Source organism: Eulemur rufifrons, chromosome 4 (genome assembly GCF_041146395.1).
Source record: "Eulemur rufifrons isolate Redbay chromosome 4, OSU_ERuf_1, whole genome shotgun sequence".
NCBI lineage: Eukaryota > Metazoa > Chordata > Mammalia > Primates > Lemuridae > Eulemur > Eulemur rufifrons.
The window spans coordinates 70,324,812-70,456,388 of record NC_090986.1 but is presented as its reverse complement, the minus strand read 5'-3'; the positions used below and the strand labels follow the sequence as shown (position 1 = coordinate 70,456,388).

Sequence of the window (131,577 nt, the reverse complement as noted above, 5' to 3'; positions counted from 1 at the left end):
AATTACAAATTGAAGATCCTTAGATATCTATTTTTACTGATTAGTTTATAAACTGGTGAATAACTATTGGCCTTAAAATAAAACAATCAAACTTTCTGTGCCTTAGCAACTGCAAAAAGAATAAACTAGATCTTATGCAACAAAAGGTGTCCCCACTCCAGCAATTCTGACCCATGAAAATCTGGGTTTACCACAAATATAAACTTAGGAAAGATTATTTGTCTTACAAAATGAGTCATAATACATGTAAAAGTATGATTCAATTTACAAAAATCTGATTCACATACAGCTTTTTCAGGAATAAATATCCTTTCACTCAATAAATATTTACCAAGCTCATGCCGTGCTGCAGTTCTGAGTTAACTGCTAAACTTTACAAATTTTACTTGTAAAGGTATATATAATTCTTTGGTTTAAAACAATGGAGACCATTTAGTAGAATTAAGAGATCTCATTTACATATCTACTTCCCAAATATAATTCTAACTTTAAAAATGTATTGTGTCCATCTTATCATCTTAATGTTTTTCTTGGGCGCTGAAGAATACCACTGTTAGCAAACTGCAGAACAAATCAAATTAGTTTTGGGGACACTTTATCTTATAAACTCTTTGCCCATCAAAACACCAAACATCCTTAAAACTTTAAGAATTTTACAACCGGTCCAGCTTTTTTGTAAACAATACAATATTATTTTACTGCTGTAGTCAATGAACCACTTTTTAAAAATGTTCCCAGCATGTCTCTCAGAAAACAGATAAGCTGTATTATTCAAAATATCAGATGATATCCACATAGAATAGCTTAGCTCAAATTTGGAAAAGGGGTATTTATAAAAAAACAAACAAACAGGTGTTTAAAATTGGTTTTATAGGTAGCTAGGCATACTCAACTTTCTTCTCAGTGTTGTAAAGCCACCTTGGGACAGCTTGGATGCCAATTTTTAACCATGATGAGTGTTCAGGAACAAGAGAAATGAGCTTCCCTTCAAAACACACACACACACACACACACACTTTGGTTCTCTGAGATATACAACCCTTGAGAAGAATGAATGGCCATTTTGCCCGGCACTATCAAAAACATTTTACTATCTTTCCCTGTGCTTAGGAATAGAAATTATTTCTAAAAACCCCTTTAAAATCTCTTCTGGGAAGCCGTCCTGAAGTACTTCTCAACACTCTTATTCATTCTGTGATTCAGCCAGCAAGTATTTATTGAGGCTCTACCCGTGTTGGGTTCTGTGCCACGAGCAATAGTTTCCCAGACTCAAACTCGTCATTACTTAAGGAATAAAAAGAATTCTACATCAGGACACAATGCCATTAACCTCCTTCAAATATTTAGGGTCTTAAAATGTAATAAAAGATATTGGTGGGGGTGCTATTTCTGGTCTTACTAAATGGTTTACTGGGGGAGGCAGTGCTATGTTGCTTTGTTTTATTTTGTTTTTATTTTTATTTATTTATTTTTTAATTTTTTCCCGGACACTTCTAAAACTGTATGTTTTTATTTTAAACATAGGTAGCAACAGAATGATTTTGTTGTAGACAGTCTGAACCTCTGGGCCAGCAGAGAAGCAATGTAATTTCTTCATTTTACCAGGCCTGGCGAGCACCATGGTCTGGAACTGGCACTCACAGGACAGCTTCCCTGGTTCCCTGGGACAGAGCTGGATGGACTCTAAGGCATAAGCTGAGTTGCTCCAACTTGCTACATTTTCTCTAGGTGTAGCTCTCTGAAAATGCAGGTACGGTGTGGCTGAAGGGACGACACCAATTAGAGTCCTAGTATTCCTGCCCTGCATATTCCTCTACTCTTTCCATTTGGCATCTGTTAATTGCTACATTCCCACCGCACAAACAAGTGCTTCTTTAGACCCGCGTTTTGGATTCTTACTGTAGGGAAAGAATTCCAGAAATTAAAAACAAAACAAAATAAAAAACTGAATCCGTACTGGGGTAAGATTGAGCTCATCCACTGTAATGAGCTCTGTACCTTCTCAAGCCAGAAAGACACACAGACAATGACAGAGGGTGAGACCATGTTGGAAATATTTTAGCAACAATGAATGATGATGGTGTTGTTGAAATACATGTAAAATGGCATGACCGGGTGACCAGGCTTGATGTACCAACTGACTTGAGAGATTAAACTGGAGCCACACAGGTCAGACAGTGGTAAGGAAAGTGCCTTACAAGTCATGTCTGATCACCCATTAACCAGGAGGATATCCATGAATAATGAAGTTGTTCATCGTACAGAGCAGAAATCCTTCCTATGCAGATTTAGCCACTGAGTCTAGTTGGACAAGTAGATTTCTATGTGCTGAGGAGTCATGAAACACAGCAAGAGCCAAGATGGGATACACCAGCATACAGGAATACTACCCTAGCCAGTGTCAGGAAAATATCTGAAAGACATTCTCAACGTTAAAAATGATGAAAAAGTCCACAAAGTTCTTCCCATGTAGCCTTAGATTAAAAGGGCCACATTTTGACACAGTCAACCAAAACTTTCCATCAAACAGACTGCTTGTATAAATTTAACCAATCGGCCGGGCGCGGTGGCTCACGCCTGTAATCCTAGCACTCTGGGAGGCCGAGGCGGGTGGATCGCTCAAGGTCAGGAGTTCGAGACCAGCCTGAGTGAGACCCCGTCTCTACTAAAAATAGAAAGACATTATATGGACAACTAAAAATCTATATAGAAAAAATTAGCCGGGCATGGTGGCGCATGCCTGTAGTCCCAGCTACTCGGGAGGCTGAGGCAGTAGGATCGCTTAAGCCGAGGAGTCTGAGGTTGCTGTGAGCTAAGCTGACGCCACGGCACTCACTCTAGCCTGGGCAACAAAGTGAGACTCTGTCTCAAAAAAAAAAAAAATAAATAAAAAAAATAAATTTAACCAATCCTTTGAGCTTTAAAATCGACATCACCAACTGTCCATAAAAATTCCGGTCTTTTGAGAATGAAATGTGTCAGGCTCCATCAGGAACAAGAGAGCTGTTTTCTTAGTAGGCTTAAGTTTTACTTAGTAGATAATTTCTCAGTGATGCTTAACTTTAAAATAATCCAGCATGAAGCCATAACTGAGGTAGATGAATAGTTGTACCCTTGAGCAGCAAAGCAAAGAGAATAATAAGCAAGAAGTACTTTCAAGCAAAGAAACTGTGAAGGCATTCCTACTCAAGATCTCAAACAGAATACAGGACAACTCAGTGTTCTCCAGTCTTCGAGAAATGCTGGCACTTTATAGGGCTAGAAATTTTTAGTTGTAAAATTAGAAGATAATTAGAAATCATTAATATGTCATCATATGATTTACTAAATTAATAGACTTATTGTTGAAAACCTAAATTTTGTCTGATATGGCAAGTATTGATAAGAATGTGATTAATAAGAATTTGTAGGAATAGTTGGATCGAATGCTTTGGAAATGATTTGCCATCATTGTGTAAAGCTGAATTTGCATAACACAAGAATTAGCAATTCCACAACCTAGTATATAACCTAGACTAGTTTTCAAACCTCAGGTAGCAATGGTTAATGAAATCAACTTATTGGGTCTCAACCTGCATTTTAAAAAAATAGATTGGAATTTATCGGTCATTGTTCATAGTAGAGAAAAATATTATTTCTTAAAGTCTTTTAAGAGATAGAGGTATTCATGTATATGACCTGTTGGGTTATATTTCAAAATTTTTTGAAAGGCACTTCCCTAAAGAAACTATTTCACATACTATAACATTCATAGCAGCATTACTCAAAATAGCAAGCATCTGGAAATAACCCAAACATCTATCCACTAAAGGATGAATAAATAAATGATGAAATAATCTTACAATGGAATAGTACATAGTAATAAAAATATATTAACTATATCTACAAACAAGGGTTAATCTTAGAAACATAACGTTAAGTGAAAAACAATGGAGCCTAGAAGACTAGAGTATGAAATAATTTTAATAAAGTTTAAAAACAAACAAAAACTACATATCATGGAGAAAGAGATGTTGATTAAATTATATTTTAAAAATCAAGATAATAAAACACAAAATCCAAGGTATTAATACTTCCAGGCAGGAGGCAGAGGAATAGCACAACAGGAAGATATGGCATTAGTAATGTTGCATTTTACATTATCATATTATATGTGGTATTATATAATGTTCCACCATAACTTTCAGAAATGCTCCACATAGTCTTTTGAATGCATTAAATATTACATAATAAAATATTTTAATTAATTTACAACAAATTCTTAGAGGACATGTATAACATGGTCCCTATTGTTTTTTATTTGACACATAATAATTGTACCTATTTATGGGGTACATAGTGCTGTTTCAATATATTCAATGTATAGTGATCAGATCAGGGTAATTAACAATATTTGTCAGCAGATAGAACTTTGACAACCAAAGTCCAATGAAAGATTAAGAAAAGATAAGAATCCTCATCTATAATTACAATAGCTTTACAACAGTGAATAAGAAGGTTAAGAACAAGTATTAATTGAGCATCCACTATCCACAAATTATAAAGTCACAAAGCTGACACCTGGAACACTTAGTGAGCAGCCCCAGAGTTAGGTTATTTGCTGTGGACTGTAATCCCTTTCCTGGCACCGTGTCTTCATCCATGCCTCTCTGCTCCCTGACCTCTGCATCTCGCCTCTGCGAAGTCTAGTCACCTACACAGAGTCCTTCTGGGCCCTGCCTGAAACTTTGCATGTCTCATATGTCACTTAGCCCATGTGGCTTTGTGCTGATTGGGGCCCCAGTGGGGAATCCACCTCCCCTGAGGCTGTGGCCCCTTTAACCCCCAAGTGAAGTCTCACAGAGAATCCTGAGTCAACCCATCAGGAAGACGGCAGTAAAGAAAGCCCTCGTTGATACATCTTACCACCCCAAGAACACTACTTGGCTGTGATTTATGATAGATTCTTTTAGTCACACTCTCTCTCCTTCCATGGCAAGGATGGCTCTCAGTTTTCCTGAATGGCCTGGTAGTGGGGGGCTCCAAACTGCCTCCTACCTACCACTCACCCCAACCTCCTGCAGTCAGCTCCAGCCAGCACTTGTCAACTTCAGGTCATGTCAACCAGCCGGATTCCTCCACCATTCCATCAACCCTAGATTCTCCAGTCTACATCTTCCTCAGTGTTCCCAGAGCATCCCTTTCCTAAGGCATCCCAACTTTCTACATTCATGGGTACCAATGATTCTCTGACTATCAACAATACTGTGATCTACACCCTTACTAAAACAGGAGCTCCCACACATCTCTGTATCCATCAAAGAGTCCAACACAGATTTCTCAACCTCAGCAACTCCTGACATCTGGAGCTAGATCCTTGTGTGAGAGACTGTCCTGTGCATTACAGGATGTTTAGCAGCCTCCCTGGCCTCTATCCACTAGATGCATAGCACACACTCCCACCAGATTGCGACAACCAAAAACCTCTCAAGATATTGTCAAATGGCCCCTGTCGCCCTCTGTTGAGAACCACTGGTTTAACATAAATCATGATTCTGCTTGATAATCACAAGACCTTTTAATGCGCATAATTGTTAAATAAAAATGAAGTAGAATTCCAGGGAAAGATGTGTTCATTGTGGATTTAAATATTCAGAGAGAACTTGCTCTAGTAATGGCTGCACCATGGCTTAAGTTGTGAATCACAGGCACAGTAAATTCAGTGCTTTTTTTTTTTTTTTTTTAAGTTGGCCTAGGGACTGGTACCCAGTGCAGTTATTTAGGCTGAAGATACTATTATAGATCATGGTTTTTATATTCTGATATTAATCCACTTGAAAGAAACGGCATTTTTCTGGGAAGCTTAAGACATTGTGATTTAAGGTTATTCTGAATCACCTTCATAAAGGTCAAAGGGTTCAGACTTGAGTTATTGTCACAGAAAGAGAAGAATCGCAGTTTCCTATTTATGTTGCCTAAATCAACGAGTAATGTGCAGTTACAAAATAGATTGGAAAAGACTTAGTTTTAAATTGACAAATACAAAAGGGAAAACATTAACCTCTCCCCCTTACTCTCTCATTCTACTCACCCAGCTGCCAATTCTGTTGAGTTTCTACTTTCTAAACATCTTCCCAAGCTACTTCTTCCTTTCCACCCTTTGATTTCCCCCCACTCCTCCCAAATCTCTTCTACAGATTCCTCAACTTCTAAAACACATATTTGATCCTACCATTCTCATTTTAACACATACCGGAACTCCCTGTACCATGTTTGTAAATGCTAAGAATTTCCTTTCTTCTCTTCCCTTCCCTGCAATTAGTGTTCATGAAAGACAAAAAAACAAAACAAACAAACAAAAAAAACCCACTAGAAAAACATTAAAAAGTTCCTAAAAAGAAGGCTCAAATAACCACTGTTAATCCACCCAGAGAAAATAATCACTATTAACATTTTTGTGTTTTTCTTTCTTATCTTTCTTCCTAAATAAACATACATTTAAAATAAAAATTCATGTATAGATATGTCATACTCTGCCTTTTTCAGTGAATGACATACTACAAGCATTTTTATGCTATTAAATACTTTATGTTTTAAAAATTTTGTGGCAGCCAAAGTAGTACCCAACTTTAATTTTAATTCTAAGTTGCATTTGAACTTCATCTGCAATACTTTCTTGGGTCATAATTTGAAAAAAAAAAACAGATTTAGAGTACTCTATGTATAGATTTTACAAGTTGGTTTTTAACAATTTCAGAGTAATTGCTAAAACAAAAACAAAACCTAGAGGCATTTTCCCTCTAGTCATCAATAAATTTGTCAAAGCCTTTTACAGTTCTAATTCCATAAGTTCTATGGTAAGCTATTTTTCTTACAAAAATTAAAGCATTATAGATCAGGCTAAATCTCATCTAACTAACCATCAACCACAATTCCCAAATCCTTGTGCATGCTCTCGTGTGATGAGTATTATTAGTTTGGGCTTACTTCTAGATATTTAACTCAGCATATCCTTACATATAGAGGGCCTTACAAAAAATATAGTATTAATTTGAATTTTTAAAAGTATTTAATCATTCTGCAAGTTGCTTGAGGGTATTTTTTGTTGGTTTTATATAAGTCTACTCTGTTTCTTGTAACTGCTTCATAGTATGCCATACGGTAACAAAACCCTTTCCACTTAAGCCCAACCTTCTAATAAAGGGAGTCTGCCACAGTGTAGAAAACCTAAAATATATTCATGTGTGTCTGTTTGAAAACTGGCATCAACTGAAAGAATGTGGGATATCTTGACAGGAGATTCTAAATTAAACATTTTCCTAAGTAAAAAAGATTAATATAAAATTTGATAACCCACTTTTTGTAAAAATAGAACAAAGGAAATGTTTCTATATTTAAAAAACACTAATGAAATACAACTGTTACATGATTGGGTAAAAAAGGTATATTGCATTTGCCTTTTCAGTTATAATTGCTCAATTTATGCAGTTCCTGACTTACAAGGAGTTATTTATCCAAAGTTCGTTAGTGAGAACATTCCAGGGTGTTGGAAATGTCCTATGTCTTAATAAGGGCATGGATTACCCTTGTTAGGGGTATGCAACACAGAAGTTGAGTTTTGGTCTACACAGAAAGAAGTTGAAAATTTTAACTGCCTTATAAATATTAAAGAAACTGAATTCACAATTAAAAACTTTCCCTGGAAGAAATCACCAGGCCCAGACAGTTTCACTGGCAAATTCTATCAAACATTTAAAGAAGAAATAATACACAAACTGTTTAGAATATAAAGGAGGGAACAGTTCCCAGCTCATTTTACGAGACCAGCATAACCCTGCTACAAAAATCTGATAAGGATATCATAATAAAAAAGAAAACACAGACAAATACTATTCAGAAACATAGATGCAAATATCCTTAACAAAATATTAGCAAATCACAACTACCAGTATAAGAAAAGTTAACACATTATGGCCAAGTGACATTTATCACAGAAATGCAAAACCAGTATTACCTTTGAAAATAAATCAGCATGTTTCTCCATATTTACAGAATAAAGGAAAAAATATCATATTATCATCTTAATTGATGCAGAAAAAACATTTGACAAAATTCAACACCTACTCATGACTTTTAAAAGATTATTAACTCTCAGAAAACTAGAAATGGGATGAAATTTCCACAGTCTGTACAGGGCACCTACAAACTAGCTAACATAAGAATTAGTGGTGGTAAAAATAAATAAATAAATAAATAAACATTATTTAAAATCTCCAAAAAAAAATAAATAAATAAAAAATAAAAAAGAATTAGTGGTGAATGCTTTCCAATAAGATTGGAAACAAAGCAAGAAAATCCACTCTCACCACTGCTATTCACAACTGGATGAATGTCCTAGCCAGTGCAACAAAGCAAGAAAAGAAACAGGCATAAAGATTAAAAATGAAAATGTAAAACTGTCTGTATTCACAGGTAACAGAAAAAACAAAAGAGGAAGGAAATTCTAAAGAATCTACAAAAAAAAAAACTATTAAAACTAATTAATGAATTTAGTAAATTGCCAAATACAAGGTAGATATACAAAAACAACTAAAGTCCTATTTACCAGCAGCAAACAAGTAGAAAATTAAGTAAATGAAAACACTTACAGTAGCATCAAAACCCACAAAACAGGAATAAATTTAACAAAAAATGGGAAAGGACTCAACAAGGACAACTGCAAAACACTGCAGAAAGAAATTAAATGGAAAGATATACCATGTTCATGGATATATAGACTCAATATTGTTAGGATTTCAGTTCTCCCCAAATCAATCTGTAGATTCCATGCCATTTTGACCAAATTCCTAGAAGTACTTTTTGCATAAATTGATAAAGTGATTTTAAAATTTATATGAAAAAGCAAAGGAAAAGTAAAAAAATTTAGAATATCACAAAATCTTGACTAATGATCAAGAGACTAGAGAGTGCAGATTTCTTGGGCACCTGGGTGATGGTAGATCATTCATCAAAATGGCAAATTCAAGAGGAAATGAATGAAGATCAGGGTGACATAGTCACAATGAAGTCTATTTTGGGTTTACTGAGTCTGAGGCAGTGAGGTAGGTAGAGGATCAGGGGAAGTACAATATAAAAATGAAATTCAGTAGATAGTTGGGTTCAGCATCTAGAGCTCAAAAAACAGGACTGAACTGAAGGATGGTGTCCCAGATTATCAGCATGTAAGGAGAAGAGGAAACTATAGTTTAGATGAGATTGTATATTATGTACAGAAGCAGCATGTTCAATAATTTAATATTTTAATATTATTACAGTGGCCTTTTAACTGGTTTCCCTGTTTCACATTTGCCCTTCTCTGCCTATTTAAGAATAGGCAGACATGTTCACCCTATTAAAGCATAAGTCAGGTCATGATCCCTCTCTGCTCAAAACCCTCCAGTGGTTCGATTCACTCTAAGCAAAAACCAGAATCCTGTCAATAGCCTGAAAAGTCTTACACCACTACTTCTCAACCCTAGTGGCACACTAGAATGATCCTACTTGGCATACACCCCTGTTATCCACCTGACTTCTTTTCCTTCTACCCTCCCCCTTGTTCTCTCTATTCCCATCACAAATACCTCCTTCCTTTCCCTCAAACATGCCTGGCATGCAACTGCCTCACAGTGTTTACTGCTTCCCCAGTGCTCTTCCTGTTGGTGTACACATGGCTGCTGCCCTCATTTCCTTCAGAACTTTACTCAAATATTTCAGTGAAGCCTTCCCTAACCGTCTTATTTTAAATTGCAAACCCCCATCACCCCTACCTTACCATCACTTTCCTGATTTGTTTTTCCCCAGATGACTTATCACTAATATACTATATTTTTACTTCCTTTTAAAAATTTATGAAAGTGAAATTCACATAACATAAAAAGACCCATTTTAAAGTGAAAAATTCAGTGGCATTCAGTACATTCACAATGTTGTGCAACAACCACCTTTATTTAGTTCTAAAACATTTCCAAAACTCCAAAATAAAATACCACACCCATTCAGCAGTTTTTTTCCGATTCCTCCCTTCCCACCAACTCCTGGTAACCATAAATATGCATTCTGTCTCAGTGGGTTTACCTATTCTAGATAATTCATATAAATGAAATCATACAGTACGTGACTTTTGCATCTGACTTTTTTCACTTAGCGTAATGTTTTCAAATTTCATACACATTGTATCATGCATCAGCGTTTCATTTCTTTTTATGGCTAATACACATACACACATGCAAAGACACACACATATAAATCTGTTCATCCATTCAACTACTGATAGACATTTGGATTGGTTCCACCTTCAGGCTATTGCAAATAATGCTGCTATGAACATTTGTGTACAAGTTTATGTTTGAGTAGCTGTTTTCAGTTCTGTGGGGCATACACCTAGGTGCTGGGTCATATGGTAATTCTGTTTAACTTTTTGAGAAACTGCCAATCTATTTTTCACAGTAGCTGACCATTTTACATTCCCATCAAAAATGTATGAGGGTTCCAACTTCTCCAAATACTCACTAACACTTGTTATTTTCCACTGTTTCTGGGGTTTATTATTATTATTATAGCCTTCATAGTTGGTGTAAGTGATATCTCATTGTGGTTTTGATTTGCATTTCTCTAATGGCTAATGATGTTGAACATCTTTCCATGTGTTGTTTGGCCATTTGTATATCTTCTTTGGAGAAATTTTTATTCAAGTCTTCTGCTCATTTTAAAATTGAGTTGTTTGTATTTTAGTTGTTGCATTGTAAGAAAGAATTCCTTAAATATTATGGATGTGTAAGTCATGAGATAAATGATTTGTAAATATTTTCTCCCTTTCTGTATATTGTTTTTTTACTTTCATAATAATGTCCTTTGATGCACAAAAGTTTTAAATTTTGGTGATGTCCTATTTATTTCTTCTTTTGTTACTCATGCTTTTGATGTCGTATCTAAGGATTCATTGCCAAATCCAAGGTCATGAGGAGTTATCTCTATATTTTCTTATAAAAGTTTTATGCTTTTAGCTCTTATATGTAGGTCATTGATTATTTTCCATAAATTTTTATATATGGTGTGAGGTAGTGATCCAATTTCATTCTTTTGCACGTGGCTGTCTAGTTGTCCCAATACCATTTGTTGAAGAGACTATTCTCTCCCCACTGAATGTTCTTGATACCCTTGTCAAAAATCAATCGGCTGTAGATGTTTGGATTTATTTCTGGACTTTCAATTCTATTCCATTGATCTCTATGTCTATCCATATGCCAGCACCACACTATTTTGATTACTGTATATTTGTAGTAAGTTTTAAAAGTAGGAAGTATGAGTCTTCCAACTTTGCTCTTCTTTTTCAGGACTGTGTAATATTTTACTTTTATATTGTTTATTGCCCATCATTTCCTCCTACAACCTAGGTTCAATTAGGATGTGGATTCTTGTCCATGCTGTCCACCACTGCGCCCTAGCATCACAATAGGGCCTCACGTATATTGGTGTTTAATATTTGTTGAATGAATGAGTGGGCTCCTGAGAAGATAACGTCATCCACAGCTGAGATAAGGGTGAGGGTGGGAGCATAAAAGGCATGAACGAGAATAACAGGGTTGAGCAATTTCTGTCTAAGAGGAATTCATATGGCAGGAAGAGGGGTGGTCTAGTTCTTGGGCTCTAGTGCCAAGGGACCCCTTCTAACCCCTGCTGCCAGTAGAAGTGAGCACTAGCAGCTCTTCTCATGTGCAACTCAGTCTGTAGTATTCCAAACGTTCTAAAACTAAAAATCACTTAGTGACTATCACATGAAACATTTTATTTTATTTTATATTTATTTATTTACTTATTTTTGAGGCAAAATCTCACTCCATCACCCCAGGTAGAGTGCAGTGGCATCATCATAGCACACTGCAACCTCAAACTCCTGGGCTCAAGCGATCCTCTTGCCTCAGCCTCCTGAGTAGCTGGGACTACAGGCACGTGCCACCACGCCTGGCTAAGTTTTCTATTTTTTGTAGAGATGAGGTCTTGCTCTTGCTCAGGCTGGTCTCCAACTCCTGACCTCAAGTGATCCTCCCCTGCCCAGCCTTCAAGAGTACTAGGATTACATGCATGAGCCACCACACCCAGCCAAACATTTTATTTTTTTAAAAACCAAAACATCAGATAAGATGAAATAGAATGAATAGCAATGAATTGTTTCCTCTGAACTGAGAGAGAAAATAGCTTTTGCATCTTATCTCAAGACTTCCCATAGCTTTTAGTGTGCATAAATAATTCTTCTTGATAAGTTAATAGAATTTTATAATCATATCAGAAAACATACTCAATAATGCAAAAGTACCACACTGACCTTTTCAAAAAATTCTGAACAAAATCTTAAATAAACACATTTATCACTTTTAGTCAAATTAAATAACTGGGCAGTGACATCAGCAAGTCTGAACACTATTGTTGCTAATGGGACAGAAGCCAGTGCAGAAAAAGCAGAACTACATGGCACATACGATTCAGTTCACGAAATTCATCAGCAGTTTTCTTTGATGCATACTACTTTCTTTTTCAACGTAAAATATTTAAAATGTAAATAATTATGGAATCATGAAGAGTATCACTGCTGTTATTAATATTTGCCTTACATAACAGCAAATACTGCCGCTATGAGATTAAACAATATACTGCCACTCCACAAATTAGGCCATATGGTCTCATCTGTTTCTAGGTTCCATTACAGCAGCGATCCCCAACCTTTTTGGCACCAGGGACCAGTTTCATGGAAGACAATTTTTCCCCAGGGTTCAGGAGGTGGGGGAGGGGGTAGGCGGAGCTCTGCGGCCCAGTTCCTAACAGGCCACGGGCCGGTATCGTGGTTGGGGACCGCAGCATTACAGTACACCTACTGCTGGCTAATAAAGAAATTGTTAAGCAGACAATGCAAATGTGCCTCGTATTTGTTTAACGTTTTCAAAATCAGCAAAGTGTTGTCAATATAATTTGGCAGGCAGTCTGATTTATGGTGGGAGTTAAATATGCATTTTCATGATCCTCCTGCACTGGTAATGACTTAAAACAATATGTGAGGTATATAAACTGTCACTGAAATTGCATAGCTCTGGGATTTGCCAGGTGCTAATCAGCTCTACTCATGCCTCAGGGAAAATGTATAATTGCTCTATGCAGTCACCTCAGCCTTAATTACGGTTCCGGCCTTTTATTCCCTGGACAGAGGTGACAGCCTAGACAGAGCTTTGCCTTGAGCTTGGCCTTCAATTTAGGGACTACAAGACCATGGGCAATTTATTACCTCATCTGCAAAACCTACTCAAAGGGGGAACAATGCTACTCATCCTTCAAACCCAGCTCAAATATCACAGGTCTCCGTGACTTCCTCAGATGGAATTATCTTCTCAGTCAGTATCTTGTACACATTTCTATTTTCACTGTGGACTGTATTTTTCCATCTGTCTCTCTATTGAACAAGAAAGTCTTTAAGGACAGTGACTGTCTCATTCATCTCTATGGCTCCAACCCCTCACATAAAATAGGCATTCAGTAAATACTTATTATCACGTATGTTAAATGACTATGGCACCTAGTCGTGCCCAAGATGTAAGAGATGGTTAATAAATATTAATTGCTGGTAATTTCCCTCCTTTCCTTTCCTTAAGATTTAACTTGTTCTCATCCTTTTACCACCATTCTTCTGTGAGAACTCAGCTCAAGCTCTTAACGCACTTGACCACAGAGGGGAGAAAGGGCTGATTCCCCCCCAGGGGACACCTGGCAATGTCTGGAGATAGCTTCAGTTGTCACCACTGAGGAAGAGCGGTGCCACTGGCATCCAGTGGGTAGAGGCCAGGGATGCTGCTAACCATCTACAAGGCAAAGGACAGCCCCCCTCGATGAGAATTAGCTGACCCCAAATGGCAACAGAGCAGAGACTGAGGAACTCTAATCTAGACTTTCATTCCCTGAAGTCAACTCCTGCTTGTTCCACTCTATTCCTATTCTTTCTCTGTTCTAATCTATTCTTTCTGAAAATCTTTATTATCCTCAGCCGGTACGAAAGGTCTTACACTTCTTTTGAATATCTTCATTTTTTAGTTAGAATTACTGCCAAATTTTTGGTCACACTGATCAGTATATCAATGTGCCAAAAGCAGAACTGGAATCAAGTTTTTAAAATTCTTATTTCTAATATACCTGCTTAACAACTCTTTTAACCAAATGAAAGTTTTAAACGAGAAGAACGCCAAGGGGAAAAAACAAAGACTAGGGAATGGCAGCTAATTTTTCTTCAGTGATCAAATTTCTACAGTTATAAAGGCCAAATGGCCTTTCAAATTTCATTTGAAGAACAAATGCTGTGTCATTGAATGTTATATCATACACTGAACTGTTATCTCTCACGCTGTTAGCTTTAAATCTAACAATGATTTATTTAAAATTATGTGAGCAAAGATTGGTGGGTATTAGAAATAGGAAATTTTATAAATGATTCTTTTTATTTATATGACCATAGTTACTAATTCCACAGAACCAATTCTCTTAAATGTAAAAAGACATACACATATAAACAGATGGGAAAAGATGTAAAAGTTTCTTCAGAAACGTCCCCTTAAAAACATCATTCTGTGCAAATCATATATCTGATAACAAATTCATATCCAGAATATATAAAGAACTCCTACAACTCAACAACAACAAAAAACCCACAAAACAACCCAATTCAAAAGTGGGCAAAGCACTTGAATAGACATTTCTCCAAAGAAGATATGCAAATGGCAAATAAACACATGAAAAGATAATCAACATCATTAGCCACTAGGACAATGCAAGTCAAAACCTCGAGGTACAACTTAATACCCATTAAGATGGCCATTATCAACGAAACTGAAAATAAAAAGTGTTGGCAACAATGTGGAAAAATTAGAACCTTTGTACACTGTTGATAAGAATGTAAAATGGTTTAGGCTCTGTGAAAAATAGTTTGGCAGCTCCTCAAAAAATTAAACATAGAATTTTTATATGACCCAGCAACTGCGCTCCTAGGTATACACCCGAAACAACTGAAAACAGGTGCGCAAACAATGTTCACAGCAGCATGATTCACAACAGCCAAAAGGTGGAAACAATCTACCTGTTCATCAACAAATGAATGAGTGAACAAGTTGTGGTATACACATACAATGGAGTATTATTCAGCCATAAAAAGGGATGAAATTTTGACACATGCTACAGTGTGGATGAACCTTGAAAACATTTTGCCGAGTGAAATAAGCCAGTCACAAAACGACAAATAATGTATGATTCCACTTATATGAAATATCTAGAATAGTGAAATTCATAGAGACAAGAAAGTAGAATGAAGGTTACCAGGAGCTGAAGGGCAGGGGAATGGGGAATATGTTTGATGGACACAAAGTTTCAGTTTGGGAACATGAAAAAGTTCTGGAAATGGATGGTGGTGGTGGCTGTACAACAACATGAATCTACTTAATGCCACTGAACTTTATGCTTAAAAATGTTTAAAATGGTAAATTTTATGTGTATTTTACCACAATAAAGAAGAAAATTCCATTCCAAATATTACAACAATTTGTTTCATCCCTACCTACCTGTCCTCAAGGGATTTTATAAATGGAGTTTCCTTCTGCCAAAATTAGAAGTATTTTAATAAACTCTAGTTTTCAGATGGAAAATAATGTGCCACTTGTACATGGAAGCTTTGAAAGAAATCAGAATCCCTCACACCGTAAAATGCTGGGAAATCTTCACCTTCTCCCAGGCCCAAGTACACAGGTTAATCTCCTTCCAACAGCCCACACTCTCTGCACGACGGCCACAGTTTTGTGAGACCCCTGGCAATCTGCCTGCCTTTCAGATCCTTTCTTCCATTTAATGCCGATTCATGTAAATATATCAATTTTCTCTGATGGTGGTGGTTTGGAGGGAGGAGAGAAGTGCTGTTTTAAAATAACATTTGCTTCTACACTAAAAAATAGGGGAAAATGTGGAACAATCTCTAGAGAGATCATTTTTTAAAATGAGATCTATTTTCTCTCTCATAACCAACAGCAATTTGATATGCTATTAATAGCTTTATTTTCTTAGAACCAGTTATTCTTATAATGCAAACTATAAAATTTCTTCAGTCAAAACAAATTCAACAAACATTCCTAGATTCAACAACTGTAAGCATTCTGAAACACGGCAGAAATATAAATTTCTTTTCATGCATTAACACATCTGATATTTAAAGTTGTGCTGAAACTTATTAATGCCCCAGAATCTCGATGACTTCAAATCAACTGGAAAATCCACACAATTTGAAACTCAATCTTTCATAAAATTGACTTTATGATCCCTCCTGTAATAGGAATGAAACAGAATCTACCGCATGTAAATATGATTGGGTTAGACAAATTTACCTGATAATACAGAGCTAAGTACAAGAATATGTGAAGTTCATTTAAAAACGTATTTCTTATCATCACTCCTGGATTGGGGTTACACCATGGCCCAGAAGAAAGTGTCATAATGATCATTTGCATCTCATCTGATAAAAGCCCATAAAATAGAAGAAAAAAAAAAGAAGTGAGGCTGGGCGCGGTGGCTCACGCCTGTAATCCTAGCACTCTGGGAGGCCGAGGTGGGCGGATCGTTTGAGCTCAGGAGTTCGAGACCAGCCTGAGCAAGAGCGAGACCCCATCTCTACTAAAAATAGAAAGAAATTATATGGACAGCTAAAAATATATAGAGAAAAAATTAGCCGGGCATGGTGGTGCATGCCTGTAGTCCCAGCTACTCGGGAGGCTGAGACAGGAGGATCCCTTGAGCTCAGGAGTTTGAGGTTGCTGTGAGCTAGGCTGATGCCACGGCACTCACTCTAGCCTGGGCAACAGAGTGAGACTCTGTCTCAAAAAAAAAAAAAAAAAAGAAGTGAACATAAATAAATAAATACATTGATTTATTTCATGGGGGGGAGAAGAAAGCACACACACAATCTCACTTTAAAATCAGAAACCCTTCAACAATGCCTTGATTTCACCAAATTTCACACAAAACCAAAGGACCTGATGAAACGTGATATATTCCTTGCCCTCAAGATATGAAATACTAAGGTAAGCTGGTGTCATCAGAATTTATACTTAATAAGCCACTTGGGAAGTCTTTATTTGTTTGTTTTTGCTTTTGTTTTGAGTTAGAGTCTCGCTCTGTCACCCAGGATGGAGTGCAGTGGCGTCATCATAGCTCACTGCAACCTCGAACTCTTGGGCTCAAGTGATCCTCTCACCTCAGCCTCCTGAGTAGCTGGGACTATAGGGGTGCCATGCTCAGCTGATTTTTAAATTTTCTGTAGAGATGAGGTTTTGCTGTGTTGCCCAGGCTGTCCTCGAATTCCTGGCCTCAAGTGATCCCCCTACCTCAGCCTCCCAAAGTGCTGGGATCACATGTGTGAGCCACCGTGCCTGTTGGAAGTCTTGATCTATGTGCACTTATATCCTGAGATACAGTTTTCTCGGCCACTTACATAGTTTGATTTTTCAGCTAGAATGTTACCATTGATTAGACATCATTTCTTAAGTTTCAATGGAAATTTAAAATTATTTTTAAAATTAAAGAGACTCGACAGTTTTTATTGTTGCTCATTACCACTCCTTTTGGAGACAGATTTATTATTCCATTGGCTGTTTGCTATTTTATTCCTGCCAATATGTAGTGAAAGGAAAGTAGGACAGGCATCAAAGCAGCAAAGAGGGAATCTAAAGGGCCTGGCTTATAGTTTGGGTCACTTTTAAGGCAGATTTAGAATGCTATATATTTTTTCATGTAGTATTACGAATATTTAGATCATAATCAAACATGTCAATGGTAAGCAATTCATAACAGTGTTATAAGAGAACGCCCACACTACCTTATGGAGATTATGGCACAGTTTCTAGCATTCCTACCTACATTCTTTGCAAATATATAAAACACTGTGTATAATTTATATATATATATATGTTTTTTGTCAGCATATACTTGGAAACACTGTATACCAGCATACAAATGTGGTAGTTTACAACTCAAGTTCAGAACAGCCCACAGTTTAACGAGTGCTTCCACGAGCAAGAGGCAACATGATGTAATGGGTAAAACACAGGGTTTGGCGGAAGAAGGCTTGAGTCTGCATGCTAGCTCTGTCCTAACTGTCATCTTCCAGTAATTAAACACTTTGATGCTGCTTCCTCCTCTGTAAAATGGAAACGGTAATCACTACCTTTTGTACAGAGGCACGGAGAGGATGTGTGCAAAAGCAGTTTGGAAATGGCAGACTTAGGTAATATTATCTTTTATTATTAACAAGGAGTTATACTTCTGTTTATTCCTCTGGTATGCCTCATTGTAGGAGTAAAATGGTGCCTTTTTTTTTTTTTTTTTTTTTTAAATCTCAGAAACAGATCAGAGGTGAAGAAGACGGAAAAAAAATCAGTATGTCAATGATCTCAACATATTAATATTAGCATCACATGAGGAATTAAAATTAGGGTGTCTTTGTCTTCCTAATCAGCATTAACTGCTACTATTTTCCCAGTAGAGCTTGTGGAGAGAAATTTGCAATCCCATAATATATGCTTTCTATATAGTTTCAGGGTCAGGAGAGAGGGAGAAGGCAAGAAGATAAATGGCCCCTGACAGAACTGGAGTACAGTGGCCATCCAGCAATTTCACGCACACAAGACATAACTGAGAATGAACAACAAGCAAACAAGAGCTCTACCTGCCAGAACAGATGCTACCAGGTCTGCACAGAGGAGATCACCCAGTATCTACTGCAATTGTTTCAGACTCAGTTTAAACAAGCGTGTTTATATGATTGCGAAGCTAACTGCATCTTAGAGTCACAGACTGGGAGAGGGGAAAGGAGACGCTCCCGGCAGATGCAATGATAGCAAAGGGAAGTCAAAGCTGACAGTGTGACGGTCCCCCCAAAAAGAGGACCCCCAAAGAGCACGTATTATAAAGAAAACACCAGGTCTCAAAAAGTGCAAGAGTCTGAGATGACTGCATACGGGAACTAACAGCTCTTCCTCTGAGCTCCAGACCTGCAGGGCAAACTGCGCACCATGCATTTCCCAAACGGTGTTCCTCAGAATTCTGGAGATGCCCAGAGCCCGCGAGACAGCCACAGAGGAATGGTGCACAGGGGCTGGACCCTAGGAAAGGCAAAGCTGAGAGACTGCCCCTCTGCAGACGCCTCCTTCGACCAGAGCAGCCATGCTCCATTCAGCTTTGCTTAATGAGGCTTCTCTGATGAAAGGGCCATGCTGGTTAACAAAACCATTTTTTTCTTTGAATTAAAATTTGACCACCATTGACTTCCATGCTCCAGGATCCTCAAATGCAACGGGTTTGAATGCAGACATGGGAAATACACCAGGGTTGAGGAGAGGGAGGAATGCAAGGGCGGAGCCCAGGAGATTTGTAGGACCGTGAAACTGCTCTGTGTGATGCTCCAGCGGTGAGTGTGTCACTATACATTAGCTATACAACACGGACAGTGAGCCCTAGCGTAAACTCAGGGCTGTGGGTGACAATGTGCCTGTATGGGTTCATCGGTCACAACACACGTGCCACTCTGGTCGGGGGTGTTGATGAGGAAGGCTGTGCAGGAGTTTTATAGGAACTCTCTGCATCTTGTGCTCAATTTCGCTGTGAACCTAAAACTGCCCTCAAAAAACGGTTTAATAATTTTTTTAAAAAATGAAACTTACTAGCTTTCTTAAAACACCATATTTTCCCCGTGCATCCTTCTTGCTGAGAGCACCGCTCTCTAACCACTTGCCCGTGCTGGAAACAACAGAGCTCCCCCTTGCCCCAGAACAACCTCTCGGAAATTGTCTTCCTTCCTGTTCCTCAATCCTACATTCAACAGGTCACCAAGTCCTGGTGCTGGGCCCTGCCCATATTCCTTGGGTAGGTCCCAACCCAGACATCCCCAGGGAGTCCACCCTGCCTTAGGCATCTGCCTCCCACTGGGCCCCTCACCAGCCCACCCCCCAGAAAGCCCCTCCCAAGAGGGCTCCCATGGGACATCATTCCAAGAGCTGATCCCATCACACTCCTGCGTGACACCTTGCTGTGACACTGCAGCCAGATGGGACAGCCATCATTTCTGTGAGCTGAGATTACAAGTGGTGCATTTTGCTTCAAAATGTTTTCCCCAAATTTCTACTACAAGTTTGTATTGATATATTTTACATTAAAAAAAAAATCCAGTAAATATCATGGAGGGTGGGTTGTGTTGATACTTGTAACATCAGTTTCAAACAAGGCTCTTCATAATCTGGCCTGCCCAAAGTACATTCCTAGCCTCATTGCTGCTTGCTCCCTTTGCCCATCCTGCCTCCCCCTCTGCCTAGGAGGCCTCTGTGCCTCTGTGTCCTGCTCCTCCTTCAGGAAGCCAACCTCCTGGAACCCTCCTCTCGTGGCCCCCACGCTCTCCTCTGCTCCTCTGGGCTTCCGGTGCACCTGGCTTACACCTTCACCACTCCTTAGGTTTGTTATGTGTTTTTTCCAAGGACGCTGAACTTCTTTAAAGGCCCCAGGCCAGGCCACATCACGGTCTGCACCGCCTGGCGCCAGGTCTAGCACGCAGGAGGCCATCCATAAATGCTGAATGGATGAAGGTAAAATCCAGTTTTATCCGTAACATTAACTATTGTATTATTAAGCCCTATGTTTTCAGTCTAACTTCTGACCTAAAGCCCACTGCTTTGCCAATGTGATACAATAAATTCCTCTGAAAGGCAGAATTATATTAAAGTAGTGCATCCCTACTTCCTGTGCATTTCATAGTCTGTCTACTTAAGGTGATGTTATATAGAGCACGACCTGTATGTGAATACCTGCAAAGTGTTAAATGGCTATAAATAACATTCTAAGTGTTCTGTTTTGTTTTTAAATGGTGTGTGGGTGATTTTAAACATCTTAGAGATGTGGGTGCTGAGGAGGCTGAGTTTCCTGGCCAAAGGCTGCCTGAGGCACGGCGTTCATAAATTGATGGAGATGGAGGACTCACAAGCTGTGTTATGGATTGCTGTTTGGGTAAGCTCAGATTTTTAATTGCCAAACTCATCCATGATCAGTGGAGACGGTGTGTCAACGGCCTTCTCACCGCCTTAGCTAGGAGTTAATGTGGCCATTTGGAAGCATGCACGCCACTTCAATTTGTCTTCACTCTCCTCCAAATACCCCACTGATTACACAATTCTCCTGTGTACCTTTTAATAGGTTCAAACTGAATAGTTCTCCTTTGCCTACAGATTAAAATACAATTCCTTATTTTTCCTTCCACCTTAACCCCCCAAAACCCCAACATACTTAAGAGGAAGAGAAAGGGAGGTGGTTGAAGGAAGAAACTAAATGTATCAAGCATCAACAATAAAGCAGACACTACCCTCGCCGATGAGTATTTCAAGACAAGACATGGTCCCTTCACTCCACAATATTATGGTCTACAGGAGGAGACAGAACTCTAAACACATTATTACCAGGCAGGTGACAGGTGCATTATAATACCTGCTACTGGAAGAGCCTACTCCAAGTGGTCTGGGAGCCCTGAGGCAGCTGAGAGGGTTCGGGGAGGTTTCCTGTAGAACAGGCCATGCAAACTCATCCTTGAACCAGTAGAGGATAACGGGGGAAAAACAGGAGTGACCTGTACAAAGGCTGGCTCTTCTCCTGACAGACGAAGTAAGTAGCACAATTCCACAGCCTAGGGAACGTCCACAGCATCCTTAAGTTCTCACAAGGGCTTACTGCAAGAACTTCTTCTATTCCTGTTACGCCTTCCATTTTACCTCTACTTGTACTCTCAAGCCCCAAATGGGATCATTCCCATTACCCTTGACAGGAGTAACTCAAAATTCACACACAGTCAAAATGGAAGCCTAATCTGCAAAAATACAGTCATCCCCCGGTATCTGTGGGGGATTGGGACCAGGGCCCCTGAGGACACAAATACCTACGGATGCTCAAATCTCTTATATAAAATGGTGCATTTGCATATAACCCACCATATCCTCCTTCTATTTTAAATCATCTACATATTACTTATTATACCTAATACAATGTAAATGTTATATAAACTTATGTTATATGTATTGGTTTTTAATTTATATTACTTTTATTGGATTTTTAAAATATTTTTGATTTGTGGTTATTTCAATTTGTGGGTACAAAACTCAGAGATACAGAAGGCCAGCTGTATAGAGAAATAGACTCCAATAGGTTATAGTTTGGGGAGGTAAGAAATTTTGCTTTTGGGGAAACATTTTGATATTTGCTTTCCTGACTTCTTTTACTTTCTTTAACTAGGCTAAAAAATCCTGGAGACCAGGATTTTGTTTTTGTTTTGTTACTTTATTTTGTTGTGTGGTCTCCAGGGCCTGGTTTGGGGCCTCACAGGCAGCGCAGAGTAAATAATGGTTGAATGAATGACCTATATAAGCCGCATAAATATACAAGTCCCACTTTCTAGAGTGATTGCTACAACCACAAATCCCAACCTTTTAAAATCCCAAAATATAATTGACACGATACTTTGAAAAAATGAAAACATATATTTAGAATATCTTGCAATAAATTTAGATACAATGATAACAGAAAGCAAAGAAGGTGCCACTCCTCTGAAATAATACCTAGGCACCAACCTTTCACTGTTTGCAAATACAGCAACACCTAATGACTGCACATAATTAGTCAATAACACATAATGAGTCAATAAGCTGTAAGGGAAGCATTTATGTCCACACAGCTTTTTCTTCGACAAACATCTGACTGAATTCCTCTTCCTAAAAATAAAATTCTATTTTCACTAGAAAACAAAGAATGACATAAATGTACCAACAAGAGAAAGAAAAACACATGAGACCTAAAATCTTTTTGTCTTAACACATTTTCTTATCCTCCACATTCATTACCATCATGCTTGGCTCCTAATAACCATTCATATCGTTAGTAACAATCTCTCATATCATTAATTACTGGTGGTCCTACTTTATGAACAAGTTGTGCTCAACCCTGTGCAGTAATTTGCAAACTGGAATTCATTTTCCCATAGAAACAATGTTCTGAGTGCCAATGTGCTTCCCTGGCCAGCCCACGGAGACCCTCCTAACTCAAATGCAGGTGCCTTCACACTGCTAAGCCAAATGTATGATGTCTACCTTTGGCATCTGCCAATCTGCTTTCCCCGCCCCACACTCGGGTGCCTTCAACCTTCACAACTGCACAAATGCCCTAGCTTTAAAATGACTTACTCTTCCTTCCCTCCTCCTCCCAGCCAAACTCCAATTCCCTCATATGTGATCCTCAGCCAAGAAAAGAGCAAGAAGAATTTATGGATTATAATGACGTGTGAGGGGTAGGAGACGCCAAATATTCTACTATCAGGAGGGAAACTGATGGCATCTCTGAATCCTTTTCTGAGTTATCATTATTTTCTGAAACACGGTACTACCCAGTTGGTTAAATTTAGATACAAGAATTCAGAAAGCAACTCCTGGCACTTCAATTGAATGCCACCATCCATCAACTCTCCTTAAAAAAGATCTGCAAATCTGCTTAAAACCTCCAATAGCCCACAAGTACTCAGGACAAAATCCTTCAAGGACTACATTAACCGTTTCACAATTACTGCATTTTGTAAAAACAAATCAAAATACACACACACACACACACACACACATGCACTCTAACCAAAGTAAATCTGTACTTGATAGGCTTCCAAGCAGTTCAACAGATTGAAAGTAAAAAACTTTAGGCTGGGTGGAAGAAGATATTCCATAAATTAAAGCAAGGTTTGAAGGCAAATGGCCCACTCTATCTAGGGATGTGCTCCCAGGGTTGGTGAATTTAAGCTGTTGTTACCTCACAGTGTTCACACTTCCACTACTTTCAAACTCTAAGTTGTTACTTCAACTTAGAATCCCCCAATGTCACCAATACATCTGGGTGGCCCCAAGATCACATGTGTACTATCCAGATTCCTTTTTCCTATGGTAGAAAACTGGGGACCAGAGTCCTGGAATGAATGGTGATTCCTGGCACTCTCCGTGTTTGTAAACTGAAGATTACTTTTCACTACTGTAGCACTAAACCTTCTTCCTGATTGAGCAATATGTGTCTCCTATTTATAGTCCCTCAGAATTAAATTTGAAAAAGAAGAAAAGGAAGTGATCAGGACTTAAATATTACATTTCCCCAAGGGGAAGTCCGTATAAAAATAATCCCCACCAGTGACATCAGCTAATAAGAATAGAGAGAGAAAGAATTTTGATATTTTATATGTTAAAAAAAGGAAATGGAAATTGTCATTATAGGAAAAAAATCAGAACTCTGTAGGTCCCCTTTACATTTATTTTACGGGTTAAGTTTTTTTTAAATTAAATATGGGCTGGGGAATGAGGAGAAACCATAATCTTTTCAGTCCTTATGACTTCTGAAGTGCTACAGCCCTGTACACACATATTTATAATCTCTTAATATTTATGCATTCAAGTTTGGAATTTAAATTTTATATCAAAGTCTCTTTGATTCTTGGAAAATCGGTTTTGAGTTGGTTAGAGCGTCTCAATGAAAAGTGCATGCTTGGATATATTACACAGGCACAATATTTACACACAAATTCTATTTTTCACATCATTAACTCCATTAACACTGAATCATTAAACAGAACACGATGCATTTTAGGATGGGATTTAGTATTGGTATTGTTAGGTAATATAACCAGCAAGGCACAGAAGGAAGATTCAACTGTCTGACAAGGCTGATAACAAGACCCTTTATATATCCAACCTGAACAAAGCAGAAGCTCATCTCAGTAGCCGGCTGCTTTTCTTTTGTGAGCATAGTTTGAAACATATACACTAAAAACAGTATCAATTTTTATGTGGCTATTGGTTAAGGGGTGGAACCAGCATATCGCATTAGCAATTTTCTCTGGAATCACATTAGGGTTTCATTGTGGTAGCCATATCACATTAAAATCTGTTTTTTCACTAAATGGCTTCCATTGTGTATTTAGTGAATCTGATATGGAAAATTGCTAATGCAATAAGAGTATCATAGAAGCTTTCCTGACTGTAATGCTCAGCCACGACATTCAGGAGGAGGCTCCACTGGGCTGAGGGGATTTCAGGCCTCTTAGCGAGTCCTCAGCTCAAGTTCAACACCGGCTTCTTGAAAGATGGGCCTTTAAGACTTATTCTATGAGTGAAATGCTTTCATAGGTTTTATTTCAGAAGAAACCACGGGTTCATTGAAAAGATTTGTTCTTTAAGTAATATTTATTGACTGAGGACCACGAAGGGGACTGTAGTCAGCATTCAGGGAATGAAAAAGAGAGATGACACGCAGTCTCTTCCTGCACAGATCTTGTAAGGATCGTAAGGAAAAGAAAGAAATTAGTATGTGAGTAACTTAAAACAAGACAAGACGTGACAAGAATGGAAAATGCAAAGAGCCACAGGAGCTCAAAGGAGGGCACACCTGGGACCAGGGTCATCACAGAGAGTTCCACGAAGGCAGCACCTGAACAGGGCATACAGATGAGGAAGTCACTGATGAGTGTGAGGATCTGGTGGCAGCTGGGGACGCAGGGAAGGCATTCTAGGCCTTAGCGTGATTAAAATGCACAGGAGAGGACAGCCAGTATATACGTGGAAACTACCATGCACTATTTCAATTGCAGCATAAAATATGGACAGATTGGGAAGATAACCCTGGAGAAGTGGTTTGGGGTCAGCCTGAGGCCGATACCGAAGGAGAGCAGAGCGTGAGGCAAACAAGCGTGACCGTGGTGTTTGGCATGGTTTGGGGGTGGCAAGTGTCAGGACACAGACCACCCGGCAAGAGGAACATCCAGTTTCCATGACTAGAGGGATTTCTAATGACTTCTAACACATATCTCGAAATCTTAACAACTTTAGTTGTCACGAGTTTCTTAAGAGACATAATTTATAGGAGTGTTTATTTTAAAAGGTTAGTTTATTGCGAAGAGATGTTTATTTTTTGTTATGTCCCCAACTCATGACATGGACATTCACTAGGATAACACAAAAACATCATGAAAATGCTCATACTATTGTGAGTACTTATGAATTTACATTTACTGTGTGCTTATTTTTTTTGTTTTAGAATAACTTTTCAACTCACTAGCAACAGTAACCAAGGAAATATAAATCCAACAGCCTAGAATTACAACTCTTTGAGGAGATTCATGCTTTCGATGTACTGCTATATTTACTGTTTTATTCTGGACACTTCCCCATTTCTGAATCCCTCTCTAAATGTTCAAAACAATAAACAAAAAGTCTGCACTAAGCTTCGTTAAAGCTGTAAAATTTAATGTAGTATGTTTTGCAAATTAAAAAAAATTCACTTATTTGTCATAACCTTTATCTTCCATTAAATCAGAGTACATTCTATAGATAAGTATTATTTCCAACATATTAAGGTAAAATAGTTTCAACTGCTGTTTTATTTATTACAGAGCGAATGTCAGATATAAACTAGTTACCTTAATGCTATAGTGACCACTAACTAAACACCATCCATCCCTTCAATTTGGCAAAGCACACTGCACTCTCAATCAGAATTAAACTATTTGCAAAAATAAAATTGAATATTTTCATCTTTGTGAGATAATTTCTTAACAGATTTTTTCTCCTCCAACTGACCACATGATTAGAAAAGATAAACAAATTTACCAGTTGTTTATTACTTACAGATATCTTCAGTAATGTTTCATTAAAAAAACCAAAACTCTCCTTTCTCATCCCATGTCTTGGGCAATCAGAGATGCAGAAGTTGACATCTGTGACTATTTTCTGATTTCTCTTTAACTAGGGATATATAAGTAAAAACAACAATTTTAAAGAAGAGAAGTCAAACAGTTCATCTAACTTTAAAAGACTGATGACAAAGATGTAGTAATTGTGAAGTACTGAGAGGTTTAAGCTAAAATCTGTTTATATCTTCGATTTTTTGTAAACACTGTACTGATAGAAATGAGTTTGCTCAGATCAAGAATATGTTGGTATGCTCTTAAGCGTCGCTTGAAACCACAGAGCTCAAGCATAAAACAACTCCGACAAAGACAGGCAGTCAAGCATAAAAATGGGAGTTGGTTGTATCAGAATACATTAAGGGGCTGAAGGCTGTCTGGTAAAGACAGTTGTTTTGCCATCAATGAAGGTGATTATTACCACTAATAGAACTAAAAGTAACTAAGAGTTATTTTTCTTATATATCATGTGACATTTGTCATCTTATGTTTAAAATGCTCCTTATTTATAAACTGTCACATCATTTTCTTCTCTGCAGCGTCCTTCTTGGATAACCACAAACTTGAAAGCGGTCCAAAATTGTGTTCGTGGTTTCCTACAAGCATATGGAAACTCATTTATTGAAATCCTTGTCTATTTGGAGTTGAGAATGTTTGGGTTTTAGTGTTACTGCCTTCTTAAATATAGATCACTATTTTTAAAATGTAAACATCCAATGGCATTCCCTCACACTGCCAGGAATCCCAAGGAGGGGAGATGCCTGTAGTATTGACATTTCACTCGCCCAGACGAATGCTACAAACGCTGCACTAAGCGACTGTATAAGAGAAAGCATTACTATGACTTTACAGTTAGCCTCCATTGCTCTGGCTCACCTACATTTCCAAAAGACCATCCGAGAAATCTGACAAGCCACTGCAATGGTACTTGTGATTCGGATCCATCAAAAGCAATCCACAGTGTCCCGGGGGTGTGTATCTATCTGACTGTGAATTACTGGGTAAGGAATTTACACACAATTTTATTCCCAAACTAGATTTGTATCATTTGCAAGTTATTTCTCAGGAGTACCAATTCCAGCCCAGAAATAAGTCAACGGAGTATTTCCAAACCATCATTTCAAATTTCCACGGTCAAGGGTGGGAGGGAAGGAATGGTAACGGGAAGACGTGTCAGCAATTAGCCATCCATAAAAATGTTTCCCCCGCGCTCCTCCTTCCGATCACAAAGCTGGCGTCAGTGAGTCTCCTGTATCTGTTCCCCACCTCGCCCCCCTCCCCTCCGCGGAGAGCTGGCACCGAATGGCAGGCGAAGGCAAAGACAAACATCCCGGCTCCGAACGCGGTCCAAACGCTCGCGCAGACACACTTGAACGACATTCCTAACTTTGTTTCTTCACTTCGCGTGCCTCAAAGGTAAGCAAAGTAAAAACCTATGAAATGGAAGGCCAGCAAGGCCACCCTGCCCTGGAGACTTTCAAAATCGCCCCCAAAGAGTTGCAGTTACTGCCCACCCCCCAGCCCCATTTGTCTACCGTCCCCGTTTACTCAACGCCGAGGCTGGGTCTCCACGGCGCCTGTCCTGGGCGCTCGGCCCCCGCGCGGTGCCCAGGCGGGGACTGGCGGCCAGCGCGCAACCCTGCCCACGCCCTGGGCCACAGCCCGGGTCCGGGCGCCACCCCGCCGCGGCACACGCATCCTCTGACAGGTCCCAGGTGCCGGCGGCCCCAGGGGCTGCAGGCGCGAGGAAGGTGCGCGGCACCCACGATCGGCGCCGCCAATTCCCCGAGTGGTCCCCTACGGCCCGTCGCCCTCCCCACGCCCCGCCACGCCACACAGGCTCCACCGAGAAATTCAGGGATGAAGAGTACAAAGAGCCAAGCCACACACCAAAGAACCTCAAAGACGTCCTTTGTGGAAGCAAAACTTAGCTCTACACACAACACGCACACGCACACGCCCAGCGCGCGGCTGGGGAGGGCATCTCTTACCTGTCCCCACGATGCCACTCATCCCTCCCCCCACCCCAGGTCCGGCAGCCCCCCCGCCCCGCAGCAGGTCCCCAGGCCGCCTGCTCCGGCGCTCCGAGCCGCGCACTCACTGCCTGGCTGCGCGCGCCCAGCGGCTGCAGGGCCCGGCGGCGGCGGCGACGGCGGCGGCGGGGACCTAGACAGCGGCTGCAGCGGCGGCGGCGGCGGCGGCCCCAGCCGGCGTCAGTCAGACTGGAGCCGCGAAGCCTCATCGCCCGTATTAGTGCGCCGACCTGGAAAGCGGCCAGGGAGCCCTGCTCGCTGGCCCGCCCCCGCCCTCCGCAGTCGCGCGCGCTGGCCGCTCGGTGCGCCTGCAAGGAGGGGGCGGTGCGGCACCGGCCAGGCGCTGGAGCGCGGCCGGCCCCACGGCCACGTGCGCGGAAACTTGCGGCGGGATGGGGGTGGCGGATGCGCGTTGCAGCGGCCGGCCGTGCTGTCAGCCCCAGCCCAGGGCTACCCTCGCTGTCCTGCTGCGCGACCCCAGGCTCTCCTCCCGCCTGCGATCACGCCTCCTGGTGGGACCGCGGTAGGAAGGCTAGGCCAGCGTGGGTCACCTCGCATCTCTCTTTCTTCCCCGCCATCCCTGAGACTTCTCCCCTCCACTTGGAGCTTTGGGGCTTAGGAGGGTTGTCACCAGAACAAGAATGCAGGGCCATCAACAAATCAAATCAATCTGGAAACCTCCCTGAGCCGCTGTTTCTGACATGTTTCTGGGCCCTGATGGTTACTGTCACTTGCCCCGTTTGTTCCTAATGACTTGCTTTTCAGAGTAAAGTGGCTCCTCACGCCCATCCACGGTGCTGTAGCAACTGGTTTGCACGGGCACAGGCAGAAGAAAATCTAATCACTCTGATGGCGAGTGGCGGTTAAAACTAGTCATATAATTATGTGGATTGTAATTTCCTTACGCGTATTTATTTGCTTAACAACCTAGCATATGATATATAATATTATCTAATCTAATAAAGTTACAGCCTTATGGGCACACAGCAATGTTAATGTACAACCTTCTCGCCTCACGGCCTGGTTGCCCCCTGGGCAACCTGCCTCTTGAGGTCACTGTGGACTCCAAGAACCCACTCAGATGTGCCACTTAGGAAAGGCCACTGGTGTGCTGATGGCCTTTGATTCTCCGTCAGCCTGAAGTTCCTCGGAGAAACGGCATTTGCTGCAGGGGCGAAAATAGCATAAAGGCAAGCAGGGCAGTATTCAACTTGCTCTGGTGTGTAGAAAAGTCAGTCCCACACACCAGGGCAGGCTCAGATACCTCTGAAATGTAAACGCAAGGCCTTGAATATAACTACTTTTTCTAGTTCTCAAAGCACTGCACTTTCTTCCCACTGTTCTTGCATTATCATACTGTTGTAGTTGAACAATGACCTTGTTTAAAACAACATTTGTAATAGAAAGTTATGCTCCAGGCTAGGTGTTAGGTTTGAGATTGCCCTGGGTGAGAAACATCAGGAACCCCTGGGACTGCTAAAGGCTACAGATGGTATTTTAAGGATATGCTTGATGTGCACTTTATTGCAAATAAACTAGTTAGGTCTTAAGAATTGATACTTTGTGGCTCAGGTTTAAAAAAAGATGGTATTAAGAAATGGCCCAATCACTATTTCAGTGTCCTTCTCTTATATGAGCACAACGCCGAGGACACAATGCAGAGAAAGAAGTGACCTGTGCAGTGCTGGCTCATGCTTCTGCCATGGAGTCTTTTTCAGTTCGCAGAATTCTCTGCTCTTGGCAGGACTTTGATTTACAGACTTCTTGAGTGTGTCTAGTCTGATCTTTCTGTACATTCTCATCTATGTAGCAGGACATTTCTGCACTATGATGACTTTTCCCTGCCTAAAGGTTACTCTGTCACTGATATAATTCCTACCGTGTATTCCTCAAAGCTAGTATAGAAAGTCAATCCCTTACACTCAAGAACAGTAAGATTTGGTGGGTTCCAAGGAGAAAATTCTCAGCCTGGGTAAGAAGGCTGAGTGACACTCCCATTTTACAAAAGCCCACTGTCCTGGTTATTGGAAATCTAGACTCTGCTTTATCTTTCTCTGTGATTTCTTGATTGGCTGCAGTTTTACCGCGTAAAAGAATTTCCACTAAAAGTTATATTATCGGAATCATATGAGAGGAGTGAGCCAGGGATTATGATATGGTGGAACCTCCAGTACAATTTTGGCTAGGACCTCAAACCATGGCAAAACTAAGATCACCCTTTTCTGAAGACTATGAAGTTTTGGTTGAACTTGAGCTCCCTCAGCCCATAAAACAGTGGTAGGAAGGTCAGCTTCCTTACCCAAGGGAGGGCCAGTTCTTTGCACTTGCTATATGTCCAGCATAAAACTGGAATGTTACAAAGTCAATAGTCATCCCTAGATGCAAAGATTCTGCTTTGTACATTTACTGTACCTTACGTTTGATCTAGCATTATAGTGGTTCCACTCAAAGTTATAACTAGGAATTGTAGCCTCTATGCCCCACCCCCCCAACACTTCCAGTCTCCTTCCTACATTTTATGTGTAACTCTGTCCTAATGCTGCACTTTTTTTTTGCCTCCCCCTAGAACTTTCCTTGAAAGTCATCATTTATTCCATAACCATTATCAAATGCTTTTCTGAGCACCAGGTACCTGGACTAACTATATGGAGACAGGGCACTGGCTCTTAGTAAACTCGGTCTGACCAGGAGATAGATACACATACCTACAATTATCACACAACTCTGTATGTCACTTTAGGGGAGTGGGCACAGGGGAGATGTCAGGGAGGTCTTCACAGAGGTGAAATGTCAGCTACACCTGGAGAAGACTGTATGAATGCCCACCATCCTGCACCGCCCCCCACCCCCGTCTCAATCCCACCTCAGTGGATGCGACTCTGCAGGTGCTGGCCTTGGGCACTGTGCAGGCCAGATTTCAGTCCCCCTTGCCACCTTGGCCAGGCACTCCAGTAAAGGCACAACTTGTGCAATCATAAAGGCAGCCCAGAATGTCTACTATGTGCAGAATTCCCTGAGGTTTTGAGTAGGAAAGCCTCAGTTTTCCTAAGAGAACTGTCAAACTGTTTTGGTAAATCAGAAAGATAATGTTACATGGTAGTTCATCACCAAATAAATGCTCAAGGATTGAGATAAGAGAGTGATAGGTCATCTTGATTTAGCAGTGAAGCACCGACAAGGTATCTCCTATTGTGAGATTTCCCTTCCCAGGAATTGGGCTACTGCTCTAGACATATCCTCTTGTCCTTCCCTCATGACATCTCATGGGATAAAAATTATTGTCCCCATTTTACAGTTGAAAAACCCGAGGCATAAACAAAATTCCCCAAGTGGTTGATTCAGAATTCTAACTCAAGTCTGCCTGACTCCAAAGCCCAGGCACCCCACCTCACTGTTTTCCTGGAACTCAAAGTGAAATTGAAAAGTATTTGAGCGGAATCTGATACGGACAGTGATATTCTAGGAAGTATAGTATACCCAAGCTATAAAGTGGAAGTGGATGAGGGAGAAAAGTTTGCAGAGACAAGAGGAAAGGAGACCAATTAGGAAGCCATTGCAACCATCCAGGTATGAGGTGATGAGTGTCTGTGGGATTCTAGAAAAGCGAGGAGGACATGCATTTATGGACACTTTGAAGGGAAAATCAATAGAACTTGGCAAAAAAACTAGATCAATCAAGGATTATGGATGGGAGAAACATGCTGTCTTTGGAAGAAATAGGTACTATGAGGCAGGAAACTGCTTTGGGGAAAAAAGATAAGACAAAATCACCCTCTTCCTCCCACAATTGTTCCCAAAATTTATTTTATTTGACACAGAGTCAAATAATAGCTTACTGTTGACTGGAAGCCCTACTGATAACATAAACTGTTGATGAATGCATATTTTTGCATCTTATATGTATTATATACTATATTCTTATAATAAAGTAAGCTTGAGAAAAGAAAATGCTATTACAAAAATCTTAAGGGAGAGAGGATATATTTACTATTAAGTGGATCATCATAAAGGTCTTCATCCTTGTCCTCAAGTTGAGTAGGCTGAGGAGAAGAGGAGGGGTTGGTCTTGCTGTCTCAGGGGTGGCAGAGGCAGAAGAGGTGGAGGAGGTGGAAGGGGAGGAAAGAGAAGCAGGCACATTAAGTATAACTTTACAGATTTCTGCCTTTTTTTGTCTTTTCCTTTCTCATAAAATGTTTCTATACAGTACCAATCCTTCCTCCACTATTTGCTTTAGTTTCAGTGCCTGTATTGTAGAAGGGTCCAAGTCGTAAAAGAAGTCAAAAGCAGTCTTGAATGATTGGAACATTTTGCCAGATTGTCTAATGTCAATTTGTTTTATGGACTGCTTCTTCTGTCTTCTTCCTTATCACTTGGCACTGGTTTGGAAGCACTCATCTCTGTCAAGTCATCTTCTGTTAATCTCTGGTGTGGTGTCTATTAACTGTTGAATTTCTCCAAGGTGCATATATTGAAACCACCGTCAACTGCCACCTTTTTTGCCATATCCACAATCTCATGATTTCCTTGATTGGCTCTGTTGTAAATCCTATGAAGTCATGTGCAACATCTGTACAGTTTTCTCCAGCAGGAATTTAGTTTCCAGCTTGATGGCTTTCATAGCTTTTTCTGTAACAATGATGGCATCTTCAATGGTGTAATCCTTTCAGACTTTCGGGGTTCTCTTCCAATAGTGTTGACAGTCCTTTCCATAGAGTACCTTGTGTAATGGACCTTAAAGGTCCGTAAGACCCACTGATCTAGAGGTGTTTTGTTTGAGGGCAGGTAACCACTTTTATGCCTTTGGTGTTGAACCCATGAAGTTCTGAGTGGCCAGGGACATTGTCCAGTATAAAAAAAACTTCAAAAGGCAGTCCCTTATTGGCAAGGTACTTCCTGACTTCAGGGACAAAGCATCCATGGAACCACTCCAGAAAAAGTGTTCTCATTGTCCAGGCCTTCTTGTTGTATAACCAAAAGACTGGTAGTTGCTGTTTATCTTTTCCCTTCAAAGCTCAGAGTTTAGCAGTCTTACAGATAAGGGCAGTTCTGATTATAAACCTGACTGCAATTTGCACAAAACAGAGTTAGTTTATCCCTTCCTGTTCTGAATCCTGGTACTCACTTCTCTTCCTTACTAATAAGTCTTCTTTGTGGCATTTTTTTTCTCCCCAGATTAGGGCACTTTCATTTGCATTAAAAACTTGTTCAGGCAGATATCCTTTCTCCTCAATGTTTTTTTTTTGAGACAGAGTCTCACTCTGTTGCCTGGGTTAGAGTGCAGTGACATCATAGCTCACTGCAACCTCAAACTCCTGGGCTCAAGCAATCCTCCTGCCTCAGCCTCTCCAGTAGCTGAGACTATTGGTGGAAATCACCATGCCTGGCTACTTTTTCTATTTTCAGTAGAGACAAGGTCTTGCTCTTGCTCGGGCTGGTGTCAAACTCCTGGCCTCAGGTAGTCCTCCCGCCTTGGCCTCCCAGAGTGCTAGGATTATAGGTGTGAGCCACTGCACCTGGCCACTTTAATTCTCTTTTTAATAAAGAACTTCCAAATAACATGAACTCAAGAGGGAAGGGTTGTCAGAAGGTATAAAAGTACAGTATGCATAAATAAAATTAGGCAGGAGATAAATAAGACTGTGTAAGGACATGGACACTTTTGTGACTGACCCTATAGTGTTGCTTTTCACATATAACTTCCTAGAGTTTTATACGTTGAAATATGGGTTTCTTTGACATGGATAAATTTGTATATATTTAAACGTATATACTCTATTTTTAAATCTCTGGAAACTGTTACGTGATTTTGGTTTATGTTTAAGTTCACGAGAATTATGTGGGTAGTTTAGAGTAAGAATAATTGCTCTGTCTTCTGTCTAAATGTTGTATTTCTCAGAATCATAATAATTAAGCTAAATAAACAAAATTGCTAAAGCAAAAGAAAATCTGACTTTTGTTACAAATACCTTAAAAAAAAAAACCATTTTGTCCAAAAGAAGCATATAAATTTTTACTTACGGCAGTTAATTCTTTATAATTACCCAAAGGTAGTCAATGACAATAGGTTTCTTCTAGCTTTATTTAATGTGACACTGATGCATAAAGAATACAATCAAAGACTGCAAACAACCTAATTCATTTTCCGAGTTTGCTCAAGCCTCCAGGCACCAGTCAAATATCGAAGTCGTATAAAAAGTAGGTCCTTGCCCATTTGTAGCCAGCTCCAAAATGGAACTAATTTAGAACCTGTGATTTAAAAATAATTATTTTATTATTTAACAAAATAAAAGATGATTGCATAGAGATAGAGAGTGGAATGATGGACACCAGAAGCCAAAGACGGGAAAGGTGTGTGTCAGGGGGTGGGGGAGATGAAGAGAGGTTGGTTAATGGGTACATACAGGTAGATAGAAGTTCTAATGTTCAGTAGCAGAGTAGCATGATTACAGTTAGCAACAACGTGTTGTCTGTTTCAAAGTAGCTAGGAGAGGACTTGAAATGTTCCAAACACAGAAATGATACATGTTCAAGGTGATGGATACCCCAAACGCCCTAACTTGATCATTATACCTTCTATGCATGTAACAAATACTCACATGTACTCCACAAATATGTAAAATATTACATATCAATAAAAAAATTTCATTGCCATTTTAATTATACTTTATCCTCAAAGAAGACCTTTTCTACTGCTCTAAATTTATATAAATTTCAGCTTTCTTCTAAAAATATTACCACCAAAGCACTTTGTAGACATTAGCCTTATTTTGTATAATTAATCAGCGGACAATTTTTTTTTATTACTTTTTTGACCACCCACATTTGATAAAGCACATGCCTTTTTTTTTTCTTTTTTCTTTTAGAGGACATTATTTTGTTTATTCCACAAATGAAGAAATTGAGATACCTACAATTCATATTATAACACAACTGTCTCTGTAACACCAATGAGCAAATGACATAGACATGAAACTGTGACATAAACATGAAACTGATTTTTGCTTTTCCCCATTTCATCATCCCATAGAGTCTATGTTGGGCATAGGTCAACATAGACAGAACAACACAGGTGACCATGACACCTCTGAGCAATCCTTTTAACTGCTTCCCGATCCTCTCTGACTCTAGGTTGCTATCGTGGAGAACAGTTAAATTTCTGTAAACTCAGTTTGAATCAGCAAGACACCAAGAGGTTTGAATTCATTCTAGATTATATAGTTTGTATAATTTCAAGACTGGTTCTTAACCTTTCTCTAAACCTGTCCCTAAATATCTGAGGTTATGGAGTAATAAAGGCTTATTGCAACAATGACTCTCAAAGAGAGGGCTGTGCTCACCTGGGGAGAGGTGGACTTTGAAAAAGTCTCTAGTTGGTAATGTTAACTACTCCTACACCATGAATTAATTTAGGTTCATTCTAAGGTAAACAAACTAGAATATATTTTAAAACTAGAATATATTTTAAATTCTACACAACCAGAGTTGCCCAAGCTTTCCAAACAGGAATTATTAAGGTTTATATGATAGATTTCAAATGATTATAGTTTAGAGATCTTTGCATTTTTTACTATATGTACAGATACAGGTAACAGTTAAAAAAGGCTCTGAATTGACTATGGACATTTGGAAGAAAAACAACTGTTATTTCTTATTTAGCTTTGCACAGTGGTTTGTAGGTACTCAATATCCACCTAGTGATCAAGAAGTATAACGAGAGAGTGATGCAAACAATAAAGTGTATCTCAAAAGACTACCAACCTTGCTTCTGACTTCAGATCACCATGACCTTGTCTATTGTAGGAAGTTCTACTGAAGTTCCTTGGGGCCTACGGAAGACCCCAAGAAGACAGAAACAATATAGAAGGCAGCAAGGCCAATGGAGGGGCTTAGTAGGCAATACTCTCCATGAAATGGGCTCTTTGAGTCAAGACAGTGGAGAAGGCCTTGATGAAGGGCGTGGGAGAACATTAAAGCTAGCTGACTTTAGTGGACAACTGAATTGTCTGATGTCTCTACCTTTGTCTGACTAAAGATCAGCCAAAAAATAAACAATACGCACCTTCAATTTCAGTCCAGTTGACAGCAATTTCTGCTATTGGAATTTTCAAGAACTGTGCTATGTAGAGCAGTTCTACATCAAATGCCCTGAAATAGAAAATACATTGATACTTATTTTTAAAAAGACAAATAGAGCATAATTAGATCTCTACCTTGGCATGTTTTAAAGAAGCTTACACAGCAGATGTAAAGCTTGTACTGTAAAACTGAAGATCAGATTCACAGAGGTCAAATAATTAAAAGCTCAGTAGTTCAGAAGCTCCAAGGCAAATAAGGTAATTTAGTATGTCACTGTATAACATTTAAATGAGAAATACTATATCTCTATCGCAACTCAGAAACTCTCAGAAGTAAAAATGGCTTCATGGGCTCCAAGAGAAAAAACTTAATCCTGGAAATTTTCAAGATTGATGTTTTCCATCCCAGCCTTAACTAGCTCAAGGTATAGAACTGACGGCATTTCAGCTGACTGTGAGAGCTGATAAAACAAAACTCTGGGAAGCTCTAGGACAGAATGTCCTCAATCACTTTAGATATCCTTGGTTATTTCCTTCTACCACCCAAAGATCAAGGTTTCCTTTCCAATACAGTGTCCCTAGGGCCTTGTCTTCCCCTTTTCCCTTCCCTGTGCTGTCCCAGAAAATACAGTATTGGCAACTATTGAAAGTGAAAAGGTACTTTAGACCAGTCTGAAATGCTCTTTGGGTATAACCAAATACACACACAGGAATTAGATATATTGCTTGTTACTTGTCCTAACACACACTGCTGAGACCATTTCTAGCTTAAATCCTCAGTTCCTCTTTCCTTCTACTCATGAAGGGGTCTTTCCTAAAGCTCCTCTACAGTCAGCCCCTTGTTTGGGTGAAAACTGCTTTCCCTAAAGGCTTCGAATCCTGAGTCAGAAGTTTTTCAGGATTCTGTTTACAAAACTTCTCTGAACCAGTTGCTGCTTTCACTGGCATTAGGTTCAGGACGAAAAGCATCACTACCTATTAAACCTTCTTCATGCTCCTTTAACTGTTTAAATCCTGCGCTGTTTTGCTTTCGTCCTTGAGTCATGAAGCCCCCACTTTCTAGGCTGCGTGAAGCACAGTTCAAACTTCCAGGGCTTGGTTGTAAAACATTAATTACTAATAGCACAGACAAGAAAATGCCTAAAACCCACTTATGTTTAATCTAAAACAACTTGAATTTAGGAGTTTTGTTTTGCTTTTTTTTTGCCAAAATACTATCACCAGCCATTATGTAACTAGTTTAAATTTCAAGTATTTGGATAATTCAATATGAAAACTATTTTTAAAACAATGCTTTTTCTTATCCTAATAAAATATTTAGAGTTAAGATGATAAAAAACATCTACAAAAGTGGGTTCTTTGTGTTTTTAAAAGAACTACATAAAACTTCTGTTTACTTCTGTTATCTAGACTTGTGATACTCAGGAAAGAAGGAGGTAATTTCAATATTAAGCCTGGTGCTTAACACTTAACTTTCTTTTAACACAAAAACAAAATATTAGCTAGTGGGCTTAGTTCTAATGATACTCAATAACCTGAACAAGATTATTAAATGGTTTTCTAAGGATATCAGTACATAGCTAGTGACTTATCAAAGACAAAAAACCAAAATAATGATGACTGAAGAGGAGTGGGTTAATTAAGCAATTATTAACTGAAATCACTTTATATTTGGAAAAAACCTCTAGATCAAAAGGGTTTTTTTAATTACATCTTTCTCCTCTTAAACGTTTCAAAAGACATGAAGATATTTGTTACAAAAAAAAAAATTGCAGCTCACATCACCATACTGTAAGTAAGTGTCCAATCAGTTTACCCAAGCAAACATTTTAAGTAAAAAACCTAGTACTTTTGGACAGAGTCTTATGCTATTAGAGGGAAAAAGTACAAGAGCTAGTCTCCAGCTAAGATGCCTTCACTTGCTTTTGCAAATTTGGGTTGGGCAGAGCCACCATGTTTTCTTTTCTGACTCAGTTCCTGGTATAGGTGTTATCTTGCTAACAGATGTATTCCTAAAGAACAGAAAGTACGTTGAGACTCTATTAGCAGATAGACATGGACCCCACTGTTCCCTCCTGAAATCCTACTGAAATTAAAACAAGAATAATGGAATAAACAGACAAGAACAGAGAGGGGAAGAAGAGTTGATAGTAAAAAGAAAATTGGACATTGTAAAGTAGCTGGACATATGCTAAGTAGGGAAGGTGGACAACAGCAGTGGGAGAAGAGTGCCACAGAGCCCTCTAGCGGCTCAGAAATCAGAGGCCTCGAACAGAGTCTGCAGGTGGGGACACAGGTGGGGCTGCAAACAGGAGGACTCACTGAGTATCCGTATCAGATTTTCCTTCCCCTCAAGCCTTCCCCCTTTCAGTTCTCTGAATGCTGACAGCCAGGCTCATGGCTCCTAGTCAGGAGATTGAACGATCCCACTTTAGTGAAAACGACCAGCCCAAAAGAAAGTGGTAGTTGGGACTTTTTCTCACACAGCTCCATTAGTTTAACCTGTAATGAAATCTTCCAGTCAATCAGAGGCTCTGCCCATGCAAACAGCTTCTGATGAGTGTTTTAGTGCCACACTAAAGACATCTGAGGAAAGAAGTTGGTGATAAAAGAGGACATGCAAAATATTGGAAGCAAGAGAATCAATGTAGGGAATGAAGAAAATGACAAAGTTTTAAATGAGACATTAGAGATAGTGGAAGATACTGTAGTTGGGAAACAAGAATAGATTTTTAAAACATTATTACTAAAAAAGAGTTCTGGGAAATTATAATTTTGATAGCACAAATAAAAAATCAAGAGGGCTGGATGATAAAAATAAAATTGAGAAAATCTTAAAAGAACAAATACAGAGCCGGGCGTGGTGGCTCACGCCTGTAATCCTAGCACTCTGGGAGGCCGAGGCGGGTGGATCGCTCGAGGTCAGGAGTTCGAGACCAGCCTGAGCAAGAGCGAGACCCCGTCTCTACTAAAAATAGAAAGAAATTATATGGACAACTAAAATATATATATACAAAAAATTAGCCGGGCATGGTGGCGAATGCCTGTAGTCCCAGCTACTCGGGAGGCTGAGGCAGTAGGATCGCTTAAGCCCAGGAGTTTGAGGTTGCTGTGAGCTAGACTGACGCCATGGCACTCACTCTAGCCCGGGCAACAAAGTGAGACTCTGTCTCAAAAAAAAAAAAAAAAAAAAAAAAAAAGAACAAATACAGAAAAGAAAAGATAAAATTATAGGACCAGTAGGGAGGTTCCACATCTGTTTGTAGGAGAGAACAGAGAAAATGGAGAGAGGGGATTGTCAAAGAAATGATTAAAGACTTGGGAAGTTTTTTGCTATTATTTACGGGTGGGGACACAGGTGGGGCTGCAAACAGGACTCACTGAATATCTGTAAAAGATTTTCCCTCCGTTCTGGTGTTCCATACCACTGTAGGATGACTATAGTTAATAATAATACATTACATATTATAGTTTCCAATAGGTAGGAGGAGGATATTGAATATTCCCAATACAAAGAAATGATAAATGTTTGAGATGATGGATATGCTAATTACTCTGATCTGATCACTATAATTTCATGTATTGAAACATCACTATGTACCCCATAAATATGTTCAATTATTATTTGTCAATTAAAATAAATAAATAAAAAATTGAAGACAATTTCTCAGAACTAAAGGACATGACTCTTCAGTAAATGTGTTGGGAAAACTGAATATCCACACATGGAAGAATGAAACTGTACCCTTATCTCACACCATGTACAAAAACTAACTCAAAATGAATTAAGGACTTAAACGTAAGACCTGACACTGTATAGCTACTAGAAGAAAACAGAGGGGAAAAGCTATATGATATTGGTCTGGGCCCCAGTGGACTCCAAAAGCACAGGAAACAAAAGCAAAAACAGACGAATGGGATTAAATCAAACTAAAAAGCTTCTGCACAACAAAGGAAACAACTAATGGAGTAAAGAGACAACCTGTGGATTGGGAGAAAATATTTGTAAGCCATACATCTGATAAGGGACTAATATCCAAAACATGTAAGGAGCTCAAACAACTCTACAGAAAGAAAACAAATAATCTGATTAAAAAATGGGCAAGGGACCCGAATAGACATTTCTCAAAAGGTGACATACAAATGGCTAATAGATATGTGAAAAAAATGCTCAACACCACTAATCATTAGGGAAATGCAAATTAAAACCACAATGAGATACCATCTCACACCTGTCAGAATGGCAACTATCAAAAAGACAAAAGATAAGTGTTGGCAAGGGTGTGGAACAAATGGAACCCGGGTACACTGTTGGTGGGAATGTAATTAGTACAGCTATTATGGAAAACTATATGGATGGTCCTTAAAAAACTAAAAATAGAATTACCATATGATCCAGCAATCTCACTTCTGGGTATTTACTCAAAAGATTTGAAATCAGTATGTTGAAAAGGTATCTACACTTCCATATTCACTGCAGCACTGTTCACAACAGCCAAGTTATGGAATCAACCTAAGTGTCCCTCAAAAGATGAATAAAGAAAATGTGGTAGAGAGACCAATCAGCCTTAAAAAGAACAAAAATCTGTCATTTGCACAACAACACATATGGAATTGGAGAACATTATGCTAAGTGTGATAGGCCAGACCCAGAAAGACAAGTATCACGTAATCTCACTTATATGTGGAATCTGAAACAATTGAACTCACACAAGCAGAGAGTAGAATGGTGGCTACCAGAGGCTGGTGAGAGGGAGTGGGGGAGATGGGAAGATGATGGTAAAGAGGGTACAAAACCTCAGTAAAACAGGAGTAAGTTTTTGTTTTTGTTTTTCGAGATCTAGTATACAATATGGTAAATATGGTTAATGTATATTTTACATTTCAAAATTGCTAACAGTAAATTTCAAATGTTCTCACCACAAAAAATAAGTATTTGAGGTGATGGTTATGTTAATTGGCTTGATTTAATTATTCTACATTGTATTCACAAATCATAACATCACTTTGTACTCCATAAATATATGCAGCTACAATTTGCCAGTTTACAAGAAAAATGTTAAAAAGTTGTATCACATAGACTTCAAATGTTTATTAAATGAATTGATGAATTTTGTAAAAAAAAAAATGAAAGAATATCAGTTTTCAGATTTAAGGGCCTACTAAGTACTCAACAAAATGCATGAAAAAGAACTACATTAAGGCCTAGGATCATGATCTTTCAAAACATTGTGGAGAAAAAGCTTCCAAAGGGGGAGGAAACAACATGCAAAGAATCAAGATCCAGATTCTCTACAGAATTGGACTCTTCCCCAGAAACACTGCGTGCCAAAGACAACAGAGGAATGTTTTCAGAATCCTGAGGAAAAATGGTTTCCAACTTATAATTCTTTCTCCACCTAACTATTAAAACAAGTGTGAAGGTAGAATAAAGATTTTTTTTTTCCACATGCAAGGACTCAAAAAGTTTCTTTCTCATGTTTTTAGGAAGTTAATGGAGGATGTGTTTTACTAAAACAGGGGTGCAAACCAGGAAAAGGAGACAGAGGACGATGCTTGTGTAGCAGGCTGGAGAACAAACAGAGATAAGAGCAGAGGTTCCCAAGAAAAGAGATGAAACTGATACAGAATCTGTGTTTGAACACAGTGAAAGAGCACTGTACTCTTGACAGAGTTTGAACATGAGTAAGTGACAGATCCATAGTACAGTAATGCCAACAAAAAACTCCGATTATTGTCTTCAGGAAAACAAACAGTACACGAAAGGTAATGTAATCACACTGCACTCAAGTGTGAATTATCTTTACATAGCTATAACAATCAATACTGACCTAACCAAAAGGTATTTTAAAACTATACTTGGAGTTTAAGTGTGGAGGGTGTACAGGAATTTAAGAGAACTAAATGCTTACCCTTGGGTTTCCTAGTTTGGAAAGTAATATCTAAAACTGAAAAATTAAGAAATAGCTACGTAGACCCATTATTTTGAATACAAAAGCAAATCACAAAGAAATAGCAAAGAAGAGTTGAAAGTGGCTACAGCTAGCAGGTAGGAATTGGGAAGGAGGCAGATGGGAGAAGGAACTACTGTTCTTTTGGTATAAGCCTATGGAACTATCTAACTGTATATTATAATCATGTATAATACTGATTAAAAATAAAAAATATTCATTGGAAGAAAATACATTTCAAAGAATATTTTAACATCTATAAATGTAAAGAATTTAGGTGAGGTACAGCTCTAAGGATGAAGATATATACGCGTTGGCCCCCTGAATCCATGGGTTCGGTATCTGCAAATTCAACCAAACTTGAATCAAAAATATTAAAAAACAATAATATAAATAAAACATAGTGTAACAACTATTTATACAGCATTTACTTTGTGTTAGATATTATAAGTAATCTAGAGATTATTTAAAATATATGAGAGGATGTGCATAGGTTATATGCAAAGACTATGCTATTTTATTATATATAAGGAATTTGAGTATCTGAGCGGAGTCTGGTAACTGCAGGTGGTATCTGGTATCTCCTGGAATCAATACCCTGTGAATACCAAGGAACAATTAGGTATATATCTGAGTTTGAAGACCAAATTTATGTTACTTAAAAATTTTAAATCTTTAAAATATTTAAATATGCATATTTAACATACTCATACACAACTCTGTAGCTCTGAATCCAAAGAGATACCAATAGTCTGAACTTGAAGTATATTCCTTGATTTCTAATACCTAGAAACTTGATTTGGATTTCTTGAAAGTTATGAGAAAAATTTCAATGAACCCTTAAAAAAAAAAGTCAAAAGTGACAGTTACATGGAAATAAGAAGTAGAGGTATAACTTGATTGCTATAACTTATGTTGTATAAGAAAAAATACATTGTTCTTTAGCTTTTCTTGATTTAAAGTGCAGGAACAGAGACGTTTAAATAAAAACTGCAGATGCAGCATTACGGTAGTGACGGGTGTGCTGCCGAGCAAACTGATACATGCATATATGGTGGTTCTCCTTTACAGGCACCAAATAAACATAACTGGACCCTAAATAAAAATGTAAGAGCTTACAATTTTAAGTTAGGTCAACATTATGTCAATCAAGTCCAAAACAAATAATTAAAAAGTCCTGCACATAAAATTTAAAAAAGAAAAAAAAATCCAATTATGTTCTTTAACTTAAAATAACCCCACAAAAACTGCGCTAATATAGGAGCCACTAGGCACATGTGGTTACTGAATACTTGAAATGCGGCTAGTCTGAACTGAGATGTGTTATAAGTTTGAAGACATAGTGCAAAGAAAAGAATGTAAAATATCTCAATGTTTTTTCAGACTGATTGCACTCTGATATGACAATACCTTGGATACACTGTGTTAAAGGATATTATTAAAATAAATTTCATCTGCATCTTTTTACTTTTTTAATGTGGCTAATGGAAAATTTGAAATTACATATATGCCTTGCATCTGTCTTATATTTCTGTTGAACAATGCTGCCCTAGAACAGCCCTGACAGAGAAACTTCAAGATTTTTAGGTCATCAACCCTAAGCTTTTATATTTCAAGAAACTAAAAAGGCCCTCGACAATGAATAATAGTGTTCTCAATTTCTGAATCCTTCTTTTCAAATTACAAATAACCTAGTTCTTTGATCCTAGTTCTGGACCTAATAGCTGACTGAAAAATATTTAATGCAGATAGAGGGCTTTACTTCTAAAGTTGCTCCTTAAATTAGATTTTGGAGTCCATTAGCTGTCAGTTTATATTAATCTTCAACATGATAAAAGCATGTATCTGAATCTGAAGGTCAAATTTACACTACCTAAAATTCTTTAATCTAGGAAAAAAAGATTAAAAAGCATTCCAATGATAACTTTAATTCTGGAAGTATCGTTTCTTTAAAGTAATTTTTTGGGGTTATGTGACATGTATTTCTAGGGAGATAACAGATCTTTGCAATCAAATAAAAAAAAGTGGCAGAGACTTCAAAAATGATCATATACTGGAATAATTATGCAGACAGCCATCATAAGCAGGATTCACATGAACCCATGACTAACACTAAGTATTAGTTCTTTTAGCAGCATTTACTGGGTACCTACTATGTGCCAGGTACTCCATTAGATAGTGGATATACCAGTAAGCAAAATCAAATGGGACTCCTGCTCTCATGGAACTTATGCTTTAACAGAGAAAAATATTAAATAATAATACAAATAAGAAAAAACTACAGACATGATAGTTGCTAAGAATAAAGCGCATGGTACTACAAAAGCATATAATTAGGGGCATCTGAGTGAGTTTGGAGAGCGAGGGCAAGCTACCCTAAGGAGGCTCTGAAAGGGAGAAGTTGACATGGGGTAGGGGGTTAGAGAAGGGAAAAGTCCACACATGGAGACATGGGTGGGGCTAGACTATGCAGCATATCTAAAGGCCACTGGAAGCCACTGAAGGATTGATTCTAAGCAGAATAGGTACACATGATAGGTCACTACTAACTTTTGAAAAGACCCCTCTGGGCTGCAGCATGGTAGTCTAGGGAAGGATGGTATCCTGGATGGTGGGGGGTGGGGGATGGAGAGAAACAAAGGGACATATAAGTTTAAATCTATAGGCCTTGGTCATGGATAGGATATATACAGGGCAGGTGGGGAATGTCAGGCCTGATGCCAGGTTTCTATTTAAATAGCTTCTGTATGACAATGAAATATTCCCAGTATATTTCAAAAGAGAGCTCAGAAGTGTCGAATATTGCCAAGGGGTTAAGTATGACAAGTATTTAACATGACCACTGGCTTCAATGACATGGAGGTAACTAGATATTTAGATTGAAGGAATGGGAGAACACTCATATTAAGGTGGGGTGAAGAGCAAGTGGTAAGCGAGAAAATGAAGCTAGTCAATACAGATCACTCTTACTCTTTCAAGAAAAGGTTGGTGAAAAGAGAGAGACAGGGCTAGAGCTGGAAGGGTATGGGTGGGGATCAGTGGAGAATACCCAAGAGAGAAAATAAATGAATAGGATTAGGTTTTGAGAAGGTGGTAGGGGATGTGGAGATCAAAAGACTGGTCTTAGGAGAAAAGATTTTATCTCCTGTAAAAGGAGGGAAAGAAATGGGTACCCTATTCTGCTTTGGTATTTCTGAGCTTTTTCTTTGTCTTCAAAGGAAAAAAGACGCCTAAGGAAACAATGTTTTCAGGCCTCTCAATTCATACTGCCAATAAAGGTGAATACATAACTTTTTACCATATGTTGGATTTGTGTATTTTCAAAATCAGATCCAGTCTGGGAAAAGTATAAAGGCACAGATTAAGTTTCTATACGTAGGTGTCAACGTTGTTTAAATCTGCATGTTCATCATGAGAATACAAGGCTGCTTCTCATTACCTGGATAACTGCTGGGTAATAAGACGGACCAAATACATTCCAGTTAGAAACCTACCATCGTTCAATGTGCAGAGATGAAAACGTCCGTGAAGCTGCTTCTCGAGTTAATAATTTGAACCCACACTGTGTGTCCCTGACTCCTTTGACACAAAGGAACCACACCAGAAAGTGGAACCCATACATGAGAAGAGTACGGAAGTAAGAACGCTGAAAACAAAGACAAAATATAAATGACTTTTCCATTTATTTGTAAAGAATGCATTGAAAACACCTGGCTGTAGATAACTGCATTTTAATATTCAATTGACTAGATAGATCTTACATATGAACACCATTGTTCCAAGAACATCACCAACAAAGTATATTAAAGAAACAGTGAGGATACCTACTGCTTAGAGCAGGACAGAAGCACAGAAGAGCAGTTACTGATTTCCTGGAGGCTGAGTCAGACAAGAAAAATCATAGGACCTGTGAGAGGCCAGAGCTTCAGCCCACTAGGAGAAACAGGTTTGGGGTTGCTATGAACAAGAATATCTCATTTACCTACATATTTTATGCCTCTTTGCCCCACATATATTTCAGTTTCAAAAAACGTCAGTTTCCAGAACATATCAGCAAAATAAAACACTAAGATTTGAACCTGCAGTTCAATACCTAGCTAATGAGAATATTGACAGAAGACATACAGCAGAGTATCATAAAGGTTATAGACTAGAAAGAGTCTGAAACAAAAACCCAGTTTCCCTAATTAGATGTAGCAGATATTTCATCAAATATATTTCAGAGACTGAGTTCTTTAATGCTTTGGATAATAAACTTAAGTACTTTTTAATCCCATCTGAGGATTCATTATTGTTATTTAGTGATTAATTTTATTAGTAGTAACAGAAAATAACAGTCCCTTATTCCTTAACCATTGCAAACTTTAAAACATAAGAATAGAAGATAATTATCATTGTATTCAAGACTTTGATATTTAAGATTTAATAAAAGATAGGATCTCTTAATATGTTCTAAAGTTAAGGTAATAGACCCATGGAATGGTGCCTTACATAGAATCTATTAAGAGTCTATGTAGAACATTTAATGTTTCATACTATAAAATAAAGTTCTCTTCCTCCTTTTTGCTTTTGCTTTTTAAAATTATAATCCTCAGTATCATTCTTCCTTCACATGGCTTTTTCTATCATCATCGAACAGAACCACAACTTAACAGAGTGATAACCTGACATAGGAGAAAAAGCAGACTTGTACTTGAATCCTGGCTCCATTACTGATTAGCAGGGTGACCTTGATCACGTCATTGCAACCCTCTAAATCCCAGTTTCTTCATCTAATACCTATCTCACCAAGTTATTGTCAGGATTAAATGAGATTATATTAAAGCCTATAGCAAAGTGTCTGGCACAGAAACAGGAACCCAATGTCTTTCTTTTATAAAGGAAGAAAGCTTGAAAGCTTACTTTACTCTCTTGACCACAATTTTACTTGTGTATTAAATAGGGCAGGAAGAAAAGGAAGAATATAATACTTATCTATGAGGCAAGTAAAACAGACTTTTAAAAATGATCTAGTACTTCTCATTGATCACTTAGAATCATTAGTTACATTTTGATGTAAATATGTCTTACCTCTCTAAGTAGATAGGGCAGAAACCTCATCTTAAAATACTTTGGGAATCTCACAACAGCTTGCTCAGTGCCTTCCATATAAAATATTTCCAATAAATACTGGTTGACTGATTAAACCTCCAAAAGAGCACTTATTCTTAGGAAAGGAACAAATAGAAATCGAAAGATAGAAAAATAAAAATTAAAGGTAGAGAAACAATACCTATAAACTACTCTCCTTGAATAACTTTTTTTTTTTTTGAGACAGGGTCTCACTCTGTTGCCTAGGCTGGAGTGCAGTGGTGTCACCATAGCTCACAGCAACCTCCACCTCCTGGGCCTAAGCAAACATCCTGCCTCAGCCTACTGAGTAGCTGGGACTACAGGTGTGTGTCACCACACTCGGCTAATTTTTAAATTTTTTGTAGAGATAGGGCCTTGCTATGTTGCACAGGCTGGTTTTGAACTCCTGGCCTCAAGCAATCCTCCCACCTTGGCCTCCCAAAGTGCTAGGATTACAGGCATGAGCCACCATGCCTGGCTCCTTGAATGATTTTTAATGTGATTTTGGTGAGCTTATTTGTTAGCAAATAAACTTATTTATAACTGCTTTTGCTTGGATGTTAACAGAAGATGTTTTGTTTTTGGATAATGGCTATTTTTGAAAAAGCATAAATATGTGGAGTTCACATGAAGATCTTAACTTATATGATTTCCAACATATTTAAAAGCATAACGAGGTAAGCCACAAACAAGAGAATCTTGTTTTAATTTTTAAACCTTGGCAAAATATCTTAAAATTCAGGAAACATCTAAAACATATTATAGGATAGACTTATTTAGTTAAATACATCTAACCAAGTCTTAGAGTAGCCTTATGTGAACTTCTGAAATGGATATTTAAAAACATGAAGAAAAAAGATATTGTTCTAATATTAACAATAATATCTCCAAAATGTTTATGAAATGTAAATGAGTAATTCAGGTGAAATTTAAAGCTGACTGCTAATTTCATTATTTTAAAATAAGAAGTTCAAAGAAGTTCCAAGACTTAAGCAAAGATTCTTCAAAGAAAAACTAAAGACATTAAATAACCACTAATGGAGTCTATTTTTGAATCTTTTAAAAATGATAAATTCAAGAATACCTATACAGTATATATCACTGTTATACAGAATACATGGGAATATGAACACATTTAAGGATGCTAAAGGGCTCCACTGGGGCTGTATCATGTTTATCTTCCAAGAGAGCAATAGAACAGATGGTAGGATCAATTGAGAATGTATAAAAATATTTAGGGAAGGTATGTATGAACACTACGCAATAAGCTATTGAAGGTGCCATTTGCTATCTTGATTAATTCTTTTATAATTTTCTCATTGCTCAAATACTGATCACCATGCGAGGGGCTTATATTATCTATAGCACATGAAGGGAAATGGAAAGCCATGCTGCAGTTTCCTGGACCTGTGGCAGATGCTTGTCTTGTCTCTTGGAGATGACCTTCTATGAGACAGGTATGGTTCTATGAGAATAATCTGGACTTGTACAACAAGCCTACAGAGCTGCAGTATACACAGCATCTGCAGTGGACAACTGCTGATCTCTAGTCAGTGGATCAGGTTATCCTTTCTTTCTATAGAATGGAGGCCAATTCTGTGGGGACCAAAGGCACTAAATCAAACACTATGATTTAGAGATGGAAGAATGGATGAAGACAAGATATAAACACATTGTTTTTGGAATAGATCCCTTGATGTCTGGCTAAGAGCAGTATGAGGCAGAAGATTTAGACCACAGCACAGTCTAATTTTAAGTAACACTGTATTTCTAGGAAAAATTTAAAGAGTTTTCAACCAACACAAGTTCTAAGTGAAAAGAATTTACACCACTACAAACAAAAACAAAACATATGGCTCCTTTCTCCTGCCACCAAAAATAAATACAGGTGCCAACTATCTCTGCCTAAATAACTTCAACAGTTCTGTAATTCGTCTCTTGCTTCCTGTTTCTCCAATCCGTCTTTCTTCCTTCACCAAACAGATTATCCTTTTGCCTCCCAATATATTTTTTTAAAAAGGAAAAAATTTACTCACAAAACTATTAAATTAGTATTGGTCTATTTTCATTAATTGTTTTTGTTTGCAAAAGCAACTTTTTATTTGTGTTTTCTACACAGATAATTACACCATGCTTGCAATATCACAGTTTTTTTCACACTGTCTAATATTTTAGGTATTAGTCCATCCTACTATATAGTCTCCATTATCATCAGCTCTACTGGCTGCATATAGCCAGGGGATATAGCTATGTTTCCTATTGTTGGAAAGTATTTTAAAATTTCTAGTATTTTATAATTATAAATAATGTGCTGAATATCTTGGACACATAATTTTTTCCTTTTCTTATCCTCTGTGCCATCAGTAAACTGAGGAAGTTGGACTAGCTAATCTCCAAGCTCTCTTCCCATTTTAAATCCCCAGGAATGTGATATTCTCTATGGTTAATAGATTAACCTTTTCCGAACACTAATGAGAGCCCATAGAGTATACAAAATACTGGACTAGATGCTCAGGATATTAAAATAATTTATTTCTATGAAAAGGATAATCTAGGCTTCTACACTTGAACTTAATCTTTAAGAGGTTTTGTGACTCTGTCATCAGTATATGTTGAAAAAAAATTAGAATTTCTTCATATTTTGTTTCAGAATCATTGGGGTGACGGATAAACCTTTTATTCCATGGGTTCTCAAAGTCTGGTGTGCCTAAGGGTAACCTGGGAAATTGTTAGAAGTGTAGATTCTGGTTCCTACCCATAGAGTCTTTTAGAGTCTTGATTCAATGTGTCTGGAATTGGTCTAGGAATATGCATTCAAAAACAAAAACAAAAAACAAAAAAAATTTTAAAAACCCTCTCCAGATAATTTTGACCATGCATTGAAAAATACTGCTTTATTCTTCTGTCTGACCGCTTTAGTAGATGAGCTGTTGAGAATATAATGGACAATTACTGGACTTGATATACTATACCTACATTTTAAAGTGAAAAAATGATTAAAACAAAAACAAATTACATAGAATAATTCCTTAATATTTTTTCCTCCAAAAGTTATTAACTCCAGTTTTTCAAGCATATTCTACAAAATGAAGAATTTAACATCAGTGATTTTTTTTTTAATATCCTAAAAGGAGAGTTACAAGCTTGTCAGATTTTAAGGCATAGTGCTTTTCTAAGAGAAACAAAGTTAAAACAAATTTAAACTTTGAATAAAACTCAAAATACACCACTTAAATTTACCAGTATGGGGAAAAAAAAAAAAAAGGCAAGTTGACTGGTTAAAAAATGCATCATTTAGAAGTCTGCCTTTTATTATAACTGAATGGAGACTCTGTGTCCTAAAAAAATATTAAAAAGAACTGCTTGCATCCTAAAGCAAAGAGAAGTCCACATCCTTCTTGTATATACTCTTTTTTTTTAAAAAAAAAAAAATCAATTCTGAAATGTGCCAATCCTTTATACACTTTCTAAAATTAAAAAAGTCATTTTTTTTTTCTTTTTGGAAGGAACTTCATTTTTAAGAGATAAAATATAAAAGTCTACTTCTTGCTAAATGTATATATAAAAAAGGAAATACAAGCTGCTGCCCTGTGCCAGTTAATGAAGTCTCACCTGAGCAATTGATTCTTTTTCCAAATGAGCTCGGGATCCACACGCAATAGCCATTTGATCCTGAGGAAAAAAGCAATGAAATAGTTTTTTAATATTTAAATATTAATAAAAATATTTATTTCCAATATGAATGTTTCATTTTTAGAAATTTATTTTTTAAAAAATTAACACTGAAAAATTTTTAAAGGTTTATTGAGGAGTTTAGAATATGTACAGCTTGAAAAGCCTAATCATACTTATGAAGAGGACACTGAATTTTGCTTGAATAGAGCTACATATAAAGGGCATGTGTTACTTTAAAATTTGTATCTTTAAATGATGTTTTTCTGAATAAAAATACTATATCAATGTTATTTGAGAAAAAAAATTAGTAATATTAGAAAGAAAAGGGTTATCTATAGATGGTATGATTTGCATATCTTGAAAATCCAAGAACAGCAATTAAAAAACTACTATAAAGAATTTTAAAAGATTAGCGAGCATATTTGAATATATGTATAATATAAATGTTAGCCTTCATATGTATAAATAATCAGAAGATATAACAAAAGACAGTATTTATAAGATCAATAAAAAATAAAAATTGAGAAATAAACTTTACAAGAAAGGTGGCAAGATCTAAATAAAGAAAATATGAAATGCTAATAAGGGAAACAAAAGAATCTACTACACAGAGGGTCATACCATGATCATGGATGACAGGATGTGATAATAGCATTAAAAAGTTAATGCTCTCTAAATTAACCTATGAATTTAAGGTCATACTAATAAAAATAGCAAAATTATTTTTTATTGAACTAGACAAGCTGAAAAAATGAACAACAACAACAAAAAAAAAGAATCAGGAAAATTCTAAGATTAAGGAAGGACTAGTCCCCCAAAATTTAAAAATAGATTATAAAGCTACAATAATTAAAACTAAGGTACTAGAATGTGAATAGACAAATCCATGGATGGGAATGGAAAGGCCAGAAACACACATTAAAAAGCCATGTAAGTACTTAGAATATGATAAAGGTGATATTTTAAATCAGTGGGAAAGAGATAAACTGATAATGGTGTGGGACATCTCGGTAGCCACTTGGAAACAAAATTAAGTTAGACCTAAGCCTCTTAACTGAATACTAGGATATAGTTCAGAGACAGCCATCTTAAATGTAAAATATCAGAAATCATTTTGTAAATGATCTCAAGGAAGGCAGAAGGCAGAAGGCACAAGCACACAAAACCCAGAAGAAATGATACAGCAATTTGACAATAAGACTTTTAAAAACTGTGTGACAAAATAACAACAAAAATCCAACGATATTCAAAGTCAAAAGACAAACTGGAAGAAAATACTGGCAATTTATATTACAGACAAAAGGTTTATTTCCAAAATGCATAAAGTGCTTCTATGAATTAGTAAGAAAAATACCCAACAATCCAATTAGATAAAAGGCAAAGGCCGTGAACAGAGTCCATAAAAAGCAAGTGAAAATAGCTCTTAACTGAAAAGATTTTCAGTCACATTTATACCAAAAGCAATGCAAATAAAACCTATCAGTTTTTATGATAGCATGCCTGACACTCTCTATCCACAGCAATTTGATAACAGTTATCAAAATTAAAAACATACATATAACTTGACCCAGGATTCCAATAATTCTTCCTATAAATACATTTGCATATGTTTAAAATGACTTTCATGTAGGTTAACAATTTCAATATTGTTGGAAGCAGCAAACCTGCATATCCACCCAAAGGGACTATGAAGGTGTGAAAGAATGAGGAAGTACTTTTATATATTAATACGGCTCAATCTCCAAGTTACGTTGTTAAGTGGAAATAAGGGAACAGCATATGATGCTACAATTTGCAATTTTAAAAAGAATACATACACAGTACACAGCTTCCCCATAAAAGAAATGGATAACATTACATCTAGGGGCAAATGAGAAATGAAAGATGGAGGTACTTACATTATCTTCTTATATAACATTTGAATTTTGAACTATTCACAAAAGTAAAGTGTTCACTCTAAGAAACTGGCAAGTATATAAATTTACATATCTGATAAACTTTAAACAGAAAAGTTATTATCTCACTACCTAAAAGCAGCCACTGTGTTGTAACATTTTATTTCCATGTGTTCTTTTTTCCTCTGCATTAAAAAAAAAATAGCTGAAATTTATTCACGTATATTATGCTCCTTTCCACCTAAAAATTTCTCATGTTCAAGTTCATCGCTTTTGAACTTTTCATTATGAGTATTTTCAAATGTACACAAAAGTGGGGAGAATAGGAAAATGAAGCTCCATGTACCTACCACCTGGCTTCATTAATTATCAACACATGGCCAAATCTTGTAAAGTCCCTCACGAGCATCCCAAACAACCTGGGATTATTTTGAAACAAATGCTAGACATCACATGTTACAAACTGATATATATTTCAATCATAATATCACAATTATAATAAAACATTGACAATAATTCCTGAATATCATCAGATACACAGTTTTCAAATTTGCCAAATTATCTCATAAAAGTTTTCAGTTTGTTTAATCAAGAACCAAAAAAACCCCATACAAATTGGCTTATATGTCTTCTATCCATGGGTTCCTCCTACCTCTTTTAAATTATTTTCTTGTAATTTATTTCTTGAGGAAACTCATTTGTCCTATAGTTTCCCAGGGTTTGGATTTTGTTGACTGCATCCCCATGGTGACATTCAGCATACTCTTCTGTCCCCCGTACTCCCTGTAAACTGGTAGTTAGATTTAGAGGCTTGCTAAGATTCAGGCTGGATTATTTTTCAAGAACTAGTCATTAGTAGTGTTGCATGGTAGTTTTTCTTTTTTGTGTGTCAACTGTGAGGGCAATACAACATTTCACTGTATAGATTTATCTCAAACTTTGACCATCTACCTATTCACTGACCATTTCTAATTTCATGTTATTACAAACAGGTGCCTGAAAGAATATTTTTGAATATAAAACTATCTGTATTTTGGATTTCTTTCTTTGGAGACAGCCATAGAAATAGAATATTAAGTTAAAAGTTTGAATTTTTTAAAATGCATATGGGCCAAACTGTGATACTATTTCATCAAATCCTTGTCAGTTCTAATTATTCTAATTTTAAATCTGCAAATTTAATAAGGCAAAGATTTAACCACATGTGATTTAATTTACCTTTTGTTTTGTAAAATAAAAAGGTAAATTAAATAGCACTAGTTGCACTATCTTAGGCACCAGAGATGCAGTGAAAAGGCCCCTCTTCTAGCAAAGCTTACCTTCCAATGGGACAGAGAACACTGATTAATTTACATAATACTTACCTAAATTCTAACTTATCACAGGGATACACATTTCCACATGAAATCAATTTCTATCCAATAGGTCCATATTTCTTCAAGAACCAAAATTTTAAATCTTTTCAGCTATAAATCATTCTAAAATCTTATATACTTTCCTGACTTTTAAAAGAGCATTTTCTCTTGACAATCATGGGGATATTAAATTTCTGAAAATTTCTGTGGTTAGCACAAATTATGGTTGTTAAGATCAAGGTTTTAATCTTCTAAAACAGGGGTCAGTAAACTACGGCCTATAGGGTCAAATTCAGCCTATTTTTGAATGGCCTCTGAGCAAAGAAAAGGTTTTTATATTTGTAAACGTCGTTTAAAGAAAAGAAGAGAATACTGTTTCAAAAAACGTATGTGATTCACAAAGCCTAAAATATTTTATTCTCTGGCCCTTTACGGAAAAAGTTTGCTATTCCCTGTTCCAGGAGATACTCACTTCTGAACTAGGTTTGTTGGCATTAAATCCCTGCTCTAATAGGCAGCTCTACTTCTGAGCCACCTTCTCCAATGATTTGGGAAACACAGTTTGAGATCTGCTGAGACAGACTCTCCTGAAAGTTTTCTGTACAGTCCACCTCTTTTTACATTTTGAAGACTGCCCTTTTAATTTTGCATTCTTTCTTGTTTCATTTCACAAAGACCTCAGCAAAATGCTTGTGGAATTGCCTGGTCTCTAAAACAAATGATTTTGAAAGTTAAGGGTTCTCTTTTGGAAGCCTGTCTTCTACCCACATATCGAGCAGGTGAAAACAAATATATTAGCCTGTTAGACTTGCCCACGTGGTCCACAAAAAAAGGGGGAGGCACTAATTATCATGTTCTTTTAAGGAATAACCAAAGTATGCATGCACATGTGAAACACTGGTATACCAAAACCACGCCTGGCCAAGGATTACACTGAAGACAAAGAACATTGAGGATCATTAGTAAGCAATCACTCCAGACTGAGTTGTGTGTGTGGTTAATATCTGCTTCCCACAGATTTTAATGTAATTTTACCTCATAACTCTGTCATATCCATTACCTCTAGAAATCTGTGGGCTTAAAAACCTAAAAACTAAACTTGTTAGAAGTATGTCTAAATGAGAATTTAAGATTTAAGTCATGGCTTGAGGAACTACCCTATGATCATGAAATAGACACTTTTTGTCATATATTTTGCCTGTTCAGCGATTTTCAATTCCATTTAGAAAAGGCAAAGTATATTTTTGTCAAAAGAGGTAGAATAACCACTGGTTAGGAAATTGAAAATCTAGGAGGAAAGCTATGCACATTAAACAAAAAAAAAAATGTGGGAAAAGAAAACAAAAATAAAATGTTTAGAACTAAAATGTAAACGCCCTACTTATGTGTATCATACAAAACTCTAATTAAATTATGTGCATTTAATTTAAAACCTTAAAACAACAATTATCTTCAGGAAAGAAACTGTAGGCAACTTTTCTAAAATGACCTTGTAAGAATCATCAAACCAGAACATGTGACCTGGTTACTCTAAGAGGAAATATAAGCACGAAGTCATAGTAAATTTCTTTTTGTTGTAATTAAACAACAAAAAAAAAATCAGCTGAAAAGAAAGAAAACATTAAAAACCATTGAAAAAATTACTAGATAAATTACTGAAATGGTCAAAACAATATTGTAAAAGGCATTTAAATTAACTACTGCCATCTAGTGAGTCAGTCCTATAATTACAGGACTTCACCACTTTGAAACCCATATTCCTGTTTCATTATTTTCAGAACTACTCCACTCACTACTTTTATTACGGCTTAGGGAAGTATATGCAAGGCATACTTATCAAATTTGTGGCTTAAGTAAATTGAGAAGGGAACAGCTATTGCATTAAAGATAGAATAAGAACCTTTAGAGACTGAAATCTAACAAGTTGAAGTTTAATAGAGATAAACAGCCACACTTCCATTTCTGAATAAAACAAGGCAAAAGAACAAAGGAAAAAAAAAGTACCAGTATAGGGATGGGAGAACAAGGCTCAAAAGCAACATATATGAGGAAGAGTAGGCAGTACCCACATGAGGTAACAACGTAATATGGTAACCAAATCCACATACACTGAAGCATCTTCAGTGGAAGAAGAAACAGAAATACGCTATGTTTCTACACAGGTAGAACTACTGACAGCCTAAAATAGAGAAGACATCTGGAAAACAGCTTTGACTCTCTGAAGGGCTGTCACACAGAAGTGGAGTAGACCATTTGGTGTAGCTACAAAAGATAGAACCAACTGAAGGGGATGATTAAAAGGAGACAGATTTGCATTTAATGTAAAGAGGAACTTTATAACTGAGTTGAGACAGAATAAGCTGCTTGGGCACCACTAGAGCTATACAAGCAGAGGTTGAAAGATCACTTGGTATTAATAGTTATCTGGTCTGCTGCTTGTTTGTGTACATAAAGGATGTACTGTATTGTCTACTTTTGTGCTATAACCGAAGAGCTGAGTAGCTGCAGAGACTATCTGGCTTTAAAGCTGAAAATATTTACTATCAGGCCCTTTACAGAAAAAGTTAGCCAACATCTGAATTATATAATTAAGATTTCTTCTCATTTCTCTATGCATGTTAGCTTCAGAATGTAAGTTTTCTGAGATTGCTCTTAGAAAACTGACAGTTTATAAGCTTTATCAGAATCAGAATCATCCTAACTCAAAAAACTTTTTCACTGGGTTTATTAAAAAACTATCGATTTTGGAACTTCAACTACTATCATTTATCTGTCTTCTTTCTATCATCTCCAAATATGTAATATATATTGATAAAACTTAATAAATTGAATTCAAATTGATTCAATTGAGTTGTGATATTCTTTTAAATAATTAGGCATACTTTAAGATACTGTAAAACCAAGGCTGTGAATTAACAGCTTAATCATAATCATATGCTTTAATTCTTTAAAACTCTTAATATTTACAGTAACAATGCAGTAAACTGGATTATGACAAGGAAAAAAGATAGCATCAGAACTTTCCTTTTTGGAATAGTATAAAAGAACTGGATTCACAAGAAGAAAGTTCAGGGTTTTTTTTTCCTGTTATTGTTTGGTTCACTCCTTAACTTTGGCTTAATCATTTAATTTTTCTTTGCCCTACTGTAGAATGACATAAAGTTAACTGCTAAAAATCTGACTCCTTCTGCCCTCCCTCCCACTCATGGCTCTCCAAGCCAGAAGAATAATTCAGGAGGAACATTTAGCAAGTCTCTGTGGGTGCTCTGGGGAGAAGCCGGAGATCAAACTGAGAAACTTAACCAACTGGATTTTCCTTTTAGTCTATCATGATTTACTAAAAGGTGGGAAAAGAAATACTTTTTTAGTAAGAGTGAACTGTAACATATCCAATAACAAATTAGTATCATATGGTATAAGGCAGAACTGTCCAAGAGAACTTTCTGTGATGATGGATGCTATCTAATAAGATACCTGCTAGCCGCAAGCATTTGAAATGTGGCCCATGAGCCTGAAGAACTAAATTTTTATTTAATTTAAAGTAGCCACGTGTGGTTAGTGCTACTGTTTTGAACAGCACAGGTGTAAGGGATATTTTTACAGCTAATTCTTTTAAGCATTATATTAATTCATTTCCTATCTTAAAAATAGTATCTGTTAGCAATAAAGGGGAGTAGAGGTTGAGTGATGGTGTGGGGAGATGCAAAACTTCACAAACAGTAAAATTAAATAAGTAAATATTCCTAGGAAGTAAGATATACAGTAAGTTTTAGTGTAATTATTAAATTTTGGGGGTTTTGTGTATATGTTTACTTTTTTGTTATTTAGTTTTTGCTATAATGAATAGAGACTATTTTAATAAATATATAAATAATATTCAGTTCTAAACAAGGTCTATTTTATTCATAGATAGTTCTATTTATTGATCTTATTTTGGTTCTCAATCTGTTTCCTTAGTTATGTAATTTCTCTTTTAATATCATTCTAGTCTTGTCATCTCACCTTTGAACTCCTGTGTTGTTGAATTCTCATTTTCATTAAGTATTATTTCTTTAGCCAAAATGCTCACATGTAATTTTGTCCTTTTCCTTGGATTACATTGTCTTTCAAGTGGGTTTATCTTTCTTTTGTATGGAACTTTAATTCTTTTCTTATAGTAATGTGTTGGTGTAGCTGCCATTTATTTTTCATTTTGTCATGATTAACACGGGCAGCTCTCCTACAGAACAGGTGAATTCTCCTTGACATACTTCTACCTTTTCCCCCTCTAAACTAGCGTTTTTAAGGCCTGAGTATTATACCTGACATGGGGGTTAAAGGAGGAAGGAACCCTCCCCTGGAGCTCCATGTGGCTTTGGTGGGTTATTTGGGTTCACCTTGCTCTCATGAGATTTGTCAAGTGCTCCATACAAGGGCATATATCACTGAGTAATGAATTTAATCACATGGGTCTGTGCCCCCAACTTAGCTTTAAGTCCTAAAAGTAGCAAGCCCTAACAAGTTTTCTTGCTTCTGCTGAAATCCTGACATATGATGTTATGGTAGATAGGTGTATTGTTTGATGTTGTCCAAGGGTGCTATATCATTCTGTTTGATTCTTTCCAGATTGGGAGGTATTTGGTAAAAAGCTCAAGATTTGGCAAATTTACCTTCTTTCTCTACATGGCTTTTGAAAGGTGGGAGAATGACACTAAGATTTTCTTTCTTTCTTTGACCTCTACTTTTTGAAGTTATAGCACGAAGTTTTACATAATCTTTTGAGTGGTTGCTGTTTGATTTTTGTTGTTGTTGTTTCATCAAAAAATGCATTCTGTGATCCAGTTTCATTTCACATCTTTACCTGGAAGTCTCTTTTTAAATAAAAGCTGGGCTATGCTTTGAAATAAAAGCCTTAAGTGAATATGCACAATAAATATTAAAATTTGGGTAGAAGCAATCAGAAATCAAGACAGAAAAATGGCCACAATATTAAATAAGTAATTGTCAAGTCAATCTCATAAACTCAGTCAATGTCTGTAACAAAATGATCAGCTCTTCTTTAGGACTATAATATTTATACAAGAATTTCACACTAAAACCCCCCAATTTTTAAACTTACAGGTAAATTCCCTTTTAATTTTTACTTTAGACCCCCTTATTCTTGATTGAATGTCATTTAAACAATATTCTTACACTCACAGGCCAGGGCTGCAGATCATTTAGTCCCTTTTCTAATTTCTCGACATCCGGAAACTTTGTGGCTCCATCAGCATCTGCCATGAGGATCTTTTCTCCGCGAGAACTGAAAACACCCTGCATTTAAAAATTTCAAGGAAATGAAAATTGCTTAAAATTAAGGTTAAATTCAATGACATTTCCGTTTGTTCGGTTTTACTTAAAATACCTAACAGTGAAATATTAAGTATGAGATGGTAGAATGAGGCCAAAGTTCACTGAAAATAAATTACTATAAATTAAGATTCCCCCTAACTCTATTTATTGCCTATCTTTATTATTTTAAAAACTTTGTGAGGTCATACTACTGATACCTTGAAAAATATCAACATACTAAAATAGGTTTGGACAAAATAAAGATGCTCTACACTGCTAAGAATAAAAAAGTAAAATACATAATATATATGTATTTTATATGTGTCATAATGCTTAAAAGGGATCGAGGGCTGTTTGGAACCACATATAAAGAACATGTTTATGAACAGGTTGAACAATCTAACATACAGACTTGCTGTGAAATACATCATAAAATAGATGTTTAGTACTCTTTATTATAGGATCTAAATCATATTAAATTACTTGAATAAAGAAATACAGAATGTCACTAAAATTTAAAAATTATAGATATATCCAAATGTTATTTTATATCATATAAGGCATCTGACACTTAGCAAAATTAAGCCACTTAATTTTTAACTGATTGGTCTTTGTGTGCAAATTATGGCTCTATAATGAGTGTGTATTTCATGCTGAAATAAACTGCACGTCAACTCTTAATTTCTATGGTGTGTTTGAATGAATTTCTTATTTCTTAAGTGCAACTATATTTATGGTTTGATATAGTAAAATATAGACAAGATATCTACAAATAGAGGCAGAAATGAGATCTGAGATCATTTATTCTATGGTATAAATAAGCCTGCTAATTAGTATCTGTACTGTCTTTTTATCACATCCATTAGAATATGTATAAAAAAGCAGAAATAAAAATGTCATATTTAACATCTGAACGACATATATGAAATTTTAGAAAAGAGAAAACATTACAAGATATAAAAACTAAAGCTATTAGTTTGAAATGGAAAAAGAAAAACACAAGTGACTATTTCAATGATACATGGGAAGGGTGAACTGGAAGTTACTATTTAGCACTAATGGAAGACCGCCTAGAGCTCTCACACACGCTTAAGCCTACTCTCCCATTCTATCTGTGGCCTTCGCATCACTGCCAGAGTCCTTGAAAGGGTAGTTGACCCTAGCGGCTGGCTCCCATCCACATTTCCTCAATCATCCTTTACACCCTCTGACTATTTCTCATGTGCCTCATTTCCTCAAGGAACTTTCCGATTCTCCTTTTTCCCTGACTTCCTCCTTGCCAAGGTAATGGCTTTCTACTATCACCTGACATACATGGATGGCTCACTCACACCCTCTCACTCTTCTGGATACCACTACTTGTAACCTCAAATGTAATATGGCTCGAACTCACATATTCCCTCTCATACCAGCTTCCCCTCCAGTGTTTCATTCTTTCTACTAATGGCATCATCATCCTCCTCCCCGCTACCCAACGCTACCAGTACTCATTCTTTTCCCGGATCGCCAGATCTAATTCTACCTCTTTTAATAGCAACCACATTTGTCCCCACCTTTTCTTCTCTCGTGTCATTATCTTAATCCCAATGACTATTCATCACCCTACAATGCTACACTCACTGCTGGCTGATTAATTTTTAAGTGTCACTTGGTCAATGGTAAAAAGTTTAAAAGCCCCTAGTCTACAGTTCATGATCTGAACTCAGCCACCCCTCCAGCCTTATCACTACAGTCCAGCCACACGAAGCACCAGTGGATCCTTTACTGTGGCTTGTTCTTTCACACCTCTGTGCCTTTGGTCATGTTCCTCCTCTGCTAAGCTCCCAGTTCCCACCAACTTTTTTTGTGTGAATAATGCCTAAACCTCCTTGAAGACTCTATTCAGAATTTCTCTCCCCTGGGAATTCTTTTCTGCTTCTCCCAGATGGAGGGTGGTGCCAAGATTTTGCATATATTTCTATTGTATAATAGCATTTACAACACTATATTGCAATGGTGTTTCCCTACTAAGCTGTGATATCCTCAAGGATAGAATGAGTGTCTTTCATCTTGGTTATCTTTAATAAAGTGCAATGTTGGCTGAATAAACAAACAAATGGATAGATTTAAAGCCCATTTAAATTGATGATATTGCATCAATCCTACCTTCTCTCTCTTTTCACATATCCTGTGAGCCAGTCGGAGTGAATCGCTGTTTCTAGTACATATCCCAAGAGTTCCTACTTCTGTTTTTTCTGGCTTTGCTGAATGGCATGCCCTTTTCTTAAATCTTTCTTTATAAAGTTATCAGAGGGGTTAAGAGCATAGATTTCAGAGTTAAATTAACCTAACACAAATCTTGACTATACCTCAGCATCTATGTGACTTTGGATAAGTTACTTTACCTATCTATGCCTCACTTTCCTCATCTATACATATAAACAAAATAACAGCACCAAGCTCATTTGACACTGTGAGGAGGATTACATGTCACAATCATGGTGAAGTGGTTAGTTTATCTCCAGTTCACAATCAACGATCGGTACATGGAAGCTGGCATTCACCACCGTTGGAACCCTGGCTTCAGTGACATCTCTTTTGTGAAATCTGCTATTTCCCTCACACGGCTGAGACTACTAGTTACCTACCCAAGACCTGCTCTTTCCTTCTTCCTTCCTGATTTGGTTGGGAATAAAAATGTTAAGAAAACAATTCTCAGCCTTCCTTGGAAGTAGGGGTGGCCCTGTGACACTATTCTGGCCTATAAGATGTAAGTGAAAGTTATCAGGTGGAGCTTCTCAGAAAGCTCCTTTAAAAAGGGTCAATCCAGCTGGCATGCATCTTTTACATTCTGCCCTTCTCCTTCCTGTTTGGAATGTGGATGCAACAGCTAGTGCTCCAGCAGTCACCTTGTGTACATGAGGAAGAAGGAGTGAAAAGGTAGAAGCCCAGGTTTCTGATGACACTGTGGAATTGCTGAACAAGTCCTGGACTGCCTACCTCGAGACTTCTTTTTATGGGGGAAAAATAAGTAAATAAACCTCTAAGTAATTTAAGGAACTGTTATATGGGTTGTCTTTCACATATCTTGATTTTTGAAACACCTCAGCTGAAAGAAATGTCTTCTTTCTTAGCACTCCATCTGCGTGTCTCTCATAAGTACAATCACCTTCTTTTTTACTTATGCAAATGCTTAGCCTACACATCTCATCATGGTAGAACCAAGTCAGATTCATCTTAGTTTACACATCAAGCATAACACAGTGCCTTCATATCGGTAAAACACAAAAGCATTTTGTAAATTGCAAAAATAAATAATACAAATAACATAATCTTATTATCTGGTATTTATATTAAAGATACACAGAGGTACATAACATTTTAAACTTTGATTAAGATAAAATGTATTTTTATTAATCACCCAGTATTTTATAGTTATGACATGGTATTTTTAGATTTGATTAAAAACGTATGAAGTTATTTATTAAGAATATATTGTCACTAATTTGAATTGCTGGTATTCAACCAGCCAGCTGTAGAACATACATGTATAAGTCTGCAAAAGAGGTTATTCAAAATACTTTTAGGTAAAAGATGTTGAAAATACATATTACCATCCTAACAGCTCCGCCTTTCCCACGATTCTTCACCAGCGTTATCACTCGTATTTTGTCACTTCCATATCTCTGGCAATATTTAAAAGCTACCTGTCAAATTATATAAAAGTCAGAATAAGATTAAGTTGGACTCTAAGAGAGTTATATAAACTGGGTTTCTCATTTTGGCTCAAACACTGCTATTGAAGTTCACCCCTTTTTGTGACAGGATTATGCCCACTATACATTTTGATGGCCCAGAAGAGTTGTAGAATTCCTGGTGCTAGGATATGACACTGACCTGCTAGGCTGAAGTCACAATTCAATTTCCTACAAGCAAATCACCAGAATAGGCAGTGATCTTCTCTTCTCTTAATTCCTCTACCTAAGCCACTGAGCTGCTAGAAAAAACAGAAGTTGTGTGCTAACTGACTGGTACAAACTTGTGATGGGCCCTCAATACTGGTTAGCAACATGTTTACTTGTTCTGGTCAGCAATTATTCCCCAGAGAGGTTGTTTGTATTCTGGACCATTTCCCCTCAATTTTTTTTTCACTCAAGCTCCTCTCTCTCAGCAGATATCTATACTATGACTTGTTCTTCCTCTTCTGAATCTTCAATCTCTTGCTCTCTCCACTGGGTCCACAGCCTCAAACTTGCTAAAACCACAAGCATCCTATAATCTTCCCTTTGACTTCACAATTATCTTAAGCAACTGCCATCACTCTCTGATTTATAATCCAAGTCATGAAACAGTGATATACATTTGCCATCTACATTTCCCCATCACTCATTTATTCTTTTTTTTACATTTAAATTTTTAATTTTTTTAGGTCTTTTTCTGTTTAATTTCCAAATATTAAGAGGGTATTTTTGTTACATGGATATATCCACTGTAGCATGGCTCACACCCTTTGTTTTTTTCCCACACGCCCTTTCTATTTAACTTTACTCCATCAAAGGCACCCTCCCTTTTGACAGTCATTTCCATACAGCTGTAAAGTCATCTTGATTTGGTGTTTGCCCTCCTCCAACTATTCCTCTTCAGTTTTCATCACAAACTCCTCTTGCTCAGCTTGCCCCTTAAATGCTGATGATCACCACAAGGACCAACCCTACCCTGTATAACCACACAGCGTGTGGGCAACCCTGGGCCATTTTCTCTTCTGGATACATAAGCTCAGTGGGAGCCACTGCATAGGTTTAATTACCACTTATATTATGAATCTCAAATGTCTGTCTATAGTCCAGGCTTCTCTCCTGTGCCACCTACAAAAACCGCAGAATTTCATTCATCTCCTCCTTCTATTCCTGCTCTGTCCATATTCCTCACTGCAGCAAATGGCATCACCACCTCCCAAGTTGCTCAAGCTAAAAGCCTGAGAAGCACTTTCCCTTTCAATCACCTGTCACAATTCCCTGGCTACTATAACTCATCAAATCGATTTCTAAAATGCCTCTCAGCTCCACGCCATCCCCACATCTTACTGACCTCATTCAGGGCCTTATCCCCTGAAGTCTCCACGTCTCTAGCCTGACTCCCCAATTCATTCCCCAAAGTTTATAAGTAACCTTTCTAATACGGAAATTGGTTCATGTTTGCCCTGTTCCAACATCCTCAATGATGACCTACTGCTTAGTATGAGTTCCTCATCATGGCATGGGAGACCCTTTGTGATGTGGCCCTCACCTAACCTTTTTAGCCAGTTTCTGAGGCTGCCCCATTAGTACCTTATATATCAACAGTATTTGAGATTTCTAGAACATACTATGCTCTCATACTTCTATGCCTTTTCTTGGAACACTGCCTTCTAGCTTTTCCACCTATCGGGCCAGCTTAACACTCAGCTGAAACACCATTTCTTTTTCCTAGCTTCCATGCCCATCCTCACCTTCCCCCAGGAAAAACGAAAGTATAACTCTAATAATATATACTCCTAAGGCATTCTCTCATTCAGCTGTTACTTTACTCATTACAGAATGCAACTGTCGACTTTCCCAATTAGGGTGTTAGCTACTTAAAGGCAAAGATTAATATTTCTAGTGCCCGACAGAGTCTGGAGTTGATCAGTCTGAATGAGCAAGTGCAGCCAGGGTCCCTTGCACACACTCCTGCTGTAGCACGGTGGCAGGTGCTGTTAGCCAGCTGCCTATCCAACAAACAACGCCCTTTCTTCCTTGCCGTTATGGACCTGATCCTGCACAGTGACAACTGTGCAGCCCTAGGGGATGAACCAGGATTGCTCTAAGTCCTCTTTGCCAAGTACTTCTGCAGCCTCCCTGGCATGCCTGGGTGGTCATGTCACCAAGGTCTGGCTCTGAACTCTGGGTATGGTAGAGAGTGTCGAATGGAGGGAGGGAAGAGAGGAGTAGGGACTTCTGGAAAAGATTTTTATTCCTAGTTAAAAAGGAGAGAGGCACACAGATTCTTAAAGGCCTGGCAGTCTCTTATTGCTTCAGGACACGTAATATTCAGAGCTGTGGTCATTTTGTGATGAGGGAGTACGTGAAAACCAAGAAGATATGGACCCGGCAACTTCACAGTTTAAATGCTGAGCCAACATTAGAATCTACTATGTCCAGACTTCTTGGCATATGAGATAATTAACACATTAACTGCCATATGAGTTGTATGTAACTCGTGCTAGTTTTGAGCCCAGGGCCTCGTGAAGCAAAGCCTGGGCAAAACCCTCCAGTTGGTTCGTGAAAATCTTACTTGTTGATGTTCTTAATGTTACAGTTAATGTTGGCAATTCTAAAAATGTGGATTAAATGAATAGAAGTCATTAACAAATTTTTCATTTAATTAGAAAGGATTTTGTTTTTGAAATTTTAATTCTATTTTCATAATAAAACACCATGGCCCCAAGGAAAACATTTTTTTTCCCAATGTGGCAGTCAATGTGTCAAATGCCTTTATTATCTAAGCTACTCTTCCAGATGATAAAAATACCAAACACATCGTGCTCTAATTACTTGGATCATGTCTCTGCTATGAGAAGCAAACTCCTTCAAGGCAGAGAGTGGTCTTGCATCTTTGTATTTCAGTGCCAGTCAGAGCCCCTGATTCCTGCTCAACAGCTCAAGAAATAGCTATTCAAAGAACAATTTATTTGTGCTATTGATGTTTACCCTGAAATGGCACAAAGTTTGATGGTCATCACAAGACTCCAAAACCAGGAAGACAAAGTCATTGTGCAAGCTGAGTGAACCCCAAAGAACTTTACTAGGTCAGGATGAAAGGCTCCCCTTAAAGAGCATGGCATCTTGGGAGGCAGAGGCAGGAGGACTGCCTGAGCCCAGGAGTTAGTTCAAGACTGCAATGAGCTACGATCGCACCACTGCACTCCAGCCTCGGCAATAGAGTGAGACCGTGTCTCTAAAAAAAAAAAAAAAAAAAAAAAAAAAAAGAAAATTACGGTATCTAGATTTGAAGAAAGCAAACTTGTTGAAGCCACACCTGTTTGGAATAGATGCATGCGGAAGCTTTACAGTACGCCATCTGGAACACCCCAGCAGCTGGCCCCTGCCCACCATTTGTGAACTGAGTTCATATCGAGTGCTTATTCATCTTTCTGATATAGTATTTAAGGATGTAATAAATGTCACTGTACAACTACAATATTCTCCTGTACTGTACTCCTTAGCCTGAAACCCCCTCAAGAACAAGAACTATATCTAAAATTTTCCTAATACCACTCCAACTGTGAAACATTTAACAGGCAATCAATAAATATTCAACTTAGGGGAAACTGGTTTCTTTTTTTAAAAAAATAAAAACTTCTACTAAATATGACTTCAAACTTCCAGTTTCTTCCAACCTTGGGAGCAGTGGGGCCAACTGCTAACCTCCTCCGCACCTGTCCTACTGAGGAGAGGGTATCTGCGATCTTTCCAGAGCAGCCTCCCACTCACGGGCCAAGGGCTGCACAAAAGTGCTCCTCAGGAGAAGCTGCTTTTCCTCAGCTGGGCTGAGGCTCCTTCTGTATCTCTGCTGCAAGCGCCTAGTCTTTATTTTCGATGTTATTCTCTTTATGTATTAATAAACTGCTGAGACAGTTTGTGTTCATAACTTTCATGTCACACTCACTATTCAAAGTGCAGCACTTCCTCTTCCTCAACCAGATTCCCACCAATGCTTTCTGGCCTCGATGCCTCTGTTTGCATAAGTTTTCAATCTGAATATACCATCCTCCAGGCTCCTAGTTATAACCAACCTTGAAGGTTTAGTTTAAAGGTCACTTCCTTTTTCTCAAATTCTTTTTTTTGTTTTTTTTTGAGACAGAGTCTTGCTTTGTTGCCCGGGCTAGAGTGAGAGCCGTGGCGTCAGCCTAGTTCACAGCAACCTCAAACTCCTGGGCTTAAGCGATCCTACTGCCTCAGCCTCCCGAGTAGCTGGGACTACAGGCATGCGCCACCATGCCCGGCTAATTTTTTTCTATATATATTTTAGTTGTCCAGATAATTTCTTTCTATTTTTAGTAGAGATGGGGGGGGGGGGGGGGTCTCGCTCTTGCTCAGGCTGGTCTCGAACTCCTGACCTCGAGCGATCCACCCGCCTCGGCCTCTCAGAGTGCTAGGATTACAGGCGTGAGCCACCGCGCCCGGCCTCAAATTCTTTATAGCATTCTACCTTTGGCCCCACTTTGTACCTGCATTACATAATTTGTGGGCTTGCCATACGCCTGCCCTGAGAGTCCTTCCACAAAGGGGTGGGCTCCTGTGTTTGTATGGCCCATCCAGTGTCTGGCACTTCATGCACAGCTAGTGTTTAACAAAAATCATTAACTGATGAATAATCAAGTGAACGGATTATTTCTCTGTACATTTACTTCAAGGTCTACTAAGGTGCTATTTAACAAGACTATTAAGAGTATCATAAATGAATCTTTTATTATAAAAACACGAATGTCAAAAAAGAAAATGTGAGGCATTCTTAATAACAAAAACATTTAGATGTTTGGAGAGTAACTGACGAGGGACACTGGTGAGATTAAATAAATGTACTACTACAAAGATGAGTGCAGCTGCGCCAGGCAGATACAGGCCTAGGAATGTAGGAATGAAAAGGGATAACGCCTTGAGACACTGGCACCTCCCGGGGTAAACCTAGACAGGGTATGCTGAAGGACACACCTGATTCCCAATGGCAGACATGAAGGCAGCCTCCTCTTTGTATGATTGCTTTAAAAATTGTAATGCAAAGTGATGCATAAGGAAAGGAACTATGCTCAGGAAAAAGGAAGCATAAATTGGTAGACGAGGAGGATTCCCTAAGGCCAGGGAGAAATGTTGTTGGGTATGTTCCCTCCCTATCGGTGATCTTCAAAGCTTCCCTGGTCTTACGGAGCAGAGGAACAGCTGGTATATTCTCCATCTTTCCATAAACGAAATCTGTTTTTTCTACTGCCCACACTGTAACAATGGAGAATATCAGGCATAGTTTTAGGGTCCTCTGGTGAATGGAGATGAGATTTCACATGTGCTAAATTATTCTTTATTTTCCATCTATTGGCAATTCTAAAAGCAAGTGCATTTACCTTTGAAGTCTGGTCTTTACTGCCGTCATCAACTACTATCACCTCGTAAGTGAACGTAGGATCTTGTTTCTGCAAGAAGCCAAAATAACATAACACCACAATTTGGCCTGACTGCCATCAAGAAATCTAATAAAACTGTATGTTACTTAAAAAACAATTTAGTGTTGCTATGTATAAATTTGAATATAAATATTACTGTGCAAACCACATAAACTAAAAAGGCTAAGAACAAGAAAAGGAAAGATACTGAGTAGGAGGAAGGGTGAATACTGACTAGATCTCTGCTGCTCTTCCCCGTCCACCCTGTACCACGTCGGTGGAAGAAGCCGGGTACTGGTGGTGCCACAGCACATCTGTGAGAGGCTACAAGTGTACGAGGAAAAAGCGCGTGAGGTTTGAAGTCAGAGACTTCCAACTCAGCTGCAGCACTTCTCAGCCTGATGACCCTGGGCACCTTAACTGTTTTGGCCCATTTTCTTATTTAAAAAAAAAAAAGAACAGAACAAACTGGTCCACATGGCTGGTGGAAGATTACTTGTAACTGAAGCAGTAGCCTCACACATAATAAAGGCTAGTTCCCTTCCTCTACTCCTTAAATTTAATTTTTGGAGTAGGTAATATGGCCCCTACTCTTTCAATCAATCTTCCATCTTCCCTTTATATAAAAAACCTAAAAGCAAAGTACATCAACACAAAGAATCTTTCTTTAAAAAAACAACCAGCTATAAAAACTCACTTAATTTTTAACCTCTCCAGGGAGATTCCAATAGGCAGCTGATGTTATAAAAGAGGGTTGGGTATTACTTTTCTTCTCTTTATATATGCAAAAGAAGAGGAGAATATATGAGGGGGGAATCTTGGGAATAATAAAGAAATACAAAAAATAATTTCAACTTAAGTCTTTAAAACAGATAGCTCTTTCTTAAAAGTCACAAAAGTAACAACAGCATTGTGCCATTAACATTAATAGAAAGTCTGCAGATACACACTGTCACTCAATTTTAAATATACCATCAGGAAAGAGGGGGTAAAAAGGAGGTAGGAGGGTACGGAAACAGGCATTTCAGCCTTCTGGTTTGTCCGGGGGTCACCCACCTGCCCCAGCGGCAGTGTGCTATGTGCTGGGCTTGCCCGCTAGCAACGAGCCAAGCGGTGGGCAGCCCAGCCACCGGGGCAGTGCCAGCACTGCCTCTCACAGTGCATCTAGCTTGGGGTCCACGAGTTGGTGACCTGATCAAGTTTTAATGGGAGCATCATTTTAAAAGAAAAAACATGATACCTGTCTCTTCTCTAGATAGCCCAGAGCTTCATCCATCATCACAGGCACTTAAAGAAAAAAAAAAAATACATTAAAAACAGCTTTTGAAAATTATTTTCCAAGCCCAGCACACTCAGTTTAAATGTGGAAAGAGTCCCAACAATCTAATCAGCCCCTCTGGGACTTTCCCCCATGGCCATTCCCATCTGGAATGTCTGTCTGCTGCTCACATTTTGCTCATCGCTTCTCTGGAACACTTCGGGCCCACTGCCTCAGGATGCCGTCCTGTTCGTGGCAGAGAATATTCACGTTCCCTCCTCTGAGCCACGACAACTACCAACTATACACTCACCACAGCCCACGTCTATTAATGTTCTGGCAAAGACAGCGAAGTCAAATACTTTAGATTTCTTTTTCTTCTCAAATTATCCCTTACCAAAAAAATTAGATAGGGCTTACACCGTTTTTCTTCATTGTATGAAGGCACAACAACAGAAAGTCGTTTGGTAGGTGAGTCCCATATGCTGGGTAAAGTTTCCTTCTGGCCTTTGGCATTTAAGAAGAACTTCTCTTCTTCATGCCGATGAAGTGATGGCATTTGTGTGGCAGTTATAAATGCAACAATGAAAATCTAAAAGCAGGCAGACATAAAAAAGGAAATTATGTTATGCAGACTTTTTTTTATATTTGTTAGACTACATCATCTACATGATTTTTTTTTTTCATGGAATACTGTTTTTCATTCATTAAAAACGGTCTGGAGGTGACTCCAAAATTAGTCTCCTAATTATTCCCCTTTTTCCATTAGTAAAGAGCTAATGCCTTAGCAGGCTATTAGTTTCTTCCTGCCTGTCATTCCCCAGGCCTCATCCCAGATGTAACAGGGAAGAGTTATACATGAAGTCCAGTCCCAAAACCGCGATGCCGAGCACACATGCACTCATGCACACACACAGTGGGGTGCCGCCCCTACCTGGAGCCTACATGTGACAGAGGACAAGTTCATATTGTAGTTGGAATGTATGGGGTGAGGACAGACTTCCTATCCAGGACCAGACAGACCCAGAATATGAAGGGAAGATTCCCCGACCCCCACAGTAGGAACCAGTAATGCTTAATGTTTTTGATACTTATCCCAAATATGAATTCGGAAAATAGTACTTTCTGCAGTAAAGTATCAAAACTTGTAGGCTCCCTTCCATAAGCCCTAGGGAGGTAGCTTTGGAAATAACCATTCTTTCTGCTGGTACATTTTCTGCTTTCAAAACAATCTACATATTTTTGGAATGTTACTCATTTGGAATTCGATGACTATTTACATTTAATAATATTCTACTGGGTACAAACAGAAAGTAAATATGCTTCTGATTAGTATGAACATAGAGGCAGTACCCCTAAGTTCCACTAGCTGTGTGACATTTGAGTATATGAGCTCATTTCTTCAACCTGTTTCCTCACCAGTAAAATGAAGCTAATAATATTTGTGTCACAGTATTAGTTTAAAGATCAAATGAGATAATCCCTACTAAACTGAGTACAACACCCAACATATAGTTAAATACCGTGCTAAATAAATGGTTGCTCTTATTATTACTTCAAGCTGGTGGGATTACATACTGTCAGAACAATCTCATACTACACACACTTAAATCCGTACAACAAATTCAACGTAAGGCAGCTTCAATCTAGGATTGTGTCAAACTCTGCCCCACTGAAAACCTGGTTTGCTCAGAAACCTGAAATCTCCCCCTTAATAGAAGGGACAGAGAGGACTCCTCCTTCATCCAGACACGTATCAACAAAGAAGTCAGGATGCATTGCATTTTCTCTATCTAAACTGCTCCTAAACTGTAAATTTACACACCCTCTGAGAAGATGGCATAATGCCTCAGTCCCCAACCCCCAGGCACTGGACCAGTACTGCTTCCGGGGCCCATTAGGCACCCAGCAGAGGGTGAACCCAGGCAAGTTGAGCAAAGCTTCATCTGTATTTACAGCTGTTCTCCATCAGTCCCGTCACTGCCTGAGCTCTGCCTCCTGTCAAATCAGTGGCAGCATTAGATTCTGCATTATAGTGAGTTGTATAATTATGTCATTATATATCACAATGTAATAATAATAGAAATAAAGTGCACAATAAGTGACATGTACTTGAATCATACCAAAACCATCCCATTCCTCCCCCGCTCCAATCCATAGAAAAACTGTCTTCCATGAAACTGGTCCCTGGTGCCAAAAAGGTTGGCCTTTCTGGTAGTGCAGCTAATCTGAAAGCCAAGGAACCTGAAATCCCATCCACTTACTAACGAGCTGGCAGGATCATTTGAAATTATGTTGGAGAGAGTTCACTGGCAAATTTTGTATCACTTATGGATCAGCAAGTGACAAGTCTTCACTAATGTTTTTCTGTTTCCAGAGCAATGGCAAAGAAAACTGAGTTTGCATCCTATTGTCCTGCCTCGTTTAGAGGCAGACTATTTAGGTGTTTAATTGTAGGACACAACGACCCCCAGACATATGGTAACCTAAGGTGGCCTGGGGCCTGTCTCTCTTGCTCACCCTGCGACTGATTTACCCCAATCTGTGACAATGCTCCATCACCACTTCCTATGGTATCTGCTTAACCACACCAGGGAAAGGGAGAGTCTAGAGAGCACACCCCTTCTGCGGGCTCAAGTCCTCCGCGGGTGGCGCCAGAACTGCACGGGATGCAGGCCCACGGGAAGGTATGGGAGAGGTCAAGGCAGACAGGGCGGGTGGGCAGGGGATCCCGGGACCAGGGCGAGTGAAGCGGGGATGGAAGGCTGGGAGGGCGCGTCCCGATGTGAAAAAACATACAAGGCTCTGAGCACACGGGGAGATAAGGTTCTAAGAGAAAAATAAAGAACTGGAGAAAAGGGGAGTAAAATTCCAGAAGAGGAAATTCTGGGGACAAGCATTAGAGGGACGCTGGGTGAAAAGGGACATGTCAAAGTGCGGGCAGCGCGGCGACGGGGACGCCTGGGGAGCGTAGTCTCCAGGACAGCGGCGAGCCCCGGCCCGCGCCGGTCCCCAACCCCTGTCCTCACCAGTATGAGGGCTGCAGCCACCAGCGCCACGCCGAGCACCGCCAGCTGCAACAGGAGCGGAGCCATCCTCCATGCCGAGGCCGCCCCCGCCCGCCACCCTATCCCGCACCTACACACACGCGGAAGCGCGTCCTTACAGTCCCGCCCCCCACCTGCAGAGAGGCGGCGCCGGCCGGGCGCCTGCCGCCCACACTGCCCCCGCGTGGCGAGGCGGAGAACACGCAGCCTCGTGTGCTAAGCGCCCGGACAGTGGAGAAGCGGGCGCTAGGTCGCCTAGTAGGGTTACCCCATTTAGCAAGTAAAATAGCAAGACGTCCCCTTAATTTGAATTTCAGATAAGCAACTAATAATTTTTAACAGCCTTACTGAGATAGTCACATACCATACAATTCATCCATTTAAACGATTTTGGTCTATTACATTAATTTTTTTAAAATTGTGGTAAACTGAACCAAAATTTGCCGTTGTAACCATTTTAAGTGTAGAATACAGTCAGCAACATTAAGAACACTCACAATGCTGTGCAACTATCACCACTATCTAGCTCTAAAACTTTCTCTGCTCCCCCCAGCTTATGGTAACGACTAAACAAACAGCATGCACTGTTTGGGGCATACCCATACTAAAAAAATTACTGTTTCTCTCCATTTAAGTGTAATTGGGTGTCCTGTATTTTATCTGGCAACTCTATCTAGGAGCGTTTGGAAGCGTCCAGCCACGACACAGTCTACAACACAAGCTGATCTGGAGCCAGCTCAGGACCTGCACAGTGTAACCTGGTGGGGATAATGAGCGCACACAAAGTTCAGGAACAAAGAGAGAGAGCCCTTTACCTGGGAAGAGGCAAGCACAGGGCCCAGCCTAAGACACAGGCGGGAAAAAGACGCAGAAATATTGGAATAATACACCACATGCAATATTTGATTTATCGCTAGAAATCCTGTTTTCTCTTGTTGGCGTTAGTTATCCTGAACTACAGAACCAGCTTTTTTCCAAAGAGGGACACTCAGTCACTTCTCTAAGAGCAGATTCGTCAAAATACGTCCAAGGCAAGGAAACCTAGAGGGGCGTCTGGCTAGGGAAAGTCGATGCGAAGGCGGGCCCAGGGCCACTCTCATTGCATCCCTGCCTTAGGCGTCTCCTGCAGAGGAAGTAGTACCCGGGCGTCTGTGGCGAAAGTACGGCGGCGGAGAGGGCGCTCGGCGGTACGGACGGCGCAGGCGCGCGGAGGCGGAGCGGCGCAGGCGCAGGCACGCGGGCGGGAAGATGGCGGCTGGGTTCAAGTGAGTGTTGGTGGCCGGCGGATGGGGTTTCTTTTAACCCTAAACTGAGATTTTCTCCTCTGGAGGCTGACGCCGTCAGAGTTCCTTTTGTTTTTTCCGCCGAAGCAAGAGACGGTGGGAGGGCCTTCATAATTGAAGGATATGCTAAATTTCAGTTACAGTGAAAATAAATATGTAACTTTTTTTCCCCATTCCCCGAATTACCTAGTAAAATGTAACTCTTTCATGATCACTAATCTCAGAATCCCTGCTTTACAGCAAGAATGAGAGGATTATTTTAACACCTGGACTAATCCTCTTTTAAAGATTTCAAAAGGCTGTGGACTCCAATCTAATTATTTAGAGTCAACAGCAGTGAATGTGATTGCTGCTACAAGGATTTCTACTTTCTGTAATTACTTTTAGTTACAAATTGTGGACATTTATGCTACATCACCACACTTAAGATCTTTCCCAGTTTCTGGATTTATGTTAAGATTCATTAACTTACCTCAGATATATTTTAACACGTGTTTCAGAACCGTGGAACCTCTGGACTATTACAGGAGATTTCTGGTGAGTAAAGATGGTTATGTGCATGTCGTACCTTTTGATAAAATCATATGCTGCTTTTAAAGATAAACTTCAAGTAATTTAATTCATTTAAAGTAATGAGGTTTAATGTGTTTCCCCTGGTGTTTTGTAAAATATGTAGTAGATATTGAGTAAAATACGTAACAGATGTAATCTGTATTCATATAAACATAATATTTATTTAGAAAGAAAACTGCCGTCCTGATGGAAGGGAACTTGGTGAATTTAGAACCACAACTGTCAACATAGGTGAGGATTTATTTTCCAGTTTCAACTGTATGACATTTCCAAGTCTTAGTCTGTGTACCACTTAAACAGTTTTCCTTCTAAATATCTAAGAGATTTGATGATTTTGTGTCAAGAGATTTTTCTCTGTACAACAGCTCTGTGACTGAATGAAAAATGATTAAGTCAAATTCAAGGACAAGTGAATAATTCTTAAAACATTAATTTTAAATGGTGTAAATAATTATAAAATGAATGACCTGAACATGGAATAAATTTTCATAAGCAACTGATACGTGTAGCAAGGTAATCATATGCTTTAGCAAGCTAAAATTTAATTTTAATTATCATATAGATAATTCTATAGCTTTTTTCCTTCTCTGGACTTTTCATTTTGCTTAAATACTTATCTTTTCAGGTTCAATTAGTACTGCAGATGGTTCTGCTTTAGTGAAGCTGGGAAATACTACAGTAATTTGTGGAGTTAAAGCGGTATGTTTAACACATGTTCTTTGGAGATTTGAGTTACCAAATTAGCTTCATATATTTATTAGATTGTAATGTACACCTATAATTCTGCTGATAAAGCAGTCAGCTATCAGTTTTTTAGTGTTTTAGTTCCCTAAGAGTTTTCACCTGTGAGTATTAGATAATACAACCTGTCTAATGACTCTTATTACAATTTATGAACATTTGTCAAGTGTACTGAAACTTTAAAAATGAAGAATTTGGTTTTATTGTTTCAGAAATTGAGATTTTTAGTGACACCTCTTAAGCCAGGGATAGCATTTAATCTGTGTAAGTGTGTGGAAAATTGAGATTGTTCAATAGAAAAGTTTGAGGAATAGAAGCCACCATCTACTGAGTACATGCTGTGTTCCAGGCACCTTACTAGGTGCTTTACAGAATTATCCAGTTTAATCTTCAAAACAATCATTTGTTACTTCTCTCCATCTCCTATTTTACAGATGAGGTTCAGTAACTTGTCCATGCACACAGGCTTATAAGTGGAAATTGTGACATAAATCTGACTCCAAAGCCTGTGCTTTTTTGACTACACTACACCCTGTATTGCTTAACCTCAGTTGAAATTCTTCCTCAATAAAGTTGGGGTGATATCTATCAGTAAGATATGAGTACTTCTTGCCAGGTTTTATGCTAGGAACTTAATGGCATATCTTAGGAGCAGACACTACAGATGAGGAAGTTAAACGTTAGAGGTTAAATAACTTGCCCAAAGACTCTCAGCCAATAAGTGTGTGACATTTGTACTGTGGTAGTAGTGATTGCATAGCTTTTGCTCTTGACCACTGTACCACCAGTTCCTAAATCTGGCTGTCAGGTCACCTGGGGATGAAATTCAGATTCTTGTTTACTGAATGAGTAGAAGGGAGGGTGGGGCAGAAACCCAATTAGTATTTTTTAAAAGATCCCCAGGTAATCTTGATGAGCAGCACCATAGTACTGGACTGCCTTCTTACCTTGCAGAGATACTGTGAGGTTCAGTGCTAATGTCCTTAGAGCCCTTAACACAATTCCCCAAGCATAGCTCATGATGTGGTAGTTAACTGGCTAAGATGGTCTTTGGCAGAGCCATGCATAACTGATTGCTGAACTATCTTCACAATTTTTTAGTAGCTTTGTTCAATAGGAAACCTTTCTTTTACTTTTGTAGGAATTTGCAGCACCACCAACAGATGCCCCTGATAAAGGATATGTTGGTAAGTTAAATGATTTTGTAATTCTAATACAAATCCTTTAATATGTTTAATAATAATTGTACTTTAAGTCCTAGTAGTTAAGGTAAACAAAATTATTCCTAACATGCAGAAATACGTAGAATTGAATCACATCCCCCAAAGTTTTCTATATGTTTTAGCAGAAGATAGCATAATAGGAAGATAATAGGACTTCATAAATTTAACCCTTATCAAATTTGGTCAAATTTTGTTCATACATTCAGATGTCAAGAAAATAGAATTTTTTTAGCCAAAGGGCGGTCCTTGCAAACTTTTGTTTCCATAGAGATTCTTCATTTCAGAACACTGCGATTTTTTTTTTTCTTGTTTTGGACCATTTGTTCTTTATGGTAAGAACCAACATTTTTCAAATGTAAAAAAGCTGGGGTGTGAGCAGAGGGGCTACCTTCTGTTACCGATTGAGCTGTTTTGAAAGAAATAAGGAAAACTTTTGTGAAGGATTTAGGAGGAATGAGGCCTAATATATAGATTTTAAAAAAATTTGCATGGAAAAAAAGTCAGAAAAATATAAATTTCATTTTATCTAAGCCTGGGAGTCTTAACAGAGACCAGAAAGAATATAATTATGTTTCAATGCATTCTACTTGGAAAAGCCTATAGTCATGGCCACAATTGCCTCTACTGTGTATTGCTAATACCTTTAACATTTCAGTAAACCAGAGGGTTAAGTTTAGTTCACAGCTGTAGAGTGTTTCTTTCAGTTCCTAATGTGGATCTACCACCCCTGTGTTCATCAAGATTTCGGTCTGGACCTCCTGGAGAAGAGGCCCAAGTGGCTAGCCAGTTCATTGCAGACGTCATTGAAAAGTAAGACCACATGGTAAAATTTTACTGATTCATTTTCAGATAGTTTTTGACCTTTCATTTACTGTGCTCTTTGTCGTTAAATCAAGTTCACAGATAATTCAGAAAGAGGACTTATGCATTTCTCCAGGAAAGGTAAGAAGAATAGAGAAGCTATAAGCTTTTATTAATTCTGAAGTGTTTTTGGGGGGTGGGGAAGGGAACAGGGAAATCTCAACACAAACCACAGTAGCGTTAAATGTGGATGTATTGTAGATTTTAGATGGAATTCAGTAAAGTAAGTTTTAAATTATGTCGTTTATAAAAAACAAAGTTTGACTGACTTACTGCCTGTCTGGGAGCTACCTTTTAAGCTGCGGTAATTTTTTCCCCTTAACTTTCATTAGAGAAAAATGCAGTTATTTTTTATTCCTTATAGTAGATTAATTTCTGATCATGCTAACGTGTTTAAGGTGAATCCACACAGTAGATTCCAAAAGTTTGTTTGAAAACATAGAACTAGGTTGATTAGAACCTAGAGAGCTTTTCCTATTAGATCACAGACTGATTTATTAGCACTGTAAAACCTAAACACTTCATGTATTAACATTTCTGTGGGAAAATACATTTTGAGTTTTAGCTAGAGCTTTCAAAAAACACTTCCCTCATCTGCTAACCTAGCAACAAGGAAAATTTCTTCTACATCTATTGTAATTCCCCTTGAGGTAAATGGAGATGTTTACTTGTCAGCTTGGTAGTCAAAAGCCAGCTTTCACAAAACCTGTCCACTCTCTTTTGATTTTCTGTTTTACACAGGGTAAAGCATTTTTTAAAGTTTTGAGCCCTGAAGGTTATCTTGCTTGTCTGAGGGTTCTGTGGTTCTTAAATCTAAGCAAATAGCGTGTTCTACCCTTCAGGAGGCTTTAATTTCCTGTTGTGTGTACTCTATTTTAGCTTGCTTGGGTTCTATACTGTGATCTCATTTGCCTTGACTATGATGGAAACATTTTGGATGCCTGCACGTTTGCTTTGTTAGCGGCCTTAAAAAATGGTAAGCAACCTTTAAGGCACTGTTTCTACTAATGGGTCAGAATGTTCTGCTTAGTGAAACTTTTAATGTACATTTGCTCAATAAACTTTTAAAATGATTTTTAAGATTTAGCTATCATTCATGTGTTTCTAAATTAATGAACATAATACTGACTTAGCTTTCCAAATATACTTAGAAGTTTTATATTCGCTAACTGAATGCCTTTTAGAGTGTTGCTTTGACTGTGTCCATCTATTAATATTTGGGTTAGGACTGCAATCCTTCCCAAAATAGCATTAATATGGAGTAATACAAGTTGTAACTACAGGCTAGGTGATTGGTGAAGATCTGCAAGTATTCTCTAAGTTTTTTATGTTATGTTGCCAAAAGGAGTAGAATAGATTGTATTGTTTTTACTGTAAGGCCATAGTAACAGTAAATTCCCTCAGAAGTCTAGGTAAACTGATTTGTTATGGATTTTAGTGACTTGTTCATATTCTCTATCACTGCCTTGCTGAATTGATAATACAACTAACTGGAGGTAGAAAAAGTAGTAAGCATAGCATTATTACAGTATAGTTGTTAAAGCAAGGACTGAAGTTTGAATTCTGGCTCTATCACTCTGTGTTAGTTACCTTATCTGTAACAAATGAGGATAAACAGTACTAACTTAGTAATGACTGTTGATGATTAAATGAATACAATTAAAATGTGAAAATGCTTAAAATAGTACCTGGCATATAGAAAGTGGGAGACATTTTATCTATTAATAATCATTTTGATTAAGCTAGGTGTGGTGGCACACACCTGTAGTCCAAGCAGGGAGGGTGAGGCAGGAGGCTTGCTTGAGCCCAAAAGCCCAAGAGTTTGAATTCAGCCTGGGCAAGACAGCAAGACACCTGTCTCTAAAAATTAAAAAAAAAAAAAAAAAAAAAAATTTTTTTTTTTTTTAAAATGAAGTAAGTGCTAGGCAGGAATGGCATATGTTCTGAAAAACAGTGTTTATATACACTATATTTACCTTAGTTATTCTAAGACACTTTTTATAGAAGAATGTTCTGGACAAGTAAGGAGAGAAAAGTGAGTTAAAGCATAGAAACTGTTTAATAGTAGAGACTGACTTTACATATCTGCCCTTTTCCTAGTACAGCTGCCTGAAGTTACTATAAATGAAGAAACTGCCTTAGCAGAAGTTAATTTAAAGAAGAAAAGTTATTTGAATATTAGAACTCATCCAGTTGCAACTTCCTTTGCTGTGTTTGATGAGTAAGTCAATCAAATATAAAAAAAACAATTTCTATATTTAAGGTAATGGATTGTTATGCTGCCTTTTAACTCTTCAGGAAATGCCTAAGGTGATCCTATATCCTAGTTTGCCCTGACATTGTATTTATACATGTCCCTGCACAATTATTTCTGGTCAACCTGTCCACTTTCATAAACATTCTGATTTGAATGATCAATTCTATGTTCACTTTATCTTTTCCTTGGTTTCACTTATCCCTGTGTAATGTTAATTTTCAATTCTTTCACTAAAGACTTACCTGAATCTATCTAAAAAATTTGCAAGGTACTGTAATATATTTACAAATTGAAGAGCAAAATTTCTTACAAGTATTAGATTATAGGTTGCTATTAACTTTTCTGTTTTCCTACCAGTTCTATTCTAGCTCTTGTATCTGATGTCAATACCTAGGCTAAAATGCAGGTAGTATATTTAGTATTCTTTTAAAGTAAAATGTGTTTGCACAGATTGATAACTTACACTTTTTCTTATAGCACTTTGCTCATAGTTGACCCTACTGGAGAGGAGGAACATCTGGCAACTGGAACCTTAACGATAGTAATGGATGAGGAAGGCAAGCTCTGTTGTCTTCATAAGCCAGGTATGTTCCTGCCACTTCAGTTCTAAACATATATAGGTGAAAATTCAGTGTGAGCTTTATAGTATGGAGGGCCAAATGAAATGTGGGATATTTTATTACTTACCTAATGTAAGTTTACTATAGTTTCTTTGCCACCTGAAATTCCTTACATTTTTATGTTGTTTATCAGTGGTTCTTAAACTTAAGGCGTACATCAGAATCACCTGGAGGTCTTGAGACCATACCCCTGATTTACATTTTCCATTTTTTTTGTTTTACAATTTGACATGATGTTGATGTTTTAACAAAGTAAGATAACTGATTAAAGTACTGGCACAATTTTTTAGGTGGAAGTGGACTGACTGGAGCTAAACTTCAGGATTGTATGAGTCGAGCAGTTACAAGACACAAAGAAGTAAAAAAACTGATGGATGAAGTAATTAAGAGTATGAAACCCAAATAAACAGCCACCACGTTTTCAAAACAGATTTGTAAAAATTGTATTTGTTGAACTGTGCACAAACCTTTTATACTAAATAAATATCAAACTACATTCTTCTGAAGGATGTTTCTAGTATTTCTTAGGTCACTTCCATATATATTCAGGTACCGTGAAACCATTTTTAAAAAGCAATGACTTAGGCAAATCAACCCTAGTTTGTTAAACCATTTCCCTGTTTTTATTTAAAAATCATAGGGTTGTACTTCTGTATAAAGTTTGTACATCTAGCAATGTAAAATACTGACACATTAAAAAACAAAAATGAAGTAGAAACTCAATCCTTTTGATTCAATGCTCGTGTTTAAAAAAAAATAATGCAAGACTCAGAATTTTGGAGTGGTTGGCGTGCCTCTCTTCATTTTACTTTTTGACTGGCTGCCTGTATGCCGATGACGATGTAGCTGAGCTGTTTGTGCTGCTGCTGCTGCCATAGCCATTTGATGCTGCAAGAATCGCAACTGCTGCAAAAGGGAGGGAAAAAAATACCAAGTTATGTTAAATGCAGGTAGGTGTGGAAAGGTGCTTTTCCTGAGAGTGACGAAAACAACAAAACTGAAAGGGAGAAAGCACCAAGATAACAAAAAGGGACTATACCACATTGAGACAATGCACAGTCAAACAGCACCAGTGGCACAGAAGCCTGCTGAGGGCTTTAAAAATGATTCTTGGCAAACTTCAAAATTATGTCTGTTACTTTGCCCTGCCAGTCTATATTGCAGTAACTCAGCAACTTCAGTTACCATTTTGTTGTATAATGATAGTTTATAGCAATATAAAACCACCCTGAATATCGAGATAGTCAACTATGTTATGCTGACTTTCCTTCCTAAAATAATGGTATAACATTTTTCTAAATAAACAGGTATGACAGTTACTAATAGGAACACTTTTCTGCAGTACAATATTAGAAAGATAACAATTGGCACTTACAACTATCTATTTCAAAATATACTGCAAGCTAGAAAATTATAATGTGCCACCAGCACTTCATGAAAGATTTTAAATTAGGAAAAGAGTATGGCTTAAATGTACAAAATATATTCAGTGCTCCAAGTTGACTGGCTAAAATGTCAGACTTTTAAATAAAATTTGCTAAATTATTTACCAATTACTGTATAGTCTTAAAAGACAGTAATATAATACTAAAGCAAGGTATTCTGAGGTACTTTTGGAGCTGAGTATCTTTAAAAATGTAATCAGAGTGAAGTTGCTGGATTACTTGTATCTGTTGCTGCTGCTGTTGAAAGGCAGAGGAGAGCTGGAATCTCTGCTGAGGAAGGCTTTGCTCAGGTCTGTTCTCGGCAGAGCCAAGCTGAGACAACACTACAGAGAGGAGAAGGGGAAAGCAGGCCAGTCAAAAAGTTTGAAGGCTACCAGGGTTAGAAAAGGACAACACAGAAAATGAAATAATAGAAAAGTTAGCAGTATGATTAATCTTAAGTATCAAATCATAGACATTTCAGAATAAATTTAGTATAGTCTCCTGTTAGTTGATGGAACTTTCTGGACAAGGAAAGGGAAGGGAGTGCAGGTGTGCCAAGGCACTGTATCCCTTCCTCTCTTCTCTTGCAGTTCAGTGAAATTTGATACTGGTGCTATTTTGTTTAGAAGACTTTCTTTTAAATGTAAAATAAAAGTACATTATTAAAATATAACCAACAAAGTAGGAATAGGGGGATGGCGAATCCAAGCTATCATAATGAGAAAACTGGTAGACAATTGTTTTAAACAAAAGATGCTGCAATGAATATCAGACTATGCTATTAACAACAAAGGTGGTGAACTGAGGCCGCATTATTATTTTTAGAGCTGAGTAGAAGGACAGTCATCAGTTCAACACTCATTTTACAGATTAGGACGTTTAAAGCCTACATGGTTTAAGTGACACCGACTCAAAGTAATCAGTGGCAAATCTGTTCCTAACATTCTCATCATTTTTCAGTCTAGAGTTCTTTCCACTAACACTATAGGTATTTTAGGAAATTTATAACTTGTGTGGTAAAGGCATATAATTATAAATTTACATTTGGAAATTCACAGCTCTGAATTACTACTTTTTGTAAGAATTAGATATTTCCAAAATAAAGACTTTGATTATTCTATTGTAAAGGACTCCTACATTCAGACACTGGAAGTTGTATAGGAATTCTAAAGCCATCCCACAGTGATAATAATGTCAAAATACTGGAACACAATCACTCATTCAATCTTCAAACTCCATCATAGCTTTCTTATACACGTCTTACTGGTTTTAATTAAATAGGAAGTTAGAATTATTGTCTTCAATTAACAGGATAATCACTAAAGGTAACTGGCTCACAAATCTGCTAAAGTGGTGAATAATTAGTTTAATCTCATTTTTTTCAAATGACAAAAGTGGCTTACAGAAGTTATACTACTGACCATTAAGACTTAAGTCATTTATACAACTACAAGCTACCAGAATCAGACAAAAGATTATGCAATTGAGAAAAACGTAGTCTCAATAACCCAGGAAAACTTTAAAGTTATTAAGATAACTAAGACAACTACTAGCACATATTGAAAACAGCCTTGGTAGCTTCCCAGGAAGTTGGATAATTATGTAAAGTTTTGGCAGTAAACTTTAACATGAGGAAAAAACAACTGCTATAAATATATGTAACTCAAAGCTCTTTCAATTAATCAACTGTCAATGAAAAAAAATCTCAAGACAGTCATCAGTTAATTTAATAGTTCACACATTAAATACAACTTTACTTTTTCCTGATTACTGCTTGCAAGGGAAGGAAAAGAAAACTTTTAAGTGCTGAGATCCCAAATAGATTAGCTACTTCAAGTAAATTCAGCAGATGAAGTTATGAAAATACCTACCAGCTGCCTGTGACTGCATAAAACTCCCTACTCCAGTAAGGTTAATAACAGCAGCTTGCTGAGCAGATAAGGTCTGTTCTTGACTGGTTGAACCTTGTTCAGAACCCTGAATAAAAAAATAACAATGACATATAAAAAGGAAAAACAATTTTGAGTTGGTGAAAAGGAATTGGAATTTTTTTTTCTCTATAAGAAAAAACAATATTAGACTAGGTCTTATAAAAAGAATAATGTAAGGGAAAAACTTAAAAGGTATTTAAGCAATAATAAATTTATGGTATTTTGAAAAAAGAACTTCAGTTTTCAGAATTGAATCTGTACTTATTGTTTGCTATATTAATAATTCCTAAAGCTTTTATAAAACCTTATTAAAACAATTTTTTAAAGCTTAAAACATCCTTTGTAACAGAAACATAGTACTGGAACTTCTAGCCAGTGGAGTTAAGTCAAGAAAAGGAAATGAAAGGCATAGAGATTGTAAAAGAAAAAAAACTGTCCTTAATTTGCAAATGGCACAACTGTCTATGTAGGAAATCCTGAGGAATCTACAAAAAAGGTCCTAGAACTAGTAAGTTCTGTAGGATTGCAGAATACAGGATCAACACACAAAAATCAACACTACATACTAGTAACAAACGTGGAAATAAACTAAAAATAATACTATTCACAAGGGCAAAAAACAAAACAAAACAAAACAAAAAAAACCACCTCAGGTATAAATATAACAACACATACAGGACTTATATGCCAAAAACTGTAAAACATCAATTTTGGCTTAGATAGAGACATACTCTTTTCATGGACTGGAAGACTCATGTAATAAAGATGGCAATTCTCCCGCAAACTGATCGATAAGTTTAACTCCTTTAAAAATTCTAGCAGGTGTTTTGTAGATACAGACAAGATGATTCTAAAATTTATATGGAAAAGTAAACGATCTAGACTAGCTACAACAATTCTGAAAAAGAATGAGGTGAAGACAGACTTACTACATAATCTACAGTGATCACGACAGTGTGGTACTTACTGGCTGAGGAAGGCACTTAGATAGATCATCAATGAAACAACAAAGAACTCAAAAACAGCCTCACACAAATAGAGCCAACTGACTTTTGAAAGGTGCAAAGGTAATTCAATTGAGGAAGAATAACTTTTTCAACAACTGGTGTTGGAGCAATTCGATATTTATAGGCAAAAAACCCCCAAAACAAAACAAAACAACTTGGACCTGTAACTCTCATACAAAAATTAACTGACAATGGATCAAGATTTAAAATAGGAAACTATATAACTGTTAGAAGAAAACACAGGAGAAAATCTTTGGGGCCTAGGGCTAGGTAAAGAGTTCCTGGACATGACACTTAAAGCACATCCCAAATAGAAAGAAACTATTAACTTGGACATCATCAAAATTAAAAACTTTCCTCTGCAAAAGACATTCTTTGATACCACCTAAAATAATGTCTGAAATAACAATTCAGTATATAATGCAAACCAAACATTTTAAAAGTTATATATTTCTTGAGGGGACCCCAGGGTATAGAAAGAAATTGCACCGAACAGCACAGAGCTGACATAAGGGGACACTCTTAAACTTGAAACCCAGTTTATGAAATGAACAATAGAAAACAACAGAGCACGTCACCTCCATAACAGCTATCATAAAACAATCCTAAAATGCAAAAAATCCCAGCTGATACAAATTTCCTCCCTAAAACACCCCACAAACCTAAAGAAGATTGTAAGACATCACCATCAATGGAATTAAATTGTCACAAACAAGCTGTAATAATGACTGAACACCTTGAATAAGAAATACAAACACTAAGAAATAAAAAGACTCAGACTAAAACCACAAGGATGGAAAAAGGTATACTAATATCAAAAAAGCAAGAAATACTAATACTAGAAATAAAGGTCATTTATTAATGATAAGGGGTCAATTAAACAAGGCCATGATAATCCTAAATGTGTGTGCACCTAAAATTACAGCCTCAAAAAAAAAAAACAAAACCAAAAACCAAAAACCAAAACCAAACTTCAGCAAAACTGATAGAACCAAAAGGACAGGCAGAAATTTCCAGTTTTGGTTAAAGACTTCAACACTTCAGAACATGTAGAAAGAAAGTCAGTATGGATGTAGAAGACCTAAACATCACCATTAAATAACTTGATATAATATAAGCAGTATTGAGAAGGAAATGTGTAACAATAAATGTTTATTTTAGGAAAAAACAACCTCAACCCAATAATCTAATCTTCCACTTTATTATAATCCAAGAAAATGTTCCAGAAATCAAGACCTGAATCTACACATTAAAAAGATTCACTGGAAAGACATGAAAGATTGATTCTGACACATATCTAAGTGAAAATATTAGACTTTAAAGATAAACTTTCAGGGTCTCTAAGCAAAATGATTAAATAAATAAACTTACAAGAGCAAGATAATTAGACGGCATCAGATTTCTCAAAAACATACAAAGCAAGTCAATACTAGGAAGCATTTTCAATAAATTTAAAGAGACCAAAAACTATAGAAGAAGACAGTGAAAGAGCTGCATGACATTGGATTTGGCAATGATCTTCAATATGATACCAAAAGCACAGGGAATAAAAGTAAAAACAGATAAAATGAACTATATCAAAATTAAAAACTTTTTGTGCAAAGGACACAATCAAAAGAGTGAAAAGGCAACCCATGAATGAAAGAAAATATACGCAAATCATATATCTGATATATATATATAAAGAGTACATGAAGAACTATAATTCAACAATAACAAAATAACCTGATAAAAATGGGCAAAGGACCTGAATAGACTTTTCTCTAAAGATGATATACAAATGGCCAAGAAGCATATGAAAAGATGCTCCACATCACTAATCATTAAGGAAATGCATATTATTATTATCTTACACCCATTAGGATGGCTGCTATAAAAAAAAAATGCCCCAAACCACCACCACCACCAAAAAATAAAATGCTGGCAAGGATATGGACAAATAGGAGAGAACCTTTGTCCACTATTGGTAGGAATGATATAAAATAGTATAGCCATTATTGAAAACAGCATGGTGCTTCTTAAAAAATTAAAACTAGAATTACCACATGACTCAGCAATTCAATTTCTGGGTATATATACAAAAGAACTAAAAACAGGGTCTGAAAGAGGTAACTGTATACCTATGCTCACAGCAGCATTATTCATAATAGCCAAAAGATGGAAGCCAACCAAGTATCCACCAATGCATGAATGGATAAACAATAAAAGGAAGGAGATTCTGACACATGCTACAACATGGATGAACCTTGTTTAGCTTTATGCTAAGAAATGAAAAGGACAAATAAGCCAAACATGAAAGGATAAAAAAAATATATGATTTCACTTATATGAAGTATTTTGAGTAGTCAAACTCATACAAACATAAAGTAGAATGGTGGCTGCCAGCAGGTGAGACGGGGAAATGGGAAATTGTTATGTACTGGATACAGAGTGTCAAGATGAAGTTCTAGAAATCTGTTGCGCAACAATGTGAATTTACTTAACACTACTGAACTGAATGCTTAAAAATGGTTAAAATGATAAAAACACTGGTAGTTCCTTCTTTTACTTTAATTTACTACAGCTCTTATTCAATTTCATTCTGTTTGGCAGCGTACAAGTATTTGTTTTTGTCTGTGTTCCCACTGCCCTACGATGTCATAACAGGGACATCTCTATTCCAACAGCAACAAAATCCTATGACCAGAAAGATGATGACTGTAGAAAACACACGGGCCATAAGGGCAGAAAGACCTGGGTTTGAATCCCTGGCTCTGCTCTTCACTATGTGGCTATCAGCGAGAGTCATTTATCTGAATCAACTTCTACTATGCAAGATGCAGGTGACATCCTCTAGTTACTATGACTGTTTTATTACAAACAGGCACCCAATAACTGAGAGCTACTACTGTTAACAAGGAAAAACATTATAGGAAATGTTTGTTACAATAAATTAAATAAAAGCACTTGAAATATGCTTGGGATATACAAAAAAATGTTATAAATTCTATGGTAAAAGCATATGGAAGGCTAGAAAACCCATACCTGCTCCCCAGGCTGTTGAGGACTAGAAGTTGAGGGCTGCTGAGGTTGTTGTGGTGTGAACTGAGACAGCTGTTGTTGCTGCTGCTGCAGGGTGTTAAAAATGAGTGAACCACCTGGAAGCTATTAAGAATTTCAACAAGAATTAAGCAATTTTATAACCAATTAACCAACATTATTTTTACATGAAATATTTAAATTTCTTTATTCCACAAATAGTTTTGGAGCATTTACTATGTGTCGAGTACTATTCTAGTCACTGAGGAAATAGGTAAACAAAACCCAAAACATATTGCCTGCCCTTTAAAAAATATCTATTTAGAAACAATTTTTAAGTGCTATTAGTTTGGGCTCCCAAATGTTAATACTCTCAAAAAAATCTTTCTGCTTCAATAGTTGAATAGCTATCCAGATTTACATACTATTTTTTATTTCACTCTTCTTATATATCACTACAAAAGAGCACTAAATACATTAGAAAGTAAAAACAAACTTGGGAATCAGAAATGTATATTAAGAAAACCTAGGTAGGGCGCGGTGGCTCACACCTGTAATCCTAGCACTTTGGGAGGCCGAGGTGGGCGGATCCTTTGAGCTCAGGAGTTCGAGACCAGCCTGAGCAAGAGTGAGACCCCATCTCTACTAAAAATAGGAAGAAACTAGCTGGACAACTAAAAATATATAGAAAAAATTAGTTGGGTATATAGCAGCACATGCCTGTATTCCCAGCTACTTGGGAGGCTGAGGCAGAAGGATTGCTCAAGCCCAGGAGTTTGAGGTTGCTGTGAGGTAGGCTGACGCCATGGCACTCTAGCCTGGGCAACAGAGCGAGACTCTGTCTCAAAAAAAAAAAAAAAAAAAAACCTACCCTCCAAACTTTATTCTAACTCTGCTAAAAATCTAGAAATGCATGAATTTCTATATAACATAGTGAGGAATTCTGAAGCTGAAAAGGAACATTAGATGTCATATTTAGTTTGGAGACCATAATCTGTTCTGTCAGTCTGAATCTAAATTGAAACAAATTAAAGAAAAAACATGTTTAAGAAGCATCCAGAAACTTCAGGTTAATAATTAAAACAATCCTTTCCAAATGAACCAGAAAACTAATAGCTTAAGTTAGAAGTACTTTGAGGCTCTTAGGAGAATGTCCAAGAAAATACCAGCTATACAGCTTAGATCTGTATAGGCATCTTTGGGTCAAAATATCTACATTCTGCACAGCTTACTGTTAGGTAAATTTGGACAGAGTACAGATCAGTTGTGCCTTCTTCAATCAGTGGATGGTAAATGTAGAAAAATATAATAAATTCATAAGGTGGCCTTGTCCTTATCCCTTATTATCAGTGCTAAGACTGATCCTTGAGAGAAATTCCAACAGTAATATGCAAGAAAATAGGCTAAATAAACCAATGGGATCTGTGGTCTTGCCTATATTACAAGTATACTGTTCTGCAATTACAGTCTATGGATACTGATACTTATTTTCATCTTATATAAGAAATAAGTTTTAAGTGTTAGCTGTAATGAATTTCTCAATTGTTATTCCTGAATACCAGGTTGATCTGTTTGTTCCCAACAATCCATAGTTATACCATTTCATATCTTCAGATCTTTACATCATGTCTATCTTTAAGTTCTCTATATAATTCCATCCATTTTCCAAACAACTAGCTTAATATACCTTATTCTTTCTTTAAAGGACTTAGCACATAACCCAGAATATGGCAAATTTATGTGTTATAAAATCTCCATCTTCTACCTCTACAAATATGTTGACACTGATAACATATATAAGAAAAGCAAAGCCTCATCATTAGATACATACTATAATCCAACAAGCATTTACTAAATGATAATTAGGTGCCTGCCACTATGTTAAGAAATCATACTCTCCTCAGGAAAAGAATACATACTTATTTTTAAAATCTCCATTCAAGCACAAAATTGACTGCAAGTAATAGTGTTTATATAAAATTATCTGTTGGCAGAGCAATTATTTTATAGGTATATCCACTATTACTATTGTAGGCAAGTATCCTTCTTGGAAGGTGTCAATTCTCCCCAATGGAACAGCTAGTTGATTAGGCAGGGCTGCTAAAGCCAATGAAAGTGTGGTATATAAAATGCTGATTCTTCCTCCATATCCACCTGGCCACACAAAAGTAGCAACAGTAACCATCCCCTTAGAAGATTCGGAACATAACTCAAAATTTCAAATGCTGATATATACAGATATACATTTTTTAGAAAAAAAAAAAAAAAGTATAAAAACTTAATCAAAAGCAGTGTTTCAGGTTTACCTGGAGTAGATTTAAGGGTCTGAGACTTGAAGTATTTTTTAAACCAAATGGAACACCTGTTAAATAAAACTCATGGTTATAACAGAATGGAAACTCATTACGCATGAAAATAACTTATACTTAGCATATTTAAGTACATTTTATGTATTCTCTGCACAGATATGCTTATTTTCCATACTTTTAAAGTATCTTACAAACAACAGACCATTTTTTTCAATATTTATCAATACTGAGATTTTACTCAAAAAGGTGGAGCACCAGATGTACATTATATTCTATATCTCAGAAACGGAGACTTCTTTTCACTATTCTGACGGCTGGCTGAACAAAGAGTAAGTTAGAATTATTAGGACACCATGAATATAATAAAATTCACTGTTGTGCAAATACATTTCGGGTACTGGCATCTATTTACATTTCTCAGTACTACATCGTATACTATAATACCTCTAAGAAACAGTGTGTTCTATGCTTTTTTTTTAACTGCAAATGCCAATATTCAGAATGCCAAAGAATACTGAATTTTATGTGTAAGGATCAAAACCCAAAGTTAGGAAACAGTGTGCTCTGTTAATTCTGACCTTATTCTTAAAAATCTGTGATGTAACACAAAGCGCATATTGTAAAACTTTTTCAGTAAAGCCTCAGAATGTAGGCTTTTTGGGCCACATGGTGGGTGGGGGGGACCCGAGGCCTTGGGGCCACATGTGGCTTTGTGGATCCTTGAGTGCAGCCTTTTGATTGAATCCAAATTGTATAGAATACATCCTTTTAATAAAGGCATTTGTTTTGTGAAACTTGGATTTGGATGAGGGGCCACATTTAGGGCTCTGGAGGGTCACATGTGGCCTTGAGGCTTGCAGGTTCCCCACCCCTGCCAGGTGACCCTGGTCTTAAAGTATATTTTGCTCATTAACAAAATATGTATCTAGTCCTCTCTATCAGATAATTTTATTAAAAGAAAAAGATGTGAGACAAGAAATTCACATGTGATACTACTGAAGCCTTGTTTAAAAAACTGAAAAATATAATCAGACTGAAATATGATGAAATTGATATTCCTCTCAGGAAAAATTCTTATAAAAAATGGTTCAACTCCCTTTCAAAGTATTAATAGATGACATCTGTATGATGCTTTCTAGCTTAACAAAGGCACTTTTATACTTCATTTATTTCTCTTAAGTGCCAAATGAAGATATTTCTACTTCCATTTTAGAGTAAATGAAAGTGAAGTTAAGGGAGAAAAATTAAGTGATTTCTCTAAGGCCCCACAGTTTACAACTGAAACCATGTGTAACTGATGCAAATGGTAGGGTTACATATAAATGTAAATACCCTAAATTCCAGATTTGGTTCTATTTCCAGGGCTTTTGCCAACACACTACATTTAACATTTATGCTTATTAAAATAAGAACATTAGCTAGCAGTAGGAAATCATAACATGTTAACATGTTTCATTATAATATTCTTTGGGTTCTCTTTCTTATAATTCATAGAAAGTTTTTTTGTTTGTTTGAAGCGAGGGCCTCACTCTGTCACCTAGGCTGAAGTGCAATGGTGCGATCACAGCTCACTGCAGCCTCTGAACTCCTGGGCTCAAGTGATCCTTCTACCTCAGCCTCCCGAGTAGCCAGGACTACAAGTGCACACCACTATGCCCAGCTAATTTTTATGTTTTCATATTTTGTAGAGACAGGGCCTCACTATGTTGCCTAGGCTGGTCTCGAATTCCTGGCCTCTAGAGATCCTTCCACTTCAGCCTCCCAAAATCCTGGGATTATAGGCATGAACCACTGCCTGCAGCCCACAGAAAAGTTTTTGATAATTTTTTCTTATTATGTTGTTTTTCCTGTTAAATTTTTCTTCAGTAAGAAATTGTTTCAAGATATTACAATGTATTCTTTTTATTAAAGAGTATAAAAAAATGGCAAAAGTTATAACTATTTTGTAATAATAATGCATTTATTCATTTAATTCTTATAACTATCAGTTATTATCGCTATCCCCATTTTATTTATGAGAAAATGAAAACAAAGGGAACTTTCCTAAGATTACACAAATAGTGAGTTGCACAACTGGGATTCAAACTGACTCAATCCGGGTCTAGAATCTAGGCTTTTAACTGCCATGCTGTGTTGCCTCTCCTGCATGATGGACATTTTAAAAATACATTTTCCTTGGAACATGACTATACTGGCAACAATAAGGCTACCAAAATTAATTTTACTACAATATTTGGAAAGCAAAAGATAATTTGCACAGACTCACAGGCTTACCAAGTTTCTTCATAGAAGCTGACGGCTAGCTAGATGGTTTTTGATTCAAATATCAGAATTTTAAAGGCTTTTGAAATTAAATACCTGGGATATAATACTTCATGCATAATGACATTAAATGCCTTTAGTAATACCCTTAAAATAACATTTTTATTTTAGCAAGTACTTTAATTTTTTAGAGGTTATTATTCCAACATTCTGACCTGCTTGAGAAGCTGCCTGCATCGCACTGGGCAATGCATTTGGTAGCAGACCTCCTGAGGGTAGAAGTCCACTCAGGTTTATTCCTGCAGGAGTTACGGCACCAGTGTTACAGCCCAGCATGGGGTTTGAACCACTCATCAAAGCCTGGGCCCCACTGCAGGAGAATAAAACAAAACATTAAACTTCTACCGTAAAAGGAAAAATCAGTAACACAATCCTTGGATTAAAAACAAACTACTGAACAAACACAATTAGTTATTTCTGCCTTAAATATCAATTTCTAGGCTCAGTTTCATTTTAATGACAAAAAGTGACAGCAAGGTTGGCTAAAATGAAGTACTGAGTATTTATCAAGGTTTAAAATGTAATTTGGGAAAGTAAAGTGTTAACCAAGAACTAAAAGATAACACAAAGGGTAAACAGAAAAATCCAAGCTGCCGTCAATATGAAGTATCATCTCAGTGCACTTAATAGATGTGTTACATAAAACTAAAACATACATGTCAGGCAGCTTCTGTCCACATCTAAACTATTCTCTTTCAGTTTGTATAATATGCAATTTGTTCTTAATTTTAAATAAGAATTTATTTAGACTGGTGAGACTATCTTAAAAAAAAACCCAAAAAACAGGACATCAATGCAAACTTACCAAACAGAGCCCACTACATTGATGAAGTTAAGTCCAGTAGAGTTTGCCATGACCTGGGTGGCCGTAGTTCCTGTAGTTATAGATGTTACCATGGTGGAAAGAGGAATGGTTGTTACAGGCATTGCCTGGCTCAGAGACCTTTGCTGCTGAGCAAACTGAGTTAACAAAGTGGGCTGAGGGGTGAAGCCTGAATCTTGGGGAGTAGGGGTGGCTGAAGGGGTACTAGGAGTTGAGCTCTGAGCATCAGGAGGGTGTGGGGTCGATGAAGGGGTTGGTGTAGGAGTAGATGGCTTAGGAGTTCCAGATCCTGCTCATTGAGAAAAATAAAAATTGCTAGTTTGTTATAAATGGCCAGTCCTTTTTAAAATAAGGTTAATGGAATCTTACTTAGCACTGACAGTTTGTTCCAGTTTTTTTTTTATAAGCAGTTAACTGCAAGTGTTAATTTCTACACATGATACATGAGTGTTGCTACACTCAATTACAATTAAGGATGCAGTATATCACCTAAAAATCCCATTAGAGATGCTATTACCGTAACAGTAAAATTATACATTTGTATTCTACCACAATACCCATTTAAAAGTTGGTTTCCTACATGCTGCCTTTAGCCTAAAAGTTCAAAAGTAATTCAAAGTAATTTGTTATTTACGATTTTACTAATTCAAGACTTCATTTAAAAATATTGCTTATTTAGTGTAACAGTCTGAGATAAACTATGAACATATTTAATAAATTACATGTGGTTAACAATCTTATTTGGCACCTAAATATACATGTTTAATTCCTAACACATCAAAGTTTATCCTGACAAACAATTTACAAAAAACAGTAATAAAGCAAATAGTTGATAGATAATACTGCATCTTTAACAGTAACTGTGTACTTCTGTTTAAATGTAGAATGTATAGAAAATCTGTTGTGAATGAAGTATGCACAGTTTATCAATTTTTTAAAAAAAACAAAAACAAAAAAACAAAAACCAAAAAAGTAAAACCAAAAGCTCTTGAGGTGTTTTCTTTTTTAGCTTTCATGTCCTGCAGAAAGAAAGGAAAGAAATGTGAATGTCCAGAAGCTGTCACTCAACCCTTACTTAAAGTAACAACTGTGTGCAGTAGATTACCATAATCCATACCCACAACATAAGAAGTGTGAATAAGACTTTCAGAAAATTTATATATTTTTCTTTGTGCAAAACAAGAAGGCAGAAAAATTACACCTTTTGAGCTATCAAGATGAAGATGTTTATATCTAATGCGAAGACCACCCTATCACTGTGCAGTGTACTAAAACTTTCAGCACACATTAGTTATCTACAAAAAATCTAAAAAACTGGAATGCTTTTTTCCCCCACATTGGTACCTAAAATATTCAGATATTTACTAATTTGAAGAAATTCTCCCCAACTAATGCTAGCATTCTTGTATAACTCTTCTTGATGTTTTTTTTTTAAAAAGTATTCAGTAGTAAAAATTACATTTTAATATCTTCAAAATAATGCTTTATGATTATCATCACATTTAGTAACTGACAACAATTTATAAAAGAGTGTAGGAGTGTTTTTGAAATACTGGTTTTCAGTTTATTGTACCATCACCTTGGAACTAGTTGGCTTCTTACATATACAAAGATAGGACCTGCAGCAACAACTCTTATGACATTTTTTTCATATCAGCCACATAGTTTACATAAAATGTAAAATGATCCTAGGGTACACTGGGATAAAAAAATATTTTGAAATCTTACTGCCACATGTAACTACCAGAGTATTGTTTTAAGGAGATGTGTAGGTTCCAAGTCTATAAGAAAGGTATACACAGAGTGCATACATAGATACAGAAAAACAAGTACAATTACAATAAAGACATAATACATACAATCAACAAGAGCTCTGCCTGAAGCTTCTCGCAACTTACACATTTTGGGTACACAGTACATTCAGATTTCACTAAGTCACAGGTCGAAAAAAGCTGTCTTAAGAAACACTAATGCAAAAGCTTATGAAGACTTAATGAAGAATTTAAGTTATGACTCACTTTGTGATGAGCTGGCAGGTGACAGGGCAGCTGGAGAAAGCATGCTAACTTGATTGAGATCCACAGATGACTTCCGAGAAAGACTTGGTGGCTTGGAAGAAGGAGGAGGAGTCGGAGATTTAAGAAAGCTGCTTGCCTGTTGTGGTGTAAAATAGTTACCTAGAAGAAGAACGTAAGTTATTTTCTAGGTTATTATTCAAAAGTCTATGAACTGAAGAAATGAAAATAGGGGAAAAGTTTTAAAAAGAGATTACTATTGTGTAATAATATCTCTTACTCTAGACTGTAAAAAACTAAGAAATGTAATACCTGAGGAACTATTTCCTGAGCTTGAGGGAAGTTTGATGGGTGGGGGTCGATGTTTTACTCCCTTCCCCAACACTGAAGACTGAACTGACACGCTCTCAGGCTGCTAAAAGACAGTGACATTAAGTATACTTATTAAATACCACTGTTATTTCCCAGATGAAAATACACAATTTATAACTGCAAAATACTCTTAGTGGTTATAGATTGAATATTATTACAGAGAAACATAATTTCACATGAGACCCACGAAATATATTATAGTAAATACAAGGAATGAGAAGATTCTGAGTATTGGGGCGGGGAGAAAGAATTTGAGAGAGAAGGGCAGAGTAAGATGGATGCAAAGTTCCCATCCTTCTACGCCTATCTTTTCCAGGAAAATAACAACTATTGAAACCAGATGACTAGAACATGGGTGTTCATTATACTCTTCTCTCTACCTTAGTGGACATTAAAAAATTTCTATTACAAAAACTTAAATAATAAAAAAAAGTTAAAAATAAACAATACCCCCACCTCTCAAAAAATGATCCTTAACATTTCTCAGATTCCTTGAGAAACAATTAGACACAAAAAAGTAACAATAATAAACACACTTCTGTTTCTTTCCCTGGAGAAAGTTGACTCAGACTAGCTGAGCCACTGGAGCTATGTGACATCTTGACTGGACATTTGGCTTCATTCTGGACCAATTCCTGGTACTGATTAACTACCCTGAAATAGTAACGGAAAACAGGTAAAGATTAGCTAACCCTGTTTTAAACACAAATTTATTATATAGGAAATAATGACTTAATGAGAAAAAAATGTTCCATCAAAATTAACATAAAAATTTAAATTAGGCAATTTATCTTTATGTTTAACACACATTTTTCTAACTTTTTCAATGACAAGCTAATGTTTCAAACATTTTACTAGATAACAGCCTAAAGATATACTTTCAATATCTTATTTCTAATACAGAAATTTCAGGGATTATTTAACCAATAAGCAGCCAAAAAACATATTGCCTTTCTCTTAGATTCTGAGTAATGTATTACCGAGAAATCATCTTCCTTAGCTACAGTAGATATGTCTAAGTTTTTATATTTAAAATAAAACTGTATTTTAAGCATTATTATTTTGTTTTCTTGAGTCTATGAAAAAATATCCCTTTTTTTTTTTTTTTTTGAGACAGAGTCTCACTTTGTTGCCTGGGCTAGAGTGAGTGCCGTGGTGTCAGCCTAGCTCACAGCAACCTCAAACTCCTGAGCTCAAGGGATCCTCCTGTCTCAGCCTCTCGAGTAGTTGGGACTACAGGCATGCACCACCATGCCCGGCTAATTTTTCCTATATATATTTTTAGCTGTCCATATAATTTCTTTCTATTTTTAGTAGAGATGGGGTCTCACTCTTGCTCAGGCTGGTCTCGAACTCCTGAGCTCAAACGATCCGCCCACCTCGGCCTCCCAGAATGCTAGGATTACAGGCGTGAGCCATCGCGCCCGGCCCCAAAAATATCCTAAGTTATTAAGAACATAGGAAAAATGCGTTAGTCCCCCAAATCTCATTTTATGAAAACAACCATTCTTAATAGTTTGGTTATCATACCCTTTCAAACATTTCCCCAGAATCAATAGGTTTTTAAAGTTGGAAAGAACCCTAAAGAGTCCAATTTTACAGCTGAGACCCATAAATATTAAATGTTGTATATTTAACCAGTTAATGGCAAAACTAAAATCAAAGTTTTTGACTCTTAATGGAGTACTCTCTATCTTACAGGGGTGAAAAGTTTTTCATATCCTTTATGACCAAAAATAAAGATGCAAATATTTTTACCTCTCAGCATCAGTCTTTGATCCAATAATAAACCTAAAATGTTTAAAAAAAAAGAAGGAGACAAATATTAGGTAAGAGTTGTCTTAAGAAGCCCTGTAATTACTTTTGAAGTCCTCCATATTTTAGTCACAGTAATTTGATAAATTGATATTAAATCTACCAAGATATTATGTAAAAAAAATTTAAAAATACATTTAAATTTATGAAGCGATGACCAAGTTTTGCATGCATTATGACATAAGTAACTTAAGGGAGATTTATTTTGGCCAAAATTTATTTATAATAGAATATAAATCTGGGCTGAAAGTTACAAAGTGCTATATACTATATACCCTTACAAGTGTTGGCCCTACAGCAAAATCACTGAACTACCATGTACAAGGCCTTGGCCTTCCTCTCACTTTATTTAACCTTTGATTTTAGAAGTTATTATGTATGTCCACATAACAGGACCTTAGAATATATTTTAGACAAGGAAGATAGTTTATCACCAATTCAAATAAAATATCTCTACCAAGTCTTTTTAAAGAGTTTGACATTTATATGATTTCCTAACAGATTAAAATAGTGAGTTTGTTTATTTTTTAATTACCAATTTGAATGATCATCTGTGGAGCAGCTGAAATATAAAATGTAAAAAAAAAAAAAAAACTTGGTTAATGCAGCTCAAACTTTAACTTCAGAGTTTTTAAATAAAGTATTTTATAAATAGGGAAGAATGACTGGAAGATAATAAATGTAGCATTTTTGCAGTGACTCTGATATAAAGGCAAACATTTCAATTTGCTTCTTGTCAAGTTAATCAGCTTGCTTTTTCGACTAATTTTTTTTCATGAGAGAACCTATATTATCCTTGCATTCTAGAAAAGTTAGTAAATTTAAAATGACCAATGTATGTCTTTAAGTGAAAGATTTTTTAAAATATAAGTAATCAAAATACCTGATCTTTGTATACAAAAATAAAAACTGGTAATGTGCAAAAATTAGCTAAAGATTCCCTGACTGCTACTAGTTCCTCTCATTGACTTTTACCTAGGGATGGGTGAGGTTACTCTTTAAGTCTGAGTTTCTCCTACAGTTTCAATTAGTATTTTGTGTAAGTAAAGCCTTAACAAACAATTTAATGTAAACTGGATTCCTGCCCTTTTCTGCTGAGCTCCTTTTCCCCCCTTCTTTTCAAAAAAGCATCAAGTTGATTAGAAAACAAAACTAATAATAAAGCTAATAATAAAAACAAAATACTGATATCCTGTACTAAATACATATAATTCATATTTTTGGAAGATCAACTATATATATTTCTAGGGCCAATAAACTATATTACGCATGGAGTCTGTCTCCTTACACATAGTGGTGAAATACCAATGATCTCTTAACATTTATAGCAAACTTGCTTCCCATTTAAACATAATTGCCCAAATACTTCATGCTTACAGAAAGGTTAAAGTCGTAAGTGCCATAAATATACCAACAAGGGTATCACAGGACTATTCTTCAAAGCAAGAACAAAAATAATTCTACTATATGGGTTTTTTTTTTTTAAAAAGAAATATTTTAAATAACTCTTGGACAACATGGTATATGATTTAAGCTTACATAGGTACACTGCCAAATCTAATTGGCACGTTTAAACTAACAAATGAATTCCCAAAGGGAAATTTTTATTCATTAATGGTTCATCATAAGTTGCTAGATAAATTCTGGCTGTCTGATTTTTTCAGTTAGAAGTACTTAACAGAACTCACTGTGATGGAGACATCTGGCTGTCACTTTCTTCATCTGCTTTACATGGTTGTATTTTACCATAGTAAAGTGGATCACCAAGTGACTGCAAGATAGTCAGCTTTGTTTTCTGATATTGACTGCCAGCTTCACATTCAAATACATAATCATCTTTTACATCCTGAAAAAGACAGAGCATCCCAAATAAATACCTTCTCAAGTAAGCAAGCAATCACCATTAGTAAAAATTGGGAATAAATGACAAACTTATATCTGACAGTACAAAGACACGGCCCTCGGCTATAAAGATGTTTACGACTGCCTGAAAGAATAAAGCACAGGATAATAGTTTTTTTAAATGTATACACACTAAACATACATCTAATAAAGCATTAACACATACCATCAAGTATAAACATATGTAATATTAATATCTCATTAAATATATTATACATATTAATATATGTGTTGGAAATCCTAACAGTAAACATTTATTGAACATTGTTCTCGGCACTCTACAAATACTGCCTCGTAATCTTCACCACATTGTGATGCTCTGTACTGTTATTATTTCCATGTTAGAGGTGAGGGAACTGAGCAGAAAGGTTAAGTGACTTCACTAGGGTCACACAAGGAGCCAGCAGTCATGATGCCCCTGACTCTCATGATACCCCACTCCTTCATGCTCAGCAGGGAAATATGAACTGCAAATATTAAATAATATTAAGAGGATAAAATTTTCAAAAGCAGATGTTTCTATTTGTCTGCTTTTGCTATCATACATAAAAAACCTCTCTCATCATTTCACTCTTGGGGTTCACCTAATTTAACATATTATGACTATTTCTCCCTTTAAGAAGTTACTATCATAATTAGGGAAACTTATACAGAACATCTCTGTTAAGAGACATCCTTAGAAGAATTTACTAATTTGAAACAGAAAACAAATCAGAACCATCAATATGCAAACAAAAAGAAATGCTGTTCTGCATTAAAATCGCTCTTTAAAACAGAAACCATACTTTTGTTAAGAAAAAAAAAGTTGTTCCTTCTTGTAATTCACTGAATCCTCAGAAAATCCTTTTTAAAAAAGGTCCCAAACTATGGCAATTGCACTTTCTGTTTAACAATGAATTCAAATCCCAGATTAGAAACAGCATCATTAGAAATACAGGCAATGATCTTACATGGGCTGGCCAGACTGTTGGTTGTGAGTCATCCGATTTGATAGACTTTTCTACTTTAGCATATTTTTCCACCTAAACAATCAAATAAAGAGACACCAGATAAAATGGAATCAGTATTCTAACCAAAGAGAACAACATAAGTAACTCAACAACACAATATATTTATTAGCACAAGAATTCTTGAATTACTAATATTACCAACCACTTATGCTTAAGTTTAAAACTCTTCTGATATGCTCAGTTAAAACAACTTTAAATTAAATAAATAAATGTAATAAACACAGTTGGCTTTTCTGAATGGTACCTCCCCCCTTTTTTTTCCCCATAAGCTGACATTATTACATTTGTCCTTCAGAGCTCTTCTGTTAGAAAAATTAGAATGTCAGAGACACAAGAATCAAGATCTTTTCCTTTTGGCAAAGTTTTTAATGGAAGAGGAAGTGTCATGTAACAGTGGGGACAAAACTAAAGGAAACTAGGGAAAATATAATATTAAAATTGATAAGATTTTTTGGATGTTTTCCACTTTCTCTAGTCAGATTTCAGCCATATGTCCTAAGCACCTATATGAATCGAATGTTCTCATCTTTATTGGTAATCATGATCTTACAGAGTATTTTAGACTCATCTGGGCACCTGTAAAAAATACAGATTTTAATGTCCCACCCACTGCATACCATGACTAAGTTAACAGGTCTTAAGTGAGGCTTGAAATCTATGTTTAACTGATATGCTAGGTGGTTCTTCAAGTACACTGAGAAATTTGTATTAGGGCCTTGCCACTCAAAGTGTGGTCTGTGGACTCCAGCACCATGTAACCTGGGAGATGTGAGAAATGCAGCATCTCCGGCCTCAGACCAGACTTGCAGAACGGGAATCTACAATTCCACAAGCTCTCCTGGTGATTTGTACGTATGTTAAAGTTTGGGAAGTATTGCTTTAGAAATCCAGCCTGCCCTCCAAAGCTAAATTCTACCTTTCAGTATTTATAGTAAACTTCTATTCTCAGGCTGTACCTTATGAGGAGCAGCACATAAGCTACCGAAAGACCTTGAGTGGTATATACAGTCTACTGATGTTTGTGGCTTAGTGCTCTGCGTAATTTTTTTTTTTTTTTAAGTTATAGCTAGTAAGAATAGTGCATGTGCTAGCCTGGAAAAGGTACAAGAAATAACAAATCTATGAAAATAACTAAACAATTTTAAACACTTGCATAAATAATAAATAACACAGGAGAAAGAAACAGGAAAATGAATTATACAACCTCTCATCAGAATATCCCTCTCCTGTCATCAAACATTTATAGTTCATGCATACTGTGGATCAGTAAAGAATACCACCCAAGGTTCCTAATCTTGGTCACTGCTCCAGTATTATTAACTTTTGAAATTAACCAGTTTGAGGAAAGAAGCATTAGGAAATTATGAGGAAATACTACACAAAGAAAAAAGGGCATTTCATGCATATCATGTAATGTATACCGTATTATCATTATTTTTTTTACTATTCCTGCTCTAAACACAGTAAGATATTAAACGGTTACGTTCTTACATAACTTAATGTGAAAGAAGAATACACGGCTTCCAAAAATGACAAATTGATTTTTTGAAAAAAGTCATTTTGTTTTTAAAAGACTTAAGTTTCTTTGTTTTCTCAAGGTATAAACTACCTAATAGTAAAACTTAGGAACTTTATCTGAAAATTTCATGAACTGACTCACATCCACTTCGGAAGGTATGGCCAAATTACAGGGACTCCGTTTCCACATATCTACACACTGAAAAATTAAAAACAGTATAAATACACCAAAAATTCAAAATAAGACAAGCTTTTTGGTGTAATAATAAGCTTCATTTAAAAAAATATATACTTACATTTCCTGCTTTAGAAATTTTGAGGTCATAATGCTGACCTGCTTTTCTTTCCTTCCTTTTTTGTAAGAAATCAAGTAACCTCAGCTGAGGAGGAGGTGGACAATGAGACAGATCCTGCTGCCGATTCAGAGAGGACCTGGAATATCTCTTAAAACACCTGAAATATTAAGAAATTTGAACTAAACAAAGTGAATCAAAGACATTTGTATATGTGGATTTAAACTAGTATACACTGAGCATGTAATTAAATCATAAATGTTTATAGAACATCACATGCCAAGCCATGTCCTAAACACACTGATGAAATAAAAATGAACAAGTGAAACAAAATTCCCATCACCATGGAGCTGACAGTCCAGAGGGAGAAGAAACATTCACAGGTAAACAGATATGATAATTTAAGATTTCAGATAGCAATAAGTGGTAAGAGAACACAGTATTTCAGTAAGGGATAGGGAGGGCAACATTAGGGAAGGGAAGGGAGGGAAGGAAGGAACTCTGATGAAATCACACATGAGCCCAAACAGGAATGCTAAGAAGAAACTAGCTATGGAAAGACTGGGGTGGGGGTTAGGGGAGACAACTTCTGGTATCCATCCAATATAGGCATGTAGGAGTCTGAAATTGCCATTCCATTCTAAGAAGTAAAATGCTGAATAAACTGAAAAATTAACAATTCTTAGATCCATCAAAGATATGGAGTCATAGGGCAAACCACTGCCCCTAGATCTGTAGAGATCATCAGGTGAATGTAGAGCATTATGGCCTGCTGGAGCAGAAACTGAGGAACAAGTGCCAAGCAGGGGAACCTTAGGTATAACATGAATTGCTAAAGGCTCAGCAGGGACAAGTCTGAGAGATTAAAAACTCCAAGGAGACCCAGACACTGGGAGCCCACATATTTTTGTGAGTTTTACCCCCAGGAGCTTGAAGAGGTTCTCACAATGAATACTGGAGAAAAATCGCCATGCGGGGTTGGGGGAGGTGTGGGGAGAGGAACCATTTTCAAAGATCAGGGAATGAGTATTTGAAGCAGAGAGATTTTCAAAAGGTGTTGAGGCAGGAACAACTTTGATTTGTTTCAAAAACAGAAAAAAGGTAGGTATGATTAGAGCACCAGGGTTCACATACTAGATGAGGTCAGAGAGCAAGGCAATGAATGGCCTTGCTGACCAATGGTAATGTGTTTAGATTTAATGAAAAATGCTATGCTTTTAGAGGAATTTAAACAAGGGGTGGCAGGAAGTGATTTGAAGTTTTTAAAAGATTACTCATTTACTCATATAGTGAATAGATAGGAGAAAAGGTGGAAGCAGGAAGACCAGTTATGAGTTTATTACAGAAGTCAAGATGAAGATGATGGTGGCTTGGTATAAGGTATTGATAGCAAGAATAGAGGAATGTGGACAGAGATAAAAGAAGACATTACACAACTGTGATGGATTCTAGATAGACTCTTTCATTATTTCCAAAGGTATACCTTTTCCTCTGAATATACTATTTATATAGCACATTACGAAATTTAGAAAAGGGTAAGTTTTTCAAGTCTCTTGAAATTTGAAGAAGTTCCAAAGTGGGCAACCCAAATAATTAAAGAATACTTAATGATGAGCCAACTATAACTGCAGTCCAAACTAATAAGTATTCTTTTATTTTATTAGAGAAGAGATAGCTAAACATTTAAAGACAAATCCCCACGTTATAAAAGACATTTAGTTATAAACTGACTTCTAAAACTGTGATATTTTCCCAAATCCCAAAATTAAATTATTAATACAAATTGTTTCCTTAGAAGTTAACACTCACTACTAAAATTAAAAATTTTACTGAAAGTATTAAAGAAATTATTCTTTCTGTTTTTATTTGATCTCTTCTCAGCTTCTCTACTTTTTTGGTAAACAGACCATACAACTTAGAGGAAGTCAGTTCTCTAAAAGACTGCAGAAAATGTATCACTTCAGTACAGAGCAGAGAACATTAAAAAATCACAATACATAAAAAATGTAATACAAGGCCATTAAAAATCCTATTTTCAAATTAAAAAAAAATCAGAGCACTTAAACTCTGGAGGAAAAAAGATATTATAAACAGCAAAATTTAGAACTACTTGTCACAGGAATGTCTTTTGGTTAACCCTTCCACAAAGGCAATTACCGTTTCATTGGACGAGTGTTCATCTTTTGCTTGTTATAGAGTAGTCTGTTTGCAGTGCAAGTTACTGCTATAGAAGGATCAAGACACAGTGGTTCAGCTGTAGCTAGGATCAGCTGGCTCTCAAGCAAAAGTTTGTCTTCCTGAAATGTGTAAGAGCGTATGTCAACACAAGATTTAAGATTTTCAAATATGTAATCATACACATCACTTAATCTAGAAATATTCCCTGGGATTCTGCTAAGGGCTACAGTAAAATATAATATTTCAATTTCCAATGTTAGCACATAAATTTCAGAAACTTGACAGCGTAAAGATACTTCTAATGGAAATTCAATACAGGCATACCTCATGTTATTGCACTTCACAGATATTTCGCTGTTTTACAAATTGAAGGTTTGTGGCAACTCTGTGTTGACCAAAGTCTACTGGAGCCATTTTTCAAACTGCATGTGCTCACTTCATGTCACCATGTCACATTTTGGTAATTCTTGCAATACCGTAAACATTTTCATTATTATTTTATCTGTTACAGTGATCAGTGATCTTTGATGTTACTATTATAATTATTTTGGAGCACTATGAACTATACCCATATAAAGGAGGTGAACTTAATCAGCAAATGTGTGTGTTCTGATAGCTCCACTGACTGGCCGTTCCCTTGTCTCTCTCTCTCCTTCGGCCTCCCTATTCTCTGAGACACAACCATATTGAAAATAGGTCAATTAATAACCCTACGATGGCCTTTAAGTGTTACAGTGAAAAAGTTACAGGTCTCTCACTTTAAAATGTTTAAGCTAAGTGAGGAAGGCATGTCAAAAGACAAGATCGGCCAAAAACTAGGAATCTTGGGCCAAACAGCCAGACAAGTTGTAAATGCAAAGGAAAAATTCTTGAAGGAAATTAAAAGCGCTACTCCAGAGAACACAAGGATGATAAGAAAGCGAAACATTGCTGATAGAGAAAGTTTTAGTGATCTGGATAAAAGATCAAACTAGCCACAACACTCCCTTAAGCCAATGCCTAATCCAGAGCAAAACCCCAGCTCTCTTCAATTCTGTGAAGGCTGATAGAGGTAAGAAAGTTGCAGAAGAGAAACTGGAAGCTATTAGTTCATGAGGTTTGAGAAGAGAAGCTGCCTCCATAACATAAAAGTGCAAGGTGAAGCAGCAAGTACTGATGTAGAAACTGCAACAAGTTACATGGAAGATCTAGCTAATATCACTGATGACGATAGCTACATTAAACAACAGATTTTCAGTGTAGATAAAATAGCCTTGTATTGGAAGGCTATGCCATCTAGGACCTTCAGAACTAGTCAATGTCTGGTTTAAAAGCTTCAAAGGAAAGCTGACTCTTCTTAGGGGCTAATGCAGCTGGTGACTTTAAGTTGAAGCCAATGCTCATCTACCATTCCAAAAATCCTAGGGCCCTTAAGAATTATGCTAAATCTACTCTGCTTATGCTCTAGAAATGGAACAAAGCCTGGATTACAGCACATCTGTTTACAGCATAGTTTATGGAATATTTTAGGCCCAATGTTGAGAACTACAGCTCATAAAAAGATTCCTTTCAAAATATTACTGCTCATTAACAATGACCTAGTCGCCCAAAAGATCTGATAGAAATGTACAAAGATTAATGTTGTTTTCATGCCTGCTAACACAACATCTATTCTGCAGCTCATGGATCAAGGAGTAATTTTGACTCTCAAGTCTTATTATTTAAAAAATACATTTTATATAGCTGCTATAGATAGTGGTTCTTCTGATGGATCTGGACAAAGTGAACTAAACACCTTCTGGAAAGGATTTACCACTCTAGATGCCATTAAGAACATTTGTGATTCATGGGAGGAGGTCAAAATATCAATATTAACATGAGTTTGGAAGAAGCTTATTCCAACCCTCATATGTAACTTTGAGGGGTTTAAGACTTTAGTGGAGTAAGTCACTGCAGGACTTATGATTAACAGCAGAAACAACAGCTAATATCATAGACACCTCAATCGGTTCAGCTTACACAATTCTGACTCAAAAATTCAAGTTGAGTAAACTTTCTGCTCAATGAGTGTGAAAACCATTGTGTCCAGATCGGCTGCAGACAAGAGCAGAGCAATTTTAAACAAGTGAGACAAAGTTACTAAAGCATTTCTTTGAAGAACTGTAACAGGTATGAAACAGCTTTACTCCTATGATCCCAGAGATGGATAGAGCACATCAAGGCAATGGCTAACAAAAGGTGGAATTGGTCCAGTCAAAGCAAAGCAGACAGGTCAAGAGTAAAGGCCATGGCAACAATTTTGGGGGATTCTCAAGGCATTTTTCTTGTTGACATTTCAGAGGGCCAAAGAATGGTAACATCTGTTTATTATGAGAGCGTTTTAGAAAGTTAGCCAAAGCTTTAGCAGAAAAACTCCTGGGAAAGCTTCACCAGAGAGTCCTTCTCCACCACGTCAATGCTTCAGCTCATTCTTCTCATTTAACAAGGGCAATTTTGTGAGTTTCAATGGAAATCATTAGGTATCCACCTTACAGTTCTGATTTTGTTCCTTCTGATTTCTTTTTGTTTCTTAAAAATATCTGTAGAGGGCACCTATTTTTCTTTAGTTAATAATGTAAAAGAGATTGCATTGATACGGTTAAATTCCTAGGACCCTCAGTTCTTTAGGGATGGACTAAATGGCCAGTATCACTGCTTACAAAAGTGTCTTGAACTGGATGTAGTTTATGTTGAGAAATAAAGTTTATATTTTTATCTTTATATTTCAATTCCATTTTTCCATGAACTTTTTGAAGTCCCCTCATTTACTGTTGAGCAAGAACTAGAGGGTCAACCAGCTATTCTCAAGCGTAAAAGAGTTCCCCTAGTTCTCAGGCAATCAGTATAAATGGCAAAGATAGACATACTAGGCCTGCTTTAGAATGTTAGATGATAGAAAATCAGTATCTATCTGTGGCCATGTTAAAAGCAAAATATTTTTCTTCTGTTGCAGGGATAAAGAACTAAATTTCACACAGAATACATTAAGTCAGCCTGACCCTGACATGGTCCTCAGCAACTTGAGGGATTACTGAATGTAAAAACAGACGCTTAACTTCCAAAGGTCATAAAGGAATTCCAGTTTTTCACAAAAGGTGTCAAATTTTATTCATGAATAAAAAGATAAGCAGAAAACAGCTTTTGCTTAACTTAGTAAGTTTTTTTTCATCCTATATTTTGCCTGTTTGGTATTCAAAAAAAAAAAAAAACACAACTAACCTGGGTCCATTTATGGTTATCACTCGTTATTGAATGTACATCACAGATTAAAGTCTAGAAGAAATAAAAATTTAAAAACCCATTAATCTAAATACAAAAACATATAAAGACATTTAATAAATAAAACTTCACCTAAAATCTAAAATAATACCCAACACTCCTTACCTGCATTGTTGGACGTAAGAGAATGTGCCTGCTTTGGTAACCAGGAGATTTCATATTACTGGACTGCCTGTAATCACGTATTTCTGCTATGACACATCCACAATGAAAAATATTCACCTGTTTTGGGTAAAAATATTTATGTAACTGTTATCTTTTTCAAAAGCCCAAATAAGTGGGCTTATATGAAATTTTTCACATTCTTTACACTCATGTACTATTTCTGGCCACTCACATACTCTTCAACAGATTTCCCTTTATAGAGTGGATTTAACATTATATAAACTTTTTAAGAGGAACTATCTCATGTTCATCACTATGACTCAAGAAGCAGTTTAAAACTGTTAAAACGGTTTCTAATTATAGATTGGCTTTGGCATCTACAAAGTCAACAGATTGACATTTGGCATTTACATACTATTAATGCTACAGATCCTTGGAACTGCTGTTCTTCTGAAGCTCACTGGCTCGCTGTTATACTTTGCTAACTTCGTCATTATTATAAAGTTTTTGTTGTTATAAACTGCCAATCGACCCTGCCAGAGTTTCAGCTTCTAGATATAACTTCTATATTTGCTCTGCTAAATTTCCAGAAATAAAATCCTAGCCTATTTTAACAAGAGGAAAGCTAACTATAAAATTCAAATAAAAAATATTGTTTTCTAGTCTTTTCTACGCTCAAATGTGAGACCCCTTATCACTGAGGTCTTGCTAATTATAACTTGTCATATGGTCACTCATAGTATCACGTTTTTTACCTGTTCAGAACTTTCAGTGGGTACTGTGACCTCCATGTTACCAGTCATTCTTAGCCTCATTCTTTTAAATACATATTTTCCAAGCAACTACAATGCATGCTATGTGTTAGTCACTATCCAAGGAGCTTCACAGATACAGTGGTGACATAACACTCAGGGTAGGAAGACAGGCAATAGACATGTAAACGAAACAAGATAATTTTAGATAGTGATGAATGCCACATAGGAAATAAATAGGGAGGGGCTAATTTAGAGTGTATGCTCAGATAAAAACCTCTTTGAGGGAATGATGTTTCAGCTGAGATATGAATCACAAGAAAAGGCCAAACATCTGGGACAGATTGTTTCAGATAGAAGGAAGAGCAGATGAAAAGGCCTTACTGTAGGAATAAGCTTGGAGTGCTTTAGTACGGAAAGAAGGCAGGGGTGGCTGGAGTGTAGTAAGTGAGGATGAGAATTAGGAGATAAAGACAAATAGGAAAACAGGGGTTTTGTCCAGGAAGAGAGCACTGGAGAACTTTAAGCAGGGATATTTGCTTTTTTGTCCTGTAAACTTAATCTGGCTGTCTGCAGAGAACTGACTCCTGGTGTTCTGTAATAAAAGCAGGGAGTTCAGCAAGGTAACCATGGCAGGTCATGGCCATAGAGCTGACATTTACAGATGGACTGAATGTGGAAGGTGAAAGTAGGGTCATCTGTTAGACTGAAGAGACTGGTGATGGAACTGGTTTGGAGGTAAAAAAAAAAAAAAAATTGTTTTTATCATACTAAATTTGTTATATCCAAGTAAATACATAAGTTAGGTAGAATGGTGATGGGGAGACATGTAAGTAAGGGAGTAAGTAACATTTGAAAAACCCATGAAACAGGTTGAGATCATTCAGCAAGAGAGTATTACCAAAGATGAAGACAGAACCTAAGATTGCATCCTAAAACTCATACATATTTATGGATGGAACAGAAATGATAGCAAATAAAACTGAAGGATTAGAGAAGGAAGAAGAAAACTTGGAATGTGATGTCTTAGAAGCCAAAAGAAGGGCATTTCAAGTGGGTAGTTATTTCCATTGAACTTTGCTAAGAGACAAATTAGGATGAGAACAGAAGAGTGACCAACGGATTTAGTGCCATGGAGATCACTGGTAACTTTGACAAAAGCAGTCTCTGTAAAATGATGTCATAATGCCAAATGAGGTGAATAGAGGAAAGACCGGGATGTGAAAAAAAGGAGATGATAATTATAGATAACTCTGAGTAGCTCTGTTGTCAAGAGGAGCAGAATTATACAGCAGTAGCTGGAGAAGGATATGGGGTCAAGGGAGGATTTTTTTTAAAAGTTGGGAGGTACAGCTTGAGTATCTCTTATCTGAAATGCTTGGAATCAAAAGTATTTCAGATTTTGGAATATTTGCATTATATTACTTAGATTAAGCATCCCTAATCCAAAAATCCGATATCTAAAAGTCAAAATGTTCCCATAAGCATTTAAGTGTCACGTGGCTACTCAAAAAGTTTTGATTTTAGAGCATGTGGGTTTATAATTTTCAGATTTGGGATGCTCAACATATAGTACAGTATGCTTGCATTATGCACCTACTAGCGAAGAAAAAATAAAAGAGAGGGAAGTTATAGTTCCAAGTCCTTGAAAAGGAAGGGGAGGATCCAGAAAACAAATGGAAGGCATAGATACTTTTGGAACACCATACTTCATCCATTTTAACAGGAAGACAGGCAGAAAGTGTCGAAAGATGTAGGGGTAATAGTTGACTGGTGTTAGGAAGAAACAGGAGTTCTCATTTGATGGCTTCTTTTTCCTCAGTGAAGTATACAGTAAGACTGGGGTTAAGCCAAGGCAGTAGGAAGGAAAAAGACCAGGGAAAGAGAGTGATGACGTAGGCTGGCTACGAAGAGATGTACAGATCTCTTCAGTTTCTGGTCCCCAAGTGAAAAACTTCACAAATATTCAAAGTAGTTTTTTTCATAATTTCTTGATTGTAACTATAGGGAGATTTCCAATTGAGCTACTTGCTACAGCAATTTTAGAAGAACTAAGTCTATACGTCTCACTATAGCCTAAAGGTTAAATATACCACAATAAACCAATTTCCATAAAGCTATGTATAATGTCTCATTTCATGATTCGAAACACTGTTGGAAACACTGATAAAGATTAAACATCATCTAGCACAAAACACCATATAGCCATTTATAAAAGATAAATATGTAAACACACATAAACTGACATATATGTATACAAGTCATATACACATAACAACTGTCAGGACGTTTTAAAGAGAAAAATTTTGTACCTGAGATTTTTCTAGGAGATCAACCAAAATAGGAGGTAATTCTTCTGCATCCAAGTATTCAAGCAATTCCCCCTCTTCATAAGGCAGTCGAATGGTCTCAGAATCTTAATTTTAAAACATAAAGTTTAAAAAAAGATAATATTAACTGAAAAGCTTAGTTGTATAATTTATATGACTCTTCATAAAAAATACATTAAAACCAAAAGGCTCTCCTAATGTTCTTTATCTAAGTCTTACAAATGAATCACATTATATATTGCTAAATGACTTAAATGTATAAAATTGTAAATAAGAGAGTGAAAAAAAGCCTAATATATTATAGAAAAACATGTGGCATAACATCACAATCCAAGTCACAGCGAGAAGCAAAATAATCAGAATATGATATAATAAAATTCCAGTATCAAAGTAACTGAAAGTTTGTTGAAGACTGATTAATCTAATCTGGAAATCAGAGTGATAATTTAGTACCTCATCTGAAAAATGGTCACTTTTAGAACAAAATTCTCTTGGTGTTAACACTTTACAATTAATTATCAACACAGGAAAAAGTTCTTAACTAGGTGAGTTCCTTACAGAATTCATATTATATCAAATTTTTAGATGCCTCTGTAGTGAAATCTGAGCATATTTTAAGACTATTTTCATATTCACATTAATAGAAATATTTTTAATATACAAAAGTTACTTAAAAGGCAGTGAGTTTGCTTACTTTTGAAGATTTTAGACTCAGTATATTTAAAATGCAGAAGGAAAAACATACCTTAAAACACCTTATATTATCTTAAAATATAAACAGCAATAGAATGAAAGGAAATTTTGACAATCATTTAAAAGTTATACCTTTCATAATTCAAAGACATACCAGTTAGAATACTTTTCAAATGCATGTTCAGGAAGGATAACTATATTAGAGATAATTTCTAATATTCTAACAAAATATATCATAAAGAGGAAAATTTGGGATCAAAATCTGCTTTTACTGCCAAGTCATCTTTGATCCAAAGGACAAACAGTTTAACAAGTTAAAAAAACTACTTTTAAAAAACAGAACATCCTGTCTGGCAGAGGTATTTTGTGATGGCTGTACTTTGGAGGGTCTTACCTGATCCATTTTTTCCCCTGAGCATCAGAGAATATCCCTCATTTCCTGGGTATAGATTGACCACTAAACATGACAAATTCTCTTGCATAACAAGCTTCTCTAACAAGTTCACATTTCTTCTTAATTTCTGCTTTAAAAAGAGTCAGAGCTCATGAAAATAATCCAGTATAATCTTAACAAATAACGCTATGATTTAATAAAATCAGAACTGAATTAATGTTTCGGTGCTCCTTCTACATTATATTCCTGAATATATGGGAAGATTCACAAAACTATAGCCACTTGTATGAGACAGCTATATAAACTTAATTGTAATCTACTAATTTTTATGCAAATTAATTCATGCAAAAAAATTGGTGATCTATAAAATAAATACTTAAAGTATGTACTTTTGAATACATAAAAAATTAAAATATATAAATAAGCAAAATATAAAACCACTTAATGTAAATATATAAAACATAGATGTATATAATTAATTTCTATTAAGTATAAGCCTAATATAAATGAAAAATTTACAGCATCCTTTGGTTGTATGATAACAATTACACATTTATTTCTTAAATATTTTATAGCATAAATAAGATACAAATAAGTTCAACAGCTCTAAGCTGAAATGAACTTAAAATATCTAATTGGTAGGAGGAAGTAAGCAATTAAGACAATTTTCTGCAAATTCAATTTAACAGCTCATTAGAAACCACTTTGTTTAAAAAATCAATCAGCAAACAGACATACATCAAAATCCATTTTAAAAATGCCTGATTTAAAATAAAATCCATTTATAAACACAACAAATTCTTTCATCACATCTGATTTAGGAAAGATATCTGAGTCAACAGAATATCTATTTTTGCAGGATCTCAAAAAAATTCTGTTTTGAATACTTATAAATACATATTAACATATATTAAACATGTATCATATATACAGCCATACGCAGAGGGAAATTAGAAATTCTTGATCTATCATCAACGTAGAATTATAATAAGCAGTTTGAGAATGAAAAAAAGGGTAAACAACTCTTAACCATATTGATGTTAAATTAAAAAAAAAAAATAGTAAAGAGAGACTAAAAGAGAGAAAACTCTCATAATTTGACCTAAGACAGAATTAGATAAATTCTGACAGTATGTGTACCTCTTTAAGTAAACAAGTTGGCCACCACTGAGTTGATCCATTTAGACTAGAGGTAGGAGAATTTCTTTTTTAAAGGGCCAGACAGTATTTTAGGCTATGGGCCATATAGTCTGTGCTGCGACTATTCAACTCTGCCTTTGTACTTCACAAGCAGCCATAGATAATATATAGATAGACCAACATGTATGGAGCATTCCAATAAAAATTCATTTACAAAAACATGCATTGGGCTAGATTTGGCTGCTGGACAGTGGCTTACCAACGCCAATAGAGAATCTTTATGTATGCATGTATCTCTCCTATCTTAATTCTGTTTCTGAGGTGATAGGTATGTACATTATATTGACTGTGGAGACAGTTTCACAGGGTGTATACTATAATTCATGTCAAAACTTAAAAAAATATCAAATGCGCAATTTTTGTATGTCAAGTATACTTCAATAAAATTTATGGGAAACATATTTTAAGATTTATTTATAACAATTATTTTTTTCCTCATGTAAAGATTTTAAAGGTTAGACACTACTGGAATTCAACTATTTTTTGCTTAAATGCTAAGATGGTGCTCATTTCTAACTTAAAGACAGACAACAGAAGCTTACGAAGACCTGTAAGGCCCTTCTAATATGAGGGTTCAAAAGATACCAAGAAATCAATTTCTACTACATTTCCACTGCCCATACCTTTACGCTAAATAAAAATGAATTAAGTTAAACTAGCTATGAATTCATTTTATGACCAAATTCACCTTTTATTACCACACTTGAATTTCCTACATGTCCTGTAATTGCTTTGACTTTCCAGTGCAAATCACCATGAGCAAATAGGTTACTTTTCTCCTATCTTAAGTTTACAAATCACTTCTCAAGGGGAAGTAGAGGCAAAAGATAAATCTGTGACTTTGCTTATGACTTCCCAGTGAGATACTCTGTCATTCAGTAAACAGTGTTCCTTCACTCCTACCTCAGCAGATGATCTGTTTGGTGCCAGTTTAGCCAGTGCTCTGGGTTAGCCGCAGAACTGACTAGAGTCTGGTTACAAAAGATGTTAGCTGACTCACAAAAACATAAACCATTAAATGCTTAATATATGACTCCTCAAATTTCCCTCTTTTATATTTCAAAAGCCACAATACCATAAAAAATTTATATTTACCTTAACCTCAGGCTCTTTTTCACATTCTTCAATATATAAGTCATAAAGTTTTTGAAATACAGATTTTCTAAAAAAAAAAAAAAATTAATAAAACAATTATACAAAATAACATTAATATAGTAATCATATGACATAAATGTTATTTTAGTTTTTTCCTAGGTTTTTACAAATTTTCCCTATTTTCCCAAAAGTTGGGGTGGGATTGCACATGGTAGCTAACAGCAACTTAGAAATTCCTAATATATGCAAAAAACCTATAACATTTCTAGCTCAGTGCCTAGCAGGAATGCAATAAATGGTGATTATCATATTTCAATGAATTTAAGATGTCATCAATTAATTAAATAGTCATACCTTCCACTTGACAGGTATTTCCTTTTAGGAGGTCTCTGTCGGGCACTTTCAATGACATACTAAAAAAGAAAAGTTTATGAAAACAGCTTGCCTTTTGCTTTTCTGCATGAGCAACTGTATTGAGTATATCTAAAACATATGTAAGGCTAAAAAGGCTATTCACTCAAGTCTCTGACTCATGTGAAATTATACCTTGTAGGAAAAACAACTTCTAAGTATATGTTACAAACAAGTGAAATTTAAACTGCACTAAAATTTAGCACAGTATTTCACTGCTATAAGCAAAATCATAAGTTTTACAACTGTGATTTCACAGGTCAGAAATATTCTCAGTATGCTTTATGATTGTTCAGAATACGCTTAATGTATGAAAATTGTATATCTAACTCCAAGGACTCTAATTTTTTTTTTTTTTTTTTTTTTTTTAGCTATTTTCTCCTTTGAGTAATTAGAAAATTTGTCAAAACAGGAAAACAATTTTAGAAATTCTATGTCCTTGTTCAAGTAATTTTGATTCCGTAGCATTATCATCCATGGATTCCAAGTAACAGATGATCCAAATATCACCTGGTATTTTTACATATTTACAGCAAAATTATTCACATACTTGTCCTAAAAGAATATTAATATATTCCTTTGAAAATCACATACAAAAATCTCTTAACACTGAGTTTTTGCCAATTAAAGACAATACTATTTCAATATGTAACTTAGTCACGCCTCACCTCTGCACGATCCAAAGCTAGTTCTAAAGCTTGTTGCTGTAAAAAGTAAATAGTGTATTTGGTAATATTAGTTATTTTCATAAAAATAATTTAATATACATTTAACATTTGTAATTAAGTGTTTAAATGTGTTTCATTTTCTAAAACAGGTCTAATGTATTTTGTTTTCTCTCCTCCACCCCCATTATATGATCAACATATGTAACAGAAAAAATACTGCAGTCTCGGGCATCTGAACAACAAACTAGATAAGAAATGCTCACATGGTATCTCTGGTCAGTGCTTGGGAGAATGCTATAGGGGAGAGCTAGATATGGTAGCTATCACCACCTTATAAACTTTAATTTCTTCAATCTTCTAAGAGCACCATTTAAGAAAATATACTGCCATAAATATGCAATCAAAATGAAGCAAAGACTAAACTCTCCTAATCTGCTAGAAACCCTGAAAATTGGGAGTGGTTGTGATGGTCTCTAACATCAACACAGAAATTCATAATACATGAATGCAAAGAACTTTTAATATAAAGTCTCTGTAAGAATGCAATAAACGATGGCTATATCATTACCATGTTTCAATGAATTTAAGATGCCATCAATTATAAGCATGCATCATTATTTTAGGTAACCTTAAGAAAAAAAATATGTCAATTATAATTGTAAGATATTGATTATAGACTCATCACCAACTTGGTAACACTAAATTAAAAGAAAATGCATCTTAGAATTATTTAAACATAATATTACTCCATGTAAGGTTTGAGATCTACTAGGAGATCCCTATCCTTCGTTTATTTCTTAGATACCCTTATTTTAAGGCAAGAGGGAGAAATATGAAGAAGGTAAACTATGTCTTCCTCATTTATAAAGCTTTCTTTTCTAAAGACACATATGAATAAAAAGTGTTAGGTTCTAAATAAAGTTAAATACACCCCAAGTGATTTCTCTTTCTAGTTTTTTGTTTTGTATACCATCTAGAGTTATAGTATTTTTCATTCACAATGATAGTCATTTTAAAATTTCATTCAGGGGCATAGAAATTTAATTTTTTTATAAGGACCTAAATTCTTCTGTTGTATTTTCCAGATTCTAATAGTTCAACCTACAAAGTTGCATGTGGTAAACACTCCTAGTACCCACCAAAACCCAGGAGGGTAGGGGGAAGAACAAATATTGTCACCTTTTGTAAATCATGGGAAGTTTTATGTGATCCTGCCACCCCATTTCTAAGGATTAAAAATTTGTATGATTACAAAAATAACTGGCCTTTTTATTATTTTTTAATTTAATTTTCTTCCATTTTGCTTGCATTGAAGGAAAGCTGACCTTGTTAGACCGCAATCAAAAGCAACCCACCTTATCAAACACCTAAATGTAGTAAGTGAAGTCTGAAATTTGCCATCATTTCAAAAGGTTCAGTTAAAATAAATCTCTATCAGTTTACTTTATTAAAAAATCTTAATGGAACAGATTTCTAATGAAACTGGTTCCCAGAATACAAGATAAGATTCCTGAATATAACTCTTTTCAGCATGAAAACATAACTCTGGATATACACTTTTGACAAACACGTAAGTTTCTTTTAAATTTTGGACATGAAACTTTAAAGTATGTTTATATGAAAATATTATAATAAACACAATCAAATATATACTCTTGCACAATTTTAAATAGTCATCCCAAGTAAATTATTTCTTCTTCTGAAATCAAAACTTTAAAAGGTCTACTGAGATATACCTGCATATATAAACACAAGCATCATTCATTCACTGCCTCCTTCAAATACTTAAGATGGAAATGATTAAGTAATATAAATGTAAAATATAAGGTGAGGCCAGAACCCCACTGTGTCGGTTCCACTTTTCTCTAATAGAGCACAGGTAAATAGGCAAGATCCCAAGAGGAGAAGGAAGATATTTAAATGTTTTCTGAAGTTTGTGTCACAGAACTGGGGTTTATCTGAATAAATGAATAACATGGTGGTCAGTGTTCATTTATTCTCTGTCAAATGCATTTTCTTTAAAACATCTGAGTGTTTCTGCACCCTCACTATTGGCTTTCATTTTTTAATTGCGAAAGTCAAATGCCTACTCCTAAGTATGTTTAGTGACCATAAATCAGTGAACAGAAATGTATCATTAGAAGGCTAGCATTGATGCTGCTTAAAACATGTTACAAGCAGTAAGCAGGTTACATTTTTTAAAAAAATTTTTAAAAATCTAAATAAAGAGGAGCTTTAAAATATGAGAAACCTATGACTACACCCCCCAAAAAACTTATTTGTATTTATACTCATCCTCTTTGCCAGTGATTTGGAATGTGGTAGACAAATATTTTTAATACTTCATAAATATAAGCACGTGGATTATCTGTGTAACTTGGATGTAATAATTCTAAGATTGAATTGAGAGAGGAGTCACATATTTTATGGAGATTTTATACATGATTGCTAAGTAAATTTCCCAATTAGGGTAATTTGCACAGCTTTCAAGAAAATTTCTGTATATATAGTACAAATATTTTCATGATGATGAAGGAAGAGAACATTCTAAAACACAAATTTGAACTACTGAAGTGTGGCTTACCATTATGGCATAAAACAGAGAGTCCAAAAAGAAGAAAAAAATTATGTGTGCTGATGAAGTGAGGTGAAAACCATGTCCTTAGTATCAATCTTATAATACTGTAAAAGCAAAAACAAAAACCCAGTATTAATATAAGGCCATTAAGAGAAAGAAATGAAATGATGCATTTAGCAATTAACAAGGAAAATTACTTTAGGCACATATATTTTTAACACAGTTTTTAATAATGTGTAACGATAAAATTCATGTAACACTACCTGTCCACTCATTGCTGAAAAAAGGTTTTAACTAGGTGGGGCAAAATACAATTTGCAAATTAAAATCATTACTCACTTTCTTCAAAAATATTTAATGTCCCTGAAGAAAAACAATAAATGCTTTTAATCTCTTCTCTATCACCACTATTGCTGTTCTTAGTTTTCCTCTGTATCATTCAAATTAGCCTGCCCACTGGCCTTGATCACTATACAGTTCACTTCGCATAGATTTCATTCATGCCTGCTGATAAAAAATCCTCTACTGATATTCTCCCAAATTCCTCAGGCTACATTTTCCAAATGCAGCTCCAATCCCTCCAGTCCTTTCCCTCCTCAAGCAAACAAGATACTTACGAAGACCCTCATTCCAATAACACAGGGGTTCTTATCCTGGCTGTGTGACAGAGTAACCTGAGAAACTTTAACTAGTGGAATGCCCATGCCCACCCCGCAGAGATTCTGATTAACTAGTAGGCAGTGGGCACAGTGATTATCAGCATTTTGGGGGCTCCCCAGATGGGTCAAAGGTATACTGCCAGTGTTGAAGTCCACTGCTGTATCCTCTCTAGCACAGAGATGGTACATTAATATTTGCTCTGAGAGTGATGGTAAATAAAGTTTATTTTTAATCTATTTCTTTTACCTAACTCCACGTAACCACTGCCGTGTGTCTATACATCTGAGCTAAAGCATAACTTCTGATGACAGAAAATAAGATTTTCCATGTAAAACTGTTTTGTTTTTAGGGAAACTCAAAGCTTAGGTTTTTGCCAGTTCAGGTTAAAAAAAAAAGAAAGAAAACTAAAACAAATGGGCTAAGCTCCTAATACATCATAGGTACCATACAAGTTTTATTAATAGTTACAATCATTTAAAAAATGAATAAGACATTAATCTTGCCCTGGAGAGTTCATAGGAGGCTTAAGTTGAATTTAAGTTAAGATGAAAAATTTGACCACTGAATCTAAAGATCCACTACATACTTACAGACAAAATGTGATGACTTTTAGATTTCTTATCACTAAATTGGGGTGCGGGTTTAACTTTAAATTATTTAAGTACTGCAGACAAAAACTTAACGTTGTATAACTCTTACAAAACAAACACTCTGTACACAGAATTTACTATAACCTGTGAGGAAATCACTATAATCATTATGATCGATTCCATTTTACAGAATAAGGCACTCAGAACGAGTGACTTTCCCAAGATCACAGGCCTACACCTCAATTCAGAACTCCCTCAATATCTAATTTTACATTCTAATATTATAACCTTCAGACCAAACCAGAACCCGGTTTTAGGTTTTTTAAAAACACTTAAAACAAGTACTTGATTCTGCTCAGACACTAATATAAATTTTCCTTAATTTTGATCTAACTATATATAGTACACTGTACTCAATCTAACTCTGAAAACCTTGCTAATCACTTCATATTTCCAGTCCTGGTGGGATTCTGATGGGCTGTACTCTGGAAGACGCAGCCCCCCACTATGCGGCAGCGACGGGAGATGGCTTCCAGGGGCAGCGATTCTTCAACCTCATTTCTGAACGCCCGGTAACCACGGCGAGAATCAATAATTAATACAATTCTAAATGTCACCATCAACTCCATTGATTTCTCTGATCGATCTAAGTCTTTCAACTACACGAGCTTTTGCAACAACTTAGGCTTTACCTGTAAAACGCCGCCAACTCCACAGTGGAGCGACCAGCCTTTATTCAATATGGACACCGAAAAACCGCCTCTGCAGAAGCGCTACGCAAAATTCTTGCGAGTTTCCGAGAACACCTGTATCTGGAACCCAAAAATCAAACTAAAATTAAAAGCACGGCTTAGCACCACTGCGAAAGGCAATGGAAGCAACCGCCAGGAGAGTGGCTGGCTCAATCCCCGCCCGGGCCCAACGTCTCTGGGGACATCTTTCCTCCTGCGGGCTCCGGGAAGCGGTCCGCTCACCTCTGACCCCGGCCAGATCTCGCGCGCCTAACCAGTCCGCCTGCCCGCCGAAGGTTCGTCCCACCCACCAGCCACCGCCCACCTGTGCCGGCAGCCGCCGCGCTAGGCCTCAAGATTGCACCGCCGGCTCGGCCGCAACGCCAACCCACCCCTTTGGCGGCTCAGTGTCGCAGCCCGACCAACCGCCTGTTCCGGCGGCCGCACTTCCGAGTAGAGCTGGGTCGCGGGGCGGGGCCTACGGGCGGAAAGGGTGGGGCTGGGAGGGCGGGGCCGCGGCCGGAAGGCTGGTGCGCTGGGGGCGGTACCGTCCCGGGGCGATTCTCGCAGGGTCCGCGGAGAGGCAGGTCCGGGCGCGAGGTGGGACCCACAAGCTTATGCTGAGGCTTGGCGCCTGAGTTTGCAAAGTGGGCGGGTGGGTATAGGTGTTAGTTGCAGGGAAGACAACCCTGTCGAATTTCTAGAGTGAAAGAAACTTAAAACTAGCTTTCCTTTTTGCCCAGCTCATCCAAATGATGCCCAGCCTCATCCAAACCTGCATTTACCTTTCCAGTCTGTACCGGCTTCTTCGAATATCGAGTGCCAACAAGTTGAATGTTTTTTAAAAATCACCCCAGAGAAAGGTTCTAAAAATTCAGAAACTGCATTACCAACACACTTTGTAAGGTGTGTTTGTAATTCTTCACCTTCAAACAAATTTGGTTGTTCAGGAATAATTTTTTTTAATTGAGGGGAAATTCACAGAACATCAAATGAACCATTTTAAAGTGTACAATTCGATGGCATTTAATAAATTCACAATGTTGTGCAACCATCACCTCTAGCTAGTTCCAAACAAGAAGTTTTCATCACCCCAAAATAAACCTGAATCCATTAAGCATTTATTCCCATTCCTCCCTCTCTCATCCCTTGGCAAATACCAATCAGCTTTCAGACTCTGGATTTACTTCTTCTGGATATTTCATATAAATGGAATATGTGACCTTTTCTGTCTGTCTTCTTTCACTTAGCATGATGTTTTGCAGGTTCACCTTGTATACCTTGTAACATGTATCAGTACTTCTTCATTCCTGTTTACGGCTGTTACTGCACTGTATATAGATGCCATAATTTTACCCATCCATCCATTTTTGGACATTTGTGTTGTTTTCACCTTCAGGCTATTGTGAATAGTGCTCCTATAAACATTTGTGTACAAGTATTTGTTTGACTCCCTGTTTTCAATTCTTCTGGGTTTATACATAGGAGTGGAATTTCTGGGAATTTATGGTAATTCTATATTTAAATATTTGAGGAACCCATAAACTGTTTTCTACAGTAGCTTAACCATTTTACATACCAACAGCATTGTAGAGTAATTCTAATTTCTCCACATACTCATCAACACTTATTTTCTATTCTTTTGAGAACAGCCATCCCAAAGGGTATAAAGGGAGATTTCATTGTGATTTGATTTACCTTCTCTAATGGCTAGTGATGTTGAGCATCTTTGCACATCCTTTTTGACCAACAGTGGTGGTTTGGAGACACACCCAAGTCTAACTGTGTTGGGCACTTGTGATGTAAATTACTCCTGTAGTTTTGTGGTTGCTGTCAGGGTTGTTGCCCTGGGCTCCTCCCACATCAGTGTGCCTTTGATTTTAGAGGTGAAGGCTTGGTTGTCCAGTTCTGCTCCGAGTGAAAATTATTTTCTTGTGAGTGTCACTTTCTCCCTGTTCCCTAATGTTTGCTTCTTTGGTACCATAGCTACTGCTGTCATAGCTTCTTTTCTGGCTCAAGCTGCTCCTCCCAAGATGAGGCAGGCATGAGTGCACCGAGAGGGTGGTTGCACCAGTATTTGAGGAGCCCCTACCTGCTGTTTAGGGACGGCTGTTCTGCCAGGTGTGCCAGCCACAACAGTGGCAATGAGAAGGCAAAGACTTCTCTCCTGTCTGACACCACCACTGTTGCTGGCTGCTCTCCACAACTCCAGTACCTACATCAAGTTGTATACCCTCTGTTAAATTTTTTTTTTTTTAGCCCCCAGTGTCCACAAAATAAAGTTTGAAACATCCCTAACATAACATTAAGGCCCTCCGGGGTCTGATTCCATCTGTTTCCAGACCCGAGTCTTCTTCCACGATAACTCGTTTTACGTTCTGGTGACTTATTAGCTGTATGTCCGGAGAGTGAAAAGGCAACCAACGTAATGGGAAAAAATGTTTGCAAATCATATATCTGATCTATATGTATACAAAGATGTATAAAGAAATTCAACTCAACAACAAAAAATCCAAACGACCCAATTTAAAAATGGGCAAAGAGCTTGAATAAACATTTCTCCAAAGAAGATGTACAAATGGCCAATAAACATATGAAAATATGTTCAACATCACTAATCAATAAGGAAGTGCAAATTAAAGCTACAATGAAATACCACTTCACACTCATTGAGATGACTATTATCAGAAGAACAGAAAATAACAAGTGTTAATCAAGGATGTGGAGAAATCTAGGTATTTGTACATTGCTAGTGGGAATATAAAATGGTGTAGCTGCTGTGGAAAACAATATGGTGGTTCTTCAGAAAGTTCAATGTAGAGAGGCTGAGGTGGGAAGATTGCTTGAGGTCAGGAGTTCAAGACTACCCCGAGCAAGAGTGAGACCATTTCTCTCCAAAATTAAAAAAATTAGCTGGGCATGATTGCACACATCTGTAGTACCAGCTACTCAGGAGGCTGAGGCAGGAGGATCACTTGAGCCCAGGAGTTTGAGGTTGCAGTGAGCTATAATTTTGCCACTGCACTCTACCCAGGGTCACCAAACAAAATGCTGTCTCAAAAAAAAAAGTTATTGTGGTAAATTTTATTTTATGTATATTTTACTGTAATATCACAACATATTAAAGAACCTCAAAAAACCCAACTCCAACCCCAATTTATTTCAGTAGAATTGAGTTTGCACTATTTTCTTGTTTCTCTCACCTGTTGCAATAGCCTTAAATGAAATCTTTCTTGCTTATTTAGCTTTGTCCAGAGCAATTTTTGCTTTGACAGTGTATATTTCTGGCACTGTATCAAATGCACTGTGCATTGTATTTAGCTACTTGTGCACTCATCTGCTTCTCTGTGAGATTTTAAGCCTTTTGAGATCAGGAACCATGTTGTGTTCTTATTTTTATCATCCAGAACGCACAGCCAGGTGTCCTAACAAATTAAGGGCTCAAAAAATGCTGAAACAAATGAAATTTTTTTCTATTATACATTGAGAATTTGCTTGTATATAAGTCACATCTTGTGGCACCAAATAGAATATGGTCAGTACTGTATTAAGAATTTTCTTTGAACAAGTAATGTTCTTTTAAAGATTCAGATCCTATATATCATCTTTAAATTAGCCTGAAATAAGCATTGTTGCAGTCAGAGGGTAATGACTGACCAATATTGCTTAATGATGCTTTTGCCCACTTGGGTACAGCCTACCAGGGTCAATTTGTGAATGAATCACCACAGCCCCTATCAGGTCTGGAAACTCACCAAACTTAAATCAAATTCCCTAAACCAAAATTATTAATTTGTTAATAATTGGAAGAAAGATAATAGTTAAAACCAAGGAAAAGGAGAAGTTGGGTTCGTGATAAAGGCAAGAGAACCTTTGTAAAGGCAAGAGAACTTGCAAAGAATCCTGAGAAATACCAACTTCATTGCTAATTGTTTTGATGAGGGAAAATTTGGGGCTTGAAAAAATATTTGGAACTGCCAACGTTTTAGTGAATATTCAATTTATTAAGATTATGAATTTACAAATTTTGATCTCTTAAACCTTTCAGCTCTATGTACTGATTTTATTATAAATTTAGTAATTTTGTTTCAATTAAAAAGAATCTCTTTTTCTAACACCTCAGGGGAGTCCTAAGCACTCTGTAGTTTGAAAACCAATGTTCTGTAATATATGATAATTTTTTCAGCTTTTTTTTTTTTTAAATAAGAAAGGTGTCTAAATTTCAATTAAGGAGTAACTAATTCTTGAATTATTATCTCAGTGAGGCTGTCAAAAGGAAGCTTGGTAGCTTTGACGTGAAATTCCGTAGCATGTGTGGTTCTCCTTGGCACAGACTAATCCTGTTTCTTTCAGCCAGCACTGGTTTCAGGAGAGTATGTCTGACTTTTTCCAAGGACGACCCTGATAAAGAAAAAAGCAAAAGAAAAGAATGATGAAGCAGACACTGAATGCAGAGTAACACATTGATCCCTGATGCAGAATTCGATTCAGTCCTTGCCCCTTCCTTCCTTGTCTCAGGCAAGCATATTGAACCATCATTGGTAAAGCTGGGCCATTGCTCTCTTAGCACCCCCAGGACTTGCTCTGATTCATGTTTGCATCTATTAAAAGATAAATTTTGGCATATTAAAATTTCAGAGTTTATTTGAGCATACAGTGATTCTGGGTTGGCAGCTCCAATCCAGAAATGGTTAGGAGCTCCCTAGACGTGATTAAAGGGAAAACTTTTATAGGGTGAATATGGGAGCAGAGTCAAGAAATCACTTGACTGGTTAAAGTTTGAGCAATTGCCTTATTTTCACGATTCCAGTGGTAAGTTCAAGACCACCTGTGATTGAGCATTTTTCGTTTTCTTTTATATTTTGAGTTAGGTTTCAGTTTGCTTACATAGAAACCCAGAGTGTTAGAGCCACCTCAGTCTAAGGGCCACCCATTTAGCTATTTTAACATGTCTCTAATGCTTACTGCAACCTGGATGCTCAAAGTTCATTTATTCAATAAGTATTTATTGAGAGCCTATAATATACCAGGTGCACTTCTAACTGCTGGAACATTATTACCAAACAGGCAAACGTTCATGCTTTCTTAGAGATACATCCTAGTGGGAGAACTAAATAAACAAGTACATATAGTGTATTAGATGTGTCTGCGTCCTTTAGGTGAAGACCACCAGGAGCACATCTGTATTTGATCAAATAGGGTTTATTACTTGTTGCAGTGAGGCACAATTGTCACCATGGGGACCCATGGGACAGCTCAGTAAGAGGATGTTAGAAAGAACCTGTTGCAGGATTTTGGCTTTGGCTGGGTAATTTTGGGGAAGGTCTAATGAAGTGGAGCTTTGCTCTGGATTGAAAGCTGTTGGGAAGTAGGGACAATTCTGATTGTGTATCTCAATAAATCTTACCTACAGAGGGCAGACTAGATAGAGGATAAAGCTCTAACTTGGTAAAGCAGCCCCCGTACTGAACCAGGATTGGAGTAGTCTAGTCTGGGTTATTTTTACAAGCAGGTTTTAAAAGACTTTCTCTTCCCAGCATTGTCTAATAGCAGTTTGCCCAAACAGGTGATGAGCTCTGTGCTGGCACATAGTGAACACTCAAAACAATTGCTGAATGCGTGTACCTGGTCATGGGACCTCCCTAAGACAGATTCTGTATAGATAACCTGAAATCATCTTCAGTTATGTGGTTTGCATGAGAATGAATTCTGAGTTACAAAAATGCCTCTTCCAATCTCTCACTACATGAGCTCTTTCATAACAGTGCTTTAAACATTTACTATGTAAATTCTCACATATGTCACGCTCATGTGAGCATTTCAACTGTCTTGTGAAATGGGGTAGGAATTGTTCCAGTTTTATATTTGGTTGAACCATATGGAGCTGCTGATATTTGACCATTTTAGACCTACAGAAATGGCAACTACATGTAATCCAACCTAAAATGTGAGGAAATTTGAGAGGTTAAGGTACACAAAGAAAAGTTCGTGGCCGAGTCTAACAACAACTATACAACTCCTAACAACGCCTAGACTACTTCCCCAGATTCCAGACTCATCCAACATCTCTTGAATATCCAATAAGCGCTTCAGATTTAACACGGTAGAAACGGCACTTCCATTAAACCTACTGCTGCTTTCCTGTCTCAGCAAATGGCAACTCCATCTTTCCAATAGCTCAGGGCAGAAAACCGTGATCATCTTTGACTCCTCCTTTTTTCTCACACCTCACATTTAGCTGTCTGAGAATCCTGTCAGCTCTACTTTTGAAATACAACCAGAATTTGACCACTTTTTACCATGCTGGTTCAAGCTACCATCTTCCCTATCCTAGATTATTGTAACAGATTTTGACTGGTTGTCCTGTTTTCAGCATTGTCTGTCTACAGCCAGTTTTATATACAGAAGCTGGAATGACCTTTTAAACATCATTCCTCTACTCAAAATGCTCTAATGTGGTCCTATCTCATTAAAAGTCCTACACACTCCTAATTATCCCCTACCCCAACTGCCCTTCTGAGTTCATTTCTGCTCTGTAGAAATTATTCACGCCACACTTGCCTCTGTCTTGTTCCTGAAAATACCAAACATATTTCTGCCTCAGGGCCTTGGCATCTGTAGTTATCTCTACTTGTAATTATCTTCTCTAATATTTGAAAAATTTCAATTATAAATACTTCACCATGTATCTCTAAGAGATAATATATAAAAAGTAATCCTATCAACATCCTACCTTAAACATGAATTATAATTCCATAAGATTATATAATATCCAGTCAGAGTTTACATTTCCCTAGTTTTCACAATTAAAATTTTTTTTGCCTGTTCAAGTCAGTATCTAAACAAGGTACACATGTTGCATTAGCTTAATATGACACTTTTAATCTATACCTGTCTTAAGACACTTTTAATTTATGACAATAACACTTTTAATCTGTAGCAGTCTTCTTTCCCACCACTTTCTCATGTCCTTTGTTTTAAAAAAGGAAACAAAACCAATTGGATCTTTTGTGCACTAGAATTTCCCACATTCTAGATTAGTGCTAACACACTTATCTACCTTTTTTATTTCCCCTAACCTGCTTGTTAGATCTGGAGACAAGATAACATACAGAATTGACTTTTCTTGCACAAATGTTCCATAGGTGGAACTGCATTTTGTCTATTGCTACCTCTGTGCCGTGAAGACTGTTCAGTAGTCAGGTATTGAATTGATTCAATTTAGCCACTAGAGGTCAGCACTTTACTTAAAAATGAATACTGAGCTGGCCTTCATGAAAGCTCTCAATTTTCGACTTGTGAAGGAGTGGAAAAATCTTTATGAATGAGATGTCATTAGTAGGAATTTCTGGATAAATTTTTTTTGGTTCTTAACTATACAAATGTTGGTTGTTTTAAAGGTCAAATATAGTTTTTCCAGTAATATTTTTCCATTGCTAACCATTATTGCTGTGCTAAAATTATGTTTCCTAAATTTAAATACTGCTGTATCCCAGACATTTAAGTCAGTTCATATGCTGTATCTGTGTACACTACTCTGGTAAAATGGTAAAATGGGAAAGGTAGGACAGTGGGAAAAATACTGGGGAAACCAAACATGGAAAAAAAGACTGACTGGACAGCAAAGGAGAAGAGGAAGTCGGGAAAATTCACATGACTCTGGATGCAGCAAGCCCAAGCAGTGCTTTCCTCCTGGGACTGTCCTCAGTCCTATGTTCCAGAGCTGTTGTCTCCGCGACTCTGAAACACACCTTGCTCTTGGCTGGGCAGCCCTCTGAGTCTGAAGAAGACGTTCTTCAATTTAACCACATTAAGAATTTTGAGTAGGGATGCTCATAGAGGTAAAGTGTGTGTTGTTTGCATTCTTCAGAAGTGGGACAAATTTAACTCAGTAATGTAACTATTGTGGGAAATTACTGGCCAAAAACCTTATGCCAAAACAATAGGTAATTATGATAATAGCAACAATATATATATTTTTAGCAGCTCATCCTTTCTTCAGTTATAATCCTACAGCAGTGAAAAAACATGGATGAAACCCAGATAATCCAGAATTTAGAATCTGACATTACCTTATTGTGACATTTTGTAGCATAATCACTTTGAGCTTCTGTTTACCTGTATGCAAAGTGGGACCAATAAAACCTAGAGCTTCTGGGATTTGCAAGGATTGGGTTTTCTTATTTCACTGGTTGCTTCTATTTAGTCTCCCTTAGCTGGATCCTATGTATAGTTCCAACCTCACTTTTTTAATTGCTGAATAATATTCCATTGTATGGATATAGCATATTTTATTTACCTATTCATCAGTTGATGGCCATTTGGTTGTTTGCACTTTTTAGCTATTTTAATTAATGCTGTTATTTCATAGCAGGTCATTAATGTACAAGTTTTTGTGTGCCCATATTTTCATTTCTCTTGGATGTATACTAGGAAGTGGGATTGCTAGATTATATGGTAACTCTATATTTAACCTTTTGAAGAAGTGCCAGACCATTTTCCAAAGTGGCTGAGTCATTTTATATTCCCACTAGCAGTGTATGCGAATTGTAATTTCTTCAAATCCTTGCCAACATTTGATATTACCTGTTTTTTTGATTATATAATTTAATTTTTAACAATGGCTAGCTATGTTTAACAACTGGATGTGAAGTGATATCTCATTGTAGTTTTGATTTGCATTTCTCTGATGGCTAATGATGTTAAGCATCTTGTCATGTGTTTATTGGCCATTTACACATCTTTGGAGAAATGTTTATTCGGATTTATTGCCCATTTAAAAAGTGGGTTATTTGTCTTTCTGTTATTGAATTGTAAGAGTTCTTTATTCTGGTCATCAGTCCCTTATCAGATGTGAGGATTTGTAAATATTTCCACTTATTTTGAGGGTTGCCTTTTCACTTTCTTGAATAGAGTCATTTGAAACACAGAAGCATTTAATTTTGATGTTGAATTCATTCATTTTTATTTTGTTGCTTATACTTTTGGTGTCATATCTAAAAAACTTTTGCCTAATTTAAGGTCATGAAGACGTACACCTATTTTTTCTTTTAAGAGTTATATAGGTACTGTTCTTAGTTGTTGTCTTGGAAGCTATTGGTAAGATCTTCGGATTTAGGTGAACTATCACACTTCTTCCACAACCTTTGGTGTGCAGATAAATATTTAACAACTGACTTCCTGGAAAAAAGGATATGTGAATCTATGTGTACATAAGTTATAAGTTTTACTGCTTAAAAGTAAATGTAGCATGCAATTTACAAATAAAATACATAATACTCTGTATTGCAAGTTCATAAGCTAATTAATTATCACAAATGCTTTCATTGATTTTTGTCAAACTGTTGTATTCATAGCCAACCTAGAGTTACAATTCAACCATGACTTGAGAAATTGAGTTACATCTCAATCCATTAACCCTTTCCTACTAAACTTACTGCCATTAAATCCAATATGTGATCTACTATTAAATGATTTCTCACCCTGTACAAATTAATTTATTAAATTTAAATATTTTCAACTTTAGCACAAATCACTTCTTGACTTGTAGTGTTTGCCAATTTCCATGGTATAAATACTGTCACCGTGATTGATTTCAAGCCATTAACATGACATCACTGAACACAGAGCTGGGAGGAGATGCATAGTAACACATTAGTATACAGTGCTTACACCATATAGATACAATAGAAATAAATGCCCTCAAAAGCAAAGATAATGGAAAATGTAATAAAGCACAGTCATCCCTCGGCATCTGTTGGGGATTTATTCCAGGACCTCCACAGATACGAAAATCTGAGAATACTCAAGTTCCTTATATAAAATGGCATAGTATTTACAAATAAACTACACACATCCTCTTGTATACTTTAAATCATCTCTAGATTACTTACAATACCTAATACAATGTAAATCATTGTTATTATATTTTTATTTGCGTTCTTTTTTATTATTGAATTTATTTATTTTTTTAGGAGATGGTCTCACTTTATTGTCCATACATGAGGGCAGTGGCATGATCATAGCTTAATGCAGCTTCAGACTCCTGGGTTCCATTGATCCTCCTGCCTCAGCCTCTTGAGTAGCTAGGACAGCAGGTGTGCATCACCATGCCCGGCTAATTTTTCTTATTTTTTGTAGAGACAGGATCTCATTATGTTACCCAGACTTGTCTCAAACTCCTGGCCTCAAGGGATCCTCCCACAATGGACTCCCAAAGTACTGGGATTACAGGCATGAGCCAGCACGCTTGGCTGAGATTTATCTATTTATCTATCTCTCATCTATCTATCTATCATCCATCCATCCATCCATGTTGAATGAATCAAAATATTAATAAAACATGGCCCATGTTTTCAAAAAGCTTCTAGTCTCGTGAGGAAGCAGAAAATAAATCCATGGTCCTAGTTCAGTGTGATTATAGTATGCATGGAAGTGATGTCAGTGAAGAGGAGGGACTCTAAATCAGACAATGGTGGGAGGATAAGGGGGATCTCAGAGAGGTGATGCTTGACTTTGGTGCTCAAGGCCATGTGGTGGGAACCAAAGGGAAAATGGTTTAAGGACATTTTAAGGAGAAGGACTTAAATATGTGAGAAAGGGGCCAGGCACAGTTACTCATACCTGTAATCCCAGCACTTTGGGAGGCTAAGGCAGGAGGATGGCTTGAGGCCAAGAGTTTGAGACCAGCCTGGCAACATAGTGAGACTTTGTCTCTACTAAATAAATAAATAAATAAATAATGTGTGAGAGCCAGGAGACTTGAAATGGCAGGACATTTGGCCCTCTGTGTCTGTGGGTTCCATATCTGCGGATTCAACCAATTGTGGATTGAACATATTTTTAAAAATCCAATAAAAAACAATACAAATAAAATAATAATATGT

The 131,577-nt window shown here is 36.9% G+C and overlaps 3 protein-coding genes across 9 annotated transcripts; 1 reads left to right on the top strand and 2 right to left on the bottom strand.

Moving 5' to 3' along the window:
* Nucleotides 1-34,849: 34,849 nt before the first annotated feature.
* Nucleotides 34,850-73,804, bottom strand: ALG5 (ALG5 dolichyl-phosphate beta-glucosyltransferase). Of its 3 annotated transcripts, XM_069467327.1 has the most exons (10): nt 73,672-73,786; nt 71,063-71,234; nt 70,625-70,671; nt 69,346-69,414; nt 63,824-63,916; nt 60,099-60,212; nt 51,608-51,667; nt 46,378-46,529; nt 36,917-37,002; nt 34,850-35,103 (listed from the first exon to the last, which is right to left on the bottom strand). In XM_069467327.1, the coding sequence occupies exons 1-10, from the start codon at nt 73,735-73,737 to the stop codon at nt 34,988-34,990; spliced, it is 975 nt and encodes a 324-aa protein (XP_069323428.1). In that variant the 5' UTR covers nt 73,738-73,786; the 3' UTR covers nt 34,850-34,987. The 3 variants fall into 3 exon arrangements, with proteins under 3 accessions (XP_069323428.1, XP_069323429.1, XP_069323430.1); XM_069467328.1 differs by lacking the exon at nt 69,346-69,414 and having other exon boundaries at nt 63,824-63,895; nt 73,672-73,804; XM_069467329.1 differs by lacking the exon at nt 63,824-63,916 and having other exon boundaries at nt 73,672-73,766.
* Nucleotides 73,805-74,917: 1,113 nt separating this feature from the next.
* On the top strand, nt 74,918-81,658 carry EXOSC8 (exosome component 8). The gene is made up of 11 exons (XM_069467727.1): nt 74,918-74,954; nt 75,473-75,509; nt 75,713-75,776; nt 76,171-76,244; nt 77,428-77,473; nt 78,214-78,319; nt 78,406-78,451; nt 79,250-79,346; nt 80,471-80,591; nt 81,105-81,211; nt 81,538-81,658. Exons 1-11 carry the CDS (start codon nt 74,938-74,940, stop codon nt 81,651-81,653), a joined length of 831 nt encoding a protein of 276 aa, XP_069323828.1. The 5' UTR covers nt 74,918-74,937; the 3' UTR covers nt 81,654-81,658.
* A 343-nt stretch (nt 81,659-82,001) lies between these two features.
* SUPT20H (SPT20 homolog, SAGA complex component) lies at nt 82,002-121,144 on the bottom strand. Of its 5 annotated transcripts, none has more exons than XM_069467724.1 (26): nt 121,017-121,144; nt 118,717-118,814; nt 116,133-116,168; nt 115,408-115,466; nt 115,054-115,120; nt 112,759-112,885; nt 111,654-111,757; nt 108,590-108,706; nt 108,425-108,478; nt 105,167-105,306; nt 103,013-103,169; nt 102,859-102,915; nt 101,139-101,210; nt 99,975-100,132; nt 98,822-98,848; nt 98,230-98,262; nt 97,008-97,125; nt 96,412-96,514; nt 96,103-96,261; nt 94,067-94,136; nt 93,417-93,571; nt 90,937-90,992; nt 88,637-88,756; nt 84,546-84,651; nt 82,912-83,015; nt 82,002-82,153 (listed from the first exon to the last, which is right to left on the bottom strand). In XM_069467724.1, the coding sequence occupies exons 2-26, from the start codon at nt 118,717-118,719 to the stop codon at nt 82,016-82,018; spliced, it is 2,340 nt and encodes a 779-aa protein (XP_069323825.1). In that variant the 5' UTR covers nt 118,720-118,814; nt 121,017-121,144; the 3' UTR covers nt 82,002-82,015. The 5 variants fall into 5 exon arrangements, with proteins under 5 accessions (XP_069323825.1, XP_069323824.1, XP_069323826.1 ...); XM_069467723.1 differs by lacking the exon at nt 121,017-121,144 and adding an exon at nt 120,653-120,841 and having other exon boundaries at nt 112,759-112,888; XM_069467725.1 differs by lacking the exon at nt 82,912-83,015 and having other exon boundaries at nt 112,759-112,888; nt 120,935-121,144.
* Nucleotides 121,145-131,577: the final 10,433 nt, after the last annotated feature.

Coding starts and splice junctions, on each gene's coding strand:
- ALG5 (XM_069467327.1), bottom strand. CDS start 73,737: ATGGCTCCGCTCCTGTTGCAGCTGGCGGTGCTCGGCGTGGCGCTGGTG. Junction 46,530..51,607: donor AAAAAGAATCAATTGCTCAG/GTGAGACTTCAT, acceptor CTTTGTTTTCAG/CGTTCTTACTTCCGTACTCT. Junction 35,104..36,916: donor CAACTGGACTGAAATTGAAG/GTGCGTATTGTT, acceptor TTTAAATCACAG/GTTCTAAATTAGTTCCATTT.
- EXOSC8 (XM_069467727.1), top strand. Junction 76,245..77,427: donor TAATTTGTGGAGTTAAAGCG/GTATGTTTAACA, acceptor TTACTTTTGTAG/GAATTTGCAGCACCACCAAC. Junction 79,347..80,470: donor GTTAGCGGCCTTAAAAAATG/GTAAGCAACCTT, acceptor CCCTTTTCCTAG/TACAGCTGCCTGAAGTTACT.
- SUPT20H (XM_069467722.1), bottom strand. Junction 94,374..96,102: donor ACCTGCCAGCTCATCACAAA/GTGAGTCATAAC, acceptor CTCAATGAGCAG/GATCTGGAACTCCTAAGCCA. Junction 88,757..90,936: donor GACCCTTAAATCTACTCCAG/GTAAACCTGAAA, acceptor AATTCTTAATAG/CTTCCAGGTGGTTCACTCAT.